The sequence below is a fragment of the Pocillopora verrucosa genome, chromosome 3 (assembly GCF_036669915.1).
Source record: "Pocillopora verrucosa isolate sample1 chromosome 3, ASM3666991v2, whole genome shotgun sequence".
Taxonomy (NCBI): Eukaryota; Metazoa; Cnidaria; class Anthozoa; order Scleractinia; family Pocilloporidae; genus Pocillopora; species Pocillopora verrucosa.
Window position 1 is genome coordinate 14350551 of NC_089314.1, and position 142128 is coordinate 14492678.

The following is a 142128-nucleotide window of genomic DNA, read 5'->3' on the forward strand; positions in this document are numbered from 1 at the left end:
CTGACCCGAAGTACGGTTGAAGTGCACGGCATACTCCTCTGTGACCGTGGCTAGGAAAACACGATATTTTGAAAACAGTCTCCTCGGAAAAAGGGAATAGGGCTACTGCAAAATTAGGTTTTTTTATCCGTTCTGTACCCCAAGGACGAAAATTGGTTAAGAGATTTGGGACCCTGATAATGGCATTTAAAATGAGGCAAGAGTGAAAGACTTCTGTTCTCGCTCTGGACAACAATATTGTCCGTCACCGGACATTTTGGATCGTTTTGTAACGTACAAAACCTTCAACTGTACTAAAGAGGCCACAAAACACGATTTCGGTCAGGCTGAGAAATTAACAAAGCAATATGATAATCCAAGAGAGAACATGGCAGGCTAAAAAAAGTTGATTAAAACGGACTGTGCAAAATGAACCCCAAATTTTGCACTTTTTAGCCTAAAAGTGACAAATTTTCATGATGCACAAACTTTGCGGCAGCTCTGTCAGTGGCCCCTTGTACAGTAGACATGGAAATGAAACTGGTTCATGACATATGGCACTGTTAAAGATCCTCCAGTCAATAAAGCCGTTTCCTGATCTTCGGCGAGAAGTTTAAATGTTGGTTTGTGATTGTGGAAGTTGAAAAAGTGACCAGATAGAGCCCCGTTGCTCTTGTCAATGTGAATTTGAAGTGGGTATTCAGACTTGACGTTAACTGACCTCAGATCTAGATGCATCTCTTCTTCTTCTGGTTTGTGATTGTGGAAGTTGAAAAAGTGACCAGATAGAGCCCCGTTGCTCTTGTCAATGTGAATTTGAAGTGGGTATTCAGACTTGACGTTAACTGACCTCAGATCTAGATGCATCTCTTCTTCAACTTCGTCATCCACTTCATTTAACAAGGATCATGTAATTATAAGGGGTTAAATACATCAGGATGTTTGCGTGATGCTTAAAATTCAGTAAATATTTTCAACCTGGTCCCTGTGTTGGAACCAACACAGTGACCAGAACACTGCACCGGTATCGCAGAGGTCATTGAAAACAAATAACTTGCTTCGGTGTTTGCTCGTAAAATGTTATGATTTGGAGGTTAAACTTGGGATTTTGATCAGAGAGAGAGCAAGTCTTCGAAAAATGTCTGTTCAAGCCTGTACAATTCTTAAACAAAGCTTTTGTCTGAGGGCAATGTATCTTTTTCGTCATTGTTTTATTTATCTAAGAACTGTTTACATAATGAAGCATGAGGGTTGTTCGGAAATCTTGTCCTAGTCTTTTCCTTCACTTGTACTTCGTCTAGGCAGATGGCTAAAGCTCGAGACATCCACCTCTTATAATTCGCTCAGGCGGTCTTTCGACCTTTTGTCAACCTTGAGAAGTTAGTCCGATGGGCTTTAACCGCCGCCTGATTAGCTCAGTTGGTAGAGCGCCAGTCTGCTGTGCGGGAGGTCGAGGGTTCGAGCCCCAGACCGGACCAACACTCAGGGTCTTAAAATAACTGAGGCGAATGTGCTGCCTTTGTAATTGTACCAGCAAATGGTTAGACATTCAAGTCTTCTCGGATAAGGACTATAAACCGTAGGCCCCGTCTCTGCATCTTCAGTGTTACATGGTCAGCAGTGGACGTTAAAGAACCCACACACTTGTCGAAAAGAGTAGGGGGCGTAGTTCCCGGTGTGGTGGTCTATCTGTTGTTTCATTGTACATTTCATGCATGGGCTGGGTGGGTAAGTGAGATCAAATATGGACTGATAGCGGCAGCCAGAGGCGCCTTTACAAGCTGACGTTCGATCTCACTCAATTAGAATTGTAAACCGCCTTGAGACAGTATGTGATATGTGCGGTATATAAATACACATTCACATTCACATGGGCGTTTTACTCTCCCACTGGCGTAAAGAAACAGTTTATTCAGAAACATATTAAGTACATTTTCCCTATGGTATTACTGTTTTCGCTGTTAATAACAAAGGGCTGTATGCTTCATAAAAGCATGAAGTCTCTAGAAATGTTGTTGTTGTTGTCGTTTTTAAACAAAGGGTTACGTGCTTCATGAAACAGAGAGCCTCTGGATATTTAATATGTCACATTCTCAAGGCCCAATAATCAGTGACCAGATCATCTTATAGAAATATAAAGAGGAGTGTGGCTAGCCTCTCTTTAAGCTCTGTTTTCAGAATGTTTCCTGTTTACTTAAAACTGCAATATTGGCGTTGTCAAACTTCAGCAGGTCTCGAAACCGTGCCTCTCCTGACTTTCATTTACTAGAAGGGCACCTCTAACATTTGGGTTACGAAGCCTCATTTAGGGTGAGGTGAAAATTGTTTTTGTAAAAAGGGAAAAGAAACGAAGCGATTCTCGCGAGGTCTGAAAAAGGTCAAGCACCGATCGATAGGTTTTGAACCTGTGTTACTCATAAATTAGTAAGGGACCACAAGAGATTATATTTTCTTGGGCGCCATTACCAACTGAGCTACGATAGCAAATTTTGGGAGCGAGTAAAGTTAGGTTTTTTAATTTCTCCAGCTTCGTGTGCACGGCCTGTCATGGAGATGGTGGTCTCCTTCACAGGCATTGTTTTGGTGTTGAGATGGTAGAGAGTTTATTCGTGCCGCAGATAAATTCCTCATTACTCGCTCAGGTATGCAATCGATGATTTCCCGTCAATGTAAAAAAAATTGTTTTAAGTATGAAGAACCGGAAAAAACATGAACAACATTAAGAAACCCACCTTTTTAATTACATAAGCAAAATTCTACATTCAACCTCTCTTCTTATAGTCACACTCAATACTTAGCCATTCTACCAATTAGTTATGTTACTTTTGTTAAAAAATAAACAATGGAGGTGAAGTGGCAATATGCCATATTTTCAAAGATTTCAAAGACTCACGACTCGACGGACAATTTTCTCCGCAGGAATATGAATGATAAACAATGTTCTAACTTTGTCGGAGGCTTCCCTCATAGCTCGAGTTTTAAATTAAGGGTCAGAAAATTCAAAACTCGACTTAAACTGCATAAAAAAAATCAAGGTTAGAACTATTTTTTTTCAAGAGGATCTGGATTGCTAGCTATAAGTTTGGCGCAAAATGAAAAAAATCTTGATCGCACGAAAACGCACGAACGATTTTCACAAGCATCGAGAAAGGTAATGTTAATTTGTTCCATCGCAGCTCCAGGGTTAGAAGTGTCGTTTACTTCAGCTGTGGCATTTCAATGGTCCCCTTTTTTGGTTTTTTGTTTAAACAAAGGGTTACGGGTTAATATGTCACATTCTCAAGGCCCAATAATCAGTGACCAGATCATCTTATAGAAATATAAAGAGGAGTGTGGCTAGCCTCTCTTTAAGCTCTGTTTTCAGAATGTTTCCTGTTTACTTAAAACTGCAATATTGGCGTTGTCAAACTTCAGCAGGTCTCGAAACCGTGCCTCTCCTGACTTTCATTTACTAGAAGGGCACCTCTAACATTTGGGTTACGAAGCCTCATTTAGGGTGAGGTGAAAATTGTTTTTGTAAAAAGGGAAAAGAAACGAAGCGATTCTCGCGAGGTCTGAAAAAGGTCAAGCACCGATCGATAGGTTTTGAACCTGTGTTACTCATAAATTAGTAAGGGACCACAAGAGATTATATTTTCTTGGGTGCCATTACCAACTGAGCTACGATAGCAAATTTTGGGAGCGAGTAAAGTTAGGTTTTTTAATTTCTCCAGCTTCGTGTGCACGGCCTGTCATGGAGATGGTGGTCTCCTTCAAAGGCATTGTTTTGGTGTTGAGATGGTAGAGAGTTTATTCGTGCCGCAGATAAATTCCTCATTACTCGCTCAGGTATGCAATCGATGATTTCCCATCAATGTAAAAAAAATTGTTTTAAGTATGAAGAACCGGAAAAAACATGAACAACATTAAGAAACCCACCTTTTTAATTACATAAGCAAAATTCTACATTCAACCTCTCTTCTTATAGTCACACTCAATACTTAGCCATTCTACCAATTAGTTATGTTACTTTTGTTAAAAAATAAACAATGGAGGTGAAGTGGCAATATGCCATATTTTCAAAGATTTCAAAGACTCACGACTCGACGGACAATTTTCTCCGCAGGAATATGAATGATAAACAATGTTCTAACTTTGTCGGAGGCTTCCCTCATAGCTCGAGTTTTAAATTAAGGGTCGGAAAATTCAAAACTCGACTTAAACTGCATAAAAAAAATCAAGGTTAGAACTATTTTTTTTCAAGAGGATCTGGATTGCTAGCTATAAGTTTGGCGCAAAATGAAAAAAATCTTGATCGCACGAAAACGCACGAACGATTTTCACAAGCATCGAGAAAGGTAATGTTAATTTGTTCCATCGCAGCTCCAGGGTTAGAAGTGTCGTTTACTTCAGCTGTGGCATTTCAATGGTCCCCTTTTTTGGTTTTTTGTTTTTGTTATTGGTTTATTCTTTCAGTGTTTCCACCACCTGGTGGTCCAGTCGTTCAGTGTTAAAAAAATTCCAGCAGCTGGATTCGAAAGGTACTCTTAAACTGCGTTAAGAATAGAAGAAAACGATTCAGCGAATTAAAAAAAATATTCAGATGACATCAAAGAAAAATTTTAATCTGTTCCCTCTCCCCTAACCCCTACCCACACTGTAATGTTAGGTTAGAATTTCCAAAACTTGATGGAGGCGTTTTCCGCAAAGGCTTCTTTACTGGATTTGTTTGGTTTCTACAAATTGACCTGAACTTCTTTGAAAGAGAAAACACACACCTGGAATCTGGCGGTGCCCTCTGTTGTCAATCTTTCAAAAAAGCTATACGGCGATTTTTGATTTTACATCAATTCGCCCTTTAGTATCGGAATTAGCCCAGGATTGGATCGTTTGATTTGGCTATGTGAATGGTTGTGACTGAAAACTCACACGATCTTCTCAAACAATCAGTCGCAAAGCTGTAACATATCGCGACTTGTTCTGTCTGGCGTCCATTATGATCACTTTGGATTTGCTTTTGCGACTTACAGTCCACGAGTCAGAGTGTTGTATACGGGTAATGTATCCTTCAAGTTAAATATTTTAGGCTGGGTTATGGTCAAGAAGTAGGTGTACCAGCTCTAAACGTTACTTCATTCATGTATCATAGTTTCTCGACTTACCAGATCTTAAAACCCCCAGTCATTTTCCTTACAGTGTGGTGCCTTCCTGAATTCAGTCAACTGGTCAAGAAAAGAAGAAGAAAAGAGCACTGGAATAAAAACGAGTGAAAGATCAAACTATGTTAGAGTGTGCTAAACTCTAACGGCTTACGGTACCCGTTTACCGTCGTTCTCACGAAAACGTTTACATTTCGTTCCCTTCCCTAAGTATTTCTCTCAGAGATGCTTTCATATATTTTTTCTCAGTGGAAATCAAAGCTTGCCTTTTCATTGTTCATGAATAGCTCTGATGTTTCTAGACCTCTCCCTTTCGTAACCTACAGTTAGGAATCAACGTTAAGTGTATCGTGGAATCATTGGTTATGGAGAATATTTTAGACAACAGAAAATATGACTTATTGACAAAGAATGATCTTATAATTGTAAAAGAATTCCAGCATCCCTGCCTTAGGCTAGTAGAAAATAAGAGAACACTGTTCCATTAGTAAGTTTTTAGAAAAAAGTAACAAGGAGGCATCTACAACAATATTTAGACACCGGCATCCCAGCAACCTTTGCAGTAATTTGTGCGCTCCATAGCTTTGAACTTCGAAGGGACCGAAAGAGATGAAGGTTTTTAAGGGAGCTCTACTACTCGTCCCCTCGCTCCTTTTGCTTTCATCGAACACTTGTAGCCGTGAGCTACGCAGCTACCAATAACAATTCAGTCACAGCAAATAGGCGTTAAAAAGTTGCTGTCTAACCGGTATTTTACCTGTTTAACGGACAATTTAAATCGTTCTTTCATCACGAGAACGTCCACACAATCACTGCATTGGATAGGTTCCACTAAGTTTCCTCGGTACGCATCGTACTGCCCATGCTTCTTTAAAACAGGGGCCGCTAACTGTTTGACTGACGCAGTTGTTGGCACCGTGTGATCTAACAAGGAGGAAAAACGTATTCTTAACTAAACGTCTAGTTTGGTCATAAATATCGAACAAGCACATACCCAGGCTCTCGCTCTCGCTCTCGCTTAAGTATAGTGTTATACGTATAAACACCTTCGTTACAGGGTGGGGGCAGTGGAAAGTGGAATTCTCAAACGTTAGACTATGGTTTCCAACCTAGCAATGACTTTTTCAGAACAATTCTTACTTTCATTTTGTGAAATGTAATCCACATGAGATAAGAAGTGTGCTATCTGATCGCTGTATGTGGTGTTGAAGCCCTCTCCGACCTACAAAGCCAGTTGAAATGAAGAGTTGAAGTTAGAAACGAGTTCCTACACATACTCATTCTTGATTTAGAATCAACGGAAATCGATAGAACCTTTACGTTTTCCTGGACCGATAAGACAATTCTTAAGTTGCACTCACTTCTGGGAAATTGGAAAATTATCGTTTATAAGAATTTTGAAAATCTGCCCTAAAGGCTTTGCTTTTAACTTGCACCAAGAGCTCATGTTCGTAAACACACAATTTTGCTGTTTTCGCTCCGTGGAGCGAAAATGAAGAAGCATAAAGAAGCGCCTTTATCCTGAGCGACTAACTTTGGTGTCTGGGTGTGGGAGGGGGGGAGTGGAGAAGGAGGAAGAAGTTCTCAAGAACTTAAGTTCCATTCGGAGTTAAGATAATTCATGTTTTATTTTGGCAAGTAACTGTAAATGTTTCCAAAGGAAAACTCAGAATATTTTACGGACGTAGTTCATCTTGAATGAGCCAACAGTCTTTTGAGATCACAGTCTTACAAGGAATACAGAAATCATTTTAAGAAAAATACTACTGACCTCCAAGTAAATTGAAATGACGGCAAGCCCATCTTCAAATTTGTGCATAGCCTTGTTATAAGACTGATATTTCTCTCGGAAGAACACTAGGTGTAACTGCAAATAAATGATACAGAGCAGGAATATATGCCTGTTAAAAATTCTCAAGACCTCTCAGAGGTTTGGAACAAACTGGTTGAAATGTTTTCGTTTACCTCGCCAGGTACTTGTACCCGATCGAGCGTACTGAGCTCAGCCTCCGCCCTTGTGCAGTAGACATGGAAATGAAATTGATCCATGACGTATGGCGCTGTCAACGACCCACCAGAGAGTGAAATTGATTTCTGCTCATTGGTGTCCAGTTTAAAAGTTGGCTTATGGTCGTAGAAGTTGAAAAAGTGGCCTGATACAATTCCGGCTTCCGATTCAATACTTATTCTAAGCGGGTTCTGAAAATCCGTGTTGACTTGCCTTACATCCAAATGCATCATTCCGACAATGTTTCCATCCACTAGAAATGTAGATGATACAACTTTAACCTTCAACCCTTTTGATTGCTGGTGTACACCCCTAGATCTGCGATGAAACTGCGGCAGAAACCTTCAGATTTAGCAATTGGTACATCTTTGCTCAAAACTTAAAAGAAATTGCCCTGGAGAAATTATCGTTTGGCTTGAGAGTACCATAAATGACTTGAAAGGCTATATCACTAAGGGAGATAAAAGTCTAGTTTTCCCGGATCTCAGCGATTTCAATTTCTGAGCTACCAGCATATTCATTGGGTTCAGTTCCATGACAGTTTGTTCAGCAGTGAGTTTAAATTTCACCAAATCGGGTTCAGTTCCATCACAGTTTGTTCAGCAGTGAGTTTAAATTTCACCAAATCGAAATGAAATCTCAGCGATTTCAATTTCTGAGCTACCAGCATATTCATTGGGTTCAGTTCCATCACAGTTTGTTCAGCAGTGAGTTTAAATTTCACCAAATCGACAGAAGGACGATAAACAAACAAAAGGATATAATGAAGAAATAAGTAAACCAAGTAACAGAGAAATAAGTCACGAAGGTCAATCAGATAAAGAAATAGACACACGAGAAAACGAAACAAAAAATGTTGACAGAAATAAAGAAATTCATGTATTGATCATGCAAAATAGGACTCACTCATTAGGTCTTCCACAAGCCGTATGTCTGCAGAGCTCGAACTAGCAGCAGATTGAATCTAAAAATTCATAAAAACAAATCAGCTAGCATACTAAGATCAGTTTTGATTGAAGCAAAAGTAATGTAGGGGTGCATTCATTGCTTCAGTAAGTTCTTGAGAACTCTGTGTCACTTTTTTCCATCAATTAAATGCAAAAATAAAGCCAATTGAGTCTTGGGCACCCACGTTTCCCGCGCTCTAGGGTTCTTTCTTCTATTTTACTTATAATTCTCTTTAGCTCTTAGTTATGTTATCCTTTGTTCTAAATGATGTTTCTGGTGGCTTGAGTTTTGCTTTCAGTACATGAGATCGAAAAAAGGGTACCTTTGTGTGATATGAATTTGTAATGAACCTCCATTCATTATCTGATCCCTATTATCAATAGTATTTTATGAACTTCTATTGCTAAGTTGTGCAGAAATTATCTTTTTTTTCTCAAATTAACTCCAGTAACGGAGAGATCATAAGTTATTTTAGCTTTTGCTTTGCCTTAAGATCAAATTTATAGCAGTTGCAGCTCGAGTTTAAGTAAACAATCAGTTAGGCTTTTTTCAAAAGTGTTTGATCTTTTAGAGCATCTATCCTTTGTCTAAGTGCGTTAACTACGAGCACCCAATAAATAAAGAACCCAACTAGCTAAATAACTGTTAGGAGAATTTTGAATCAAATTTTCATCGTGCGATTATTGAAGAACAGTAAACAGCCAAATTCTGAGCTGCACGAGTATGAACAGTAGGACAACAGCTTGATAAGAATTATTTGAGAAAAGGGGTCTTAAAGATCATCTGAGGTCAATACAGACCTCTTTTTTTTCGAATCAGCAACTCTATACTTCGGTTTTTATGGAAATCGCACTAATCTTGGTATGGTCTTGTTTCAATTACCCTCAGAAAGTCTCAAATTATGTAAGATATTTTAATTTTGACCGAATGTTGTTTTCTGCTCTGTAGTTGTAAGGTAAGCAAGATCCCTATTCAGCTTCCCTTCTTTGGAATCGTTTGGATCTGATGCGAGTGGCGTCGCAATGAAATAGAGAAATCCCAACTTAATTCCTATTGTAAAAGGGATACGTCGAGTGATATCTTAGCGTGAACTTTGTAAAGCGTCTGGTGCAGATTCTTGTGCAGTAAAGTTAAATATTTACGTACGTGTGATCCCGTGGTAAGGTTGCCATTGACTCAAGTGAGTGTTCGGAGCTACAGTATAGAGGCCCCCTCTACACGTATACGTTCGCGTTTGAAAGCAGAAATTATTTTCTCCGATTTGGCAAAAAAATCAGTCAATGAAAACGCATCATTTCAAAAGCATTCTCCAGAGTGAAGATATTTAAAAACGCTGTTTTGTTGTCCGTGGGTGAACGGATGAAAACTGTTAATTTTTTAACACAATCACGTCACAGTGTTGGGTCAAGTGTTCCCCTTGTTCCCCGCGCACGAGAATTAATCCCGAAATTTCTCGATTAAAATTTGCTTTTTTGCGAATGGATGGAGGTTGAGTAAGCACCCCGAACGGGTACAACGACGACTAAATTTAAAGGGGTCTGCCTAAAATTACGTTAGAGAGTTTAGATCCACGTTTGGTGTGTTCACCGCAAATCTAAAACCACGCCATAAGCTGTTTGAGGTTAGAAGTTAGAAGTTTTGAGATTTTCAGCCCTTTGGATCGACGCCTACTTTCACCTAATGACAATCAATATGTGCACCAACATCTTGAGTTACAGTCAGGATGGATGTCCTTCATTTTATACACTAAACGAGGCTAAAAATTTAGTTCTTTAGCGTCCCAAAAGGATCGGCTAGAAAACAAAGAACTCATCTCACATATATTTACATGACATGCGTTAGACCTTTCGAAAGGGACGAAGAAAAGTGGCGAGAGAGTTGACTTGCCTAAAACTGCCGTGCCCGAAATTAAAACGTGGACCGCAACGGCGAACGTGACCGCTAGAGTCTGGTCACGTGACTCTTAGCAGTCTGCAGTTACACGGACGCGGGGATCGCTTCCATATTCGTTTCTTCAACCGCAGTTCACATATATGATTTTTATATATTTACCTAAAGCAATATATTCTCAAGGGAAAAAAGCGAATATTCCTAAGCGGGCATGATGGGCCCATCCTTCTCCTCTTGAATGGAGAGAGCCAATCGCCCTTTACATCTTTTCTCCACAAGGGATATTATCCATAATTTTTTCTATGCATTTCCTATGTTTCGGACAAGGATAATTTGTCCAACAATGAAGAGCTTGTTACATGAACAAGGAAGAGGTTTAGACATTGGTAAAAAAATTTCGAAAGGACTTACTGACGGGGCTGACTTAATAGTCCAAAAGAAAAGATGTATTTCCCTTTTAGCTTTTGAGGCGGGAAAGCGAAAATACCGAAAAATATAATTAAAAAATATGAATGAAGGCTGCCATGCGCCGTTCGCGTGACTGTCATATAGGCTGAACTTACCCACACTCGTCTGGAAAAAGGAAAATAAAACTCACTCGAACTGTTACTGGATTTTCCTTTCAAGCGAGAAGGGGGTGGAAAGCTGGACACAAGTTTTGCAACAGAACCAAAATTTAAACCAATTTTTAGCTAAAAGGCTAAAATACTGTAACAGCTGACGAAAGCCTAAAAGCGTTAATGATCTAACAGGGAGGATTAGGTGCGGCAGGTTGCTGTCAAATAGTTTTTAGGGACTTGTCAGAAATTAGCAGGGGGGAGGGGGGTGGAAACAGAGGGGGGGTCACAACTTTTTGAGCCTCAGAAAAGGGAGGGGTCATGAAAAATGGGCAGTTAAGAGGGGGAGGGTCATGCAAATATATGCCCGTGATCATGTAGAGGTTCACCCACAGAAGAAAAAGGAAGTTCTTTATTTGGAAGAGGTGGATGATCATGATGAATGTGAGGTAGATGAAGGGGATGAGGCATTACCCACTTGTTCTAGTGATGAAGACTTTGTATTGGGAGAAATAGGAGAGTCGAGTATTTATTTTTCTTTTTGCAGAGGAGATTTCAGAAGAGTACAAACATATTAAGTACATCCGGTATTAAAATACTGAGCTTCCTTTGATATGAAATAAAAGACAAGTAACGCTACTGCCTTTCCTTACTTCCGGTCTCCTGTCAAGTGTAAAATTGGAAATCCTCACGACTAGACATTTCGTTCGCTTCAAATCCAATCTAGGGGTTCAAAGTAAAAAAAAAAATGCGAAAATCTCGCCGAACACTGCTCCAATGCCACCTTTACTGGTTTCAACCCCTTCCTATTTTCGCGTTCTTGCTCTCACGTGAAAGAGATATGTCTGCCAAATCACGCGCAGGCAATTCGTGACCATTCTTCCTCTATCACTGAGCAAAAAGTTATCGTGCTTGAAAACGCTATGAGTAGATGTTTTCAAGTAGTTTTAAGTTACTCCTGTATGGAAAAAAGTCCACTTTGCGGAATGTTTTCGCCTGATGAGCACAAAAAATTACGGAATCTTTCTCCGCCAAGAATACTGATATGTCACGCACGTGATCTGCTTAAGACATCAACACAGATGTTTTTACCAGCAAAAGCCATTTTTATGAATTGAATAATATTTGAATGAATATGACGCTTTTTTGAGTTTTGTCCGTATTTCGCTCATATTATTCCTATGATGTTTTGCTTTTCTGTCCCCTTTATATAGCAAACTCGTTTGCAAACTTCACAGGTATTTGTCCTAGCTGGTCGAAACAACAGGGAACGAAGCAAGGTCAACGAACCAGTTTGAGTCGTATAAATTTTACCCAAGCTGAGCTGCTTCAATTCGTTTTCATGTCTTTCATTGATGCAAAATACTTACACACGGAAAATTTTCATCAATAGATCGGAATATTGATATGATCAGTAAATGTATCTGTAGGACTAAGCAAAAAAAACGTATATCTTCGATGTCGAAGTTGGCTAATAAGACATCTGACATCTGCGTGTCTCTAAAGAGATGTATTTTAAAAATTTGCTTTGACTTCAACTCCGCTTTGTAATGGTTCCCTATCTATGAAAAACCGATAACTCACCGGCAAATATGACTCCCGGTCGGGACGCCATCCGTTCGGTGCATTCAAACTCTCTGATCTGTCTGTGCAGCTACAATTCAGAGAGTAGAACCTTTCGAGCCTACTAGTTTGTTGATGAGACATTTTGGCGCTCGTGAAGAATGAAATGTGTCCAAAAATGACCAGGAAACATATTTCGCGAGCACTATGCATTTTGCTTGAGCGCAAGGAAATGGTTGAAAATGAATTTTTTTCTTTTGGTCCACCCAGTATGATATCCGCAAATAACTTCAGTAGCCAATAAGAAGGTCATCATCTATAATTATTTGCGAGGCTATCAATAATTGATTAATTTACTGTGCTTTGATTTGATTCAAATGCCCTGTACTTATCTACAGGGTTGATTTACTGTAGATTTCCTGAAGGGCCCTGCAAATTGGTTATCGAAAGTTTAAACATGAACATTAAAAAGACCTGAATGCTAATATCTCCAAAAAATAAACCTTCTTGCTTCCATATCGACGTTTCCTTTTACCCTTTGCTTCATGCGGAGAAAAGGAAATATCCCAGGGGAAATCCCTTATTACATGCTTAGACGCGTGTATCCTGCCATACCAAGTATGGTCTACAGCGTGTTGAGTATTACAGTCTCTAATGGATTGGACTGGAAGCCCTGAATAAGGAATAATTGGTGACGAAACACAGTCTACACGCATGGTCTGCTTTACGAAATAAATATTCTTTTAGAATATGTTAGACTTGGGTGGATGTGGTCGATAAGCCACACTCCATATAAATTTTTGGTCTATAACGGTTTTCTTGCTATGATTTGTTCCTAGACAGGATTAAGGTTAATGTTCCAATTTGAGTTTTTTTTCAGTTTTGTTGTTTGCACCCGTTGAAATATTGCAAATCCAAGGCCATCCTTGCTATTCTTTCTTCTCAAGCAAGTACTTTGCTCCAAAGGGAAGGCGGGTTTATGAGTCACATGATTGAAACAATTTCGTGACTTAACTAAGTCAAAGACGTAGAAAATTTCAATTGATGGATCAAGAAACTAGCTATTCAAAACAACTGTTTTCTACTCCTTGGGCGCACCGAACCATGTTACCACAAAACAGAAAAAGCTGGAAATGAGGAAAATGAAGCGCCCTTGCTGATAAAAAGAAGATGTCTGAAATTAAATATAGCATGAACCTGTGCATAAATATGCTCGGTTTTTGATGCGGTTTATGATGTGAGGTGGCGAGAACTCTGTGTAGTTTGTGGTAAACGCTACATAACATTTCAAGGTCATTACTGGTGGAGGTAGTTGTTAAATTTTGCCTCATAAAAACAGGCAACGTCCAAAGGGCTTAGGCTTATGGCGGATTTGACCATGACTGCGTAATTTAGGTCACGGAAGATCTTTTCTTCCTTAAAGTATCGTTTTGATGGAATAAACGGGTGGCAAAATTTATTTAGAGTGGTGGCGATACGAAAGTCGAAAGTAGATCCGCTACCACGCACTCCGCACTTTGAGTTTGTAAATCTTAAATCGTTCAAAAACAAGCCTAGTGGCTATCGGCTTACAAAAATTATTTGTTTTCCGGATTGGCACAAAATTATTTTATTTTCCGGATTGGCACAAAGGCTAAAGTACAGAACTGGTGTCTTTGTGAGTCACAACTCTTTGTTACACTTGACGTCTGAGTACACTTTAAGCCGATTATATCGATGTCTTTCGATTTCGTGAAGATATTTTCCAGACGGAAAGGGAAATGAGGAGACATCTTATCCTCGGAGGCGTTATTGTTGATATTATTTTGCTGTCCAGTTAAAGCTGTTTTGCACAGGCAAGATTTCTTTTAAAGTTCAGTGGATCAATTGCAACTTAGTGTGACTTTTTTGCGTACTAAAAAAAAACCAAAGCGTGGTATGTTGTTTAAATCTAATGTCGACTTAAAATCGATTTATCCGATTTCCTGACTTTTTTCCGCTGTCTAATTATTATGGAGAGTAGAAAAAATACAGTAGCAACCTTCGAAAGCAGTAAAGAAAGTATAACATGAAGAAAAAATGAGGTGGTGTTTACTTTAAAAGATTGAATTTGTTAACTTGGGGGTGCTCTCTAAATCGAGTCCAAGCTGAGTCCAGAAGTTGAGATCCAAATATAAGAGAACTTACTGATGTTACCTGCATTTCTAGATCAAAAAAAATTCTCATTTAAATTTGGCGACTGATATATGTAAAGGGATCATGTTCTACAGACAAACAGAATAATATGAGCGATTAAATGAAAGGCAAGATTTAATTACAGTAGAGAAAACATCATAAAATTTCCAAACTAACAACCTCAACTCGAAGTAACATTCTGGAACATCGGTTTTGGTCGAGTTCTTCGGACATCAATTATCACAGTCAAATTCTTGTTGCTGGTCAAAGTTTTTTAGAAACAAAGCTAAAACTTCAACTGGCAGAAGTAACATCCCTTGGAAGCGTCGCATTTTTTTTAAAGTTATCGTCTGCAATGCAGTCCAAATTAACGTTTACTTTACTTTCATATGTTCTTCATGTGACCAATTAAGAAAACAGTTGAGTGGGCTCTCATGGCTCGACACAGCGGTGGTTGCTATGTTTACTAAATTCTTTGTAAAATAAAGGCCCCATTAGTTCTTTGTGTGAGGAAGCTGACACGCAAATGTAAACAGATAGTCGCCGGTGAACCTAGGAGGTGTTCATCAACTATTGGTTCATGAGGCTAGGTAAATTAGCCGCCATAACGAATGCTAGTTCGCTTCATCTATATAGCTTGTCTCTTGTTCGGTCTCCATCTAATCTCTGTTCGAGTTCTATAGCGATTTATTTACCTTTAGAAAACTTGTGTCTATAATTAACTTGTTGTTCAAAAGGATAAGTTTCTAAAGAAACTGTGGTGCTTCGCTCTGACGAAGGGCTAACGCTCGAAACGTCAGCCTTAGAAACTCTTTAAGGTGGCCAATTTGCATTATCAACTCAATTGACAAAAGAAAATGAGCTTATTGCTTACTAGCCCACTGACAGCTTAGTTGTTTCTTTAAAGGTGAAGTATTTCTTTCGTTCGTTAAGGTAAAAAAAAAACTAAAAACTGAGCAATTCCAACTACAGAAACAAGCAATAAATTGCTATGAAATAGGTTGTTGTTCGTCGTGTTAGTTTGATGATATTATAAGTTTGTTCTGTTGTCTCACGACAAAGTCACTTGATGTGGAACGCAACGTTTCGACAGCTTACTGCAAGTCTTCTTCAGGCGATGTGGTCGACTGGTTGTGGCACGGCATTATGTATCATGGTGGTCTGTTGCAATTGGTGTAAATTCCTTTTAGATTACTTTCCATCCTCGCCTGTTTTTAGTCCTGGTACCGATTGGTGCAGTTGAATTTAGTTGTTATCATCATTCGTTGCCTTCAATGTGACCAAGGCAACAGTAGGCAAAATGCGGTAAGAGGATATAAGCTCTTTATATCCTCTGAAAGGCGGTCGCTGTTAAATTCACATTTTCTTTAATCGTTCTACACCGCTCAAAATTTAACTAAACCTTTGAACGTGTCCTTTAGTAGCATGTCGTAGTGATGTGGGATATTGATCAAATGAAGCCTTTAAGTGCTACTGTGGTTCTTTCTTTATTCACTCCGAGCTTTCGCCGTTCTACGGCATCATCAGGGAGGACGATAAAATATTTGCGCTATGGTTTTAAACGTTGGAGGTGCCACTGTAAATTAGCATAGTGTAAAACTAGCTAGTAGGACGCATGAAAACTAATGGCGTGATAAAATGTTCTAAAATATGTGTTAAAACCGTTAATTAAAATAGCTCATTAAAATAAATCATTAAAATAGAAGATCGTTAAGTTCAGTGCATTCCTCACGGGAGTTCAGTCCCGGCTTGTGCTTTCTGATGTAATACGCTTCGTACAATCGCAGATTGACGGGGTCATTTTCACGCGTGATTACTTTGACTTCAATGTTATGGCTGTTGTTGCGATGGTGTGTTGGGAGATTTTTTTTTACCGACGAGTTGTCGTTGGTCAAGTGTTCTTTTGTTCGATCATGTAGGAATCGTGTCGTGCTTCCGATGTAATATTCGCCACAAGCTTTGCACGTGAGCTGATGAACGGTGTTTCTCTGTAGGCATAAATTGGTGTCTGCGATGGGGCAGTTTGGTCTGTTGCATTTCCTTTCTGTTGTGTTGTGTGAAAGGGCTTGTCTCAGAGTGTAGGACTTGTGGGCAATTCGCACTGGGATGTTTTCTCTCTTGAAGATTCGCGTGATTTTTCGTTTTAGCCGTTTTGAGATGAACGGGATTTTGAGATAATGCCACTCTTTTGTCTGTGTTTGGGGGTCTCTTTGATGATTCTGCAGGTGTTTTGTTTCATGTATGGTACGGAGAATTCTCCGCCTCAACGGATATCCAGAACGCACCATCCATGAATATACGAATATTCAATCGGAAGCACGACACGATTCCTACATGATCGAACAAAAGAACACTTGACCAACGACAACTCGTCGGTAAAAAAACATCTCACAACACGCTATCGCAACAACAGCCACAACATTGAAGTCAAAGTAATCACGCGTGAAAATGACCCCGTCAATCTGCGATTGTACGAAGCGTATTACATCAGAAAGCACAAGCCGGGACAGAACTCCCGTGAGGAATGCACTGAACTTAACGATCTTCTATTTTAATGAGCTATTTTAATTAACTGTTTTTAACACATATTTTAGAACATTTTATCACGCCATTAGTTTTCATGCGTCCTACTAGCTAGTTTTACACTATGCTAATTTACAGTGGCACCTCCAACGTTTAAAACCATAGCGCAAATATTTTATCGTCCTCCCTGATGATGCCGTAGAACGGCGAAAGCTCGGAGCGAATAAAGAAAGAACCACAGTAGCACTTAAAGGCTTCACTTGATCAATATCCCGCTCAAAATTCAGTTCAAAACTCGTCACTTGCACAGGAAGTATACAACTCCTTGTCTTTAGGTTGTTTTTAATGTTAAGTTCATAGCGTCAATTTTAGCTGTGAAATTTTGAATTAAAACTGAGCCACATTTGTAGCTTTATTATCGATGCAAAACATAAGCACCCAAAAATCTGCATATCAAAGACGATTTAGAGTTCAGTTACTCTGTTCTGCAACAAGCGAAACCATATATGCCCAACAGCACGAAGGAAATGCAAAAAGCCCTGAAAATACCTTGAACAAAATGACTCTAACAGGATCTTACCAGCCGACTAAGCCCACGCTAGTGTATTTCGAGATGCTGACATCTACTGAGATGAGAACATTGATCGAAATAGTTTCATACCAACTTCCCAAAAACCCATCAGACCCCCTGAACAAAAACTCCCTAACTAGTCGCTCAACCTAAGATGAAGTGGCAACCTGTCGGAAACTACTTACCACAAAATCAGACACAAACGGCCACCTAGGATGTACGGCCTACCTAAGTTTACACCACAAGCGGCCTAAGCTGATATCTCGAGAAAAAGTCAACGATTGTTTCATGAAAGCGTCACGCGTTGTGTGACTCAGTGTTAGGTTACGAGAGGAACCGTTGAAAAATTGAAAACGTTATTGGGAATAGTATGGGGAACGGAATACGGTCGATTTACAACTATAAATATTTCGAAATATGAACATTAGTCGTGGTTACGCTAGCCCTTTCACCCATGGGTAAATAGCGTTTGCCCACGGGCAAAGACGTTTTTTGTGTGTAACCGCTTTCCCCAGACCGAAACTACCCAGGGTTATTTCCATGGATACATCAAATAGAACAAAAGAACATAGTTTGATGCTACTCTGGTTTGCAGATTTAATGAATGTAACCGAAGAAGTTACAATTCATAGACCCAACGTTTCGACACTCCTGTCTAGTGCCTTCATCAGGGGTGATCTAAACGCTGCAAACTAATCGGCGTTACCACCAGCGCCTTTGTTTGGAGGCTTGGCATATCAACTCCGCCCACGCTCCTTTAAATCGTGACGATGGCGGTTTGCTTCCTGACGGCTATTTACACCTCGTCAGAAAAAAGGCCGCTAATTAGTGATCATATAAAAGGACCTCTTGTTGCAGCGTTTAGGTCACCCCTGATGAAGGCACCAGACAGGAGTGTCGAAACGTTGGGTCTATGAATTGTAACTTCTTCGGTTACATTCATTAAATCTGCAAACCAGAGTAGCATCAAACTATGTCTGATTGTCCACCTGGTTGCCGTGTGAACTTTAATATAGAACAAAAGAACTTCCCATGACAGTTCCTGAATTGAAAAGTACGGTTTATCTGCTCCCTGAGGTGGCTTGGCCAATCATAACGCAGAATGTAGCTAATACAGGAAATCGCCTGAAGTGTTTTGAGGTGACCTCCGATGCGCTTGGCTAATTTCGCGCCTTCTTTGGTGTCTTTTTGCAAAAAACTGCAGGACTGTTATATTTATGCAGGACTGTCGTATAATGAGCAGGAGAATCACCGAAATTAAGCTTAACAGATCTCGATTCGTAACATCCATATTGCTCTGTACTTTTCCTGCCAATTTGTCAGGTCAGTGAACTCGTATCTAATTATATTTGACCCTGAGGAGAGTCTTTTTCTGTGTAACCGCATCCCAAAGTGTAACATGAAACCCGAGCTAAACCAAACCTAAGCCATTTACCCTCCGTAAGGCCCCAAACCCAAGGTGTGTGTAACCACCACTATTTTACATGTAAAATCAATAAAACTTACTTACATCCTGTGTGTCCGTTGTGGTTTCCGGCGTTCTCTGCCCTTTTGAGCTTGCCTTTCCATCATTGTTATTCCTGACAAAAGACGAAGTCAAAGCTGCACACTCCGATTTTGACCGTTGTCCACACAGAGGTGGTTTGCGCCCCGAAAATCCTCCCGTTCGGCATTTTTCTCACCTGTAGTTTTAGATCTACGATCACTGCACCTTGAAACATGTCTCAATACCAAAACTCCCTGCGCATTTCGCTGGAAACGAGCGTTTTAACCTGCATTTCCAAGTTCGCTTCTCTCTGGCTATGCTCTTGACAATCAGACTGGACACGGCCACGGAAGAGACTTGGGTACGAGGTCAATTTTCTACCGCGAGTCAGACCGCGAGTGGTACGGTCATTTTATCCGTTGTTTATCTGTTTTAGTTTCAGCTCGCTGTCTGATTGGTTGGTCAGGACAATAGATTAAGGCGAGGTTTCTCTGTGGGGATGGGATAAGTATTGTACATGTGATGGAAAAGCAAGCTTAAAACAGCAGAATTCGCCAGAAACTACAACGGACACACAGGATGCGAGTAAGTTTTATTGATTTTACGTGAAAATGTTCATATTTCGAAATATTTATAGTTGCAAGTCGACCATATTTCGTTCCCCATACTATTCCTAATAACGTGTTCAAATTTTCTGAGGTTCCTCTCGTAACTTAACACCAAGTCACACAATGCGTAACGCTTTCATAAAATATCTCGATACGTGAGCTTGGACAGCCTGTGGTTACAAAAAGCTGAGATACCATCGAGACCTAGGGTAAACAGCTTTGCTTACGACCTGTCTGCTTTCTTAACTGACAACCTGACTCCACCGAAAGATGACGAAATTCAAGGCAACGAAAACATTACTTCCTTTGAGGTAGAATCGCTTTTTACTAACGTGCTGATCGACAGTAACACCTGGACAAATTGCCATCCTTGCAAATTTCTATCTAAGATCCATATATTTCAAATGCAACGGATCAATTTACGAGCGCCTGGATGGAACAGCCATCAGTAGCCTCGTCTCCGCGGTTATATTGAGCTAACCTTTACATGGAAGACATTGGGGAACGAGCGATAACAACTGCACCTCACAAACCAAAGATCAGGAGGCGATATGTAGATGAAACTGAGCCACCTTAGATCGAAGCAATGTTTACGGCTTATTAATTAAAGCATGTTAACAATCAACAGCCTACCGTCCACTTTACTTTGCAACACCACTGATTTCCTTTTTCAGTGTTTCTGCCTATATTTGGATAAATACCATAGCTACCAGAAAATCTGTATTTTATTGGTTAACACACCCTTGACCACAATCACGTGAATATCCTTATCTATCATTGTAGGTAATTAAGTTCATATATTTTGATAATGCAGTTGTGTAGAGCACTCGGTCTGTCTGATTCACGCAAGAAACACTGCCTTTCTTGACATGTCAGTCACTATAGACGCCGAAGGTTTGCTCACCACCAACGTGTACAGAAAACCTACTCAAAGTGACCAATACTTAGACCATAACTCTTACCACCCTCATTCAGTATTGTTATGCGTATAGACACTCAGGCCAAACACTTCCCAAAAAAAAACATGAACTGTATCTCAAGAGAAGAAACACCATCTAATTTTGTTGCTAACAGATATCAGCCCTTATTGTGCAAAAGATCACTAAGACGAAAAGATAAACCCACGCCAGCTTACGAGTCCACTGCGGCTCTACCCTACCATAAAGATGTCTCAGAGATTCTTCGCCGCTGCTCATGAAGCTAGGCGTTTGTATTGTTTTTAAATCTGACCCGACGCGCACTCCGTGTGACCCAAAGATCTCATCGCGTTAGCAAAACGGAACGGCCTTGCTTGCTAAATCCCTTGTGGATTTTGCAAAATATACATCGGAGAAACAAGAAGAGCAATGTTTGAGAGAGGTAAACAACATGATAGAGATATACGGCTTGTTCGCACTCAGAATTCGGGGTTTCAGAACACGCCAATGAAACGGGACACGTTCCTGTTTGGAACCAAGTTAGGTTTATTGATTATGACCCTCACTGGTACGCAAGTGGGGTTCAAGAAGCCATCCTAATAATATCAATAAAACTACCGGAATCGAAATTCCTGAAGCAAGGATACTTACTATCAAAAAGCATAACAACTGATCATAAACAAAGTGGACCTGAGATGGGCTACATCCGATAGTCGGAATGATAATGACGATCGAAATACTCTAATGAAAGCATGCCAAAATTACAACAAACCAATGTACTATAAATGGCGTAAACTTTCGACCTCGTCGCCTAACGAAGACTAGCCCTATAGCGGTTAAAAGGTTGCGATCAATGCAATTTATTAGTCTGCCTACATTGTAAGACAAATTATCAAACTCTTTCACTTATCAATAAACCACGACGAGCAGCAAAATTTTGTATGTCATACCTTCCCACCGACGCTGCACCACAGTTTCTTTAGAAACTTAACCCTTAACCCATTTGATTTTGAAATGAGATATGTTATAGAGCGAGCTCCAAAACTGGTGAATGGTACAGTATTTAGATTACTTCTCGTTCTCGAGTGTTTTTTAGGAAGCCCTACCTTCTTTTAAATGTATAGATCTTCGGAGAACGCTTGAAACCATGTGGCGCTATTGAACAACTCTGTTGCTTTACAGTGCGTCGAAAATGTGTTCACGTTTGTACCTTTTCGCTATAGATTATCGCGTTTGTGAAAATAGCTGTGTATTAATGCAATTTAACGTGAATGTTAATGCAAAGCTTGTTAAAGAAATTCCCTTAACCTAAAGTTTTTGTCAATTTACTGAAGTGTTTCTACAGCACTTTTATTTAAGTTGATTGTTGCGCGTTATTCAAACGGTGCGGATACTTGTGTTTTTAATGCTATTGACGGCTTCTAATTATGCGAAAAGCATTAACGAATCTACTTTTGTGTAAATGAATGATCTTTGGTGTAGATGAAAACAGTTTGGCGCTTTCAGTCGATCTTTCGCAAAAATGAAAGAATGTTTTTGTAATTAAACAGAGAAAGGAGTACATTGTCTTTAATTCTAGAAAATGTTAATCATGATAAGTGCGCGCGCATCAGAAGCGTTCAAATGATCTAAAACTTAGTGAAGCTAAACAGTGGCAGTTAATCGAGACAAGATGACTGAGAGAAAGGAGAACAAATCGTCTATATTGTGTGTATTTCTAAAGATTCTTCTTCTTTTACTGCGATGCGTTGTCGTTGTTGTCGATACAGGACTTCGCTGTTCGCTTTGGTGTTACGGCAATACCAATGATGACACAAAAGCCAGAACTCACATTGAGGAAGAATTGATATCGATCGTAACCCAAATACAAAGGACGTCAACTTTCACCAAAAGAGAACGAAGCAAATCCAGAGGTTATCAGTACTGTTGTCATTCCCAACTCCGACCACCTGTAAACGAACTTAAATTTAAGAAGGATGAAATGTGGAGACACAATCAAAAATCCACGGTGACACACTCGCCGACACAATTGGATCACAGTGCGGGGAAAGGATACTTTCCAGCAGGCTTTAAAAATCATTCTCCAATTTCCTTCAGTCCAGAATGGAAAGAGAGATCATCCAAAATAAGGAACGGAGTTAAGAGGTTACCAAAGCGCAGATCTTGTATCCTATACTCTATTGAAAGCAACGAAGATCTTACAGTAAGCAACAATCCATTCATAAATGCAGAGGTAGAAGTGCTCACTAAAATGATGGAGAAACTAGATATCAATAGTGAGAAACATCAAGAATGTTTCAGCCAAAAAAAAGCTGCAGTGAATTTGGTAGACAAAGGAATCCTGCGTAAGCACAAGAAACAAGAGGTTAAAACGGAAAACAAAAGTTGTTACGAACGCATAATGTATTCGGCCAAGAAAAGCGAGAGTCTGGCAAAGAAAAAGTTAACAATGAAACCTTTAAAGAAATCAGTTCGGTTCAAGGACGTTACAGAAGAATAAGACAGCTATAACACCCCAAGGATTCAGGCGTTAATGCACTTCAGTGACATGGACGAATAAGGGCAGGAAGATTTTCACCAAGATGAAAAGATGCTATAACTGATTACTATTTAATGTAGATACTACTTAACTTTAAAAACGTATTTTGATCATAACATTCCTAATTACGGTAGAGTAGGAAAGAAGTGCTGATAATCTATATCAGGTAGTGTTTGAGTGAAAAAAGGTGTGATTTCTAAACTGCGCAATAGTTTTCTTCCTTAACGTTTTGTTCAATTATATTTTCCGCGGTCAAACTAATTATTATTACTTTCACATGTAATGACTAATACCCCATTCACACCAGCAAAACATGTTTTGTTAAACTGGTTTTCATTGAATGAAAATTATAAACAGAGAACTGAAAAACTTGATTTTCCATTGGATTCAAGTACTTGCTAACTTGCATTTCCAATGTGCTACATTCAAGTCAAAAATATTCGGTTAAATAGTTTCTATGAAGAAAAAAAAAATTAAACCGTGTTTAACAAAACAACTTTTAAACATGTTTAAGCTTTGGTGTGAATGGGGCATAAGGTTGTAAATATTTCTGTAGTTCAGAGACCTTTTTTCCCCTAATTTATGATACAGTAATTTTACATTCTATTTGGATCGGGCAGAATGCCTACTGTTCTAGTGAGATTAACTGCATTGGCGTAAATGTGATAATCTGTAATATTGGAAGCGAAGTGCACACTCATTGGCTTTAATTGGATAAGATTTTTGGCGTTTTATATTTCCACAGGGAATATTGCCGAAGCTCATTTACTTGTCAGGGCAAGTTTAGAAACAAAGGCCTTACTTTTTGCGATTGTTTCATTTAATCATAGTTCAGCCGCGAAATTTGAAAGCTGGCTTTTCACATTGCTAAAGCCTGCAATGGCCGTTTGCGCCCGACCTTCCGCCAAAGGTAATTATATAGAAATAATGTAGCTGAAAATTTTGAAATCAACAAATTCCCCTTTGTGTTAAGAAGGTTTTTCTTGGAGCATTGCACCTTCAAAAAACAAATTGATTCATAGCGAGATTTTGCATCTCGCAAATCCAACTAAGGATACCGCTGGAGCTTTAGAAAAATTTCTGGGATTTACCTAATCCTTTTTTTGTATTATCATTCCATGTCTTGTACGGAAATAATGTTTCCACGCTTCTATCGCGGCAGTCATGTCCCACCCAGCCCCCCCAAGACTTTTTACTTCCGTCACGCACGGTTCAAGTGAAGTACACTTTGTCGTTATTAACCTGTTATTGATGCACACTTCCGGCAAGTGTGTTTGTTGTTCTGTAGTTTATGGAAAACAAGTCTTTTCTATTGCGATTGTTAGGTAAAGAACATTCTACTGCAAATTTATCCGAAAAAAAGTCGTTCTTGGAAGCCTGCATTTGAAAATCTTAAATTGAACAACATTTTTAGCCAGTGCAACCCAACTGAACAATGGTTTGTAGTTATTAAGACCCTTAAACTTTGTAAATTAACTTAATTTGTCGTTACGGATAGCAGGCGACAGGTTGGGTGACAGGTTTCAGGCGACAGGTTGGGTGACGTCATAACCAGGGGTCGTGAAGCCTTAGAAGTGTTGTCTTCCCAGAGGTACCAATAGGATAGAATGTTATCTTTCAATTTCTAAACAACGAGGTGAAAAAAAAACCAAAGCCTTGTTAGCCTACATTTGGATAAAAACAAATACCCTAATGGTAATCAGAGCTAAAAAAAAAACAAAAACAAAAAAAAAAAGATGTTAGCGCGCCGCCGGAAGCTCTTGTAATGAGGCACACACTTTTACTTTACTGTTTTTTTTCAACCTGCGCTACAAACTTCGCCGGAAAGGAAGGACTGCTCGTATTCTTTTGCTGTTATCGCCGGTTACGCTGAATGAAATCCTGTAGTTTGATCCTGAGATGTTCATACAGATTTGAATAGCTTAAGCTCTCTAAACTCAAATACTCAGACCAATTTTTAAAAAGAGTTACTTTTTAGAACGTGGAGCGATCGCTAATCGAGACAGAATCATTTGCCAGATGTTAGCCGTTTAAAATGCTTAGAGTATGGTTTGTTCTAGAAGCTCTTTTCTTTTTAAAACGGGTAACATCTACAATTCATGGAGCCATTATTAAAGAACGGTCGGAGTTTACTCAACAGACTACTTTGCGTAATTGTGCTCTCACGCCAGAAAAATCATCAAAAAAGTCACTACGGCGAAGGAAATTAATAGGTACGAGATGTTTTTACATTTTTATGCTTTCGAACATCTTATTTGAAGAAATCAACCTGAGTTTTTAATGGTCTGGTCTGGACTTGAGAAATATCACCCAAGAAAGAAAGAGTACTTTTTACCAATTTTAGAAAGCTGCCTAACGAGTGTTTTTGAAATAAATTATAACGAACTTAAATAAACACATATCAAAATTGAAAAGCTTCCCAAACCCCTTAGATATCAAATGAATAAAGGGGTAAGTTTCTAAAGAAACTGTGGTGCTGCGTCGGTGGGAGAGTATAGCAGGTAATTTAGTGTAAACAAATGAGTTGAAAACGTAAATTAGCCACCGTAAAGGGTAAAAAAGCTGACGTTTCGAGCGTTAGCTCTTCGTCAGAGCGAAGACCCTGAAATATCACACAATTTAGGAATACAAGCGATTTCTTGCTGCATGCAGTGTGTTACGAGGAGCGAGCTTGTCAACTTTTGAAATTTTAGATGTCGCATGATCTCAAAAAAGGGCCTTTTGCAACATTGATTATTGAGAGCTCTCAAATTTTTTTTTAAAAAACGACGCGAAATCCCTTGTGCCGCTCTCACAGAGATCGCCACTTAATACTTGTTAATACGTAGTAAAGGGTGCACGATTCTTGGTAGGTAGGGTGTATTTTCCGTAGTCCTCTTAGGAAAACTGCAGTGACTCAATATAATTATTTCAGGGTCTCGTGCTAGACTTTCAAGCCCATGCCTTTCCTGTTGTAGATGCCTGCAAAGGACTGGGTTCGACAGAACCCAATTCGCATCCCGGAAGCAGCTGAAGTCCGGAGGGACAAGAGCTCTAAAATGATGTAAAATTTTCCTCAAACAGGTCAGTTTATTATCTTAAAGGCATGAAATAGGTGAGTGAGAAGATTTTTTTACTTTAAGCCTAAAGGAAATCGTTACACGACAGAGTGTTTATGCATAACTTCTGTTCTTAAATTGTAACTATCGCGAAGGATCGAATACTGTTGTTTGTAGTCGTTTCATTATTGAAAACAAGTATAAGCTGTGCTCGCTTCTTTAAGTTTCTCTCAGTTTCTTTCAGTGTCCTAGTTCATTTCATTTCTAGAAACTATTCGAATTATTCGTTGAGATACATGCAAATTTCTCGATATTTCTCTCGAAATCAAAACCGAAAGGCAGAGACTCATAACAATATAAACCTTTACTGTGTAATAATTGGCAATTATAAGGAAGCAAACACGTTAAAGACTAAACACTCGCAGTATCAAAGTAATCGAAGATACAGACGTTTCTAGGTATACTACTTTGCTACGACGATAGTCATGAAGATCTGTTTGCTCTTTCAGAATAGAAACTGTCTTACTCACTCGCGTAATTACAACCTTGTTCAATTTTATTATAAATGACCGTAACTCTGTATTTCGACGCAAGTCGACGGGAAAGGAAAATAAAAGGAAAATTCTCAAACAAGGGTACGGAAAATAATTAAAACGATAGAAAAAAAATATTTCAGAATTTGGCTTTCTCGGAAAAACCGGATGTCAATAAACAATAATTATATTTTATCTTGAATAGCTGAGTCACGCACTCTGTACAAGATCACGTACAAATTCTTTAATGAAAGTGAAATTTTGTCGAGAAATACTGGCCTGTTTGTACAAAATAGCTAAGCCTCTGATTGACAGAAACAATTCATTTGATTTAAAATACAGAACATAGAATTGAATTAAGCAAAGTCTTCTTGTAGGATACAGTCTTCTTAGCGTGACCATTTTGCTCGACTTCTTCGACTAGAAGGCTAATCGAAGTTAATCAGTCTTCTCGACGAATTCAATCTTTCGGAGAAATATGAGCAAAATTTTGCGGACGGCAATGAAATAGTCAACATCACGAACTAAGTGTTTCCTTCATCCTTAGCTATTCTTGTTCTGTACCGTTATTATTTAATTATTGCTTTAACTTAAAGGGTAACTAACGGCTGAAAAGTTTTCGGAATACTGTTTAACAGCCTCAGGTAACACATTTAAATAGACACAGGGTACTTCGAACGCCTCTTTGTGCCTTTTTTTGCTTAGAAACTGTCCATAATGCTGCCTTGTGAGTTATCCGCCATAAACGTTTGGAATTTGATCATGTGACCTGTACGTCACACGTGTGCACACTTAGTAAAATAAATATGGCGGATAGTAGTTTGCGTGAGGGCAGTTCGATTTCGAGGTCTGATTATTCGGATTGTGAGGCCTCGATGGAAGGTAATGACAGTAATAAAATAATGATAGGGCTTATGAGCGTGTTGGTTAAATAAGGCCCTGGCGATTTGAACCGCCAGGACGAACCGAAAATAGAGTCAGATGAGGATCGAGAGCCCGTGCGCCGCGGCCGCCTCAATTAAGAAAGTGACAAATGGTAAGTACATTTCGCTTGTAAATTTAATATCTGAAATCAGTTGCTTATTAAATGGAAGAGCGATCAAATAAAGAAAACCAAATGAGCAGACTCTTGAATTCCATAGGAGCGAAGTTTTTTTGTCCTACCTTCCGAAGCTTAGTTTTTACATACTGTGAAAAATATAAACATACACACTCATGGAGGTGCATTGGACGGATTCATTTTTGAGTTAAGTTTTCTACATTATACAGGTTTAACGCGTTTGTATCGGTTTTTAGTTTTCTTGTATTGAATTTGACGAACTATCAAAGGTCTCTCGGCTTTTACTGCAAGACACATTGCAACAAAAAAACTTGTAGAAATGAACATCCTGTTAACATATCGTTAACTTAGTTTTCCCCTTTGTGGTCATTGTACCTTGTTCATAGCCTAAAGTGTAGGTTATCTCTTATGTTTGTAACAGTTACTGAGTTGATAGCTGTTAATTTTGGTGAAACCAATCAATCATACAACTTGTGTTCTCTATTTTTTCTGTTCAACATCGTGATAAAAATTGATTCTGTTCTGATTCTTTTATTACAAGTTGCCATTGTGGAAACTGCCAATCAATGTGGAGGGAGAAAGAAAGCATCTGCTGTCAATAAGTGGATGTTGTGAAAAATAAACATTTGGAGGATGTTACAGAGCAATAGCTGCAGGCAGAACCCAGATCCAGGAGTTGGAGACGCTTGAATAGCAGGAGCTGCAGATCTCTTTAATACTAGCTTAGAACTAAAATCCAGCTATTTTTGTACGGAATCCTTCGTAGTTGTCAGCTGAGAAATGGTCGCTGCAAATGTGACCCGAACCTGGTGTCCAACTATTAGATTCTCTTTTTGTTAGAACAAATGCCATTCTCTGTCGCCGCACACTTTCATCAGCTGGAAACTGGTGAGGGCTAACTCCGTCTAGATTTGCTTTGTTATAAACATCACTGCACAGCGCTTCCCTGGTTTTCGTGATTTTCGCTTGAAATCCTGTTTCCGGGCCGTGGAAGAAAGTTTCGTTCACGAAACCAGATGGAGACCTCCCGTAATACGCGACAACACTTTGCGCTTATCTTGCGCTCACTCCACGACCGGAGGAGGTCACAATGATATACACCGGACAAAATGTTAAGTTAAATGATTTTCGGCTTGGACTAAAAAATATTTCTATAAGTAACATAATCAATAATGGTCAAGAGGGAAAAAAAAGATTTACCTTGGCATGGCATGCAATTTACCTGTGGCTCTGAAGACAGATACGCGATCCGTCGCGTTTCGATAATTCAACCTTTTTAGAGAAAGTTTTTTATTTCTCACTTCGTATTTCATAGTCTCTAAATGGTGGCTTGTACTATAATAGAACAAATCTTTTTTTTCCGCTCGTTACCAGCTGGATAGTGAGGGCGAAGTTGTTACTTTCAGAGTCCTAACATGATCTTGCACACGTGTGAGGGCGAAGTTGTTACTTTCAGAGTCCTAACATGACCTTGCACACGTGTGACGTATCACATCAAGTGACCTGGACCGGAACATTTTCAAAATGGCCATCGATTAGGAGTAAAAATTTGGTTTTTGTACAATATATCGTTTGTTTGCTCATTTAGGATTCTTTAGCCTAAGAGGAATGTATTGGGACAAAAAAGGGGGTCAGTTACACTTTAAGGCTCATTTTGAGCTTACAAGGTTGCCGTGATCAACGTGATATTTCTGTAGAAGCTTTCGATCTGATGAGAAGTCTGGATTTTTTCTTTTCTGTGTCGCAGCCTTTCTAATGAAACTTCGCCAGATTTGATAAAGGTTCAAAGCACTTCTGTTCATGAACAGAGCCCTTAAATTTCGGCGGTTATTTTGTAGGAAAAGCCAATTCAGCAGCTATTAGAGTTACTTTAATCTTTTGGACTGCTGTACTAAGCATTATGAAGCAAATTTGATGAAATACGTAAAAAATGAGTGCGAGGATTTGATCGTGGTATCCAAATATCGAGAAACAAATGAAGACACTAAGCCTCTTCGACCGAGTGCTTTTATTTGTTTTGAGATATTTGGATACCACAATCAAACCCGAAGCACGTGTTTTTCAGATTGCCTCTCAAACTGCCTATATTAATTAGCACCTAAATCGTAACACTATCGTTACGTTCTTTTTATTGGTTTCATAATTTTGGACATCATTATCAGCTACCATTCATCCGTTGTCTCTTTGGGGTTTCTTTGGGGAATTCAAAGTGTATGCTAAATTTATGGTAGTTTTGCTCATTTAATTTATAGCTCCGTGTTTAGTCGGAGCTTGATTATGGCAGAAAGCAATACAGTTAACCATTTTCGTGTCCCAAAAAGTGGCGAAGAAGAAAGTAAACTGCTAAAGGAAAGTGTTCCCAAATCAACTGTTAGTGTAGTTTTTCTTATTTGCATTGATCACACAACGTATGAATCTAGATATCCAATTCAGGGGTTATCAATAAAAGGCCACCTGAGCAGGGTTACTCGTACACAATCTCCCACGATAATAATGCCACCTAGCCTAATCAAATTTGAGTAAGATTTCCAACTGACTGGGCTTCCCCGAGTTTTAATGATTCAATGGATTTTATCTTCAGTCATCGAGTTGTAGTAGCGAATCATTGTGGATACAGTAAATCAGTTATTTTTGTGTGATATTTATTTCCCTCGGCTTTCTGCTTCCTAGAAATGGGTAACGAACAATCTATAGCTCTTAATCAGAGGCGTATGCAGAGAAGTCCCATCGACTCTCTGTTTGAGCGCGCAGTTCTTGATGCTCTTCGTGAAGTAGCCGAAGAATCATCGGTGCCATCAGAACAGATTGAGCATGCGTGGGACCCCGAAGATTGCTCGCCCAGGTTCAGAGTTTTGAGTGACAGGTTGACAGCCAGGAGACTTCCCTCACCTCTTACCACAGATGGCATTAGAGGTACTCAAAATCTTAACATTAACAATGTTATATTTTGTTGAAACTAGTTGATAATTTCAGATTCACTGAAATGTATCATGGTTCTAACCGATTTTCTTCAGTTATAAATATTATTAACTTTTATTCTTTAACGTTGATTTGAGTGAATCTTTGAGGCAGAATTGTGATCAGCTTTCTCGCGTCTAATCTGCTGACTTTATGGTATGGTTTGTGACTTGATGTCAAATAAATAAGTTTTAAAAATTTCCGAATCAACTAGACTGAAACCCGGTCAAAACTGTATTGCTTAGAAAATAGGACAGCAAAACCCAGAAAACAAAAGGAAACAAAACGAAGCAAAGCTGAAGAGCAAACAGACATAAATAAAAGGGCCTCCTGATTAAGCTCTTAAAAACTTGCTGCAGCTGTTCTGAAATAACTATGAAACAAATACCACCTTTACAGGAAAAAAGGGATACAGACAAGGTCGACACGTCTGGGAAATAACCTGGGAACGAGACGAACGAGGTTCCCACGCAGTCATCGGAATCGCTCTTCCTCAAGCACCCCTTCAGTGCCTTGGTTACCTACCACTGATAGGATCCAACTCAGCTTCGTGGGGATGGAATTTAAGCAAGAAAGTGACATTCCACGACGGACAGGAGGCTGCTTATCCGGCAAATAATCCGGGATTTTTCGTTCCTGATACAGTTTACTGTATACTGGACATGGACAATGGTACTTTAAGGCGAGTGGCAAGACTGCAACCACTTTTACACAATCCGCCCGTTCCTTTTTCTTTTTAAAGTGTTTGTTTTCTCTAATAAACATTAGGTTGTCTTAAGGTTTATGCTGGCAATAGAAAGGAGTACCGTTTACAACATTCACGGCCATATTTACATCACTTTCGGATTATCCCAAGTTTACTCCTTTCGAATCAATACGTATGTACTACAAGTAAATGAGCTAACATTTTGCACAGAAATCAACTGATGGTGGATTATAAAACTTTATTTGACTTAAGGTATTATGCTTTGGTGAGTATCCTTGTCCGGTCGGCGGTAAATTGAGAGATAATTTTCAAATGTCGTTTTTGTATTTCCTGCGCGAAAAGCGAGATCTCTTAGTTGTAAATGACGGACGCTGTTAGAATGGATTTATCATGTAAGTTTGATTTTGAAGATATCTGCTTTAATTTCAAGCTTTGGTTTTTCATGAGTTTTGTTTAACTTCTTGTGACTTCTTGATTGTTTTGAATTCTTTACTAAATTATTGAAACTTGTTTTTGATTCAGTTTTGCAACGGAGAACACTTATCTCGGGGTGGCGTTTCGTAATTTACCTCGTCATCCGCTGAAGCCTCTTTGCCCATGTGCAAGTGCGGTATTTGGCAACTGTGACATCAAAATGAGGTATATGGGAAGGGGAGGTAAGTTCTGTTTCAGGAATAATTTAAGCAAAAATTGATTTTTCAATTAAAGAAACGAATTCTTTCTTAACTATTCTTTTGTGATATTTTAGGAGCTAAAAGAAATTAATAACCAACAATTAACTTCCAATATTTTGAAGTCGAGTTAATTGCACTTGCTTTCACTATAAATCGCGATTCGTGATACGACTTTTAGTATCAATCTTCAACGACACTTAGTTTAGTTTCGTGAAGTGTAAAGTGGGATTCTTCATTTGCAAATAAGTTAACTTGGGGATCTTCATATGAGTTTGATTGACCTAGGTAGCTTGGTTTCCGAGATCTCGCCCCATTACTTTCTTGCGTTCACGTGCGAAGGTGAGGCATTCCGAGATCGAGATTAGAACTATTCGCACTCCAGTTTAGTTCACGTAAATGAATGTGGCAACTGCGCTATTCGTCTCAGTGACGGAGCTAAAATCTACCATAATTACATGAACGCAAGACAAAATTCATACCGTAAGAGGTTATACTTAGATAAGGTCTTTTCCTTGGGGGCTATAATCCAGTCACTGTTTTGGGTGGATGCAACGATAGGATGATAAAATTAAGGATAAAATAGTGTGATATAAGTCAGAAAGCACTAGAATATTTTCCGGGTTGTTACCGTCACCCAAACTGATGAACATTTCAATAATTGCAGTGCGGTTCCTCGGCACTTTACTGAGCTTCGTCGTTTATCCAATACTTCCATCGTGACATTAACAAAAGCTTTTTTTTATTTCTTTGAAGACATGTTTATTGCTAAGTTGGAAGCGTCAAAAGAGAAAGCCTCGCGCCCGTCTACTTCCCCTGCAGTCAAGCCCCCACCGGAATCCCCAAGACCCAAGTCTCCCCCCCAGTCTCAAAGGACTACCTCTCCAACCCAAGCTCCAACTTTCTCCGGTGACTCTGCGAATTCTTCGGAGTCATACAAGTTCGCTCACAATTGTGGAGATAAAATTGCTGTGATGCTTGCGGGGAAGAAAGCAAGGAGGATCGAGTAAGCAAATGGTTTCGTTCCTTTTTTTTTTTTTTTTTTTTTCAAGAAAAGAACTAACCCTGCATTGAACTTTTCCTACTCGGATGTTATGTTTCCTGGTAGTGACAGCTGTAAATATTTGCAGTGCCCTACAAATTTTCAACCATGGAGTTGTGATGACTGGGCAACCTTTGAAAGATGATGAGCTGTTTGAAGTACGCTTGGACAGTAAAGTGCCAAAGTGGTTTGGCACTCTAGACATTGGGGCCACAACAGTCTCCCCCGAAGGCCTGGACTTTCCTCCGTCAATGGATCGCTTTGGACAAGGCTTAACATTTGCACTCTGTGGAAATAAAATACTAAATAACGGAAAAGAAATGACTGAGATATCAAAGAACTTGAATGATTTGACGGTATGTTGCCATAATCAGCCACCAAAGACTGGGAACTTTGCAGTTTTTTGCTTCCTTGTAATTTTGCTATTTGCTTCCGCCACACTACCCCCAATGAAGTGTTATGTTTTCAATTTGCGACTGCATTGAAACATCTTTAGGGTTTAATAACTTCAGATTCCTCCATTCGACAGACTTTCTCGTCTTGAATGTGGAAGGGGGGGATGAGTGTGTATAATATCAACTAAAAACCAATAAAGCGACGTTAATAATAATAATAATAATAATAATAATAATTACTTTATTTATATAGCTTCTATATCCCTAATTGCTCTAGGCGCTTAACAATGTCACAAAATGTATTAAAAAACACTAAAAAATCTAACAACTACATATATAAGCATGGAAATAAAATAGAAATATATTTACAAATCAAAAAAGGCTTGACGAATTAATGGTGCTTTTACCCTCAATTGTACAAAACAAATATACGGCAAATTTCTTTTATTGATCTGGGAATCTCTTTGCCTTAACAGGTTGGAGATCGAGTAGGGGTGATGCGCAAATCAGACAATTCCTTGCATTTTTTCATAAACGGAGTAAATGTTGGCAAGCAGGTCAAAACCCTTCCGCCTGTTCTTTACGGAGTTGTGGATGTATTCGGTCAAGCTGAAGAAGTAACCATAACTGGTTCGCATTTTCCTCTTTTTTTGTTCACTTGCAAGCCTCTTAATCACTATTACATTTTGAGGAACTTTTGGCTGAACTCAAGATTTCAGCATTTAGTCATGATGGCTGTGGATAGCCTATTTCCACTTATTACTCGTAAATCAAGGTTCTTGCATGCCTCTGTAGTATATGTCTCTCCAACTCTAGCTGCCTTCCATCTGTTGATTGCTTGTGGTGGTTCTTTACTTCTTGTCGGCCTTTTTGTGAAACACATTGTTTTTCGCACTCAAATTGCGCTTTTTTTTTCCTACAGGTGGTACAGCGGAAACTCAAAGCAGTAACCAGGACGAGGTGGACTCTGTCTCCATCATGGTGCGCATGCACAACATTATCAACATCATAAAAGATGGAAAGTTTGACGATATTTTGTCTGTAGTAGGAAAAGTGGCCAAAGATATTCTAGACCCTTATTCCGAGACAGACAACAGGCAGCTTCGCTTAAAGTATGGTGACCATTTATCGGACATCAGTGCCCCTCAATACCTGACCGTGCTTCTGCGCCGGGCGATGGACATGGGGATGGAGACTAGAGCAGGCTGGCTCGGCATGTACGTTATTCGCAGTGTATTTTGGAATTATGCAGACGCCAGCTTAAAAATGGCGAGAGATTTGGGACGAAGTGGGTCACTAAAGATTATGTTAAATGATTTGGACACGTTTGGCCCGAACAGTTTCAGAAATGAGGTAAAGCCCAGTTGAACTATTCCTTGAGTTACTCAGCAGATTAATTTTAAATAGTCTTTATCATTCCTGGTAATCTGAAAGATTCCTCGCGTAGAAAGCTTTTAGAGCAAACAGTTGCTCAAGTCTTAAACACTGATGTAAGATGTCGGAGTTACCGTGTGCACTCGGGGACACGAGAAATGACTGTGGGTATCTATATCCCTTTTCTGACATTGATATTGCCTTAATCAAGATGCTATCTGTAATTGATGTTAACATCCAAAAACTTTTACAGGCACTGCAAGAATGTCTTATTAATTTTTCCACATGCGTGTTACATTGAGTGCGTTTATCCTTTTCCAATTAATTTGTTTTCACGCAGTAGAGTGTTTTGGTTGTGTTATAAGATAAATGATAACTTCGTTATTGCTTACATTACATTCAATTTTTAAAACACAGAAAAAGAAATTCCTGGTTTTTTCTGCGATGAATATTTTGCACAATTGCTCTAAAGCTGCAGAAAATCGTCAGATCCTGCTTGATCTGAGAGCCATTGAGAGGATTTCGCCATTCCTGAAGGCAGATGATATGGAAATTGTTGTGACGGCGATATTGACACTAGCATACATATCTTCCGATGACCAGAAAAAACGTTTGGAAGCAGAGAGCAGAGTGAGTGTTAGTTATATTAGATTCCGAATATTGGGATCGGGTCAGTTATGGTCAAATGCTGGAGTAGGGACTGAAAAAGCTTGAATGAAGGAGGTACGGGTATACATAGGACTTACTATGAAAACACTGACTAGTCGAGAGCAGTCAAACAATATACAATAAAGTGCGAAGTTGACATGATAACCCAATATCTGCAGAAAAAAAGAAAATTCTGCCTGGTTTTCAAGCCCCTCGTCCGTGTAAACTTTTGCAAACTCATAGAGAAGTGTCTTATAATAAAACTGTTATTGAGTTCGGGTTTCGCAAAATATCTTGAACTATCAAATCTCGCGTCTGTGCTATTTGGCTAAGCCTTCTGCTTTGGCAGATAACTCAGACCTCGGCATTGATAATTCTTGATATCATACTCAACCTCATCCAATAACTTCTTATCATCAACTCAACTGATAAAACCAAATTATAATTTAAAGAAAAGGGATCTATTTCATGGGAAACCAAATTTATCACATTTTTTTATTTCTAGTGTATGTGTTTTTTTGCTTGGAAACACTTGGTATAAATGTAATTTTCTTCTTTTAATCAACCTCAGGACATACACTGCAATATTTTCGGTCAGTTTTGTGAAGTGCAGAATCACCTCCAGTTTTTAGGAGATCAAACAAATTTAAGTTTAAATTGTGGAACGTCCACGTAAAAGTTCTGCATTCAGAAATTCTGCGATAGGTACTCAGGAGAGTGGTTGGCCTTTTGATGTGCAGTTTTAAGCAAGATCAAATAATACGCGAGCCTGTCTTGTTAATTTTTGAATGACTAGTAGATTTATTCTAAACCCATTAGATTATTCTCTCAAGATTTTTATGGGTAATAGTTGATCCGGGCTTCGTCCTTATCAACAATCGGCGATAGAAATCTCGAGCTCATAATTTAATTGTTAATTTGTTCAATAAGAATAATTAAGAAGCAATAACAAACCAAGAAGTGAGAGGTAATGGAGAAGATTCAATCAGACTCAGCTGTAAAAGGAGGAAAAATTGAAAAACTATTAAGGATAAACTTTGTATGAGATAGGAGAAGAATTTGATTGAACTGAGGTATTGTTATGATCTTTACGATTTCTTGTTGTTCATAAGGTAATAAGCTATCTGATTGGTATGTTGCGAAATGCATTGAATCAGTCCGACTTACGAGGAAGATCGGATGGGAGCACGTGGTCTGCTCAAGAAATCGCAGATGGTTTGGGTAACCTGGTGGTGAATGAAAAGAACATGGAGGTTATGCTAGAGAGAGATGTTGTTCCATTAATGATATCACTCCTCGAAAAAGGTGGGGATACTGAAAAGGAACGTGCAGCTAACACCCTTTGGATTATCGCAAAGACATCGAAAGGAAAAGCAAAGATAAAGGAAACTGCAGCTGCTACAGAAGAGCTAACTCGCTTAAGCAAAAGTTCCAACCAGTCTGTGCAGGCGGCCGCCAAGAGAGTCCTTCTTGAGCTTGAGGAAACCACCTACACCCAAGGTGAAAGTCCAATTCATTTTCTTTCATTTATAACGTTCAAAACAGTAGAATCATCTGTTGTAATTTAGAGATAGAAAAAAGAAATACTAATTTATTGACAATTTCCAGCAATGCAGAGGATGAATTCCTGCGCTTCAGAATTTACTGTGAATTGCAGATCTTACAAAAAAATCCAAACATTCTGCATCCCAAAAATATGTTTTTTGCCACGCTAAAATGTTTTGCTCGCTGTCTTTCATACTCAGGTGACTACTTATATTAAATACAAGTAAGATCGAATAGATGTGGGTGGCAATGATCGTTGGCATTGAGGGACTGAGCGATAGCGCTTAGCGAGAAAAACGTGACTCCTTGCTCGGGCGGAACGGTCGATCACCGATCCCCGGTTATGTTGAAAGCCCTTAACGTAGCTGGCTAAGAGTGTTTAAAATATTGACGTAGAGAAATTTTCCTGATTCGACCTACTTTCTGGTCTTTCAGGTTCGGCAAATAGACATCTAAGAACACGTTGTGAGTATCAAGAGAAATGTCGCACATTCAAGTCAACTCTCAAGCTTTCAGGTAAAGCGCCTCTGTAACTGAATGGACCTCTTCCTAAGATTACTACGTTGTTTTAAGAGAAATTTCTATGATGTTAATAATTTTTTTCAGGTGAGTTTGGCTCTGAGCCCTTTTTACCTACATAATTTTCTTTCAGACGTCTTTTTTGACCCAAAGTTTGACAGATGTTTCTGTACAGAGTGTCACGCTGCCCGAGGCGATAAACTCTATTACACTCGAGGACAACCAGCAAAGGACTACGGGATTCCGATAGGATGGTGTCGCTTTGGACTCAAGTAATTTGACTAGGCTGACCAGTGATCTGTAGTATAGTTGTGTAGTGAAAATTGATCAGTGACAAACATGCATGCAGTTTTTGCTTCTGTTCAAACTATTGTCGCTGTCTTCAACATCATTGTAGCTTGAGTCTTTTGACACATGTATTTTCCTAATTTTTCTATTTTTACTCCTATCACTCGTAAAAGTAGAGTTTTAATAAAAGTTCTTCAAATAACTCAGTCGCTTCCTGAACTTACTTCAACAATTCTAAGAGATATCAACCAATTGAAAATTCTTTCAAGTTTTGTGTGGACGTATTCTTGAGTTTAGTCAACTTCCTAAAAATTCCAAAATGTCTTTTGCTTGAGCCACTTTTCGACGAACGATGTGGGGCGGTGATGGTAATGCTATTGAGTTGTTTCTTTGGCTTTCAAGACGAACACCTTCTGGGGTGGAAGTTTTGGATATCACATTGTTTCGAAGTGATTTAGATGTTACGAGTGATTATGTAAATAACATCGTGTAATTGCTTTTCAGAGTTCATCCTCGAGCTACAGCCCTGGACGTATTTAACAAATGGCACGTAGCATTCCATGGTACAAAAGTCGAAAGTGTAAACGCGATCCTGGAATGCGGTGATCTTCTCATCCCAGGCATGTAAATGTATAACAGGCTATTATAACAATCAGTTGACGACCTCCTTTCAGGACGACAAACGATATAATTTGTTTTTATCAAAACCGATATGCTTCACTGTTTACTTCAATTATAATGTTTTTTTTTACAGTTTTAAATCTAGCTAGTTGTAAATTTACCAACGTTTTCTCTAGTGTAGTCTTGAACATGTGTTAAAATGTGTACAGCATTACTGTCCTTACAATACCAGTAACTCCGACAAGAAACCCTCTTCAACGAATGATGTTGGGCGCAAGAGAACGAATTTCTTTGGAAGAAAAAAATGTTTAACTCATTGTGCAAGTGTTAGTTAAGTATGGATCCCTTTTTGAATTTCAAATCTCGACTTAACCTTTCCTCTATTTCTTATGACTTGTCTCGATTAAATTGTTTGCAAAAATGGTTTGCTTTTTGTTACATCTGTAGGCGATGTTGCACTCGGAGGAAGAAAATTAAGTGAGGAGGAAGGACATTTTAATGACAACAGAAAACCGACAGGGTTTGACACAAAACAGATTTTTGTATCACCGAGTGTGCGCTATTCGGGACACAACTGTTATGCAAAACCCAAAAGGTGACCATAATGTTCTTATATACGTACTTTACAGATTACCACATGCTTCAAATTTAACAGTCATGTAACTTTATCACAGGAAAACTGATAGAATTAGCCTTATCTGTTATTAGCTTAGCTTATTAGCTTAGCTGAGTAGACTTTAAAGAAGTATATATCCCTAAGGACCTTGGAGAAGATGCTCACATCTTATCCGACAGAGGGTTCCTAGTATCTTATATTCTCAATGGGTCTAGAGTTTTTAAAACTCACAATTAAAACTATTCTCGAGTTTCGTCATTCAAAAAAAAAGCCAAAACCTTTTATCAAGGATAGTAATGATGAGAATGTGATGTAAGTTTGTAAACTCTGATTGTTGTCGAACATATTTAAAAAGGCAAAGGTTTGCTGTAGGGTGAAAAGGCGAATTAATGTGAATATCTTCCTCTATGAGTAATTTATATTCGTATCTACTTTATATCATCGTTCTTTTAAATTTTAGTTTTAGCCACCCATCATTACACAAAAGTTACAGCACCAAGGCAGTTCTTCAACTCTGCATCAACCCAGACAGCTACCAGGTCGGACCTCAGACAATCGGTGCTACGTCTGAGATTGACCCAAAGTTTAGTAACCAAGAAATCGAGTGGTCTACTAAGGAACGTGGCTCGATTATTCTTTATGGACTTCTAGTTAAACTAGATGAAGAGAATTAAGTTCATTTTTGCGATTCTTGCACCTGCCATTCATTAAAGGGGCTCATTTATCAATGGGACATTGTCTAGTTCAGGATATCTCTTAATGAGGTTTCTACTGTGTGATAAACTTCCTTGTTAAGTCAGTCTGTTTCTTTTCAAGAGATCTACCATGTACCGTGTTTATTAAGATGTGTGAGGTAAAACGGTAAAATTAGATTGTGAAGCATAGTGGACCATGTTTCATGAATAAAATAGTCTAAAAGTACACAAAATTGGTGAAAAGTAAACAAAGGGATTGCTTACAAACTGTGAGGCTCCCATTTAGGCTGGTTGGCTTGTTTCTCGATAATGTTTACAATGACTATTGAAGACCGCTGCCAACGTTAAATTTTACTAGAGGCTCATAGATCGCCACCTTTTGCTAGTCCATGAATAAGCTCGTTACAGCAGGTTTAGACGCAGCAGTTGTTTTTGCTAAGAGTAGAGAAAATGGGGCAGAAAACCTCAGTGGTAAATCCATGTTGATCATTGTTAACCTATATTTCAACTCAGTATGTACTTGTCAATGCAATGTGGTCACATAATTCTAGTCAGCGACAGCAATGATCGGTTTAGTTACGGTAAAATCCAAAATGTAATTGTTGTAGTTATTGAGTCCTTTATTAAAAGAAATTGTTCTCTCTGTCTATTTGTCATTTAGTCTTTAATGTCGGACGGATTCTGCGATCAGTAGAAAAAGGGGTGCAAGACACACCTACGTTTAAAGGACGGTTGGAAAAACTACAATTCGCCTTCATTCCGTTCCGCCCACGAATTGGTTTTTTTTTCGGCAAGACTTGGTTTTTGCCTGTACAAGATTGTTAATGAAGCTGGGAGGGGTTGGTACAAAAGAAGAACGTAATGTAAAGACGAATGAAATGAATATCTTATAATTTGCGTCTTTCGATCCAAGTGATTCAATCAATATTATCAATTTCGATAGAAAGAGAAAATTAAACATATTGAAATAACCTGACATCAAATTTTATTGAGCTTCTTTGCTAATTCAGTCAAATCTCCGTGGTTGAACGACAAATATTAGGTAAAGGTTGGAAAAATACTTAGCTTTTTGAAACAACATTAAAGATCCATGCTTGTATACGTTTTACTACAGTTTGATCCACGCTAGTTTCTTCACTATTGCAATGAATTACCTCAATTACCTCCCTCCTTATCTTGTTCAAGTTACTGGAGAAGGAAATACTTGTGGTGAAACTTATATCAAAATAGCGACTTCTCCTACCTGCGAACGAAAAAAATCGAGAAAAGGAAGTTTTGTAACCTTCTATACCGTTAATTTAACTAGTTCTTCATTTTATTTGTAGCCCCCTATGCCGTGAGTTTAATTTCTTCATTTCATTTAACGCACCCTATGCCGTTACAACTCAAACAACCCAAACCATAAACAAAAAACAAAATAGCTTTACTATTGGGAGGAGGTGGAGGTGGAGGTGGAGGTGGAGGTGTGGTAGTGCGTGTTTGTATTGAAATGACAATAAATGTATTGAAAACATTTTTTGTGGGAACATATCTTTTCTGGCGTCTACTTAATGTCAGTATTTGGAATTAGTTTACAGCTGTCTGCGTATGTTTTTATTTGTTTAGGTCTTTATATTTTCCAGAATATTTGTCGCGTTAAAATATGATAAATAAATATTTAGACTATTTATCCAACTAATTAAGGAGAAAGTTGATAAAATTGAAGGGTGATTCACACGGGTCCTTGATCTTTGGAATAATGCAGATATATGGTGGGAGTAAAACTGATGACGATTCTACCGTGCGAGCTCATTGTTGATGAGCTATTTCTTACTTCTAAAAAATTTTTGTCTTGCTTTTTTTGCTGTAGAACGACTTGATGCTCTTTCTTAGGGTGGTTATTTGACTGAAAGTGTTATTTTATCAATTTCTTTCTTGTTTTTATTGCCAAAAGTTGCGAAGCGTCGCAACAAATTTAATATTTTATGATCGAAAGTTTACAGAAATTTCTTTCTTGTTTTTACTGCAGAAAATTGCGAAGCGTCGCAACAAATTTAATATTTTATGCTCGAAAGTTTACAGAAACTTTAATCCTCAGTCTCAGAATTCGAGTTAAAAAAAAAAAAAAAAAAAAAAAACTACTTAACGCTGTCACGTCCAATTTTGGTGTTTTATTTTATTATAAATTCCTTATGGTTTATCGAGATGACTTTTCCTTAGGTAACCGTGGAAAAAATGGGAGAGCTCTTTGTATTTAAGTGAACAGTATTTGGCTTAGCCCGAGCTAGTAAATCAGCGAGTTAAAAAGCACCGTTTACATGTATGGTTCATACTTAAATGCACTGCTTTCTGATATCGTTATTCGCTTTGTTCGTCTATTTTTCTCTTTGATAAGGTTCATGTGTGGATACTCCGAGAAAGTCGCAGGCGGAGGAGCCATAGAACTTGTGGCGACGGGAGTAATCATCATAGGTAAAGAAATTGAAATATTTTAAAAATATATTAATTTGTTTAATTGACATGTCCCTCATCGAAAATGTGATGTGATTCATATGTAAGTGCAACAATCAGAGCTTCAGCTCAAACGCACAGCACAGGGATATGTGCTGGTGGATGAGGAGGTGTCATTCGCTTGAGGGCGCGAGACCTACATCGGTATTTTGGTCAACTTGTTGGTTAACAGTCAAGTTTGGTTTGAAAGAGCGCTATGATAAATAGAAACCTGCCAAGTTTGTTACGGGTTTTATTTTGGCCACGCAAGATGGCCGATTCATTTAAAGTTTACACAAAAATAAATCAATTATCAACGAATTTACACCTGATAAGACAGAAAAGATAAGGCAGGAAATAATACAAAATAATACAAAGAATGAGACGGGAAAGAGAAGGAAGGAAAAAGAATGGTCGAATTTTCTGAGTGTGGAAGATCAGGAGACAAGTGGAGGGACCTTGCGAAAAATGCTCTTTCTCATACTGATCACTGAATACTTAGTAATTTTCTATCAAAACTCTTGACTATTGATCAAAGTACCTTCTGTTTTTATCAGAGTCACCAGACAGTCTTGCTTCTTGCTCAATGAACTTTGGAAGTTACGGCTCTTCCCCTTCTAGGTTGAATCTTCAGCACTTCCTCAAGCAAACGCAAAAAAAATAGTTGGACTTTACTCCATCTGATCTCATAAGTAGCTTGTTGCCTTTGCTTTTGCCCGTTTCTAATTCTATCCGGGCATTTAGCAGTTTTTAGCAAAAACATCAGTACACTTAACTCACAGGTGGTGATGGGAGAGAAAGGAAAGAGAGACGGTGGAAAAGGAAAAGATGAATTGAATGGAAATGCTGTCTATCCTACGGCTGGCGGAACAGGAGGGGTCATTCAGATAACAGTACCTGAAGGGCAGATCGCTGCTGAGACTTGTCGTTGATAACAATCATCAACAGTGCAGCGTCAAAGCAGAGGATGGCCTTTTTCCTTCTGAAAGGTAACTTAACTAAACTTCGAATAGATCGAAGAATTCGAAGCGAACTACGTTAAATTTGGAAAGCTTTGTTTGCTAAGTGGAAGCGTGTTACAGTTCAACGGGCAGCTTGTTCAACATTCGTCCGTGTCGACGCGTAGATGGAAGCTGGCAGTTTTGATCTGTTTTAAAGCTTAACCTGCTCCTTTATACGAGTAAGTATGCTTCCCTTTCCAAGATAAAGCAGATGTAGTTTAGTAAATGGTTTTGATCTCTGAAATTCATAAAGATTTCGCCCAGGAAAGATTATGCAAATTCACGCCTAAAATTAAAGCGAACCGTAATTTGAACTTTTGTTTACAGAAGTTTGGGTGATATTTAAAAGTAAAAGTAGGTCTTCTTAAAGCGAAGACGTTGTTCAATGAAGGGAATTTTATGTAGGTAAGGATTGCTTATTTACTGGTCTTTTTCATTTCGATATCGTGTACCGTTTCTCTTGATTTAGAGAACAATTCCATTTTGTTCTTGTAGCCGAACGTTAACAAACGAACTGAATACATTTGGAACCGGGCTGGAATCCCGTGATTTTAATGTTGATGGCCTTTTTTTACCTGATAGAAAAAATTATAATGGATGGCTGATTTACAATCGAGAGCTCCTTTGGCTTTGAAAACAAGCAGCATTGGATGGCCAGTTGAACTTAACATGTACAAAATTAGAGATGATGTTTACTTTGATGTCACCGTCGCTTTAGAGTGTCTTGGTCTCCAAAAGCACGTAAAAAAACATGGCTTCAGTTTTATCGACAAGTTTCTTTCTGAGAATGGTAAGTTGCCTTCACCTTTTGCATAAGTTATTGAAATGGTTGTAAAATAAATCTATTATGAATAGTTTTTTAAACAAGAACTTCATCAACTTTGAGGTTGTATTGGTTATCATTTGTATGTTATCAGTGGTGGAGTTTTGTTTAGGCAAACACTTAATTAACATGTTTATACAAATAATTTCTTGTTTGGAAAATATCATGAGCCACAGTATGATATACTTGCATCCAGGCATTCAGTAAATACTCTAGCCAATCACAAAGGACAAAGGACAAAGGACAAAGGACAAAGGACAAAGGACAAAGGACAAAGGACAAAGGACAACCACACTCTGATATAAATCTTCTCCTCAGGCATTCAAAACAGCTTTGTGCTCAACAAAAATCAGCGCAGTAGAGACTTCATTAGGTACGCAGCATTTGTGATATTAGCCATCAGATACCAAGGTACAGAAAACAGTGTTGAACCTCTGCGAAAGCGATTGTTAGGCCCAATTCTACTTCCACCAACTGGACGTATTGGCACTCAAGCACCCATTGTGGTTACTTCTCAGGGACCCAGTGTATCCAATCACGAGACTGAACCAGCTACTCCTACACAAGAAGCACGTCCAGAGACAGCATTTGAACCAGTAACACCTGCACGATATTTGATTCAATCAAATGAATTTTCTACACCAGCAAGCCGTCATCGCCCTACAAAACAGCTTGCAGAAGGGAAAAACAAGAGAAGGAGTTTGTAGGACGGTAGGAGACAATTTGTTTCCAAACCACTTGTTCAGAGGCTCAAACAGCAAAACAGCAGTTTTTTGGTGGGTATTTCTCTAGCTGCATCTTCTCGGCGTAAAAGCAGTAGCGACACTTCTGATTTATGGGATGGATCGTTAACTCCTCAAGATACCGTCACATTAACCAAATTAACCCGTGACAGCAGTACTAAGAAGTCTGTTTATGAAACTCTAACCACTGACCATGCTACAGAACTCAATCACATCTCCAGCCTAGAAATTGTGCAAATGTAGGATTCAGTAAGTCAGAAGGAAATATTTAGAAATTTGAGGAGAAAACTTCCTGGATATTTTGCTTCAGAAAGGCAGACAGAAAGGTTAAGAAACAAACGGCATAAAGAATTTGACATTGTTCTTCAACCATCAAGGACCACAACTGGATGGCGTATTAACCCCAAAAGACTCTATCAATGTGTCTTCATCGCTCATCCTTGGATGAGGGAACTAGATAGTGAGTGGTGGCGCCTGTATGGGGATGCTCGCAACTTTGGAGGGCAGAAATCAGTGCTGATATCTTTGACAAACATAAACAATGAGGCCATGTTCGATGGCTACAGCTTTCACAGCCCCGAAGAAAACTGCTGGCCTGTGCACATCTTCTATAGTCCAGACTCACGTCTAAATCTTCAACTTATTACAAGTTATTCTTGTTTTCTCGTCGCCATATTCCCACCAATAGCGTAGCTCCATTTTCTGCATATAAACCCACACACAACCCACAATTCCTTCAATCGCTCAGACGAAGGTCTAACGCTCGAAACGTCAGCCTTTTAACTCCTTACGGTGGCCAATATAAGTTTCCAATTCAGAATAGTCACATTTGATCGCAAAAGTAAGAGCCTTTATTTGAAAGTGGTGGTTCTTTTATACAACTTAAGAGAGGATGTCAGCATCCATCGAACAAATTTGAAATATTGTGGCAAGTCGCCCAAAATTCGTTTTCTCTCCTACTTTCATATTTTGCTGCCCAATATGTTCTAATAATTGTGGTGTAGTTTTTTTGCGAAAATATACTTTAGTTTTCGAGAAATGACTTTTTTCGTTCGACCGCTCAAATATGCAAATTTTCACCGTGAATATTACCCGAGTTGTGTGACCTTATGTATCGAATGTACGAGACCTACGGTATTTCTGTGAACATAATCCTTTGTTTTATCATCTAAACTTAATCCCCTGTCGTTACTGAAGCTGCCAAAGAAATATTTATTTTTTGGTGAATATATTTGTCCGAGATACTTTTCCTATGTCGAAAAGTAGCATCAAAACAAAGACAGTTTTAACAATGACCGATATGACACAATCTACTGAGCTTTGAGCTTTTAAAAGACCAAAGGATGGCTATAAAGCTACTGTAAAAATTTCCTTGTGTATTTGTGTTGTTCTATCTTGAGACGAACTCAAAGTCCGGCAAAATGTACTTGATAGCGACTATGAAATGTACATGGTGCGCCTACTTGTCGCCATCGTTAATTGGCATAAATTACTACAATTTGTAAAAAAGGCCAACGTAATACTCTTACCTTGTTTATTTATGATTTTATTAGCCATTTCGATTATTATATTACGCCTGGGTATTACTTTTTTTTTGACAGGAGCTCAGGTTTTGCGTTGTGTTTTCCCCTCCCTCATTTATATCATAAACTAGTCACGCAATAGCTGCAATAGCTCCACAAGTGAATATTTACCATTTATAAAGATTTTCGTTTACGTTGAATTAAAAATATTAAAATATGTGCTTTCCTCACTAATCGTTGTTTCAGCGGTAGCGAAGCAGTTTAGAGCGGGTTGTTGCTTAAACGCTACTGAAATTTTTAGTATTCAGACAGGCGAGCAAAGCGTGATGCTCTGGGAATAAAAACTTTAAGGGGCCTTTTACATGATATCCGAATGAGTTTTGTACAAGAACGAGTTCATACCGGTTTCCACATAATAACCAGCGTAACATTTATTCGAAATGAGTCATTTCTGAGGTAGTTTATCGGGGTTTTCATTACAGAACGAAACACTCATTCTGGACGACCTTTTCTACCTGTACAATGTAAACGCGGCACGGCTCTCATATTTGTATGAATCCTCTGTAGGAGCGAGGGAAGCATTGAAAAAGACAGAAAAGGACATAAAGACTTGTTTTTACAGGCTAATTGTTGCCACTCCCACACGGATAAGACTTAAGCATCTTTTATAATTTTATAGCGGTCGTTTTCGAAATTCCAGGCGCGCATCCCCGCCCTCTTATGTATAGGGGTTCCGCGGGGGTGCTAATACGTGCAGCATACTTGACATTTAGCAAGGACAAATTCTGATGTGATTTTGGCGAAGAGAAACATGTTTTGTCTGCGTCTAGTCGCTAGTGCGGAAGGGCCCTTTACCACCGTGTGCATAATTACGCGTCCCCCCAGACGGCGGAAAGCCAACAAAGTGTTCTGGCATTACTTCAGAAAACTCCGCCTCTGTCTGAATTTTTGGTAGCCTATTGACCAGTTCCCAATCGAAACTTAACTCTGACGTCACGCGTAATTTTGCTCACGGTGGTAAGTAGCCTACTTACCGAAGCCAGATTGTATGAATTTTCCAGACATCTTAAGTACTATCTGTGATACACACTTGCTAATTCCCCTATCAGCTTTTGGAATCGACTTAACCCTACCTTTACCATGGCCGGACATTTCTTTTGGCACCCTAAATCTACTATTGGAACCACGATTCCACTCAACACCGAGATTTGATCTGTGAGTGGGGCAATTTGTAAAATCATCGATATCTTTTGGCGTCTCGAAGATGCCGGTGTCCCAGCGTCTATCTAGGGGGTCCAAATCCGCCAGCGGATATGGACCCCCCGTCCAAATCCGCTGGCGGATATGGACCCCCCTCCGCAAATTTGGACCCCGCAAGATGCCGGTGTCCCAGCGTCTATCTAGGGGGTTCAAATCTAGGTCCTCTAGATTTGGACCCCCCGGTCCGAATCCGCTAGCGGATATGGACCCCCCCCCCGGTCCAAATCCGCTAGCGGATTTGGACCTCCCCTCCGCAAATTTGAACCCCGCAACAAAACTGAGTGAAAACATCATCCTTAACGTTCTAGTCAAAATGGATGATACTTTACGTTTCAGTGCGTACTAAAGTATGTTTTTAATTCAAAACATGCGTATCGTTAATGCATACGAACTGGCATCCCGTCGGATGTTTTTTATGACCAAGGGAAAATGGGCAAGAATTTAGTTTAATGTCTGGAGTGAGGTCGTTTTTGAACCTTTTCCGCGATAATCGAACACCGCTAGATTCAATAAGAGACAAACTTGTGACACTAATTTATTTTGCCATTGTTCAATGCCAGAGTGTTGGGACGACATGGTACAGTGCGAGTTGTGCGAGGAAAGGTTACACATGAGCTGTGAGGGATTTAAGACTGCCCCGGAGGGCGAGTGGCTCTGCATTGTCTGCAGACTCTAGACGTCTTCGTAATTGTTAAGGTGTTTTTTCGCATCCCTCAACAGTTAATAATCGTTAAAATTAGAAAATAAGATTGAGTTCGATGTAATAGTCTCCACTTTTGTTAGGACGTTAACATTAATGTTGATTTGCATCTGAAAATAAGCTTAGAGTTCCAATAGTTCAGAATAGAAACATTTTTACTTATCATAGGCTTTACGAACGACTTGTAATACGAGTGGTTTCTTCGTTCTTCTTCAAAAACTGTTTAATGTTGTAATTTTAGAAAACCAGACTGAGTTATTTTTGTGACTGGACGCAATAGTCTCCACTATTGTTATGACGTTTCGTACCAATGTTGATTCGCATCAGAAGAAGCAAAGATTTATTGTAACAATTTCAATAGTTCGAATGGAGTAGTTTGTTCACATCTAATTCTTGCGTTTACTGTATGACTCGCTATAATGAATGCGGTAGAATTGGAACGAAATGGCTGGTTTTTTTTGTTTACTTTTATTGAGGAAATGTTGTGTTGTGATTGAAAAGAACATCGAGAAAAAAGCTTGCAAATAGAATAAGGTACCAAATATGATACAAAGGATGCTTAAAAGGAAAGTTTGATAACTTAACCTACAAGTTCCACCGGCGAACGATTTCACTAAATAGCAAATCTCCATGTTAGCATGTAAGATGAGACGCTTATAAAACAGATCAGTTAGCTAAATCAGTATGTAGCTTGTCAATCAAATTGACCATTGTAACCATACTTTGACTTCAGCCGGCAAAGGAATCACTGATGGATCTGGACATTTTAGTTTTCTGAATGCAGTAATTCCTGAAAGGTTTTTCTAGATGTCATGCCAGTAATTAGCGTGATTTGACGTCGGTGTAACATCTGATATTTGCGTGATTTTTCCCAAGTCAGCTATGTTGACTGAGAATATTTACACGATGGCCTGAACTACCAATTAAAGCTCTAAAAAGTTTCTAATCGAGTTTTCCGCCGGTGGTTAAGAGGAAAATATGATTTACAACCATTATTTGACATAACTAATTACTGCTTTGTGCAGGTGGAAAGGTTGACTGAGATTTCTCGATAAGCAAAGGATGAAAGGCCAACCTGCAGTTTGCATTTAAGTTACCTAATTCTTGAGGTCAATATTATAAGTTGTTTTGCAAAGATTTTGTAGTATTATGAATCCTCCCCTTTCTCCCTCTCAAACCACTTTGGTTGCCAGTAAGAAAAATTATTTTCGAAATGAATTTGCATTTGAATTTGCATTTGCAAATGTGTCTTTAAATGGGTTGACTCGCGGCCTTAAAACAATTTTTAATCAACTTAAATCCTTCACAAAATGTAACCCAGAAAGTTAAAAGTGTGAGGTGTTTGTTTACAATTGAATTATGAATTATTGGTTATGGATGGAACTTTCCGTTATTTAATATCTAAATTCTCGCAAACAATTTTTTCGTTGTCAGACGATGAACTAGGACTTCAGTCGTACTTCAAATACGCTTTCGGTAAGACCAGATTTCCACACGCAATTGCAGCAAACAAACGAGTAAACTCCCTTCAAGACATACATTTGAATTTACAATCACTTTCCTTGCCATTCACTGACTAAACATATATATTCTTCGTACACTGAATCATCGATGGGAGTGAATATTACTTTCGGTAAGATCATCAAGTGTTTTTTAACAAAAGGTTGTCGTGAAAGTCATTGAACTTGAGTTTATATGCCAAACCAATACTTTTTTTTTTTTGTTTTTTCAAAAGTGTCCATGCACTTTTTTTCTTTCGCGTTTTCTAATTGACCGGTGTCGGATTGTGACAGATACTTGATACTTACAAAGTTTGATTTGAAGCCATTCAAATCACCTTTATCGTTCTCCTAATAACAATATTTCGGTGAAGTTTGCATTTCCTCTGTTTGAACTACCATTTACTCGCTCAAAACTTGTTCAGTTTTGAGTGAATCTTGCCATAATTACGTAAAGCCCTAATTTATTCAGGATCTTTCAGCAAGGATTTCGAAACAATCAAGAATTGTTGCAAAACAATTAAATCCCGACCTGTTACAAACCTGTTTTCACATGGATTATGTTATCCTTGTTCGCGGCCTCTCAAGTAAAGGTTTTGATTAAAAATTGTTGTCATTTTAATGACCAATTTCACATCATTTGGAACGATTTGATCACATTAGAACAGATTGTGCGCTGAAAGCTTTTACCAAGTCTCTTTCTCAAAACGTCCCGCACCCACCCCCCAGGCCGGAGTTTCAGGAATAATATAATTTATCTATTGACTTGTTGGACCTTCTTAAAAGTCGTTTATGCTTTACATCCATGTGAGCTTCAAATCTATAACACCCAGGATCAGGGAATCTTCATGACAATTTTCCTTTTGCAATTTAGAGGGCGCTGTACGAAAAAGCGAAAAAAACTGCCGCATTGTCGAATGAAAGAGGAGACACAGAATTATGGCTTTTTATTTAAAAATGTATGTATTATGATTAAGGAGACCACTGCGAAAAGTTTTGAATTTTTTATTTTTAATAATTGAATAAGGTCTAAAGATACGTTGGAAATGTTTCATTATGAGCGTTACACGAGGAGACAGTCTTGACTTTTTGTATAATGTACCATTTTTTAAGGCTCAGTTGTTATTTGAGTGATGTTCATCCACAAATTATTATGTTTGCCCCGAAAGACTTACCATCCCATTTTTTGTTTCAAATTTACATCAAGAGGCGTAAATTCGAAAGTTTTCGGCTTTTAGTCTGGAATCTTTCAAAAATAAACAACATATCATGTAAGAAGTGAACTCAGTTTCTCCGTTGCCTAAATGAGCAAAAACCAGAGCGAATTCTCCAACGCTCACATTTAAAATGAATAAGGCAAGAAGATTAGATACGACCGTTGGATAATTCCATGTTGACCTGAGAAAAATATTGAAACTTTTTATTAGCTCCATTTTGAAATCATTGGTGATCGGCTTGGAATCTGATCGATTATAGTTGGTACGATTTATTCACGAATCGCACCATATTTTGCTGTAAGTCGCACCTTTTTCCGAGCTAATCAGAAATCTTTACTGAAACACAAAAAATCAGATTTCATGGCTTTTTTAAAGTAAAAAATCAAATTGAGAGAAGTTAAAAGACAACTTTTTCCAGATAATGATGGCTTTTATAATAAAGTTTGAATGTAATGCGGGCTGTATTGGTTGAAAGAGCGTGATCTATCAGAGTACAAAACATAGAGCTAAGCTAAAGCTGTCTCACCAACTACCAAATTGTGTTGTGTCCGATCATTTCCTTGACTTCTCTCAAACTCTTTTTTATTAATTGAAAATGAAGTTATGGAGCAAGCGAGCCGGATAGTAGCAACAAAAGAACCAAACAAAGGTGTGTAAATATGCCATTTCAAAGAGAAAGTGAAATGGACAGTCTAAGTTATGAAGATTTTCCTGCTCAGTTAGATCGCAAACTTACGTATGGTGATAAAAGTCAAACACAGCTAACACTCGTATAGTATATAAAGTTTTATGTTTAAAAAAATAAAACAGAGTAAAACAGGAATGATGAAAAACATAGCCAAACTGACATAACTGTAGAATTCATACTAATCATGACGGTGTCAGAGCGACTGCGATCATGCTGTGGCCCATTGGGGCTGGCTCATTATGGCGATCTCCGGTCATCGCAGTGAAGCAATTCTAAGAAATTAAAACGACTGCTCTTCGAGTGAACAACCAAGAGCTTGCTCTGATATCCGTTCCAATGCGTTGAGTGGAAGTCCACATCAGTCACAGCAGTCGAGTTGTACGGCGCTGTCATCCCGAACAATATTAATGTTCCTATAAATTTGGCTGTCGATCATTCATAAAACACACGCCTTCAAAAACGTGCGCGATTTTATGAGCCACATTTCGGCCGGATTTCACTGAACCGACTACGTCTCGTATTTCTCCCTACAATTCTTTCGTGCTCTAGCCGCTTCCTGTCTAGGCTTCTCTGTTTGTTTATTAAACGTTAGGTATACCTGATAAAACCAAGTTTTCGATAGAAATGTGAGATCTGAAAGTTATCTGTCCAGCAACTTGCTTTTTAATTTCAAAGCAGTAAAGCTTGCCACTTTGTCTCCACAAACTACCAAACTACATTAACTGATAGTCATTACCTGATCGGTTCTTGAAGACCGACAAACGCCAAATTTGATTGGTCTATCTTATGCATAAACGTTGTCAAAACGAGATTAATGTCATGTAGTATATTTTATTGGACGATTCCTTGTTTGCATAATGACATTTAAATGAATACAAAACTTGAGATTCATCCGGTGCGGAAGCTTTAAGATAACGATTGCAACATTTCTATTAGTTTTCCTAGTACTCCAGACATTCTTAAACAATTTAGACTTGTTAGAGCAAATATTGATGATGGTCAGTAATCCTTAAACTCTTTAAAAGGTTAATGAAGGTATTTTCGAGTCTCACCTAATTCATTTTAACAGGAATTCGTGTTCATCGCTAAGTACTCAGTTGTTTCCGTTTTATTTTTGTAATTTGTAATTCTTTGATTGATTATTTGACAGTAGTTTACTAATTGACAGCAAAATCCTGCTTGTAAATGAAGCTCATAAAGAGATAAATAAATCATGTGAAGCGAACAGTGCACCGTTTTTGAAGCTTTTAAACTGCATTGTAGATTTTAAAATCAAGTTTTCTGATAATCAGAATTAAGTTGAGTTTTAATCTGTAGCACTGGGTTAAATTTTCGCTCTTTATGCAAAATACTCCCTTGACTCATACTTTCTTAATTTAATACCGAGTCGAACATGGCGAAACGTAGTATTGAAAAGGTATCGTTCGTTTAATGATGTAGCCATATTTTGATGTGGAACAAAACGTTTCGTCGATTTGCTTTAATAGAGCTAGTCGAAATATCGTATTCCATATAGCCAGAGTTATAAAATAAAGTTAAAAACGCCACTGTTGACAAACCTATTTTCTGTCACGTCAAAAGATATATATGTTATTTGCCAGCTGGGAGGTCCGTATGGTGAAAAACTGTGACCGAGGTCTTGAAAATACTGCCCGAGGCCGTAGGCCGAGGGCAGCATTTTCAAGACCGAGGTCACAGTTTTTCACCATACGGACCGACCCTTAGCCGGTAAATAACATATTTATTGTTTTTAAACTTGACGATATTCTTTCCGAAAGAACCCGAATGATTTATGGCCGTAAATACGGCAAGATCTTCCATAAACTGAACAATTTTTGAGTGGGTAAATGGTAGTTAAAATAGAGGTGATACAAATTTAAGAGAGATGCCTCAGCGTAACTGATCTGGCCTTCCACTCAACGCATCGGAAAGGTAATCAGGGTAAGCTCTTATTTTTTCACTCGAAGGGTAGTCGATTTAGTTCCTGAGGCTTGCTCCACTGCGATGACCGAAGATCGCCATGATTAGCTAGCCGCGATAGACCTTAAGTCGCTCTGACACCATCATGATTAGTATGAATTTTAACAGTTATGCCAGGTTATATTTTTCATAATTCCTGTTTTTTTCTATTTGAAATCGAAACTTTATATACTATACAAGTGTTAGCTGTGTTTGATTTTTATTACCGTACGTAAACTCGCAATCTAACTGAGCGTGAAAACCGTTAAAAAAACTCGGACTGTCTATCTTGTTTTATCTTTGAGGATTTTTGTCTCTGCTCACGTTACAATAACGTAAATTACTGCGCCTGGCATTTTTGCAAACCTTTGCTCGCTTGTTCCGAAATTTCACTTTTATTAACGAAAGAAAAGCTAGAAAGAAGTCGCGGAAAAGGTCGGACATAGTACGATTTGGCAGATGGCGTGACAGCTTTAGCTCAGTTCTATGCTTTATACTCTCATAGAGCACGCTCTTTCAACCAATTACAGTACGTGTTATATCCGAGCTTTATTATAAATATCGTTCTTGTGTATCAAGCACTAAAAAAGGTGTACAAATTATTCAATAGACCGCACTTTCTATCGTTTTACTGGCGTAATAGCTTACTTGAGATGCTGGGAAAACACGATAAAAGTTTGTAAATCACGAGCTGGAGGCGAGTGACTTACAATATTTTCGAGAATAACATGAACTATCCTGCTCGAAATCTATCGAACTTGCCAAAGGAAATTAAGTCGCCTTCAAGATGCTGTATGCTGGGCGTGTTAGCCTTGAGTTATGACCAATTTTATAGCTCTATGGAATAATTTTTCGATTTTTCCAAGCCCTGATTGCTTAAAAAGCAGTAAAAGTTGTTGACACACAACTTCTATATATATCAAAAAAACCTCCAAATCACTTAAAAAAAACATTTTTTACTAGACACTATGGTATATAAAACAGCATTTAAAAAGCAAGAATCATAACTTTTAGTTGCATTTTGCTGGATCCAATCTGTTAATGATATTTAAATAATCTAAAGAGGCGATTTAGAGAAACTTCCGGTGAAATAATTTCTTAGTTTACTCCCATAACCATTAATCTTAACACAATGAACGTTAACATTGTACAATTCAAACCGTGATCAATTTTTATTTCTTTTTCCTTGCATGTTTTTTTTATATATCAAATTGGCCGGAAAACAGCTGAAGTTAAAAGATAATTAATTTTACTCACATCACGTTGTTTGCAATATTATGCATTAATTTAAACGTAAATGTATTAGATGCATGTCACTTTCTAAAGAGAGATCAACTATCAATGCAATTAGAATAAAGGAACTTCTAAAGTCGTCAATGGCGTTTTAGGCGGCAGGCATGAAACTGCGAGTTTTTAGCGTATTGAATTTCTCATCTCAGTTTGAACTAAAACAACTTTTCTGCCAAGAGTGATCGACCAAAAGAAAATCACTTGAATGCCATCTGGAATTCATAGCCGAGAGAACAACACGAAATATGGTGAAATTGACGATGCTGATGTTTAAGGTAAGCCGTTGATAGAGTAAAAGTTTATACTATAATTACTAAAGTAGGGGAGTTCAAAAGACGATTAAACTGAAAGGTGGATAGCGTGATGGACCAACAGCAAAATAATTTGAACACGTAAAGTTTTGAATCGACAGGGAATTTAAGGTTATCGTCTTCTGTACCATCTAATGACAAGTCCAAACGTATTCCTGTGGCTCCAGGTGGCTTGAAGGGCAAAAGGAAACTCTAAGCTTTTCAAAACTAGCCAGAATCATGGAATATAAATGGAGTAGGCTATACGACGACAGGACGACTCTTTAATCAATAAGCAGCTTTTAAGTACTCTTCACAGTTTTGAGACCAAACGACTCGGGGAATTCAGCTTTTGGATGCCTATGTTTTTCATGAAAGTGACAGTCATACACTCTTTCTTAATCCTAACCATATATTTTCACTAAATTAGAACTGACTAAAACACAAGCCGCTATAACTGCACCACTTTGTTCTATTCCGAAGAAACTTGTCGAGCATGAGAGGTTGGCTTAATTATAACTAGATAGTAACAGTTACAGTCGATGTTTTGATGTTTTCTTATATAAATTATACCGTCAAGAATAATTGAAAATTAGTTGAATGCCATGCGGTATTCAAACTTCTTTAAACAATCGAGCGAAAAACGTGAAATCCGATGGAAACCTGACGTCCAGCTTGTGCTGAATGAGACACATAGGCGTCCGTGTATGACGAGTCCGAAACAAGTGCAAAAAAAATTAATATAGTGATAGTCAAAGCAAGAATTTATGTTTTGGATCTTTTTCAATTATGGCAATCGAAGTGTCAAAAAGAGTTACTGAAATAGAGACCTTAAACGATGCTTGACCAATATATTCTCATCCGTTCCACTTGATGCACATTCATTCAAACATACTAAATATTCGTCGCATATATTTAAAGAAATATGTTTTTCTTAGTCAGACCATAAATATGGATGACTTAATAAAGACCTAGGGTCGCCTTTCCTTGACACAATCTTATAGGTTGCGGTGGCTTGCATAGCAAACAGACATGTTTAAATGCTCAGACTGAATTGTCAGCATAAAGGTATTTGCATTACATGTTTCGCAGGTGGACGATTCTTCGAAACTTTTTATAATGATTTTTTGGAGATCTGGTACGAAACCTCTCAAGAAAGTCAGTTTCTATGGATGTACCGGCGTTTTCTTTCGTCGAATCTGATATTCTGCTTTTGCTAAATTTCCTCCGGTTTGCAAGCTTATGGAAAGAACAGAGGTTGAAACAATTTCGAACAATCTGTATATTTGACATATGTCAATGGTCGGCGTGCTCCCCCCCATTGAGGTCCTTCATTATCATTTTTATGGAACGTGATCTTTCGGATTCCCAAAATTCCCCTCACAAAGGGAGAAGAAAAACGTTTGGTCTTCTTCATAAAATGATAAATGTACTTTTTTCGTCAAAATGTAATTCTAAAAAATAATTTGTCACCCTAGAAAACAGGTTATTTCGATATGTTGTCACCGCAAAGTTGGCTAAACACTCAGAGTATATTTAGCTGTCGAGAAGAAAAAATCGCCCACCAAAAGAGTCATAAGAATGTTAATTTCGATTTAAAAGAATTGACGTTTATGATTGTTTTACTTTCCTTCATCTAAACCATGTTTTAAACGAAACTTGATCCCCATAAATTGAATTTCGTCCGGTAACCACTGGGCGGAAAAACAAAGAACTTAATTTACCAGCAAGAAATGCCTAATATGCATCAGACATCAAGGTTTAGTAAAAAGGTGGATAAATTCAAGGAAATAACAATCTAAAATATATTATCTTATAAACAGTAGGTCTACCGGCAATAAGGACTCATTCTTTTGAAATAATAATCGCGACTGAACACGAGCGGAGACAAATGACCAAAAAACACTTGTTTTGAAGGTACGTGCGATGTCTGTTCTCGGAAATGAGATATGATCAATTTGTAAAACGAACAATCTCTAAGAGGAAGAATATTTCAGGGATTTAAACTCACTGTCGTCAATATATATATGCAGTTGAGCCAGAAAAAAACCGGTTTTAGCCTAATATAATAACTTATTTCCAATTTGATCTGACATATGAAATACCCGTTTCTCAATCGCTGAAAAAAAAATTGATTAATAAGAAACAGAGGCATCAGATAAGAACCCATATGAAACATATCGTGAAAGAAAGACCTCAGATTATAAAGTGTGGTGAACCAAAAACAAATAACCGGTAGATCTGTGTAAATGAAGCTTTTGAATTTTCATAAGGAAACCCTCAAGCTAATGCCATTCGGAGAAATGATTATCTTCCGGTTCCTTACGGAACGATGAGACGTCCCTGTCATCAGTGAAAAAGGCCAAATTATATTTCTGCTGGAGGAACGACTTCTGTGCTTCACCTCAAGTGGGTTTTATCGTCAAACGACTTGCTGCGGCGAATTCCAAATTCCTTCATTTTCCTTTAATGCACTCCGCACCAGTTCGTTAAAGCGCATTCTTTTTTTTTTTTATTTCTTTTATTCCAGTTTCGTAAATATCCTTTTCGGGCCTTATGTTAATTTCTCTGCACTATATATTTGGTCTTTCACGCCTTTTAAGTAGTTCTTTGTTTTTGGTTGTGAGTAATATCGTTCCGATCAATGGGTTTGGAATATTTCGGTTCCCCGACCCAACTCTCAGTATTTGGAATTTACTTCTTCCCCTTCCTCTGCTCTACACTTTTTTTCGGCACGAATTGATCAATTGCTGAAAACAAGGGTGTTCGTTCGAAGAGGGCCGTCGCCTCTTCAAAAGCGGTTGTCCGAGATTGTCAACGAATTGGTAAAACGCCCGGGAAGCGAGTTAGTAAAATCTATATACGATTTTTATTGAAAAGCAATCAAAGGGCGATCATAATCGCCAAATTGACCAAGAATGGAAATTTATGACCTTTTTATTCCAATCTTAATTAAATCTGCTATAAAAGAAGGTGAGTGTTATCAATCATCTAAAACAAAGGCGAATTGACAAAGAAAAGAATTTCACAGCAAGAAATGGCAGATTCAATTCTAGAGATGGTACACCGGGTTAGGGCGAACTGAGGTGAGTAAAGCTTGTTTCTTACGGAAGAAGCTCGAGAGAAAAGAAAAGGGGAAAAAGGGAAAAAGAGCAAACGCATTTAGATCGAAAAAATAAACGATGTCACAGATTGGAAAAACGGTTCACCAGAGTCGTCAACTGATCAATGTTACATTATGAATAAGCTTGTGAGTACCTCCAGTAAAATCAACAAAATGGAATCCTTAAACATGGTTACCTCAATGGATATAAGTCTATGAGAAGTTATGTCATATCCCCCTTGAATAACAATTTATGTTATAAATGAAGAGGACTTGGCAAAAATTTTTGCTATATGTGTAGGTTTCAACATTGAGATATTTTTAACACTTCTCTAAATTTCCGACAGTTTACATTAATTTTTTAAAGCTTTTGAATTGGATCTTCATCAACCTGTTTTGTTCTGTAGACGTAAAATTAATTCAAATTACCGCGGTGGCTTGAAGAAACTTTTGGTTTGGCTTTATAGAAAAGTAAAGATGCATTCGTAATTTAAAACGAAAAACTTCAGCTTTCTTAAACGTTAAAAATATTAAGAGTAATAAGCATACATTGGATAGCAATATGTAGTTCATGTCATGTGAAACACATTAAGACTTGAGGCTTCACAATAGCGGTGCAGGTATCTTTCGGTAAAAAAATTGTCCCGTGTTGTTTTCAAGGAATCGCCACAAACTAAGTATCTATAGAGACGATATTGTTCACCGGAATTTAAAGTAAAAGAAATCTGCTTATTCTTAGTGTTACTTTAAAAGAAGAAACGAGTCGTGGGAAGTACACAACCAGCTGTCATTCCATGTAATTAACTGGGTTCGAAATTCAATTTCTGTATTGAAACTGCACAGTGTTGGTCAGCATTCAGTAAGCGCTCAAAGCGAGTCAAAAATACTACGTATTGTTATTGGGTTTCTTTCTGTAGACCTGTTTAGTTCCACAACCTCGTAATTAGCCAGCCCTTTTCCATTTACGCACACTACGAGGAATTTTCTAGTATAGGACTGAAATCTGTAAAATGTGATTCAAATACATTCTGTTTAGTTTCGCTAGAATTCGCAAATTCTTCATTATTTTTTGAGGGGAGCTTTTTGAGGCATAATTGGGGGATTTTTTATCTTACAAATCTGTCACACAATGGAATACTTATGAAACACCTCCTGTCGTGAAAACGAGAAAAAAAAGCCTGATTTCGAAGGAAAACAATAGCATTACAGTAGCACTCTATATCGTTAGCGTCTTTGATGGGTAATCTAAAGAAAACCAAACAGAGAACTAATCTGCAATTCAAAGAGGGGAACTGTGGAAAATTTCTTTGAATTCTGACGAGGCGAATTTCGTTCGAAAAGTATGAGTGTAGAATCCTGTTTATATAGAGCGAGCGTTACCTATTTTTTAAGTAGAAGAGTGCATTAATAGTGACCTGTGGTTCCAACCAAAGTTTCATTTTTTCAACTTTAAATGAACCAAGACAAAGGTCGCTTGATATCCACACTTAACTTCTATTCATTCTCAGGTGGATCATCCACGTAAATCAAATACGTTTTGATTAAGCCCTCCGGAATTTTCCTGGGGTGATCGATCGAAATTAAAATTTAGCACGCGCTTAAAAACCGTCCACAGATATCAGCGGGTCCATGAATTTACTCAAGTTTTAAAATCCTTTTTTTTTCCCCCACAGCTGAATGAAGAGTAAAATTGCACGGAGATTTGTACTGCTCTGTCGAAAAGATAATTGTTTGAGAAGCCAATGGTGAAGACAGCCATCTGAAACGAAACCAACCGATGAAATCACAACTCTTACCATCAGCGCAGATAAGTAAGGTGAGCTTATTTTTATAAGTTTTCAGTCTGTTATCGTTGTTTTGGGACCGAAAATTGGCACCATAATAGTTTTTAATTCGATCCTTTACGGATGCGTTGTTACTACGTTGTCTCGATATTTTACACATTTTCAAAAAATTCGATTATTTTTACCCTTTAGGAAGAAAATCATTTGCATATAAAAAATTAGCATTTGTTTTTCTCGAGAAATCGTTTGGTACATTGCACATACATAAACGGTTTATTGAAATAGCTCTAAAATAAAATTCAAATTTTAAACATCATGTGAAATCTTTGCACGTGGACCTGATCCTGTTACCCTTAAGCTAACCTTAGGTAATTGAAAGAAATATATATATTCCTTTCGGCCCCCCACGGGGCTAGGAAATTCATCAAAAAACGGAGTTTATACACAAAGTGTTGGCAATATTTATTCGACCCTTTCATAACGTTCTTAGCGAATATGTTTCCGTCAAAACATATTTTTTTTCCATATTTATTATGTGTCTGCACCTGAAAATTAACACAATAAAGTTCATCGAAAAATACGACTCTTATTGGAGATTGGAAGTTCATTCTAAGGTGCCTATTAGTAAGCTAACGATGAGGTGTGATAATCAGGTCAATTCTTAATGGTCTATTAATTATGTCCTGCGTCTTTTCACGACGAGAAAAGAAAAACTCGGCGTCTTCAAGCGGAATCAAACCCCTTCCTCTTAGCCTGAGTTACAGAGAGCTTTATACTGCGAGAGGCCTCTGCGTAAAATGTTTAACGAGATGTTTTAATTTTATAACTTTTTTTGTTTCTGTTCAACACACACAAAAAATGCATTTTTCCATTAAGGTGTAAGTGGCGCGAAGCAGCAGATTGCACATGCGATCTCTTCATAACTATTTCATTCACCATGATTAAATTATTTTTCCTTTCGCGATACAAGTAAACGTTTATGAGGTGTTGGGCACTCTCCATTAGGGAGGGGTAAACGTTTTTACGATTTTTTTCGATGACTAAAACTGTTTGATTGAAAAATCTGTCTCCAACGAAATAACCGTGTGCAACCTACGTGAACCCCGGCGTGAATTTTTGTCACACGGAGGCATGACGATCATGGCCATTAAAACCAGATTGTCTACGACCCTTGACATACAAATAATTGTACAAATATTGTACATATCACGAATTTAAGATCTGTCACGCGAGAACTGGTGGTAGGGAGTCAACATTAATACTACCGAGTTAATAAGGAGAATAGACTATAAGTATGCAGCGAAATTGTTGGCGCATCGGTTTGCGGTTTTTCATGTCTTTGTTTGATTCCTCAAAATAAGTGCATGTGTTTCATATTTTTAGCCCATGAAGATTAGAAGGTAGGAGATCGATGAATTCACTTCAACCGTGCTAAGAAATGTCTGCTGTGATCAAGAGCCCAATCTGGCTACCAATCTTTACTACGGAATTTCTTGTGATAGTGATAATCAACGTGCTCACCCTGATGGCCTTTGCTAGAAACCACCGTCTACGCAATCGCAGCACATATCTAGTGATGAACCTGACCGTGGCCGACCTATTGGTGGGTTGTCTTACTGGCCCTGCGTTCTTGCTCAACACGACTAAAGGAAGTGTTATATGGCGAAATTACATCACATTTGCTGCCTTAGTCACATTTCCGTTTGCTGCCCAATCTAATCTTTCGCTCATTTGCCTGGAGCGCCTGCACGCAACAGTTTTTCCTTTCAGGCATTGCTTACTTGGAAGATGGTTTTATTGTAGAATCATAACAGGCAGCTGGATTATTTCCTCAGTGATGGGCTTTGTGGTAGCCCATTTGTTATTTGAAGGCTCTTATGCCGCAGAGTTCTCCTACTTATTGGCTTCATTCACGCTGTTCAATACCCTTGTCCTTACAGTATCATACAGCATTGTTACGATCAGTGTCCAAAAGAGCCCTCAATCCCAGCATCGTGGAACATCAGCCAAAGAAAAAAAACTAACTGTGACATTGTTCATTGTCATTGGAGTTTCTGTTCTCGCCATGATGCCTGTTACCCTTTACAAGTTTCTGCCAATCAACATACAAACAAAGCTAGCTTCAGATCGTTACAAACACGTTGGCTATGCAATAGATGTGATATATTTCACCAGTTCCATAGTAAATCCTATTGTATACGCTATAAGACTGAGGGAATTCAGAAACACAATACGAAAAATTTTAGGAAAGCAAGGAGAAGCTGGTGTGGACTTTACATCGCGCAGTGCGCAATAAAGTGACTTTTAGTGGAAACACACTCGTGAACATAAAGGAACAACAATTCAAGGGCTAACTACAATGGAAAATTTCTGGAACAACGACAATGTAAGTTCGAAATGGAAAATGAACAGCTGTTCCGTCCTGGCTGTGTTCGCTCTTATACGGCGTGTCAGCCTGAAATAGAGTAGCCTGTATACATATTATCCCATGAATGAAAAATGACTCTGGTTAGATAGGATTCTTTACATATCTCAAATATATATATATAAGTATTCTCGTGCATGGTGGGTCTCGCAAAGCCACTTTACTCTAAAACATTTTGGGTTTATCAACTGAGTTGATAATGTAAATTGGCCAATGTAACTTACATTATAAATTCAGGGGATAAACCAAATTATCTAATAATACTTCCACCCCCCTCCCCTCCCCCCTCACAAGCAGCACCAGAGTTTTTTAGACACTCACCCGCTATTAGGTCGTTTTTAAGTCATACAAACTGCAATAAGTAGAATACGTTGAATCCGAAAAATATGCTGTCGTTAAGAAGAATGATTTGCTTGTAAATGTTCGTTCAGTCAGTAAACTGCAGTGTAGGCAAATGCTTAACACAATGACTCTCTTTTATTTTGCTTGTCTTTGCATACGATAAATGGAATTTGCGAGGAACGGCAAAAAACGTTCGCATGTACCACTAAACTTTGCAAAAGAAGTCTTGAACCATGTACATATTTGAATTTGCTCGTCTGTACTAAATTTATGGCAAGACCGAACGTATACAGTCGTTACTGAGAATCACAAATTGAATCAAACATAACAATGAACGAAAAAAAAAGTTATAAACTGTCATGACTCAACAAAATACAGCTGTAACAAGAATATCACTTCCCAGAAATACCAAGTATTTGTGTTGTTATTTTAGGTTTTTTTATCGAACCTTTAAAGTACATTTTCTGTTATGGGTGTCTATGAGACGCTAAAAACATCATTTCTTACCTTTTGCGTCTTGATATCGCCGTTCTGTATATGTTTTTTCATCTTTTAATGACTATTGACTTACGGAAGATAAATTTGTTCCGCCACATCACCACCTGTCATGAAAGGAAAATTTATCGAAGGTGATGAATTTTAATTTCGAAGGATTGTTTATTAAATGAATTGTCACGAGAAAACGTGCATCAAATTATCAACAGTCAGGGCTTTTTCCTTCTGAAAGAGAGCTGGCAATCGAAAGTCCTCGGCGAGTGTACCATACTTCGTCAATGACAATAAATTGAAAAAAAGGAAAGTAACGGAAAGTAAAAGACTTTTTTATAAGTAAAACTATTATTTAACATTTAAGACATTTAAGTAATCAAGTTGTCGTGTGGCCTTAAAAATGAACGAGATATGACGTTGCCGTTTGAGGCCGCTTTTCATTTCTAATGTAATAAAACTTAAAAGACAAAGCGCTTCATATCAGTCAGAAGTCATGCTACGTGAACGTGAAACCTGAGACATGAAGTTTAATCCAGATTCCGTTAAGGATAAAACCCCTAATTAAATGCGTTGCAAAGGTGAGTAACAAGTAATTTCTTTGACGTTGAAAGCCTTTCACTCGAAATCTTAGTAATGTGACCGAAGGCTCAAACGCTGTTCATAACAATTGTTATTATGCCGCGTTTGGGTGAAACGAAAAATTCAGAAACACTGAGATTACATTTTACCCTAAAAAGACTTAAATCAAAGAGAGCCAATCATCCTCCTTGCTTGGGACATAAAACCTCCTCCATGGTACAAAAGAGACAATTCAGATGAAGTAGCTATCAGGAATTAATTTCAAAAAGCGCTTCCGGGGATGGATAAAGCATATTTAATATTAGGCTGGAGGTCAATCTCAGCATTGATCAGAATCTTTTTAGAATTTTTCTCTGTTTGTTGAAGCGACTGCTACAGGAGCGTTCACCATGACATTTGCAACAAGCAGCAAACGAAAAGCGGGCAAAAGTGGACATTTTGTAGTCTGCTATCGGCCGTTGGTGCACCAAGGGTAATTCATCAGTGTTGCACTGCGCATCCTGTACTGCGTATAGATATCACGTAGAAAAGGCGAATAAGCGCGCATGCATTCCGAGAGCGCGGTATTGCTTTTCAATCAATGGACCTGGTAAAGAGGTACAGTGGTCTTTTGCTCTTGAGCGAGCACGGTGACTGATATTTTTTATTTCATAGTTTTGGCTTACATGTATCCCCCTTTAAACTGAAGGGGGAAAAAGATATATCTATAAGCGTGTTCGAAACTAGTTACTCGAGGATGGAAATTATTACCTTGAAAGCGACGATTCGAGGAACGTTTTGAGTCTATGTCGTTTAAAATTGCGTGATTTTTTCCACAAATTTTATATCAAATTGTTTCATAGGCTCGAGACTATCCAACTATGAAGTTTGTTTTCAAGTGTTAGTTTAACAACCTTTGCTTGCAGCCGCTGAAAAATGTAGTGTGCACCAATGAAATGACGTGCGTAATTTATGCCAGTACAGGCACCAATGGGGTAGGTTTCGCCCATCATATCTTAAACAAGCTCTTATGTTCGTCTTCCCGTGACCTTCACAAGTTAATCTTTGTTTGATTTCCATGGAGCGGCTACACTATTTGATCAGGATATGGTTCTACTGTAGAAGTATCATGAGCAGTTTGTTGATAACCTTTATCGTGGCTTCTGCAATGGTCTGTTCAGACTTCAGAAGATGTACATCCAGAATTCTTGAACGTACAAGGTAGACTGATTGTGCTTTTTCTCATTTGTGTCGCCGTTTCTCATATCATGGTTATTTTAGGAATCCAACATAGCATTCATTCTCCACCTTGTGGCTCAATCCTCAAGGACAGAAAGCTTGCAGTAACAATTTTCATAGCTACTGAAGTTTCTGATGTAACCATTCTCCCATTTGCCATCTTCTTTTCTCTACCAGTTGCCGCTTAAGAACAATTAGCCAGTTTTTCAATCAGGCTACACTAAACTACTCAAATTCGTATAATAAGATGGCTTATGGGCCGCAGGATACATTTTACCTTATCGTTTTACCTTCGTTACTACAGTCCAACCCCAAGAAGGTAGAGCACTTATATTGGAGAGAAGAGTTTCAGGAAAAAATAATAATTTGCGAGTGCCTGTCAAATTACTCCGCGGTAAATGATATCCTTTGAGTACATATCAACCGACAAAAGTTGTTCTAGGGGATGACTGAATTATGAAAGGTATATAAAAAGAGAAAGGAATGAAGATGGCTTTTAGAGGAGTAGACAATTATGTCTACAGGGATGGACATCGCCAATTGCTTGGTCAGGCAACAGTCATAATTTCCGATCACCACAAATTTCCAATTTTCATGAATATTGAATCAAGCTACAACGGAATTGTATTATTCGTGATTCTAAACTGATTGATGTTTGACGTTTTGGGCCGTTTTTAATTACTGGTTTAATTTAAGTCTAAAGTGAAACGAACTTAATATCGATCAACTGTCATCCGGCATGAACATAACAAATAAGAAAGAAAGTTTTAGTCAGATTCAAATTAAGTCCAACAGAATAGAACCCTAGTTGGAGACACCGAGGAAGGTTAGTTGGAAGTAATTTTCATAAGTTGAAAACGTCTCGACCGAAAGTGACGTGTTCTAAGCGTCAAATTCTGTTCATAGCAGCTGCATCAATATTCTAGAATATGTTGCTTTCAGCGAAGCTTTCTAGAGATTTATTCTAAATTCTGTGCAGGATTATGTTTCTCAGGATGAAAACGTCACAGACAACATGCAAAAAAATCACTTTATCATACAATCGGCCGTACATATGTAAATTTGGCTGAGGTTGCTGTCGTTTAAGCTTGTTGAGAAATACCTCTCTTTCAAAGTCCAAATAAGACAGTCTAGGTGAAAGAGCCGACCTATCTTATACTACCACTGGTCATGAGTAATTTCGTCCGCGGCGCATTTTAGAATTCTTGTTGTGGCCTTCCTACGAATTTCTTAGTTCAACAGGAGTTGAATAAGCATGAAAATTGCGACAGCCCGCAAAAGAAGGATAAATTTCCGTTTGTTATCAGACTTTCAGGCTCCAAAAATGTTTGCGTTTCTTTAATTAAGAAAGTCAGTCTCTTTTTATATTGGATCGATTTCACCATTATTAGGAAAAGCAAAAAAATAACCCTTATTTTTATTCATTGTTTTAACCGTGATTATATTCTTATACCCGTTGCGTATAGGAGGCTAGGTCATGACTCGTGATCGCCCTTTAGGAACCAAGAAACTGGTGAGAGCGAAGCACCACTAACCTTCGACGTGGTGGCCATTACCATCGTGTTTTTATGTCGCTAAGTCTTCGAACACTGGTCTAAGAGAACTTCAGCTGCCTGCTGCGAGGTTTGCTTGCGTGAAGCATAAAGAACATATTTTTAAAAGGGATTCAGAAAACAAACATTTTTCTTTTAAAAAATTTTGTAAACATCAGTTATTCGTTGCCAGTTAAAGGAATCTTCCAGGGCGCTTGCGGCTTCTCAATCGTTCGATTTTTAACAAAGGTTGCATGCCGTTGCAGACTTTACGAAGGTAAAAAGCCACTTCACCTCGCGTCATCATGGGTTTTACAAGATGCAAATGTATGAAATGAAACTGTCTCCTCAAAAGTGCTGTGTTTGTCCTCTTCATTAACATTGTCAGTTCTATATTTTAAGTTCCCATAGTTCCAGGATAAAAGGCTTTAACTTTTGAAGGCGTTTCCATATAGCTCCTTTCATTTGCATGCGTGAACCTTTTGGTGGTTGCTATAAAGTATGATTGACCAATCTGCATGAAACTCGACGTAATAGCTGAGCAACGCGACCTGACGTTTCTACAGGTTTGTTGATTTTCAGTGTGCCTGTGCGAGTCGAGATCTGAGCCCCTTTAATTCTACAGGATATCTTGAAAATTAGCTTGCAAGGAAGTAGGTTTATAGACACCCCTGCCTTGACATGTATCGTTGTTCACTTTTATATATGGATGTAAATTTAATGAAAATCTGGCGAAAAATTATTCGTCCCCGACCGGTTGCCCATCAAGGAATTGTGTTGCCACGTGCAGTGTCAGTCCTTATTTTCATTGAAGTCCAAAAACGGTAAAATTTGCTTAACTAGACGACATAAATTACTAACTGCCAAAGTACTGCTTGAAGATGTTCCCGTTAACAAGGTTTGCAATTCAAATAGTCGTAGTCTTACAGTTTTCTTTTTCATTGCTTATGTTTATATTTTTTTATGCTAGCTTGAGAGAAATCACATATGGCAGACTAATATATATTGGGCTCAGTCATCCAAAGAGATGAGCACGGAAGACCCTGTACACAGCAGTAATGCCTGGATTGTCTTATTTATCGCCGAGTCTATCGTGATCGTGATAAGCAACGCCCTCACTCTTTTGGCATTTGCTAAAATCCACCATCTACGCAAGCGCAGTACGTACCTAATAATAAACTTAGCTGTGGCAGATTTGTTGGTGGGCGCCCTGACGGTGCCTATTTCAGTACTGTATTTTCATAAAGATGAAGACCGAGTCGTCTACTTAGGAGTCCTTAAAACAACAATTATATTCATCTTCCCGCTAGCCTCGCAAGTGAATCTTTGTTTGATTTCCATGGAGCGCCTACATGCAACCCTTTTCCCATTCAGACATTGCTTGATTGGAAAATGGTTTTACTATAGAGGTATCATGGGCAGTTGGTTGATTAACTTCTTCTTGACAGCTATTATGGCTTGGTTGGACATCGCAGACATTCATCCAGAGTTCTTGTACGTTCACGGCACATTGATTGCGCTTTTTGTGGTTTTTATCGCGGTTTCTCACATAGCAGTTGTCATAAAGGTTCAAAGCAGCCGTCACTCTCCACCATGTGGCTCATTACTCAAAGAACGGAAGCTTACAGTTACACTTTTCATAGCCACTGGAGTTTCTGTACTGACTATTCTGCCTTTCGCCATCAATTCTGCCCTACCCTTCGAAACACCAGATAGATTGACCAGCATTTCGATCCACATTGACTTGGCATTGGCGGCACTTTATCATTTGAATTCAATTGTTAATCCTTTCGTGTATGCAATACGATTGCAGGAGTTTAGAGATGAAATCAGGAAGCTTATCACTAGATGAATCAAAGCGGGTGGTAAACCGAAGAAACCGTTTAAGTGGCAAGGCATAGAGATCATAAAGGATCGAAATGCAGAGGTGGAGCAGGTGACTTGCGTTAAGGATTATGATAGGTGGCCTCGGATGAATAAACAAGTTTGCTCTGTCACGAAGATTTCACTGAATTAGTTGTAATCATTATACCTCCAAAAAGGTTGTTACATTATTATGGTCCTTGTAAGGCTGCCAGTTCATTGTGGTTTCGACCTATCATAACTTCGTATCCATCCAGGTTCAGCGTATTGAATTAAAAAACTCTTGCGATTAGATCAAATGTTTAGTTAGCAGATTTGTTTCGATTCCAGCCTAAATTCTGGTTCACGTTTTGGTGAGTTTGTTTTACCTAGGTATCATATATCATACCTTATTAAACAAGAAACTTTCTAATGAATGTCTCGGTCTAAGCGAATGACCTAAGGAGGTTAGAGAGTTTAAAGGCACAATTCAGTCAGTTGTTGTTAAGAACAAGTCTCTGTAAGAATCAAACAAATATTAAATATGTAAAATCTCTGCGGGCCTGCCTCTACTTTTTATAGAGGCAATTCGCGAAAAAAGCTCAAAATCAGATATTGTATAATTTGGCGATGTTTAAATGTTCTCAACAACAAATGTTTCAGACAAATAAAACATGCACGGCTTTGGAAGAATGTTATCTTATGAGCAATATCCCGAAGAGAAATCTCGCCTCTGGTTGTCATCTTTTAAAAAACATTGATCAAACCTAATGGAGGACTACTCGACGTAACTTTAAACATATACCTCAAATCGTGTGCATATCATCCAGATTCCGAGTGCTGCACCTTCTTTAATGGAATTTGAGCAACCCGAAGTCCTCTGAAGATACACTGATATACCTATATGTCATTTGAAACATGTTGAAGTCGGCTGATCTACACTAAAGTATCCTCACACCGATCATTGTCATAAACATGTACGTTATCACGATGGCGTGACGCTGTATTTCTCCATGAAGTTTCCGTCGGTCGCTCCAAAGAAGACAGGAAATTGATATTTTTCATTTTCCGCTTTCTGAAGGAAAAACAACCAAAAAAAAAAAAAAAAGAGGAAAACCTTGATTGAACGCTCGAAAACACTGAGAATCTAAGAGTATAAATCGTAACTTGTCAGCGGCTGTACTACAGGTAAAACCCAGTTGCAACCAAATCAATTTGAACGACATAGGCATCTCCTTACAAATAGCAGATACGGGCAGTTATCATTTCCTTGTGACAGGAACTAAGATATTTCAAATCATCTGAAAACTGTCAGAAAACTGTTAAAAAATTTGCATAAGATATGACGAGGAGAGACTTATCACCGCCGCAGTGCTATCGAGTCAATCAATGTTTCCTTCTATGTCTTGATAAAGAAAAAATCATAACAAAGTTCGAAATAAAAGATTTAATGAAATCATAATATCATAATTCCACCTTTCAAACAACTTATTATCCACACGCAAATCGCAACTTGTCACTTGAACGAAACTGCCCATGGTTAATATGTAATCCGGATTGCTTCATGTCCTTCAGGAAAAAGAACAGCGATTTCATCACCATTATTTTCCATACTTTTCTCCCGGATATCTTTTACAAGCTTAAAGAAAGATGAATATAACGCAATCTCCCAGTGATTTACACGAGAGGAAGTCAACGGTCTCTTTAATTTTCCCCTGAGGTGGCCGGCTCACCAGGAGGAAAAAGGAGATCGTTCGGTCTAATAACGTTAGTCTGTGGAGACCATCAAGCTAATAGCTGAGAAGATTGTGCCCTTTAGTTGATCAGTGACAGCATTAATTATTTCAAATCTGTATTTCTCGGTCCAAGCGACATCAAAAATAGTTCCTTTGTAATTTTGTAAGCACTTTCTATAGCATTTTATTGTCAAGGGAAATGAATCTCAAGGCTCAAAGCCAATACAACGTTCGAGCACGTGAAAGACTCCCTGAATGAAGCTAAATTTTGGAAATTGATTGCGATGAAATTCCTGTTCCGTTTTCTGTACTGCAGGGATACTGAGTAGTTCAAAATCTCCACTTTGTGATGATTTTCGCGCGAGTAGTACAAATTGCTATTGTGACGACTGGGTTGTACATGTAGTACTGCCGCTGACAAGCTGCGATTTCTGCTCTTAGATTCTCAGTGTTTACGAGCGTTCAATTGAGGTTTTCTTCTTTTTTTTTTAGTTGTTTTTACTAAGAATGCGCAGAAATCTGCTGATACATCCAAAAATGTCCATTTCTCGTCTTCTTTGGGGTGATCGATGGAAACTTCAGAGAGAAATACAGCGTCACGCCATCGTGACAACGTACATTTTTATGACAAATGACCGGTGTGAGGATAATTTCGTGTAGATCAGCCGACTTCAGCTTGTTTCAAATGACATACAAGTATATCAGTGTATCTTCAGAGGACTTCGGATCGCTCAAATTCTTATGAAAGAAGGTGCAGCACTCGGAATCTGGATGTTATGCACACGATTTGAGGTATATGTTTGTAGTTATGTCGAGTAGTCCTCCAAGAAGTTTGATCAATTTTTTTTTTAAAAGATGACAACCAGAGGCGAGATTTCTCTTCGGGATATTGCTCATAAGATAAATTTCTTCCAAAGCCGTGCATGTTTCATTTATCTGAAACATTTGTTGTTGAGAACATTAGATGTAAACATCACCAAATTATGCAATATCTGATTTTGAGCTTTTTTCGCGTATTGCCCCTATTAAAAGTAGAGGTAGGCCCGCAGAGATTTTTACATATTTAAAAGCTAAAATATTATAACCAGCTAGGTGGGTAGATTCAGTTCCAGAATCGGTGTACTTTTGGAGAAATTCAGATAAACGTTTTCCCTGTTTTACCCGACAACAAAAATGACCGAAACTGTACCGAGATGAATAATCTCTTGGTGTGTGATGTCACTACGTATGGTAGAAGTGCCAATTTGTAATGTTGTATTTAGCTTGAGATAGAGAAATAAACATTTCACTCTTTTTTTGCGAAGTTTTTGTATGAAAATGAGGCTTTGAGCCTCGAACAAGCAGCCGTTGTTACCATGGCAACAAGAGTGCTGCGACCTTTAAAAAGGGCTTTTTATGCATCCCCCTGAGTGCCTAACTGCATGCAAAATTTGAAGGGGGGTTGAAAATTTTTATTTACCTAGATGTTTGATTCTCACAGAGACTTGTTCTTAAACGAACTAAAAGCTAGTTGGTGGAATTATCTTTTATGCGTATTTTTACTAGAACAGTCACTCTACCCAGGCCTGCCGATTATGACATTAGTAAAACCAACGCGCCACGTTAGTCGTTTATTATCTCATACTCGGTGCGCTCTCGTAGAATAATTGTTAAATATTCACTATTCTTTACATTACATATGTAGTTGACTTCTCCAAAAGACGTATTGTTAATTATAATTTTGATTTAAGGATAACGACATTCACATTTTTAAGAATTAAGATGCTGAGGACAGTGCCTCAGTAAGCTGTTATTTTCAACTGCTTTTACACTTAAAAGACGTTTCTTATGTTATCTGTACAGACTATGTGCTTTACTGAGTCTTTTTAATCATAGGAAAATATAATTTACCCAAGCCTTATCCAGGCTTTAGTGACCGTCATCAGTAAGTACGGCTATTATAATTCTAAAATTATGGTTTTATTCACAAAATGACAGGCTACATAGTCACATTAAAAATAAATCAAACAGTTGATCAGTGAGGCAAAAGGCCTAATTTTTTTGAACAGCCTTGACTGTGCTCTGTTCTGTTGTAACGCACGCAGGAAGCGGCTAGAGCACGAAAGAAGTGTAGGGAGAAACACGGGACGTATGCGAAAAATTTCCCGACTTCTTGAGTACTCTGGTCGCTTCCTAAGTGCTTTACAACAGAACAGAGCATAGTCAAGGCTCCTCTATTGTTTTTATAATAAATAAAAAAATATAATTTTCAAAACAACCTTCATTTCCAAAGCGAAAGACAGTGTCGTCAACATGCTCTCTACTCTCATAAAGCACGCTACAATAAGCTACTCAGAATCCTTGTTAGAATGTTTCAAATAATCTGATTGGTTGAAAAAGACTAAAGCTGTCAAAAATGTAAAACCACCAAAGTTCACCATCTAAAGTAGTTTACGAACTGAAGTAGTTCGGCAGGTCGAATTTCTGCCTGAAGTTTTTTTAGTTACTTATACATAATCTGAAAGTGAAACGTCCAGTGAAATCCGGCCTAATCGTGGCTTATAAAAACACGCAAGTGTTTTTCACATGACAAGTAAAAAACAAACTGCTCCAGGCTTGCCTTTTATGAATGAAGGACAGCCGAATTCACGGGAACATGAAGATTGCTCGGGATGACAGCGCCGTAAAACTCGGTGTGACTGATGTGGCCTTCCACTCAACGCATCGGAAAGAACTGTAGGCTCTTAGTTATTGACTCGAAGGGCGGCCGATGTAATTTCTGAGGCTTGTTTCACTGCGATGACCGGAGATCGCCATGATGAGCTAACCCCGATGGACCTCAGCATGATCGGAAACGCTCTAACGCCGTCCTGATTAGCATGAATTTAAACAGTTATGCCAGTTTAACTATATTCTTCATCATTACTGTTTTGTTCTGTTTTGTTTCTGAACACGAAAGTAAAATTAATATACTGTATGAGTGTTAGCTGTGTTTGATTTATTTTACCGTACGTAAGATTGCAATCTAACTGAGCGTGAAAACCTTTAAAATTCAGACTGTCCATTTCGTTTTCTCTTTGAGGATTTTCGCCTCTGCTCATGTTATAATAACGCAAATTATGGCGCTTGCCATGTTTAAAAACCTTTAATTGGTTCTTCTGTTGCTACTTGCCGGCTTGCCTGCTCCGAAATATCACTTTTAATTAACAAATAAATCTAGAGAGATAACCAAGCTCTATGCTTTGTACTCTGATAGAGCGCGTTCTTTCAACCAATGAAACCGCGCGTTATATCCGAACTTTATTATAATCTGTTTCATGATCAGCGCAGTGACTCATGTTTGTTTTCTTTTTATGATTTAAATAAGGCTGACATGGCTTTCGTCGCCTCGAAGCAGTTTAAGTCGTGCAAACATTTTCACAAAGCCGGCAAAGGACTGGTCCTATAGCAGTCTTGAAAAACCTCGAAAATGGGCGTAACAGCAATATATTATTTTTCTTCCGGATATCATGAAAATCTTACAGCAACGCATACTTAAAAAAGGAGACAAAGACAGTCCTTTATGCATGCTTCGAAGTTCCCCATAATTTCCTAGCAACTACTTTTCAGTTTGTCGATAATTAGTTTCAAGTCTATTTTCCGCGTTTCGTTTTTAAGGGTAAATGTCACTCAGCATCAGTGTATGAATCAACTCTTCTATCCTCATTCACGACTAGCGGTGAGTTAGATCTTTTACTTTAAAAGAATATTTCGAATTTTAAATCACAAATTTAATGGAATACCTGGCTTGTTAGGTATTTCAGTCGAAAAATGGTTATTCTCCAAGTAATTGCTATTATCGAGTGAAAAGGAGAAATATCTGCATTCTTTTTTTAAAAGAGACACGCTCTTTATTTTTTCATTGGCATGGGTCTTAAATTTGAAAAACAATCCTTAATTACGTGATAGATAATATGCTCTTAGGCTCTAACTTAAACCGAATCTTCTTTATGAGAGCCATTCTGCATAAATCTAAACCGCGACTTACGGTTACAATCCAAATATCTAAATTTAGTTTTATGCAAGTAATCTTCAGGTCTTATCTATAGTCACACAACTGATCATGCTTGCTGCCACAGGCCAGGAAAACATAAGGGAAAATGAAATTTCTCAATTTTAGGGAAAGGTCAGGGAATTTCACTTTGGGTCAGTGAAAATTTACATGTTTGTCAGAAATCAGAGAAAAGTTAATTTTTATGTAAATATAGAATTGTTTATCTTGTCTTGTCCTGCGCTTTTCATGATAAAAGATAGTGACACTTTCATTTTTGTGATGTCGATGGTGCTCATGTACGTTGTTTAGTACAGTTGACAATTCCATGACCAGCCATCCTTTCCCCTTGTTATGAAAGTTCAAGTCGGTTTGTGCGTGAAATCATTTTTTCTTTTGTTCTTCCATTTTCGAATCTTTGAAATCCTTTTGTATACTTCAAAAACGTGAAAGGGAGAATTAGCAGAATTTTGTTTAATGAGGAAGTCAGCGAAATCCTTTGTCATAAATACTTTCCGATCTACGCAGCAATGATCACTAATAGCGGAGCTCGCAGAGCGTAGCCCCATAATTATACAAAATGGTAGTAGTAACCCATCAAGCCGAAAAAATTTGGACATATGACCGTACGACCGTACGATCGTACGACCGACCGTACAAGGTGCTACTTTTAGCATGCGTGGTCAACTGTACCGCGGGCACGCCAACGCCACGGCCTTGTCCAGTAGTCCAGTGGTCAGTGCACTGGGCTCCGAGCTGGACGACCCGGGTTCTAGTCCTGGCCGGGGCAAGGCGTTGTGCCCTTGAGACGTGCGGGAAAAAAATATGCGATCTCCGCTCTTAGGCTTGGCTAAATCTATATATTATTATTCCTTTACAAATGCAACTGACGGATAAAACGAGCTCATTTCTAAAGCTTATATAAAAAGTATTCAGTCGAGATTACTGTCCATCAATTATTTTTATTCTCCCGTTTCCCGCGCTTCTCATTAGGCTTTACTTGAAGTGATGACAAGAAGTCAGATTACCTATATACAATTATTCATTTATATTAAATTGAAGGTGTTTATTTCAAAGGATGAGTCTTAACTGCTCACATACTTCCCCAGGAAGTATTTCACCATCATGGCCAGTTGTATTTTCTAAAATCATTCATAACAATAACATAATTGTTTTCAGGGTCTCACAGTCTTACAGTCGCTTTATAGAAAAAATTGCGGTCAAAATAGTTTATTTATCGACTATACAAAACAAACGAATCAATACAAAACCAAGTGAAACGAAGCGAACCTAACAAAGTGATAGCGGTAAAAGACGATTGACTGAAACATGCCGTAGAACCTTATCTGAACTAACGAAAATAATTCACTGGGCCAAAATATACAAAATGCAAAATAAAACTTAATTTGTAATATAAAAGAAGTACGTAATATAAGTCTTATTAACAGAGTTACAAGAACGCGAAAACTAAATTCAGCAAAAAGCGAAAAGCACGAGCAAAGACTGAGTAATTGAGTAATTGAGTAATCCTAGCCTACAAAAAACAAAATCCCCGACGAGATACAAGTGGTAAGATTAGATGAGATGAAAAATAAATTAGATAGAATCTGTTCCCCAGTTTCGATGAAATGATTCTAGATCTATATATAATCTAGAGAGGGAAATAGAAACTCTGTCTTAAATCGATATTTTTTATGGAAATAACTGTCTGCTTATTTTAAGTTAAATGAGTGATTTATTTTCAGGTATCAAGTGCAGCTTCACCACTGAGAACTATGCAATCGATATCGTTTCACTTAACATAAGATGTCTTTTTTAAACTCTCAGGAAAATTTGTGAGGACAAAAATGATGAAAATTCGCCTGTGTACTCTCAAATGCCTTGTTATCTTACTTGGGGTTGCAAGTCTGATGACAATTGCAGGAAGGAATTTGTATCAAGAATCATTTGTAACGGAAGACAGCAATATTTTCAAGGAGACACAGGTTGCAAAGCAATTTTTCAACCCCCTAGGTATGTTATTATTTGATGATTCAAATAATTTTTGGCTTCTCCAGGATTTTTTCGGAATAGAAAGAAATTTGAGTCCGAAAATTTGATAAAATGACGTAATGATCCTCGCGTTCAGCGACGTATGGTAATTGCAACACCCGTGTCACATATTCTCATAGGGTAACACCCAATATTTCTCAATTGAGAATGTGAGTAGTACTCAAGTGAAATGATCATCTGAGCCGTCTGGTGCGGTACCAGAAGACCGAGTAGTTTCGCTATTTGCTTTGATCGTCATTTTAAAGTTTACCCCGTTGTTTAATTTCGTGAGTTATGAAGAAGTTCGAACCTGTTTCTATGAAAACGGTTGTCCTCTGAAGAACTGGGAAGACCGTTATTCATACTCCGTTAACAGTCAGCTCAAACACAGCTGGTTCTCAGCCGAACCAAGGAAGCTCTTCGCTCCTTGAAGCTGTCGATGACCCCGACATTCCCGTATTTTCACCTGATGAGGCTCAACATTCTGAAGCTCATCGAAGAAACTACAGCTCCGTAGCTAACTGGGAAAAAATACGGGATAAACTGTTGACAACAGCAGTGGGGGAAGAAACTCTCCCGGAGAAATATGTTTGTGCCGTATGCAAACAACGAGAGGCGACTGTGCGATGTCGGTACTGCGGCCCGAGGCAATTTTTTTGTTTAATCTGTGCTCATGATTTGCACGTGAAAAGGAATCAATTCCACGTTCTGGAGCAATGGAAGGTATTTATCAACCACTGCTTGCATATATTCCAATTGTTTGTATAATTAAAATATGGAAATACAGCTGTCAAACCTCAATAAGCTGATGGATTAACGCACTGTTTTGTAATCTCTATTAGCAAAGTTTTGCATTGATGACACGTACGCAGTATTGCATGTATTTAGAAAACAAGGACAAATCTATAAACTAACTGTCCTGTTTCAATTTCTTTAAAGGATAACAGATTCATTCCATTATTCCCTAATCCTGGTGCAACTGAATCCGGCCATTCTTGTTCTACAAGAATCCTCAAATGATTCAAACTAATAGATGCCTTCGGTAAGTTGGACACAAAGTCAAAGCTTGCACAATGTTGACTTTCGAAAGCAAAGGTAAACAAGGTTTCAAAACGTTTGCAATTGTCAGAGGTTTTGAAGACAAATGCTTTTGCCCAGTGTTGGTGCTGCACTATCTTCAATGATTTACGATTTTATCTTCATTGTGTTTGTGTGTGTACATCCCTTGCTTCTTGTTTCTACATATAGGTTACCAGCACCTGAAGGAAGTCGCCGTCTGTGACTGTGAAAGCCATGCGGTTACTTTGGTACGTTGTCAGTTCTGGCCAGGTTCACCTGAGAGACCGTCCGTGGGCTTCCATTTTAAATTAATAGGCCTTGCTGAAAAGTTATTCCTGCACAGTCAGGTGTCTGTAAAGAAGTTTTCAGAATTGATTTTGGAAATGACACCACCTTTGCAGCCTACTTTTGTGAGTAGTTTTATTATTACAGTGGTGTTCTTTATAAGACCAGTGTTTTTTAATATACTGATAGATTTTCTAGTATGAATAAATTCTTTATTTTTAATATAATATTGACAATTGCTCATTTACATTCTGGAGAAGGAGGCAGTGGTTCAGCGCATCCAAATGTTTGGAGTGCTGGCCTTCAAATCTTAGCAAGTGTTGAATTTAAATGCTATCTATCCTGATATTCTAATTTCCAGTTACACCGCACATTGCAGAAATCTTCATGACTGTTAGTTTTCCCATTTAAGCCAAAAACCCTGCAAATGCCGAGGCCATCAAGTCACGTTGATGATCTTCCCGTGTGCTAACAATATTGTCTATATCCCTGCTTGAAACAGTATTTGAACCCAGGACCATACCCACAGCTGTATTTAATGCTAAATCCTATTTAAGAATATAGCATTAAGCCACAATTGACTGCACATGTACATGTTTAAGTATGGATAAAACAGGAGTGAAATGAAAAATAATGACAATATCGGTGTTGTAAGAAAATGACTGAGTACATGTAAATCAAATATATTTTCCTTCTAATACAAGTACCTGTGTTAAAGAATTCAGCACAAAATAAATTGTAAGAATTTGGTCCTTTGACACCTTTGATTCTTTTTAATGTGACATATGCAGAAGAAGATGATTCTTGTGGCCTTTTTCTTTTCTGATTCCCAATCCACTTCTGCAAAAATCATTCAGTGTAATTGTTATATTACTCATTATGTTAAAATTAGTATTAATAAACCACTGATGACAACTGAATAAACATGCATAAACTATTTAATATTCATTTTGATCAAAGACCATAAGTGTTATTATGTGGAAAAGGAGAGACGAGGAGGAGAAAGAGGAGGTTTGCATCAGAACTATTGAGAAATACTACAATAATGCCTGACCATTAGTTACAGTATGGTTGAATAATAAAAATAATTACAATACAACTGAACTATCTTAAATTTGTACAGTTGAAGTCCTCATCTTTGCATATGATCTTCTTATGTTTATAATGTTTTTAAATAAAAACCTTACATTTCGGAATTCAATGGATTACCTTGAAAGTTAAATACACGCGTATGATGAACGTGAATGATCTTTAGCCTGAGTAAAGCAGAGTTAACCGTCTGTAACTGTACCTGATCACGATCTAAAACAACATCTAATAAACTTTAACCGTTAGGCTATTATTGACGTATAAATGCATCTACGATCTATATAAATTGCTAGTTTTGCTTGATTTGTGGAATTATTGAGATAAAATGAGGCACAACCTGGTATAAAGCTACAGCTGAGGTTAACAAAATGATTAAGCTTACCTCGACTTGTGCCTTCGTCAAACCAGTGTCCGTTGACGCTTTTAAAACCATCTCCTTGTACATGGTTCCCGTTCCAACCATCCCTTCTTCGAAAAACCGCTCTAAAATACCTCTCTGTCATCTGAGATACGAGTACGTTTCGCCATTGTATTTCCTCACGAAGAACAACTACTATCTTGCTGGAAGCTTACTAGAAGGCACGTTGTGGAATTTGTTACTCGCGGGCGAACGCGGATTATTCCATAAAGCGACTTCATTGGCTGTTCTAGACAATGCTTCAAATCAGCGGCATCAGACGGCTCAGACGACCCAGACGATCATTTTACTCGGGTACTACCCACATTCTCAATTGAGAAATACCGAGTGTTACCCTATGAGAAAATGTGACACGGGTGATTGCAAATACCAAACTCGAAATAGGCGGAAGGTCTCTGGCTGGGGAAATTTCGTCATCGAGTCTGCCTTTTTTTTAAATTGGCTTTCACATGTTTCCAATGAAAGACCCATGCCCTTAATTTTTAATTAGGTAAATTAATCCTTTACGGATCGTAAATTGAGTGCAATCTTGCACCGCCGTAAGCTTCTCTTCTGTATCTCATTCCTGATTTTCAATGCTAGGGACGTCTTGTAAGCCAGAGCCTCTACTTGACAGCATAGCAAGGCTAAACGGAATGTTTGATGATCTCAAGACATTCGTGATGTTTATTGGATACTCACAGACTATAGAGAGTCGTACTGGCGCCATATTGGATGCGCATCCTCAGATTATCCTTCCGCAAGAGTACGATGTCTTAGGGAACTGGAAAATGTATCAAAACAAGAAGCTCAGGGAACGCGGCAAGCAAAAGTATATGCTGTTTTTCTTCTTGCATTATCTTTCCACTTTTCAAGCTATTTTTCGAAACCAAGCTAATAAATCAAGCCAGTTCTGGGTATGGACATCCAAAGTCGAGAGTGCTCGGTATTACCCACTTTCTGATACATGGCAGGGGATAACAAATGGCAAGATTAAGGTAAGCTAAGAACAAACTAAAAATGAATGTTAGACATCAATCAAACAAATTACAAGTAAATTTTCTTAGACAAAATCAATGTTCTTTTAGTTTTAAACCCATTAACCTTTTCTGCATATATTTGACACAGAAAGACAAACAGAAAATTTCCGATTTTGACTATTAGGTGCTTTTGTGTACATACGTCTGTGAAAAGATGAAATTATTAGCAGCTTCATCAATAGGAATTTAAACGATAATTTACAACTTTTCATCGAAGTAGAATTAAATATCTTCCACTCCCATTGACACTGAGGTGAATAACTGTTTTAGCATATACCACAGGTAACCAAAAAATTCGTTCATCTCTGTCAATGTACCAAAAAATGGTCGTAAATTAAATTACTGACGACTGATTTTGTCTCTTCGGCTCCGTAGCAGCCGATCAGCGCGCACGAAAAGCGCTATTAACCTGTGTGGTATATGCTAATTGGGGTTAGATAGTAAGCTACTAATTCATCATAATTATCGACCTCTTGAATGTGAATGAGAGCGAGTTTTCAATGAAGGGGCCTAGGAATTTACCCGACGGGAAAACGATGTCAATAACTTCCTGTTGTTGTTCACATTTTTTAGCCTTAATTTGCATTGATATGAAATTGGTCCATCCGTTAGATACAGTATTGCTCAATTTAAGTTCGGGAGAGTAATTTTCATAGACTTGAATCAAAGGCATTAACACCTGAAAGGCATGAATCATGAATGATAAGTTCCAACTATTTCATAGCTAGTTTTCGCACACTTAGATAATCAGAAACTTGTCTTTCTCCTAATTCTTGGGAAATATTTTTATAATGCTTTTATCGCCTGGAATGCTTTGACAACCTGCATAATTCACCAAATGATACCACTTGTGTAGTCATGTATAAGGATAATCATAGAGCAGAAATTCTAGATTGATTCCATGCTGGCTTGGTAAATTCACAATCAGTTTAGAAACGTCAGTCGTCGAAATTATTACTCGCTATCAACAAGGATTAATGATTTTCCTTTCGCCTATAAGTATACGTGTACAACTGACTCATCGGGTAAGAACGAAACCATTAACTTTTCTTGCAGGTTATTGGTGACACCAGTAGTGGTTCAACCACTAGACAACTTACCAGGAACCAAGGAAACTTTACCGTTCTTGAAGACATCCAAAATGTCATTGGTATTCCACTGAAATTTCTTCACACTATTACAAACCCATACGAAGTTATTGCTTTGAATGTAATGAGACAGTCCAGATCTGCCGTAGAGGTGAGCCACGATTGGTCATTTGTTTGCAATTGAATCACCGATCAACTTTTCTTATATTAATTAAGGTAGACAAGAATGACTGATACCAAAATGGACGAGATATGAGGCCGTTTCCATTTTTACGAAAATCATTAGACAGATGAAAATTTTCCTACTTATGGAGCGGAACAATTGTTTTTTCCTCCAACAGACTGGAGAAAAGACATGTTCCTTTCGAAAAGGTTTTTAAAAGTTTATTTAGCGATTTAATTTGCGCCAAAAAAAGCCAGAAAAAAAAACAGTCAATTAAATTACTAAAACGTCGAAAAAACTTTTGAGGAGTATCTTTGAAATAATCACCATTTTTTTCAAGAAAATGGAGATGTTCGTTCCCACCGTAGAATACTGGTTTTCCTTACAAACGGGGAGAGCTTGTAATGTCTCTTTTTATGCTGAAATGTAGCATTTTGATTGAATTTTCCACCTTTATTTCATTACCAGATAAATGACGCGAAGGATGTTTTCGCCCTTGTGGAGACAAATGCACAAATAAGGAAACTATATGGTGATGCAGTATTAGACATTTCTACTGACGATTATATCAATAATCCAAGGGAGACCATGATACAAATTTGTAGATTCCTACAGGTTACATGTTATAATAGCTATCTCGATAAAGTTGAAAAAGAACTTAATAAGGAGTCGACGAGGGCTCGGGATCAGGTGATTTGGACCGACGAGGAGAAGGAGTGGGTCGCTGCAGAAATAAATAAGTACTCTTTCCTGAAGTCTTTTGAATTTTGAAACTTTCATGAACAAGTATTTTATTGATTGATGGTACGAGGCCTTAAACGAGTACTCTAGTTATTGTTTCGTAATTTTTCTGGTAAAACAAGAAAACATTTAAAATTGAGGAGATTTTGAGTATTCAAAAAACATCTTAAGAGGCAGGAGCTCTATAGAGGGGCAAGGACATACAGAATAGCACTGGCGTTCCCTCCTTCCTAGAAGTGTAGAATTTTATCAATTGACCCTTAAGGACAGTTTTTAACATATACGAGGTGAAGCGGGTCGTATAGTTCATCATAGCAATTTGCTTAAAGAAAGAGTAATTTGCCTTAGCGCCGCAATTGCTATTGTCTGTTGTTGAAGAACCTTAGCAAGGCGTTGTGCAATAAATTAATGTAAGCAATGGGACCAGACATTTCAGTTGATACTCAAACCTGACTCCAAAGTGTCTAATCCTTTAGCTCCCATGGGTGACCAAGACAGAATTATTCTTTACAATATCACAACAATATCAAGCTGACAGGTGATGAGGACAAAAAAGAATACCAATTAGGGGATCAGTAGTTGATCCAATACCTAATTGTCCGAACTAATATCTAATAGTTATATGAACCACAATAAGGAGAACTGCTTGTGAGATCTGGGAGTTAAAGGGTTAACAAAAGTGTTTGATCTTTGGATACTTTACCTCAAGCGAAAAAAGACGCCATAGCTATGTTAATGATTAAGCATTTCGGATGCAGGTTAAACATTTAAATAAGTCACACAGTAATCAGTTACTCGGTTAGTCAACCGATCAGTTATATTGTTATAATTTAGTAGATTTGTCAATAACGTAGTCTGTTAGTTAGTCGGTCATGCAATTAAACCAACTTTTTCCTTATGTATTTCAGTGGCTCGCTTCTACTCTGTTCCGAAAATTAAATTAATTAACAAATTAAAATGTACACATCTGCTTAATGCCATTCTATCACTAGATAAAATATCTCAGTCACAGCATTGAAAATGTCGCTTCTCTATAGTATGAACTGTATTTTTTACGTTCTGGGATCGGGAACCTTAAAAAAACGTGACGTGAAGACGAATAGTATTTTTTTAAAGATTCCAGCAAATTTTGACGGCTGTGAAAGTTAGTAATAAAGGACTTCAACACGCATCGACTGAGGAGTCAGCTGTGACGTTAACAATCATCATACTAGCGTATTCCGACAACTCGGGGGGACCCAGGTAAGGTTTTTGCAAAGTTCATTGTTTTATCAGTATTCCCCTTCAAACCTGAATGACTGAAAGAGTGGATATTTTCTCATCTCGTCTTGAACTCTCTGCTTCTGTTCTTCAGTCCACGCGACCGATGTTCTTGTAATAGACGGTTTCCCATATAGGATACTTTCAGCTTGTTGAAGATAATCGCTCTTGCAAGTGACGTCAAGAAATTTACATACTGCCATCATTGTTTCTTTAGGTTTTGATATCAGTTCGTGACTTAAAATATCCAATACTGTGTCATCGCCATACGTTTGTCGAATTTTTTCATTTGTCTCAACCAGTTCGAAGAAAGACTTTATAAAACCATCAAGCGTTGCTGGTTTATTTATCTGTGTGATAAACACATATTAATGCAAGATATTTGATTGCGAGGTTTCACATGCGAAATCGTAGAGAGGACAAACATTAAATTTATTAGTAAATTAGCTATCAAGATTGTACTTTTTAATATTTCGCAGCTAAACACCCAGGAAGGCTAGCAAATCGTGCGGTAGTATAGTCTGAGCGTCTGGGTAAGTGTTGTCCTGAGAAGGACTATTGTCGGAAGTGGTAACTGACGTTTCGACAACTCGAGCGGAAGTCAGGTGACAGGAGGGAAAGTCACAAGTTTAAGCACGAGAAGTGGCTTATACTGCTGTCCACCTTGTACATCAGCAGGCCCGTATTCTTGCGGCGGGAAGAACCGGAAAATGGAGTGTCCGGGAAATGACTTATGCCATCATTGTACAATATTCGAATTTGCGCGTTTTCACTAACCTGAACTAGAAAAGGAAGGGGATGATTGTGGTTTCCTAAGAACAACTTTAGCTACACTCATGATAAAAAAATAGAGATAAACGTTTTTACTGGATCAAATTATTTTGAGCACCATAGATTATTCCACATTTTCCATAAGTTATACTTTTAAGTTTCTAATTACAGCAAGAGATAAAATGCGTAGGTATCGAAGGACTGATCCCTTACAACGGTGCTTTACATGCTATGCAAATTAACTTTAATCGGCCGAAGGATTAGACCTCACCTTAGGTAATCCATCGCTCGCTTTGCGCCGTAAATTGAAAAGCCTTAGTACCCAGGTGGAGATGACGTCATAAGGATTTCTGACGACGTGAAGAAATCTTAAAGAAATGCCAAGCGATTCATTGAGTTCTTTAAGAGCAGCAAACTTTTCAGGTTTTTCAGTAAGTTCCATTGTCGTTCCACCTCCTTTCTTGTCTCCAATAACCTAGATTTCGATTCATAATAAGATAGATTATCTTGATTGTACATCCTCTAAAAAGTGAGAACGTTAAACCTCTGAGCGTGTTAGTCTTATTCTGTTAATGTTCCATTGGTCAATATCTACTCAAGTTTAGCTTCTTCATGATGATTTTCTTTCTGCAGTACTATGTAATACTTCCTGACGTCTTTTATGCCTGCTGAGTGGATTTTGTGCCGCTCTCATCAGACGGCTAGATGGTTTTCACCGTAGATAACGGTAATTGGATAAATTTCTGAGCTTAAAAACCGTAATTTTTTCCTTGTTTAGGATGCTTTTTTTCTTGTTTTTGGATGATTTTATCCTGGTTGATTTTGGCTGCACAAGTAACAAAGCATTACAGGATAATAGGATGAGTAAAACTTACCCTAAGTTTGTCATTGAATGTCCCTTGCCAAGAGCCAGGGACATTGTAAGAATATATACCATCGTCAATGAAGACAGGTTTTTCTGCTCGGTTACCAAAGGTGGCTTGCCACGTGGATAACGAGTGCAGATTAAAGAAAAGGAGATATTTCAGCAAACTGGATTTCTTGATTGCTTCTTCTTGGAAAGAATTCCAATGCTCTATGATATGATACTCGTGAGGAATTATTATTTCAGGATGAGCATCCAAAATAGCTCCTACAAGACTGTGAGAACTTCGAGGGTAACCAATGAACATGACAAATGTCTGAACATCATTGTAGAGCTCATACAGTTTGGTTAAGCTGTCAGGAATTCTACCAGGAAGACATGGAGAGTCTCGAGATCCTTGAAGGAAAAAAATCCTTTGTCGGCGAGAAAGGTACTCTTTACAGGAATATTTGGCTGTTATAAGTCTGTATATTGAGACTGAATAACAGATCCTGCCTCTGCGCCTTAAGTCCACCCTGCCTAAGCGACAAAAAGAGCTGGATGGTCGAACAAGAACTTCCAGCCGACTTTCGTTTTCCAGTGATTCGTACTTCTTTTTCAGGTACTTATGACGCAATATGTATTTGTCTGCCTTTCTCAGACAAACGTACGAGAATATTTTTGGGCCACGCAGAAACTAACACATGTTTGATTTTTGTGCGCGAGTTTTACTTTTAAACCGAACGTCATTATCAGTGTACTTAACGTTTGCTTTTACCACGAAACCAATTTCTAAAGACTAAATTATTCCCAAGTGGGCCTCTCTCATTAGACTTTTTGATTTCCATTTACATCTGGCCACTTTGAATCGCTATTTCACCTACTAATTCAAATTACTTACCCAAGGAGGATTTATTCGTAGAGAGGTCTTTCAGAGGCGATGATGTTCCGTCATCATTTTCATCTGATCTGTTCCAAAGATACCATCCAGTTGTGAGTAGCAAAAGAGTCAAGACAACAAAGGTATTTTTAAACCATTTCGAATACTTAAAGTGAAATTTCATCTTTGCATCGTGCATATCTGTTGGAAAGAAAAATATTTTTTTTTAAAATAAAGCGAGGATTTGCCCCATTCCTGGCACATTGTATTCCTCGATTAATCGCCAAGCGCCACTGTTTAGTAAACCTGCCAAATTTAAGAAGGTGAAGCAAGCAGAATTTATTTTACAAAGTAGTCTGAGGCCCACTCACAGATTCTATTGACGTTAGAACTTAAGGATTTTTTTTAAAAGCAGTGAAACGGTGAGACCACGTCTAATACATGGCACACATATCGAAGCGGTTTCGTCAGTTGACGGCACTCGGCTATCAAAGGCTCGACTTTTTTTAAAAGGTTCTTAACTAAATTATTCAAAACGCAAGTGATTTCCAAATCTTAAAAAAAAACGCTATTAGCAATAAAAAATAGGAGAATATAAAGAAAGCGGAAAAGATGAACAATATTTACCTGATGGCTTGAAATGCAGCTCCGATTAAACTTTGGATTCTTAATCTCGTCGTTACGAACACTGAAATTAAAAATCAAGCGCCGGTAATTATGATAGTTTATGTAAATTCTTATGAATGCGTGTCACATACAGTTCTTTCGTGACGGCACGAAACAGAAGCTTAAAATGAAAAATATTCTGAAATTACGAAAGCATTTCTTTTAGTTCCACTACTCAAGGTCCCTCTTTAAAACTACGTTAGTTTCCGGTAGGAACTTGTAACAAATAATACACAATTATACTTTATAAGTCAAATCGCGAAAGTAGGCGTTAACCCAGCTTCATAAGCCTACTTGCCTTAATATTTTGTCGGTCTGTAGTGGCCTAGCATTTTCTAGAGGAGGAAAACTTCCAGTCACGCAACGAACTGTTTCCCAATTAAAGAATTCAAAGCAGATCATGTTGAATAGCTCTCCTTATCCACAGAGTTTTCCTGCTTATCATCTGGGTTTCACTTGGAAGCTGACAGAGGAACTACTGATAAGATGGTCAACTTATAATTGAAATCAGTATCCTTTTTTTAGTTAATGGTAACCTGTCACGAAATTGGAAACCGGAGGAAATATAGTTTTCCCCCTCTATAAGTCCCAGAACTCTGTACAACTACTCAACCTTCCTTCCAATTATGTGCGTGCAGAAAAAATATATCTATAATCGATTTAGAGGGATTAAAGAGCTTTTACTCACCAAACGATTCGCCTCTAAGTATCACTTTTGAATCTTGATTGAAGCAAGCGTCAGAAGAACGTTCTACGTGATTGCCGATTGAGACCAAGTGCTTAGCTACCAAAGCGAGTTACGAAATATGCAAATATCAATTAAGGAAAGCGCCATAGGCTTTTTTGTGTTGGATTTCCGACAAAGTGTCAGCTTGATATTTGCCTAAAGCAATAAATTATATCTTTTTACTTGCTCTTCCTGAATAGTTGCGTGGATTTCAAAGAGACTCCAGAATATGTTAAAAGCTGTAGGTCTATATTTGCAGTAATGCGAAAACATTGAATACGCGTGTAATTCTAAGTAACTTTTAGAAATTCAATTTTTATATTGCTGTATAAAATTGCTGTATAAAAAAAAAAAAACAAGATGACTAGAGGAATAAGAATAATTTATTATTCTAATCAAATCCCTCTATCGCGCAAAGTAAATTCATTCCAAAAGCTTTTTTTGCGGCTAACGGTATTTCGTCACAAAAGATAATGAAAATTAAAAGGGTAGGTAGCTATAGATGAAACGCAAAACGTATTTTTTTAAATTTTTTTGCTCAGTAAATTGTTTGACGGTAGAACGACCGTAGTCAGCCAAATACTTTTAACGTCTGCAAAAGAATTAAAAAACTCTGTTTTGCAACGAGTTCGACCAGGAATATTGTTGATTAGGCATAAAGATGTGATTTCAACACATTTCATGCAAATTTACCTGTTGGAATAACTACCTAGTGGTAAATAGGTTGTGTATGTATTTAGCAGCCTTTTCACAGGTGAGTAGACCACGAGTAAAGCATTATCCCCTCAAGTTTTGGTTGACACCTAATTTTGAATTGGACGATCAACGGCAGTCGAGGAGATAATGTGTTTGTTTTTGATGTTGTTGTTTACTTGTCTTATTATCTTTTTTCATCTTTCAAACATTAAATGATGGCGAAAAAATTTTTTTTGGAAAACCATTTTTAATCATGGACCCCAGGATAACTCTAAGCATATATCACAACATCTTTTAAAAGTAAAGATGCAATTAATGCCTCACGGCGTAATATTGTGCTGACATTTAAAAGAATGTTGCAGATATTGGGTAAAAAGGTGGGAGGGTATGAGGAAAAAGGTTGGGGAATACACGGGGTAAAAGTGGTGATTATTGACAGAAAATGTGAGGATTTATAACAGAGAAAGGTGGGTAAATACTGAAGAAAAGGTTTGGCCATTTAAGTCTAAAGATAAGTTAGATGGGGCAACCGTGGGGAAATACTGAAATAAATAAAGAACAGGGAAGTCTATCCAACGATAGAAGTTGCTTCATTTTTTAGTGTTAAATGGCAATTTGACAGTACAACCAACTATTAATTAACTCTCTTTCTCGTAGTTAACAAATATTTTGTTTATTGAGTCGTGTCAAATATCTGTTCATGACTATCAGGCCACCGGTGAGATCATTTCTTTGTCTCGACTTTCGACTAACGACGTTTCAGATTTTCGTTGACAAGTTGTACGGATCAGGCCTTAAGACTATTGATTCCCTAGATTAAACATACAAGCCTCCCGAGGACTTTGTATGTACAATTCGGCCCTTATATTGATTCTATAATGTAACGAATAGATCAAGTACATTGATTTTATCCAAAGAACCGGTGCAGAACTTAAAACATGCACATTTACCAGTCGATAATTTAAAATATCAGCCAAATGTGATTCTAAATTACTAAGAGTAAAATAAATTGAATAAAGGTTTTGAGGGTAGTTATTTATCTTAATTATATACCTCTGGACAATCAGTTTTCAACTTTGATAAGTTATAGCTGCTTATAAATGCTCCTCGTATGTGTGGTGCATTATTTTGCCAAAGTATGGTATAAAACAAGTGATATTGGGGGCGCTGTGATATCAGGTGAAGGGGTGAGACTGTTTCCTTGTTAAAGATATTGGATCTAGTGAGCGACTTCTGCCAGGAAATGATACAGGCTTCCTCTTCTTTTAGGAATATCTAGCTCTTCACCTGAAAAAAACCACAACGGAATATACGATTTTTAAGTGAATCTTACTGGGCGATCATGAGGCGAGCACATAAAAGAAAAGAAAAAATCAAAACTTGTTTATTTACTGTGGATCTAAAATTGTTAGCTCATAATTAAACACATTTTTCTTTCAAACAAACCCACTATTTAAAGATTAATCATGGCAGTACTGATCGTACAATGTAAACTCACTTGTTACTATCAACTTTTCCTAAACCCCGTCATATGAAAAAGACGATATCCTGTTTGAGTATCTTATAGATCTCTTCCTTTTCTGTTCATGCAAGTCCTGGAATTCTTCAAAGGATATCTGTGTTGAGAGGCACACTTACAAGTTAACTCAAGATGAGCAAAATGCTGACGCGTCCTCTTTCTTGATTACTCACAGAATTTGAGAAAAGTGATTTCTAAGCTACCGTTTAAAATTGCAAATTTAAAGAGGTTCAATATTATTAGGAGAATGTATCGGATAAATAAGTAGGAAAACAACGATAGCTATTTTGCAATGTTTTGCGTCTTGACTCAGCAGAAATTCAAAAGTTACCAAAAGTTGAGAACGTCGAAAGATAGAGAGAAGGAATACCAACTACGAAAGGCTAAGTTGACATGGTTAATAGTATGAATAGAGTTCAGCTCCTTTAAACTCCTTTACTTGAAATGTGTTTTTATTGTCAATCATAATTTTGTTTCACGAAAATAAATAAAAGAAAATACCAAAAAAAATTACTTTCAGAGTACTGATCTTTTGAATAAGCTTTAGTCAACTATGGAGTGCCAGACTAATGCTTGGATGCTTGCACTTTCACTCCTTATTGATGGGTTTAAACCGCCCTACAAAACGAGTCGGGCTGTAGCCATCAGATGTAAAGTTATATCTCGAGCTTGTAAAATAAAACCTGTGCAAACTTAGTCACGAAAAAAGTTACTGACAATGTTTAAAACTGAAGCTTAATGTTCTTTTGAAGTTAGTAGTCCTATTGAAATAAAGGGGCACCTATAGACTGCATTGTTTTAACTTTGCCGTAAGCATAAAATGCTCAAAAGGTGAGATGGTTAAAAAGGACTGCGCATTTCTACCAAACTACCCTCGGCCGACCATCAAGGCGTCAAAAGCAGCTGCTGTTGCTAGAAACCAGCTTTTTATCCCTTTTAATTCCTTCTTCCGTATACAAAAATGCCGACTATTCTTTTTCTTTGATAGCAGAAAAACAAAGTAAATTTAGGAAAAACACCTTAGAAATTTTGCATAAGATAAAGACCATTTCTAACGGAAAGGGTATCTTGGCCTTTTCTACTGCCCTGCTCGGTGCTTCCTTAAAAGTAATTGCATCTTTCTTACAGGTGAATGGCGATAAATCTGAAGGGACATTACCCTGATTTGATTAGAGATGTAGCATAGCCAAGTATCATTATTATTAATAAGGTAAATACTCATGTCTGCTTTTGCTGGTTATGCTTTGCTTGGCATATTTTATCCTGCAGCTCAATTACTTTATCTTGTAGCTCATTAAATTTAGTCTTTATCACATGATAAGCAGCTGGTATTGAAGCAATATCACTAAGTTCATTTGTGTTGTAAACTGGACCCAGACCCACAGAAATGACCGTCACCCCTGCTCTGTGAAGCGCTTGAGCGGCAGCTTGGACATTGTCCCGCGAGGTGCCTCGTGTGAGCACAACAAGAACTTTGGGGACATTTATCCGACTGGCCTTATCAAACATTTTTTTACTTGCTAAGGCCAAGGCTTTTCCTGTCATGGTAATGGTTCCAGGATACTTAATGTTCTCAATAGCGAGGGCTAAATCCCGAGGGACGGAATATTTGTCGAAAGGAATTGACAGTGTGGGTTCGGTTCCAAAAGTGACGGCCCCAACCCGAGTTCCTTCAGGGGAAATGTGAAATCCTAAAGAGACATTTTTAACAAAGTCCAGCATTTTCTTGAAGTTTCCTTTTCCAAGAACCTCGATACTCCTTGCACCATCGATAACAAATCCGAGGTCGGAATGGCACTTTCTCTGGGTCTGTAATCGAGCTGCAAGCAAACATGCCGAATGATTCTAATTAGTCTTACGATTAGAATGAGCCTTGAAGACAATTTAAGTTAATAAGAGAATTTGCTGTCTTGCGGATAGAGTTACATTTAGCGGCAAAGCGTCGGAATGAAGTCGCACTATTCTATGACAAGTTAGCAAATCGATGTTATTTGAGTATGTTAGAGGCTAAATTTCTGAATAGATCATAAAATATCTTAAATGATAAGATGCTTGACACTGCAGTGAACGTTAGAGATTGACTGCTAAGGATGCTGAGAAATCTTTGTGTGTGGGCCACTTGACGGACTTCTATGAAAACTTCTCGTCGATATTTATTACTTGCCAATTAATGAAAAAATTGAACGTGTGCCTTACGTCTCGTCGATTATGGGTATTAGGACTGAACATAACTAATTCAACAAACTGATCGTAGTTTGATCGAAATGAATGGGTAGAGTACTCCAGTAGGTTGCATTCCCTCTCACTTCTTAGTAACTTAGTTCTACGGCATTTTTGGAATTGGCACTGATAGGCTCTAGAATTAACTCATGATGTATCACGAGTTAAGCTTACAGGTACATCCCATAAGGCGTGTGTCCCAGGTTCGCATATTATGCCAGTGAAACCAGATACACTGGGTCTAAATGTAAATTAAAAGAGTTATACCTTTAAAATAAGGCCTACATAGGGGACGTACTCTCTTAGCATGTTTTTCCCTTTTAACCAGCTATCCAAGTTTTCTGCTTTTTTCAAGAATTTCTGGTACCGTCTTCCAAATTAGAGTATGTTTCCCCACTTATTTAACATTCAAACGCATCTTCACTTAGTTTCGGTCTTTCCCACACGTACCTATATTCACGTACTTAAATGTGGATAGTCATTCCAGTCAAAATCTATATCACAGGCTGCTTACCTGCCCTTTTCGCTGACTGACATATTTCTTTTTGAATTTTCCCCATGAATGCATCAGCATCATTAAATGGAGCTAAGAACACGTGACTGCTCTTGGGCTCGGAAGCGATGGTATCAAGTTGTGTTTGATTAACATTGCTACCTATGCCAAGGCAGAACACTTCGATACCCCGCCTTTTGAGTTCTATGGCAGGTCGACTGACGTCATCAGATGAAAATCCGTCGGTCACCAGAAGCAGCACCTTGTGTTTTGACGTGGGAGGCTGACTAAACAATTGCTTTTGAGCCACTGTGAGAGCCTTTCCTATTCGTATCTCAAGGTTTGGAATACTAGCGTTATCAATAGCTTGATCCATGCTCTTCTGATCGAGGAATTTGTCGAAGTGTACCACGGAAGGTTGTGGTGAGCCTCCATACACTACCATACCGACACTATTACCTTGAGGAGACACAGGAAATAAGTGGGAAACTTGCTTTACCAAATCCATCATCTTGGCTGCCTGTTGGGTACCACGACCTTCGGAGGAAGAAGAGCTATCCAAGACTACTCCAAGGTGGACTTTACCACACTCTAAGGGCAAAAATATAAGTAATGATATCACATTAATATAACGAATATCGATAGGAATCGAGAAAAGAATATTTAATGCTCTGCTAGTGAAATTTAACTGAACAGAGTGCGTTTTACTACTGAGCTAGGGTTCCTTCATAGTTTTTCTAGCGAGTTGTACGGATAAATCTCAAGTTGATTTCTCAGAAAAAAAAATTGTTTGTCTGGAAAACTGCAATAAAAAGATAGTTGATCGTGCTCGCCTAAGTGATATGATGGACCATTCTTACCCCGTTTTTACCTGCATTGGAACTAATCACGAGCGTCATTTTATTGGTAGCTGGAAGCAATGGTTTTTACAGTAAAACTTGAAAAAATACTTGATGAGCAGAAAGTCTCGAATGTATGGAATAATGTGATATATAGTTTGTGGAAAAGTCACGTATTTTGAATGAAATCGCTTCAAAACGTTTCTCGAGTTATTACTCTCAAGGTCATGATTTGCATCGTCGAGTAGCAAGCTTCGTGTGCACTTCTATACGACAATGTTTTTAACTTATTCAATTTAAAGGAGGCAACTTTTATCGCAAAATTATGCAATAAAAATATACATCACCGTGCTCGTTCAAGAGCAAAACACCATCTTACCTATTTACCTCGCCTACTAATTGGATAACAATTCCATGTTTTTGGAATGCACGCGCTTGTTAACCTCGTAACGTGATTATGAAACGCAGTACAGGATGCACAGTGCAATACTAAGGAATCACCTTAATTGCTTTCTTGCGATTCAAAGAAAAACAACTTTAACGAGACTTTCGGTAGTATTTAAGCTATGTGAGATAAACATTTCAGTTCTTCAACAAAATTTCTTCTTAGATTCCCTCAAAACTGTTTAAACTGAGACCAAAAAAAAAATAATTCTGTTAGGAATAGGGAGAGAATTAGAAAATTCGTTGTGACAATGGAAAAATTGCAATGTTTTTTGTGTTTTATACGAGGCTTCGAATTCTCACCATGACTGTTTTTTTCCTGTTCCTCGGTCTTAAAATTTTCTGCAGCTTTTCCAACTGCCATAATCTTTGAAGGCACTTTATATTCTGGTGAAAGCTCATATTTCTCTTTGGAGTAACGTTTAGGATAATTTGGTCGCTCGAAGGGCTTACTGCTGATCTTTACGTTAGAAGGCGCTTCAGTGCCAGGAAGTATATGAGGACCAGAGCCCTGAACTCTTTCATTACTGAGTGCTGTTGATTTAAACGAATCACCCGGAGGACCGGGTGCTCTGTGTAATGTCTGACTCTGATTTAATGATTGAGCAATACTTGCGTCTCCTTCGTCCTGCGACTGATAATTCTCCTTGATTCCAGTGGCAAAGCGATGGTCTTCTCCACCGTGTAAATGTTCTAGAGTCTCGTTATACCGACTATCTATTACACTTTCCGTTTGTTCGTGGCTTTCGAATCTACGACTCTCATCCGAATTTGTCGTAACATCCTTTGAGCCTTCATCAGCAACTTCATGTTTATTCTCAGGGAGTGAAGATGGTTGGGTTTCAGAATGTAATGCCTCCTCGTCTTGACTAAGTTCTCCCGAGGAAACAACCTTGTTCTGATACTGCTGTTCGTTTCGAGAATCCATTTTGGAAGGGTGAAGTCCACTAGAGATAATTTCTGTTTGCCTTTCCGAATTACTGCCTGTCTGCCCAGCTTGCTGATCTGCTCCTCCTGGACCTCCTGTGGATTGAAAGCCTTCAGTAAAAGGTTCTTCCTGGAAAAGGGGCCTCCTTTCAGTATCCGACTGTCTATATTTTTGAGAATATCTTAAATATTGCTCGTGATGATGGTTTAAGTCTGTAGGTACCGTTCCACTCTCAGAAGTGTCTTTGATGTGATCAGAAGAAGGCCCTACCTGGCCGTTGTACGTCTCACATGTGCAAGGAACTTGTCTGTCCCGAACGATCCCCATAACATCTTTTTGTAGATGGAAGAACAATAGAGGAAACATTTGGTTAGACAATTTACCTATTGCTAGTCTCTCCTAAGAGCCTCTCGTTAACTCAATTATATCATGATTATTAGTCAAGACAGCGTAGTGAGGAAGCTGAATTGAACTGTGTGAAGTTATTGAGAAACTAGAAAACTTATCATATTGATAACCGTATTTATAGTTATCTGTGCGTTGCCACCTTTTCCGGAGAAGTAAGCTGTGGTGACATATCAAGTCACATATCTGTTTGCATCTCATGCAAGCCCCATGTAAACCCTGTGTCTCGTCATACAAACATTAGATGCATACATACAGTCGACACACGCCCTGAGGACACCTCGCTATTACGAACACCCGGCAATTGCGGACAAGAGCCAGCCTCCCGTTATTACGGACTCTAGCTATTACGCTATTACGGAAATACGGACACTTTCATGCCCCCCCTCCCCCCTTCCCCATTCAGCGCGACGTTTCACTTACATCTTAATAAAATTTATATGTATGAAAAGCATGGATTAAGAGGTAAAAAAATATAGAGAAGGCATACTTCTGGCCTTTAAAGAGAGTATTTCACACAGGACGGGAGAAAACTATCTGCAAAACCTGGAATTATAAATTGGAAAGAGGGACAAATAAATCGCCCATACTCTACTTTCTCACCTCTACAGACCTCCTGAACAATATCATCCATTGCATTTGGCAAAGTGTCCAAGAAAGCGGTGAAAACGTGTTCTGACTTTGGCTCTGAAGCAATGTTTATCAGCTCCCTCACATTAGCCTGTTTACCTAAGCCAATAGCGGTAATTTTGACTCCAGTATCTCTCAACTCTTCAGCAGGTGCAACTACATCGTCAGCTGAACTACCGCTTGATAACAGAACAAGAGCCCGTGGTGCATCTTGGCGACCGGAAATAGCAAAGAGATTTGTTTTCATTTGCAGGAGGGCACTTCCGGTGTAGGCTTTTCCTCCGATATACGGTGCGATATTAACGGCATCGTCAAATTGCCTGAAGTCGCTGAGCCCTTTGAGATCTAAAGCTGTTTTTACATCATCACCAAAAGCCATTAATCCAATATGGGTGTTTCTTTTGTCAAATCCACGGGAGAAGATCTTGATGAATTCCAGAACACGAGCATAGTACGGCTGTGGAATATTACCAGAGCCATCTACAAGAAAGGCGACGTCTGCTTTGGCGGAGCACTCTGTGAAGCGAAAATATTCTTGGGCTTATACAAATACACTAGGGGCAGCGAGGATTTATTAGTTTTCACGGTCACCATCATCTGGACATCAATTATATCCGGCTTGATGTGAGGAGCTGATATCCCCTTGATTACGGGGGGAAAAACAGAGAGAAAAACAGAGAAAACCTACTGAATGTCCCCAATACGCGCTGTTTAACGAACACGTTGTTAAGCTACTTAGACTGTCGTGAAGGTTTTGCTATGCGACTTGGTGGTTAATGATTAATAACATGATTTTAAAAAGCAATAATACTTACCAGTGCTGCAATTGACTTCTTCCGACCAAATTCCGAGAGAGAAAGTAACAGATATACGCTAATAGGAATAGCAACACAGTGATGTGCACGGATAGGATGTGGCTCTTACCTTTCTTTGGACACAAGCAATCTTCTGCTGGCTCTGTGTTATAATGGTTCGACGTAAGGCTGGTTCCACTTTTCTCCTGGGACTGCTCTTTATTTTCTAAACTGTAATGCTGTTGATTCATCGTAGCCTCATCCCCACTCTTTTCAACTTCCTCTTGAACTTGCCCTTTCGAGGTTTCTGCGGTGTATGCCTGTGGCATGCTCGAGTCTTGGTATCCGAGTCCCATGCCTTCATCAGGACTTACCGGGCTTTCAGAGTTAGATTGTTGTATTACTTGAGCATCCTCTCTTTGAGAGAGATCACTAATTCCTTGTATGGCCTCATTGTCAAAAACTGGTCTTGACTGTTGGCTAGCATCTGGTATGGGTAACTCTTCATTTTCTGGTCCATAATCTTCTCCTATACCACCTTCATGATTCTGCATTGCACTGTCTTCCCCAGGACTTGGGGACTCTTCTCCATTTGCTGGCCCATAATCCATTCCTCCCAATGTAGCACCTTTGTTTAGGTCCACCATGGGCACCGGTTCTCCTTCAAATGATGACGGCTCCTGATCTGACTCCTGCTTTTCATTTCCTTCACCTCCTCCATTTGATTGGAATGCTTGTCCCTTACTCAACGCAGAAGGTTTGCTCGACAGTTGCTCTTGAGGGGGGTGTTTTGCTTGTATAGCAGTTCCCACATCTTGCTGGGATTTAGGATTTTTCTCTGCTTTCTGTGTATCTATTCCAGCAATGGGCTTTTCTTTGGCCATAGGCATAGCATTTCCTGTCTTGAAAACATGGTGTGAGTCATCAACTGATCCCTCAGCTCGTTCTCCGTGTTCGACGTACGCCCCTTGCAATTTGCTTGATGTCAGTTCAGTGGCTCCTTCCTTCTGCCCAAATGCCTGCTTTTCTTTGTCAGACAATTTTTGATGGGAAGATATGTCTATGTCTTTGGAGGGCTTCGAGCCAAAACTTGATTCCGTTGGCCTTTTCTTTGAACTTGCAGATGGAGATTGGTGCATTTCTTTTCCTTTTTCATTTCGAAAGTTTTCCTTGAACGTTGTTTGTTTTCTTTGCTCTCTTTCCGTGTCCTGTTGTTGAGTGTGGTGAGTCTCTGTGTCCTGACTGCTTTTTAATTCTGTCATTATATGGTTTCCACTGGGTTTATTCTCCAGCTCCCCACTGTCTCTCGCAGAATCATGAAGATGGTCAGAATAGTGCTGCTCGTGAGGTCTAACCGAGTTGTTTGATGAAAGATCGGTTTTCACTGTTTCTAGTGACTGGCCAACCAGGCTAAACCCTTTTGAATTTCGTGAGCTTTCGGCTGCAGTCATTTTATTATTGTCCATTAAGGCTGGTCTATTTTGCTCTTTACCATCATAGTGTTCATTTGTTAAAGGTGTTTTTATTTTGGGAATCAGAAAGTCATCTGCGGCCGGCCCAACGTGATTGATTGAAGGGTTATTCACTCTCGAAGGAGCTGTTGCGGAGGAAAACTTTTCCTTATTTGAATTGTCTGCATCAAAAGGTTTTGAGCTCTCATAAAAATCTTTCATGTTCCTTTGTGCATCTGAATTTGATGAAATACGCAATGGTTGCTTTGGAGTGTTAATCTCAAACGAAACACCCTTTCTCGGCATACTTGGCGATTCATTTGAAAATTTACCTTTGAAATTTTCGGGGTTTTGACTAGAAATGGCTACAGATTTTTGAAACGAAGCAATTTTTTTGAAATCTTCTCGAGATATTGGCACATACTTCTCCCCTTTTTTAGGGGACCCATTAAGGTTAAATCTGCTTGGTTGATCTTGATTAGGAGATTGTCCCATATAATGTTCATGAGGCCTGCGTTCCTCTTGCTCTCCGAGAAATGCATTTCCTCCCTCCTTTGGTGAAATTTGGCCACTAGGACCTGAATATTGACGCACATGACGCCCTGCCTGGTTGCCATTCTGGAAGGAAGATTTTGAAATGTGCAATTCTGGAGCACCAACTCCAAAGTCCCCTAAAGCGAGAATAACAGGCGATATCAAACAAACATAATTTCAAATATAAGAAATACCAAACAAATAACGTTTACCAATAATAATGATTACTCGTTAAAACTGAAAAAACCAAATGTTTCAAATACTAACATAGAGTGTACTCGAAATTAAAAAAAAAACATTTTTTCTCCAATAATAGCTACAAAAACAATCTTTTCTTTCAAATTCGTAAAATAAAACTAACGGCTGGTCCGGTCTGCAGTGAGTAATGCTTATCTGGGCGGGCCAGTCTTAAGATGAGATAATCCTAAATTACAATACTTTTTTACAAATGATGAAAAAGGAAAAAAGTCAAACGGCTTAGTGGAAGAATTAAATATAGAAAGGAGTTTCAAAGGCATTATGAAATGCTGAAACAATTGTGCTTCTGTGGAATGATCTCGTGTATGACAAGAAAGAAATGTACTCTTTCGAAAACACTCCAGTAAATTTTAAAGCTGACGTTTCGAGCGTTAAACCTTCGTCAGAGCGATAGCAATCGCTCTGACGAAGGGCAAACGCTCGACGAAGGGCTAACGCTCTGACGAAGGGCTAACGCTCGAAACGTCAGCTTTTCTACCCTTAACGGTGGCTAATTTAAGTTTTCAACTCAGTTGTTAACACTAAATTACCTGCTATCTCATTCGATAGTCTGGCACAGGTTCTTGAGAAGGAATTTTTTGAACCACAGGGTTCATGTAGAAATTGTTAGACGTAAAAAAGCGTGTGTTGTAGGAATAGAAATCAGATGTTTTCACAATTTACTACGTCTGTTAATGGGTGCTGAGGCAGTGGTAAAATCATGCATAAATTTCGTTAAATAGTTATTATACAAAAAGTGCAAAGGTAAAAGTTTGGCTCTACTAAAGATGAATTGCGTGTTCAGTTTTCTTTGCAAAATAAGTAAGGCGTTGTGCACGTTTCAGTAGCAATAATAGTTTGTTTAGGCGAGACCTGACCCCAAACGGTAACTTAACGACTTCTTTTATAGCCAGATGACCTTCGTATTCTGATGTTAGGTTGTCTAACTGAAAAGAGCTACTTGCCAATGTTAAGAACTGTTTAGCCATCTATAAGTTCGCTTCTTCTGGTCGTCGTTGTCTCACTTTTTACATTCTTACCTTTGCAAACTTTAACGTTGCAATCTTGACTCTCTAGACTGGGACCCAAGCTCCTACAATCTTGTCCGCCATTGGACGGAGCTGGATTTGAGCATTTGCGCATGCGCCTTCTGACTCCACCGCCGCATGACTTGCTGCATTCAGTCCAGGAAGACCAGGGGCCATAATCGCCGTTAACACTCTTTTTTGTGTCTAAAAAACTGCAGATACAAACAGGTTCCGTGGGATAAGACTAGTGTTGATAAACATACTTTCAAAAGGAAATTTTGAAAAAACAGCATAAAAAAACGCACAAGAAAAGTGTCAAAAAAAGCTGCCAAAAATAATCTGTGAATTGATTATTTGTTTTTCAAGGTTGCTCTGCTCATATATTAAGTGTTTGGTTTGGTACACCTTTGAGTATTCGAGCAGTAACCTATTTCCATAATTATGTCAGTTCCCAGTACCTAAATGGTTTAAGCAATAAATTTCAAAGACAGAGGTTCCTGACAAATTCATCAGAGTTCTAAGTATCTGCTCAAAGCATAGTAATTCACTTTTCTCGATACAGATACAGTTCACTAACTAAAGTCAAATTCTCACATGAGAGTGAAGTCTTACCGATATACTTGTATACTCCAAGGCCCTCCTTTACCATCACCTGCAAACAAAGAAATCTATTCAAAGCATGTCCACCTGCACTACGGAATGAGTTCTCTAGGTTACTACGAAGGCCTGCTATTTCGTCTCTGTAAAGATTAGGCTCATTAACGGATAATCCTGCATTACAGTACTGGGCTAACCATGTGGTAAGGCTATTTAACCATTCTTATCTATGATGAGCTACAGAATACTTATTCGTGATTGACCCAATCAACTATGTATCTGAACGATCCAAAAAACCTAAAAACAAAAGTATCAATTTTGGCGAAGAGATCTGTCTCAGTGGTGAATTAGTTTTGAGAGTGTCGTTGTCGGTGAGAACGAATAAGAATCACCTGGTGACAATATTAGCCAAAGGTACCTTCTCACACGCTAACTTTGCCATTATACCACTGCCCTTCTCTGTGCACAGTGTGTTCATTTTAGGCATGATGCCGTTATCCATTTGTCTTGTTAAAATGCCATAAAATTCGCTACTAAAACAAGCATCGACGCCTTGTTTATGTGATCGGATAGTCTGATTTAGAATCTAACTTTCTCGATTAACTCCAATCTGGCCTTCTTTTTCTTATTTGTTCTGGTAAATCTAGTATTTAAGCAAGGCCGGCTTTTTCTGGGGGTCAACGTTTATAAACAGACTTTGTTATTCTGTCATTTTAAAGCTTATTTTGTTGCAACCCATCCTCTGAGACCAAGGACTAATCGCCTGAGACGGCGCTATTTCTCCCTCACTCCTTTCCTCTATTCTGAGAATTTTGACGGATCAATCCAAAAGATTAAAAAAAATCTATATGTTGCAGCAGAGCGATTCAATAGAGAGTAGTGTCTTCTTACTTAGAGCTCAAAAACGCAAATAAAAGTCAGTAACCAACTCAGGGTTTTAGGGTTAGGTCCCCTGAACCTTAAATCTTGAACCTAATGTGGGGCCTTAATCATACAGCCAACGTTTATTCAGATGCCTCCAACCTTTATGTAAGGCCGACTTTCAATGAGGGTCCGGTCTCTGATCGAAGAAATACATCTCGTTTTCCTCCTGCCGGATATAAGATTTATATATTCTTTTTCAAATTTCGACACACTTTGTTACCTCTACAATCCTTAGAAGCTCCATATCTGCGATATTCATTGTCCCCAACAGAACTCGCAAAGCACTGGCCTCCATTCTCGATTCCGAATATCTTACGACCCTTATCGAGAGCCGCCTTTGCACATTTGTACAAAGCATGCCTTCTGCCTTTATAATTAGGATCCATTAGAAGATAATGTTCTCCTTCGATTGTTGGTAAGCCTCGCGCCCATGCATCTCGCCAGCAACCCAAACTTTCAAACCCTATAAGTAAAGCACAACTCGTGATGGCATGTCACCCTCTACAATGATATACCCTTAAAAGGATACTACAATATCGTAATTTGAGATAATTTACTTAGGCCCTGTTTCTTTTAAATGTACAAAGTTTTAATTCACAGTATTTACTAACATTGATCTCACTGAATGACAGATCATTGTCGAGTTTCGGTCCTTAAAATTGTAGATCGTTGCCCTTCGTCCTTTCGGTACAAGCATGAGGAAGTGAGCTTAAGAGTATATTGGCAGATTTTTGCATGGTCCCAGCATAAGATACATACTTTAGTCTTATTAAACCTGACACGAAAATCCTGCTGAATTACTAGTACGCCATCATAGTATAGAAACGTGATGCAGCTCAGCTCGCCTCATATTATACGCAATAAGTACCCCTACGCTGCCGCAAAATAGATACATACACAGAAGTATAGTTACGGAAGGAGCGTAAAAATTCAGAGGTTTAGAGGTTCAGAGGTTCCGGGCCCCAGTAAGAAACGCATAGTGAGCCACATAACCTCTGTATCGACGATAGATTACTTACGTTGGCCATCAATTTCCAGTTCCCCGGTAATTTGTTGCCTTTTCTCCAATTTTTCAAACACTTTGTCTTCGCTAGATGTGTTTTTCTCTTTGTAAAGTAAATAAATCAAGTTTTGATTAAGCTCAGCGATTATTTACGTTTTGGCAAATCAATATTACCTCTAAAGACTAGACTAATAAAGTATAATCCCTCCAAAAACGGTTCTATTTAACTGCGTAAACGAATACAGGATAATTCCCTTGTTGCTTTGGTTCCTCTGGTAGTTCATTTTCAATCCCTTAAAGGTCTTGAAAACATTCCTTTGGAACGCTCGGACGTGAAGCACTCAGGTTTGGAAGATATTATGTCAGACGAACCCAAAGGGTCATTTATTGTTACAAAGCAAGGTAAAGGCTATGGTGTATTTTAATGGATGAAACTACAGCTTTCACAAACTCTTCACAGTGTCTCATAATGAATGTCAGCTAATAGGTCCCGTCTCCTTGATATGTCCAACTTTCTACAAAGCGAGTAAATGTAGGAGACTTAAAAATGAAAATACTACAGGACTATTTAAGAGCCACAGTTATGACAGTGGGCGTGTTCATTTTAAAAAATTAGGATTTGATTAAGCATCTGGAAACTAATAGGCCTATCGAAGGTAGTAAAAGTCTTCTCGCTTCCTTTGTCCTGACAGCCCTGAAAGTGAATTGCTCTAAAACGCATGTGAAAATACGTATCATAGCTCAAAGATACATTTTATAACATTTTTTCATTTGACCGGAAACTTCGACACAAAATCATCACTTACCTTTATTGAGCTTGTTCATGTACCTGCCCTGCACTTTGGTACAAATCACATTCGCCAAGAGTAAAACAATGGCCCACATGTTGTAGTGTCTTTGCTCCAACAGACGTAATATTTCAGTCTTAGAGCTTGAAGCGACCCAAAGATATTTCTAGCTAGATAGATTACACAAGTTAACGAAAAATAATAAAATCATATCTAAGGAAAAATCGTAAGACGGTGAACGTTGGCAAAAAAAAAAAAAAAAGGAAATTAAAAGAAAATGGGCTTACTCACCAGTTTTGACCAACACAAATCTAGCTGTTTTTTCCCTCCAATCAAAGGAATAAGGCACTTATGACTTTGACTTTGAGAATTTTGTGGCAATTTCGTTAAGTTGTGAATTCCAACATTGTGCTAATTCTAAGAAGTAAATTTCCCTTTCCACGACACAGACCGTCTTTGCCTCGTTAGCGAGAAATAGGTTAAAACTAAACTTTTCGTGAATTTTTCATGAGGAAGTTCTGAAATATTTATGGCTAATAACCTAACAACCGTAAAGGAAACCATAACATTTTCGCTTTGACTTGGGTAACTTAATCAGGTATGCGAAAAATCGATAGAGATCGACAACTTACGACGAATATTCAACAAAAATTGCGATGGAAACTGGAACGAAGGAAACCCACCCCTCACCGATAAGTAAGGTTTGTTTTCGTCGAAAGTGGAATGAATTCCCCAGATAATTACAAGAGGTATGCTAAAGTTATGCCCGATATCTTAGAGGAGATCAAAATACAACTTCTCTCATACGATCTAATACTTTGAAAAGAAGACTTGTAACAAGAATATCAAACCTTTACATCAAAATGTAAGGTAAACCGCAACTACATTTTGAATTTCAGTTAAAAGAAACGTCATGGATTTTACACATAAATCCTTCCTCTTTTCTACAAAACAAACTATTTTGAATATTAACATTTCCGATATCCACAAAACACCCCATAAGATAAGAATAGCGCTAGTTGACTGGTGAAACGGGTGATAAATGTTCCAAACTATTGAGTTCAGTGATATGTCTGTGAACCGGAACCTAGTGAAATACATGAGACGAATTAAAGTCCAGAGGAGACTGATGCTTTATGATTTATGCCTTAAGCTGGCAGGAGTTTTAGTTACTGTTACAAACAGTAATAAGTGCGGAATCGTTAACTCCGAATTTGTAAAATCTGTTCATTAGGAAATTATTTCATGGTAGTTGAAAAATTAAATATGAAGAGTAGGCGCCTTGCTTTGTACTTGGTAAAACTGAGGCATCAGTGCTCCTAAAATAGTTTTCTTTATATCATTATTGCAGTCGGAAAATATTTCGAACGATGGACATTTTTAAAACAGATAACGAAGTTTAACTCGTTAAGGGGCTTTAAGGGTACTCTATTAGGTATTACTTCCATATTTGGTCAATTCAAACGGTTGACAGAAACGGAGAACATGATGTTTGGCATGAAAACATACGTTGAGGTGTGATTTAATCGTTGCACAAAAGCGCCGTCTAACTCCAGGGGAATGAGAACAAACGGCAACGTTAAAGTTACAAAAACTTTATTTAACATTCGGAAAATATCACAAATTTTTCTACACGAACCAAAGTTAGAAGTGCTATAAGTGGAATTTGTATTCTTGGAGCAGAGATGTAACTTACTTGGAAACAGTTCAGCCCGATCGGATAATGAAGTTAAGAAATCGGTTCCCATAGATTATCCTCTGATTTGGTTGATCGAGGCGTCTCTGTTCTATTGTTGTCAGCAGACACGTTTTATGTCTATTGTGCAGACAAGACAGAAGAATGATTGAACTCTCCTGGGGGGTGAGGGTGTGAGGTTACAGTAACTCATTGCGCGCGGAGTAAATAAAGTCACGAATCAAGAAAGGAACTAAAAATTAATATTTTATTTCGAGAATTTGTCAAAAGCAATTATTGTCTTTTCTTATTTTTTTTCATGTTGTCAAGTCTAGAATTAAAATGATAAATATTCAGCAAATTAAAAAAATATGATTTCGAACAAAGTATCAAAGTTGTACTTGATGTGTCGTTCTGGAACAAGGAAACTTAACTTTTTAAATTTTAAGGCCAAGTCCTTCGGGATTCCTCCGTCTTTTTTTTTTTATTTCCTGGCTAACAAATGCTATCAACTGGTCCTCCGCTGCTCTCTGCGCTTCTTCGTTGTAGTGCACATGATCTAACGTACCATTAGGGTATGAGGCGGTCATGGAATACACATCTAACACAGGGATACCAGCCTTGCACATGCGACTAACTGCATACTTGTGGAACAACTCAAGTCTCTGAAAGATACATAAGGGATAACTTCGCTACTTAACGGATTTTGATGGAAAGTGTTTCGCAAAAGATTTCACAATTTAAAAGCCTCTCCTGGCTGCAGGAAAAGAGTTAAGTAATGAAGTTTTGCCGTTTTCAAATAAACGATTTGTACAACATAAGAATCGGATATCCTTTTTCCTGTAAAAGATAAATTTTTCAATCTCTCTTTAGAAAAAAAGAAGAAGACCTAGAAAAATCAGAAGTATATTTAGCAATTCCCGTTTTTAATAAACTATCGCGATCGAATATCACACCTGATACGTATGAAATCTCCAATGGGTTTTGTTCCTAGGCAGCTCAGCATACATTTTGTGAACCATTTCCTTTTCTATAGAGGTGGTCGTCTTCCAAATTAGGATGGGCATGTTTTCCATTGTGTTATCTAACTTCTTCTTTACAAGTTTCACTACATTGTCTATAAGGCGTCTGTAAGTTGTGAAGTTAAGTGATACGGAGTAATGAACACCAAGATTGAAGAGAAACACACTGTCTTGTGTCTTTAAGTCTGAAGAGTTGAGAATCTCACTCATATGTTGCAGGATAATTGTCTCGTCAAAGTCATTCGGCTCGAACTTTGTCTTTGCTTCTTTTTCACTTGTCAGCTGAAAATTTCATAAAAAAGAGCTGATCATTCAAAAATCCCAATCAACAACCTCGGTGTTGTTGATGCAAAGTCAGCCATTTTCTTGACTTTTTTAAAGAGTCCATTTATAAAAAAAAAACCCGACAAATAGCTAATGATAATTTAAAACCTATGCACCACTGAGCCTGCTATATCTCCAACGACTATAGAGGTTAAAGAACTGAAACACTGAACAAAAAATAAAATTGATAATTTAATTATTGTTTCCAATCAGCGTCAATATCAAATTTTCTTGGCCTCACATAGACTTCAATCCCTACCTCATATATCCACATGTAGGAACTGATGCACTTTTTGAAATTTTCTTGACAAATTCCTCTCGATTTAAGGGAATTTAAAAATCTTTGACTGACAGAATCACCATATATCCACAAAGTATCGGCCTGTGTTACTGAGTTTCCTTTTCCTGTTGCGGTTTCGATATCTGGTAATGAAAAAATAATAAATGAGATAAAGGAAGGTCTGTAGTGAAAATTTATAAATTGATTACTTATTTCGATAGAACCAGCTAAAAAGCAAAAAAATGAAAAAAAAAAAGAGAGAATGACGATTTGTTACAGGATCTACTTTAACGCACTCCCTTTTCATGTGTCAAGGAAGATAAATTTTGTAGGAAAACAAACCTGTTACGTACGGCAACCACTCTCTGTTAACCCATCTACCGAATCCATTCTGCACAAAGTTACACTTAATCCCACAACTTTTAGCCAAATTTTTTGAAGAGTCTGGGGAGATTGTCAAAGTAAAAATGTTAGGAAAAGTCTGACATTTCTAAAAATTTTTAATTAGTCTATATTTTCACATTGTTTCCCATTTAAGTAGATTTGATTTGATTTGATTAAGATAAGATTTAAGTAGTTTTGCAAGTTAACTCCATCATGTTAGGTTGTCTCTTTAACTTATGCTAGTATTTACTGAGATTTGTAAGTACACTATAAATAAATAAAAACATGATCTCTATATTCAACGTACAAAGCAAAAATACTCAATCCCAATCTAGTCAAACATACCCTCTGTTTCTAAACCAACAATGCAGGATGGTGTGACAAAAGCATCAGGGGTGAGAGCGCCACTCCACGGAACAAAAAAACTGAATGTTTTTTGTCCACTTAGAGGCTGTAGGATGTAGTCATCGCCAATGAATCCCAAGACACCATCTGGTTGATACTTTCCTTGAACCGTTCCTGATACATGAAGAAAGATTCAATACCATTCAGTTACTTTATATTTGGTCGACGGCCCAGCCTTTTTTGCGAATCGGGGCGGCTGGAGGCGTCAATGTGCCTACGGCTACGTGTATTATTAGACAATATTAGAACAGCTCGCCATTTGTTGTCCAAAAAATTTTTATAAAAGGAATCAGTCGATTCTGTCAGAATCAATTAATTAATCAATTAATTTATTGTTTATTGAGTCGCGAATCCCGCTATTCACTCGTTTAATTTGGTGCAAACGAAAATTCTACTCGTAATCTCTTATCTCGCTCTTTTTTGGCGTCGCATTACAAAATATACTAGCGGCCTCGCAACGTTTGAGTAAGAAGCAGCGAGATCATGATAGAAAGATTTCCGTCCATGCGAGGTCTATCTTACAGAGTGCGTTGTCCATCTTGAATAAAGCTCAAATCAACTCCCTGGCATTTGGGTTGGAATGCAAAAAAAAAATCTCCCGGTAAAGATGGATCTTCATAAACTACTTACCTATAATAAACCAATCCACCGGTGGATCCCGCAAACCATCACATAAAGTGAAATCCAGCGTTATCTGGGCGGAGTAGTTGCCAGGTTCCATTGCTAAGAACACCACCTCGTACATGCCGTTGTCGAGGTCCCAGACTTGCGGCGCAATTGATGCCGGGCCTTGTTTGATGTATACTCGCCATGCATCACCCCCAAAGCTTTTTATGTGGCCATTTTTCGTCACGGATTGAATAAAAAAACGACTGAATTGACCTTTTAAAAAATCAGGAGAGCGAAGTGATTATTGAGAACATTTTCGCCTCAAGCTAGCTTTTAAACTTTAGGGGATGAGATCGTTATTTAGCGGAAAATACACTTTTTTTTTATTTTAAATTTGTTATCAAGTTCTGCAGTCCTTTTCAGTTGATTACTGATTTTCATTATGTTTAATGGTAATCAACAACTTTCGCCAGAATCTTACAAGCAATACAAGATATCTGATCATAGGGTAACATTCTATGTTTACAAACTGGACCACTTTTAGGCTTTGTGTTCTTTCTTTCACCTGCAGGAAGTATCTCCCATTTTGTAATAAAACTTCTCCACGCATCACTCCTCAACTCTGAGTTTATTTCTCTTCGGGTCCAGGCAACTCGGTTCTCACACGGTTTGACCATTCCTTCCCAGTCTACACGCCATTCATGCATTCTACACCACTGATGACGAAAAGTTCTGAAGTCGTTCAAATGGGATATGTCATAATAGGGTAGCTTCCACATAATGCGAAGAATTGCCAAGGCAGCAACAAAGAGAAAAACGATGACAAGGCGTAAACGGAAGAGGCGCCCAGCTAAGCATCTCATCACTAAAACGTAATCAGGAAATGAGGAATTCTATTTAAATAATGCAAACTTCATTGACAGATTAACAAATGATGACGGCTACTTCATAAAAAGGGGATAAACCAAGTGCGAGGAAGATTATCGAAGGGTTATCGATTGGGATTGCTGAAGGAAAGTTGAATCATAGTTGGGGTTATTAACTCTGGAGGGCTGGTTCACGTACTTCGAACAGACTCCCGTCAACAGATGTCAGTAACTATCTCAAAAACGGCATATTTACCACATTCACTTAACAAGCGACCCGAAAAAGATTGACCTATCATCACCAACGAAACAAAACTGACCAGTAACCACCGAATTTGGATTTACAGCCAATCCCGCCGCCACAAAACGTACAATCTAGTTTACATATACCGAAATTATAAAACTCAGCCTCTTCACGCGACTTTGATGATGGCTTTCCCTAAGGTAGTCGAAACGTTATTCGTGCTCAGGATTAGCGTTACCCTCACGATTAGAATACACCATCAATTGCCCTAGCTTTTCACGTAGGACATACTGTTTCGGATAAGAATGGGTCATTGCTCTGAATTATCATCTTAATTACATGAAATGATCACATTTTATAATGGCTCATTTAAAAGATATGTTGACGCTGGAAACAAAGCAAATCGAGAGAACCTACTCTTACAGGAAAAGGCCCTAAAGTTATCGTAATTTCGCATTTTGTTTTATTAAGAGTATTTGCCCTTTAATGTCTCCATAGAAACCGGTCTGGTACAAGAAACCTTCATAGTAGCTAAATAAAAACTCATCTTTCAATTTCTTAGGGGCACGAAATCTTGACAATTTTCCTAAACGTAGTATCAAAACTGCGAAAAAGGAATGAGCCATGCAAAAAGAATTTTCTATGCTTTACAAACAAAATGTATGCTGCGAGTATAACCGTGAAATATCATTCTTAATTCCTCCCTGAAAGCTCGCGGTTGCTTGGAATAATGCCTCATGAATAAAAAAAACAAAATTAAAAAAATCTGGGTTACAGGAATTGATAACAATAATAAAACGTCCGAATATTTTAGGAAGCCGTCCCGTATTGCTATATTTAAGACTCATTGCATTACATTTATTTCCAGTATAATGTGTGCTTGTGATCTGTTAAAATTCTGGCACCGCAAGGTAAATTAACAGCGAGTTCATCAGTTCAGTCGTTTCCCGAAAAATATGAACTGCAAGATAATTTTCCCTTTGCTTGAAAATGGTAATCGTTATTTTTTTGTAGTCCATCACAATGATTTAACTACTTTCATCAACCTATAGCTGATAATCTTGTCAAATTTGTCGAGAGCGGATCTTTCCGACGCAAAACTTGCTCCTTTTACATACTAAACTACGCTTTCTTTAAATGCTGATGTTATAACTTACTATGAAGAATCCAGGTGGCGTTATAGTTGTTTGTTAATTTCATCCCAGTCCATTGAACTGTAGAAGTCCAGAAACATGGAGTTCGTGATCGACACCGGATGTACGCACACTCAATCGTGATCGATAATACTTGTTAAAATTGAAAAATTGACGAGTGTAAGCCACGTATGACGGAGAACGAGTAGAAAGGCAAGAGAACAGGGTCAAGCTACCAATGAACCGAGAGAGTCTGGGAAGAAATCTCTGCAGCTATCCTAGTCACCAGTGCCCATCATCCTTGCAGTTTTCTCTCTCAACTTTTTGCAAATATGTTGACTGCACAATCACGGCACTAAGTTATCTAACGAGTTCAATTTGCTTCGTTTTTTTCACGCGTGGAGCCCACCGCCGGTAAGGGCTCTTTTCTGCAGGCTGACGCCCAGTTCCAACCACAAGTCACAAAATATTTATTATAACATTTTCGTGAGCCGCTCAAGAGAATCCCAAACACTCTGGTTTCAAAAAAGTAAGAGACAAAATAACATGGGTTCATCTTGAAAGCAAGAGTATTTTCAACAAGGAAAAAAATTTATATGCTTACCTTTTTTATTACAGTAATTTTGGAAAACAACGAATTACCCTTCGAACGTAAGGTCTGTGTTATAGCTGAGGTGTTTTTCCTCTAAAAATTAAGCGTTTTGACGTTAAATGTAATTTAAATCATGATGTTTCTTTGGGAGAGAATAAAACTCCACGGACTGCAAAAAGTAAACTAGCCAATAAATACCCAGACGCAATTTTTAATGGGACAAATTTTACGATCTCCCATCCTATGCAACGCTAGATTCTAAGACTAGGGAATTTATATGCAAATTTTTTAATTACATTGTCTATACAAACGAAAAACTTTACCACTGTGATTCAACTAACTCCCCTAGCTGTACATTCTGTCAGGAAGGCCTAGAGATATAGTCGTATTCAGGCTGGAACACCAATTGAGTCTGATATGATTCCAGCCAAAAATGATATTAAACAAGACTAAATTTTAGTCAATAATCATAATCTTATTATAAGGGAAACATTGTATATACAGTGTCATACCGACTGACTTAAACTCTTACTTGAGATAAATATGAAGACCATTGTCAGCACAGGTTATTTACAAAATCATGAAAATATATTTAACTGTTTTACACTATGCAAATGAAACATTTCATTAATTGATAATCACATCTAACTATAAAGGAAACATTATATACACTCTGACTCCTATCAATGGATTTTACTTCTTACTTAAGATAGTTATTAAGACTGCTGTCATTACAAGTGGAAATCATTAAAATGTACTCGAAGGTTTTTGCACTGTATAAATGGAAACATTTCAATCTATTCCCACAGATGTTCTACATTTAAACCAAGAAGGTGAGTGCCAGATTTAAAAAAGTATGATTATTCACTTAAACCACAATTAGGAGACTAGCCTGAGATTTAGATGCGGCTAAAATTTCAAATACATAATAATACACTACTTAACAAATATACTATACTATACTATGCAGCCACATGACTTAAACTTAATTTGTGCAGAACCTTGTTCACTATCAAATGTTTCTTGGTATGATTAACAATAACAATTACTTTAATTTATCTAAATTGTAGGTCTTCTTTGCCCTGTTCTTCTAACTCAAATTACGTTCACAATTAGGTACATTCAAAGGGGAATATTCGGCCGTGTGCTAGTCATGATTTTAGAGTAAAATACAAAAAAGAGTTCCGACTCACAAAACAAAAAGATCATAAATACATTTAAGGTAAAAGAAATATGCTCGATAAATTTAACGGAAGGGTTCGCTATATTTATATCATTGAAAGCCTCCATTCAAGTCACTATACCACTGAGTTCTGATTTTAAACTCAATTGAGAAAAGAACATTTGACCCTAGAAAGCAATATTGTTACAAGCAACAATCGCACAAGACTATGGACCTAACGTGAAGTGAAGGACACTGCATGATGCATCAATGATAGTAGATAATGAAATCCAGCAGAAAGTCATACCTTAAACACACTCAATCAAGGAAGTAACAAAATTGACCCCAACAAAATGAGCACATTGTCCAAGTGCGGAAAGTGAGCTCCCAAATCATAAATGAGATGTACGCATATCACTTTGATACGCTAAGCTTCAATAAATGGAGATGAACTGAAAAAGATAAAATTGATACAGTGATAGAGTCACCGCAGTTTACTCTTGACCTAGCAGCCATTTGTTAAATAGAGTGACTGCACAAACACTTATCAACTGGCCACCAGCCAACAATCGTATCATAACTGCAAGATTCCAGTGTACAAAAACCAAAATAAATTGTGACCCAATCTTGTGTACCAAGTCGCATAACCAATGCGGAAGAGGAAGACGATTTTTACCAGCAGTTAAGGGACCTCAGCCGTATCACCTGACCGGTAATTCAAGAAAAGGCGAAAGTCACCAAGGAAAAACAAAGAGTGACATTTTGTGAAACGGTTGAAACGTTTAGGGTGAAAAAGACTCAACTTGCATACGCAAGAGATGGTAGTCTTGATTTCAGCAAATCAAAGTTCTAAAAAGTGCAGCTGTATCACCTGACCGTTAATTCCCCGCAATCAGGATTAAGGAAAAACGGAGGAGCGACACCAAATTAGTATGACCGCTTTCCAAGGACAAATTGAAAGGTTCAGACGTACCATGGACTTTTTCATCTCGAGCTGTCCAACAAGTTGAGCCAGAACGCTCCAAAATGGTATTCCAAAATGGCACTCAGGAATTTTGCGGAAACAGCACTAGTTTGCAAGAGGGAACACAAAGAGGTCAGTGGATATCAGACGACAGCTGGAGACTGATTATCGAAAGAAGAGACCTCAAAATTGGAAGATATCAGGAGGTAGATAATCCGTTGATATACAGTCGGAACTGGATGAAAAGTGCATACAACAGGACTAGGCCATTAAGAAAGGGGGAAGGTTAGGATAAGGAAAAGATTGTCCAATTAGAAGAGCAGGCAAAATTTCACCGGAAAAAATGCCAGTGAAATACCTAAACAACCAGCCTTCAACATTTTCTTCAAGTTCACAGCAGGAGAGAAGATTAATAGGGAAGGTAATAAAAGTGCTGAAAATAACAGCAAGAATGTTGTTCTTCAGGAACTTAAAAGATTCCTCGAAAACATCTGGGTCGACGAGAAAGTTCCTGATGATTAGTGCTTCGCCGTCATCAAGTTGAGATAAAAGGAAGAATAATTGGCGTGGAAACTGGAGAAGAATAACAATGCTTTCAATCCCTAGTATCAAGTATAGCTCCTCTGAATGAACTGAAAACTCGTGTAGTCAGTCTGCTTAGAGAAGATAAAGGTGGAGTTAACAACAGGAGGTCATGTACAGAACAAATCCTCACACCACGGAGGATAGTTAAACGGTTTCCTGACCGTCAGAGGCCCTGAGACACTCACCTCAGAGACTTCAGGAAAGTCCCTCATAGTTTCCCTAAACAGTCACCGAGCAGTACGGAGTACCAACAAGTACTTTTACATCTTTAGAACTGCACTGTATCGCAGGTGTCATCAGCAATTTAAAATTCAATCAATCAATCCTTTATTTAAACACGTGACACCTAGGAGTACAGAAGTTCTCGTTAAAACGTGTACGTGTATGTACAATTAGAAATAAAGCATAATTTCTGTAAGAATACAAATAGTAAGTAAATCTATTAAAAAGCTAAAAACAGGATCGAGAATCATGGACAAGAGCTATCAATTAGAAGTTACAATATTAACAATATTAACAACAATAACGATATTTACAATCACTACCATTAAGCCATGTGGGCTTTAAGAGAACGCTTAAATGAAGCAATATCTTGAGATTCTCTGAGTCTAGGGGGTAGCGCATTCCAAAGTTTACTAGCTAAAAATGAAAAAGACCGATGTAAAAACTCAAGATTAAAAGGAGATAAATCTAGCCTTGTACTGAGCCCGCGTAAACTATACGGTACATTTCTAAAATGAAAAAAATCACTTATATAAGGAGCCCCCTTATCATACAAGCACTTATATAACATAACCAACGATTGGAATTGCCTACGATTCTCCAAAGACTTAATGTCGGCCAACTTGAGGAGGAAGTCGTATGACACAGACTTCGAGAAGCCTAATATAGTTCTTAATATAAAGTAATTAGTTGTCTCTATTTTTGTAGTCTCCGCGTTACCTACTCCCAGTAAAAGGGGACTGCAGTACTCAAGATGAGGGAGGACATAGGCCTTATATAAACGAACTAACACGTCCTTTGAAATAAACTTACGTATTCTCCGCAAAGCCGAAGCCTTTGCGCATCCCTTATTCAGCTGTTGCTTTATGTGCGCTTTAAATGTTAATTTGCTATCTAGGACCACCCCAAGGATTTTGAGTGTGTCCTTTGTATGGACATTAGAATCATTAAGATGGAAATCATATTGGTATGAAGACGGGCCAATAGCGATAGCTTGCGTTTTGGCGGCATTAATCTGTAAAAAATTCATTGAGAACCATCTCGATAGAACGCTCAGATCAGAGTTAATTATATACTGCAATACTGTTGGTGAGACATCAGAGGCGTAATGAGTAGTGTCGTCAGCATATAGCCTCAAGGACGTACTAGTAATAAAATAATTAAGATCATTAACATACAAATTAAATAGGAGAGGACCCAACAGGGACCCCTGTGGTACACCAGTTTTAACGGTTCTCCATGAAGAATATACACCGTCAAGTTTGACTCTCTGTCTTCGTCCAGTAAGGTAAGCGGTCATAGTTTCCAGCGCATCGTGCGTAAAACCATATGCCTTTAATTTAGCTAGGAGAAGCGGGTGACAAACAGAGTCAAAAGCTTTACTTAGGTCGATAGCCACCGCTGCAACAGCTTCTCTTCTGTCAAGACAGGCTCTCCAATCTTCAGTCAATTTCAATAAGGCCGTGCAACACGAGTGACCCTTGAGAAAGCCAGACAGGTTCGGTGAGAGTCGCCAATGAAAGGCTTCATAGATTTGATCGAACAATACCTTCTCATATAATTTCGATAAGGAAGTCAGAACAGAGACTGGACGATAGCAGGTCTTATCTGTCATACTTTCCTTCTTGAAAACAGGAACAACGTCGCTGCTTTTCCAAACTATTGGCCATTGACGGTTGGTGATAAAATAATTGATTAATCGGGTAACCGGCTCGGCAATAACAGGTGAGGATAAACGAAGTAGCCTCTGAGATATCTTATCGCACCCAACAGCCTTGCGAGGGTCAAGAGAATCCAAAATTTTCCTTATGTAGCCAACATCAACTGGGACGAGGTCAAAAACATCATCACAAGTTTTCTCAGCAATGACTTTAACGCTAGGATGATCAACAAACTCAACCATTTCCTTACTGTCACCATCACTCCTGGACACCTCGCAAAAGTAGTTGTTAAACATTTCAGCCACCATTAATGAATCGGTAATTACACGCTCATTCTCAATCAGAATTATCTTTGATTGCTTCTTTTCTTTGCTTGGCAACAAAGGTCTTAACTTATTCCAAAACTCACCATGATGTTTAGTGTTTGACGATGCCTCCATGCAGAACGCCTTCAACCCTTTTCGTTTCAGGGATGTGACCTTGTTTCTCTGTTTCTTGAATTCCTCCCACGAGGTTGTTGTTGGGCTCTTTGCATGTTTCTTAAACAGTCGATTACGACGCGAGATTTCGCGTTGAATTAATGGAGTTACCATGGCAACTGATCACCTCTGACCCGTTTTTTCTTTATTGGTGCGTGTTTGTCCAACACTTCAGTGTACAATTGAGCCCAATGGTGCCATAGATCATCAACGTCGTCATAAATGTAAGCGGAACTCCAGGGAATAGTTTTTAGGTCATTTAAAAATTTTTCTAAGTCGAATTGTCGCATACTTCTGTATTCAATTTCACGTGCCTTAGCCCTAGGTAATTTATTCTTTCGCACCGCATAGATAAGATCGTGATCACTGAGACCCATATGCAAATTACCACAAGTTGCATATCGTTCCGGATGGCTAGCGAGAATGACATCGAGTAAAGACTTTGTTTTTTCAGTCACCCTTGTCGGTTCACTAATTTGGTTTTGCAAACAGAACCTATCACAAAGGTCCATGAGTGAGTTATCCTCAGCAACAACACCGTGCTCCCCAACAAGCAAGTCGATATTAAAATCACCAATCAATAATATTTCCTGACGGCTTGTATACATAAGTTCAATAGCTGATGTAAGCGACGACAAGAAATCAGTAATTTTACAGAATTTAGGTGATCTGTAGCACGCACACACAATAAAGCGAGCCTTTTTAGAATCCATGACATCAAGACATAATGATTCGACTGATTCGGGCTCCAGATTACGTCGTCGACAGACAGGAATATCTTCCCGTACAAAAGCTATCAAGCCACCAGCTCCTTTCTTGCGATCACGTCGAATAGTGCGATATCCCGGTTGTTGGAGAAAACTATCTGAGGTTGTACCATCGAGTTTTGTCTCCGAAATAAAGAAAATGTCAAATAGGCACTTGTTAAGAATATTCTTGACCTCGTCAAGCTTATTTTGTAAAGAGTTGATGTTCAAATGACCTATTTTCAGATTGGATTTGTAGTAACCATTGACGTTCCTAAAAAACCAGTCAACAGAGTCTCCTGAATGTTCCTCCGCAATCTCAAAGACCTCGCCAGTGGAGCTTGAATCGCATACCGCCGAAGGTGAGAGATCATCAAAGAAGCTGTCAGAAAACTGAGGCATCGTACAAGAAAAGCAATACCAGATCCCTTCTCTCCGATAGCAGGACAGCTCGTTCTTGCTCATTTTCGTACATTTGATGTGGAATACTGCCGGGCAAGACGAGCAGCGGACGCCATTTTGGTTCCTTCTCATGGTTTTAGCGCAATTACTACAAAGTGTTTTAGAAGAATTATTAAAACTTCCTTGAGGCCCCTGAGGGCCGGGATTAGACTCCACGTTTCCAGATAGCTTCAACAGTAATAGCTGAGTCGTAGCAGTACTGTTACTATAGTACAAAGCACGCCGTCCGAGGTATGCCTTCTTGCTTCTTCGCATGTAATTTTGACGATGCAGACATGAGCTCAAAGAACCAAAGAACTGAAGCTGGGTAGAAACATTACACATGTCCTTAGGTCCAGCACATATGTATTTGGTGGGAGATAAGTATGCGAGACCAGGACCGAATACTCCAAGAGTGAAAAGAGCGAAAAGTAGCAGCGCATACCAACGCGTGTAAGTCGCCATCTTTCTTCAACGTGCTTATGATTGTGAAAAGATTGTTTCTTTTCTCGTTACAGGCTCCTTGTGGCCGTAAGTTCTGTCATGAACAAGATATTACAAGCTAAAACTCGGCAAGAGAAGGAATCCAAATTATATAGACAGATCTGATGTTTATCCTCTAATAGGAAATTGAAAGACCCTTTAAGATATGACATACAGCCTCGAAACTAGTGGCACCAATGTTGGCCGTGCGAGGAAGGAGGAATTGAGTATTGGTGTGGTTCTTCTTCCGCTGATCTTGAAGGAAAACGGGTTTACGTATGAGGGAGAGATATGACATATGATGCTGATGTTGAAGTTGTAGTCAACTCAGACCTTGGGCAAGCGGTTTCCGCTTTATAAAGGATGAACATAGTTTGGCCATCAAAAGCAATCAGCCAAAATTCAAAATTCTGCTTTATTCCTTAGTTGTCACATCATCGGTCTTATATGTCTGGGAGAAGTAAAGGGATATAGAGAAAGTCATAGAGAAGTCATGTTTTCTTAACAATGCTTTCTATGCAAGATATTAGGGATAGTTAAGACAGATCAAATAAGAGAAGAATATGTAGAAGAAATATTGAACTGGTAGACAAAAGGAGGCCTGGAGAACCTCATTGAGAGATGGCCTGAAGGCCTTACATATCCCATGTGGAGACATGATAGTCTTGATAAGTGATTGGATAGAGTAAACATCGCGCCAATGGGGACAAGAGGACCTCATCATTCAAGGGACAAATTTCTTTTTCCGGATTTCGCAGTTGAAAGAGAAAAACTCAACCAAACTTTGTGTTATTATACTTGGCTGAAGGACAAATCTATTGCAGGGGAAGTCATTGTGGTCTTGGGGTAGTCACCTGACTGGAGACTCCAATATGTGCTACATCAGTGGTATTGATGGCTATTTTTCTATTTAATCTATTTTATAATACATTATCTTTCATTTTCGGCCACCAATGTGACACAAGTTGTGTTCTTGAGTACCTCATCTAGTGAAGTGAATCATGCCTCAGTCTTCTTTCCGATTGAAAAAGGTAGGCCCCAATGAAAAAGGAGACACCATTTGACCTGATGATGGAAAAGAGAGAGGGGAGGTTATTCAGGTTGGCTGTTTGTAAACGCCACATTAACGTCAATACATAACTTCCATGAGAAAATTTCTAAGGAGCCAAAAACTCTGCTTTCAAGCAAGGAGAATTTAGTCCCTAAACATAACGGAAAATAGAAATCGAAAATCATTATGATAATATCATGTCGTTCTCAGCGTGCGAGAAAATTTTATTTTCATTCCAAACGGTTGCAAATAACAGAATAACAGTTTTGAATGGCTCTAATTACAACACAGATATAACTTTTTCCAGTCTGCCCCATTAAGAATAGTAGTGGATGAGTTTCTCCTCATCTCTTCATTGCTCCAATTCAGAAAGTAAGGCAAAATATGGTGACCTCAAATTTAAATTTAATGTTTTTGACAATTTAAAATTCATTGAAAAGTTCTGTAAGGATATGGACATACTTGAAAGTGTACTATAACTAATCCATTTGCGTAACCAGGTCCCTCGCACAAATCTGTTTCGAAGAAACATCATGAGCAAAGGTGGGAGATATGGTTTACCTTCTGCAGGGCATCCCCGCCTTTAATGATCTTTCAAAGGTCCCTGAGGAGGTGAAGGCAGCGCAAATATCTCTTGGACCTTTAAGAAATGAAAATAAAATTAAATTAAAATACCTGAAATATTTTTGCTTCCTCATCAGACTACTTAAAATCATTTACTACTCTATTGTCAGAGTGTTTACCAAGTATTTTCTTATAACAATTTCGAACAGGTGATGAGATAGGACTCATATTGGCCAGAAGTTTTTAACTATGTGTAACATTAAATTGTTTTTGTCTGTCCAGGACGTCACAAACAGAAATACATCGATAACTTGTGATCAAATGAATGAATCAAATGAACGAATTAAATGCAAAATTTTCCAAGGATAGTATTGCATTCAAATATGCAAAGGTTTGATAAAAAGTTGGTCTTCATGATAAGCTGTAATCTTTCTTTCAATGAAAATTTCGGCAGCCACAAATAAACAATTATTCAAAACTCTTCGTATGCATACCATTTTTACTATTTTGGTCCCATCGTCTTGGGCTTCTCTCATTTTCTCTAGTAAATCATGTAAAGTGCCTTTTAGATCCACCTCCTCAGGGAGCAGGGTACTGTCACTGCAGTCGCTCAGCGTATCATCCTCTCTGGTAATAGTGGCGGTAGCTGTGCAAAAGGAGATGGTGCTGGCGATTGGGATGGGCTCGGGGCAAGCCTTGAAGCTCGTTATTTTACTTTTGAAGTCCTGGCGATTGAAAAAGCAGAATACCATAAATAAAAAACTAAATTTTATTGTCGATAATGAAAACCCCGATACAAGGCTTACTTATAATACTGAATAAATTCAATTTTATTCAGTATTGCCGCTCTGTCACTTACATCTTTATAAAACAGGTCAGAATTGTTCTCCACATCGTCTGCCAAGAAGTTTGTGGGCGTTCCATCGAGGAGTGTGTCACATCTAGTGGTGTTTAGGGGACCTGCAATTGCTTTGCCTCCTCGAGGGGTACTACCGTGGGCATTCTGGATAAAAACCTACGTGCCATAATTAACAGAGTTCACAGATTATTGTTTTGTAGCAATATGACAACGAAAACGGAAAGAAAGTACATCTCACCAAAATTTCGATAATAATTATTTCTTCTTTATGTTTAGATTAGTACTAGCAAGAGGAAAATGAAATTTGTAGTGGTGCAAAAATCAGGACATTAAGAAATTTCATTGTTATGGACTGAAGTGGGGGAATCTTGTTGAAAAAGTTCAAAACTTAAATAACATAAATAAACACGAACGATATGGTAACTCATTTAAATTGCTTTGCGCCTACATGTCTTCATTGTACACACGAGTCGACAAGAAATGCTAATTCAGAAACCCCGAAAGGAAATTCGATCTGTCTTCCACAAGCTAACCACGAATACAAACACCTTTCCTTATACACCGTAGTGCGGTAATCAAACTTTTTTATTCTTTTAAGGTAAGTTACGATCTTAATAACTTGGTAAAGCAAGCCGAATACCTTAATGTCTACATTTTAATTAGAAAAATAAATGGAGGCTCAAGGGTTGTATTCTTACACCCAAAATGGTCTCAATTGTTTTCAAGCAACTCCTAGGCAAAATTTCCGCACAACCTCATACTACATTATGCATTCAGTTCCTGGATAAGGAAAACAATGACAAAAACAATACAAAGCCATTGGGAAAACAGATTTGTTTAACAATAGTATGGGGCTGTGCGGAAATTTTATCCAACTCCCACCTTATGTGAGATTGGATTACCAAATAAATGAACGAACACAACTGTTAATTAAGAATTTATTGATTTCTTTAACTTTCAACTTCTTACTAGATTCAACTGTCTTCGACAAATAAATCACAAATTCCAACGCTTATGCTCATTGCGTGCGTGCGAGACGCCATGTAAAGAAAGTATGCAACCTAAGATTACAAGATTTTCGCTATTCCGTCTTAATTATATATATATCTAAACCTTGTAAATATTGTAAATACTTTCAGGCAAAATTAAATCTGTGAATCTGAAATCTGTAAATCTGAATTAACTAAATGACCTTATTCAGATGTTCAAAAAACGGCGAGCGGCATACATGAAAATTTAGATTTTAATCAGAAAAATAAATCGAGGGCTCAGCTAGTGACTACCCCCCCTCCCTAATTCAAAAAAGGTCTCAACAGTTTTCGAGCAACTCCCATCTTATGTGAAATTAGCCAACCAAATTAATTAGTTAACACAACCGTCAATGGAGAATTTGTGGAATTTTGGACTTTTGGCTCATTACTAAACATGCGAGATTTCGCCATTAATAACATACATGGAAAAATTACTCAGTTCTGATTGGTTAAGATAAATGCAGTTTTCAGGTAATTCAGTGCAGAAGAGAGTTAATTCAGTGCAGAAGAGGGTTAATTCAGTTCAAAGAAAGAAACAAATCAGACATTCTGATTGGTCAATAATCAAAGAAACCCACAGAGAGCCAATCAAATACGAACCTTGGATTTCGCAACAAAATTTGAAAATTTGAAAATTTGCGAGCGAAACAATGGCCGGCGTTTTAAGTAGGTTTCCTTTCGCCACCGCAGCTGAAGACCAGCTTAAACAACGAAAACACTGTAAAAAGCACTGCTTTTTGGTTGTCGGTTTGGAAAAAGTGGTATTTAGAGAAGGGAATTGCCGAGGAAATCGAAAATTACGAGCCGACCCAGCTTAACACTTTGCTCGAGCGATCCGACGCCGAAATTAAAAAACAAACATGGTTAAACCTCGGGAACGACGATTCCATTTCATCGAAAGTGATTCGGAATCAGACTGAACAATTCCTTGAACTGTTTAGCCGGACTTTGAACTTTTTCAACCTTAAAGATGTGAAGATATCATTGCATATTATTGTTTTGATCGTACGCGGTTGTTTTGATCGAACGCACGGTTTGAATAAATTATTTTTTGCGCTTAATTCGCGCGCTTTGCTCATGTTTAATTATGGTAAGCCATCTCGCATTTTTCCATGTATATTATTAACACATAATCACATGATTTTTCTGGTGCAATTTGGAATAAACAAGCACTTGTTCATTTTTTCAAAGACCACAAATTGCACTCGCCCTTACGGGCTCGTGCAATTTTGTTAGTCTTTGAAAAAATTTACTCGTGCTTATTTATTCCAAATTGCACTCGAAATCATGTGATTACCTATACTAACCTAACTAGAGACCACTGCATCAAAACCAAAAGTATTCAAGATGAAAATATCCAAACTTACCCTGTTGCCAAACAACATACTTGTCCGTGGAAAGAACAGGCTGCTCTTTCTTTTCATAAAAGGCCTGGTGATCAGTTTTCCTCTCCTAGGTTTACCTCGGAGAGGAAACCTGCGCACCAAGCCTCTGACTATTTGTAAGACAGCTACTGTCACAAAAGCTGTCATGATCATCTCGTCTGTAACAAAACAACAAAGAAAACGACATTTTAGAAACACGAACAGGCTTTATCTCCAGAAAATCATCTTATTTCGTTTCTTTACCGTTAACGATGGACAGAGCTCGCCTTATATTTTGGAAATTTTTTTCGTTAAAACTCACAAGTTTCTTTTTCAGGTTAATCGAAGAGACGAATACCCACGGAATAAACAGAAGCCAAATGGTTTCCAGTCCTCTTCAAAACTTCATCCATCGATCTAACTTTAGTGATCGGTATAATCTATGAAAACTTCACTGTTGCTTTCAAAGAAGTAAAAGGCTGAACGATTCGTGAAAGGCTTTCGAGAGATTAGACATTGGCGTCCAGAACGTGACATTTTAAAAAGCCGCTACGACTCTCATCTTGTCGCAAGATCTTTACTGATCAAGTTGTCACTGAAACGGAATACACCAGTAACTCCTATTCATTCAGAACTACTAAATCTGACCATTGTTGAGAGCAACAATGAATCCGAGCTGATCTCTATTGGGCCCTAGACCATCTTTCCGCGGGAAATTCAAAACAAGTACAGTAACTCAGTTTGCTTAAAGTAACAAACAGGCGGACAGTGCATATCCGACTGAGGTTTCTGTTCATTTAGAGATCTTATCTTACAGAAACTGGTCACATAATGATGACAGTGTAGACTTACCTCGAATACTCTCTGCGGTTCTCTCCATCGTTCAAGATTAATTCAGAATAGGTCGGTAATTCTATTACCGGTAAGTGTATATAACACAAACCCACGATGCAACGGGACCTTTGAAAGTCTGAGGAATGCGCATATTTTCGAGCCCTTCGCACTACTTATTTTTGAGCACCCCTCAAAAAATTTTCCTTCAACAATCGTTTAATCAGTAACTTTGGCCTATATCGAAATTAGCCCAACCCAAAGTGTACGTGCATTATTTAACCCCTTGGGTGAAAAAAAACTATAACCTTGCGTGTGTTTTTTATTGAAGTAGCTTGCCTGAATTAATTAACATAAGGCAGTTTTTCTTATTGGTTGATCACTTATGGAGACGCACGTTGATCATGATTTCATAAGTTTTCAGAACCTGAAGGACGAGAATAGTAGCATGCATTTTTTTGAAACGTTTGAGTCAATGATGTTAATTAGTAACAATCTTAAAATGATGGAGTACAATTCAGTGAATAACAAGACGACTGATTTCGAATTGATAAAAGGGGGTACGTTTCGTCGGTGGGAGAGTCTGACACCGCTCGGTGTTTATCTACTGCAAAAAGGTATACATTGGTGAAACAGGAAGATGACTAGGTGACCCGAGAACACCTTCGCGACGTAGAAAGAAATGACAAGGACGCATCCAAACCAGTGGCTAAATATTTTAATCTCCCTAATTATCTCACAACCGGAAGTAAATAACGGTTTTAAGGCAATTTTTTGCTTTAGTTTTAAGCAACTTAGTTATTTACATCTCGTAGAATCATGTATTATTCATAAATTGCTATTCTTCGTCAGACAAAAAGTGCAGACAGTGTAAAATTTTGTATTTGGTGAAAAATGTGACGTAGAAATTTTATTGGCTTCTGCCTTTCAGACGTCTGAAATTAAAGACGCAATTGAATTATTACGTACAGAAGTAGAGCACAAGGAGGAAAGTGAACGAGAAGAGGAAAGGGAAAGGTGGCGCCTAGAGAGAGGGAGAGGGACATGGCCGAGATGAGGAATAGTAGGCAAAGAGGATGTTTTCTACCGCCCCGTCCCTCCTGCCACAAAAACATTGTCAACCCTGTAAGTTATCTAAAGTTCCAACTGTTGGCTAGATTTCAGAAGTCAGAACCACCAAATTTACAATTTTTAAAAGCTGTTCCTGCAGTTCCGCAGTCATCTGATTTCTATGATGAAAGCACCGAATCGTGACGACAATTGAGTTCGAGATTACGGGACTGTGCGAGTAGCATTTGTACACCTCGTTTTCTATGACTAATTCTTACTTCGGGAGCGTAGGACTGCGAAAGCATTAGTTCTTCAGCGCCTAATAGTCCTTTTAAACCTCATTTAAACTTTATGGAAAATCACCCTAAGGACCGCAGACGTAACTCTTAAATTGCGCACGCAAATTTGAGGGGGATGGAGATGTTCTGAAATTGCTACCAAGCGTTTTTTCATCCAAGTAACTGAAATAGATCGTCTTTTTAGTCTCATTCGCCAAGTTATTCAATTCACAATTCATGTTTTAAGATAGCTAGATACACCATATAAAATGGCGTGCTGGGAAACGAAATATCCCTTCTAGGGTTAAAAATGTCTCAGGAGTGCGCGCAGCGAAAGAGAAATATTTTTCCCTTAATTTCGTATCTCCAAATGACTATCTAATATTATTTTATCATATAAACATAAAGGACTCGCCGAACCATTTCATTCGCGCGCTACTCATAGGGTAACAATAGGATCTGTGTCGTATTCACTTGTAAACATGTCGCATTTTCGTGCCCGAGCTCGTCTAAGATTTTACTGCTATTCCTGTAATGAATAGAGGATATTACTTGGCTGCGCGGAGATTCTAATGACTCGTCTATAAGCGCAAAGGAAAGGGCAATCCATTCTTCTTTCGCTGCGAAAGGCGCATCTATTTTTCAAGAGTAGGGACAGTGTTATTTTTATATGTGAAAATATCCTGTTTTTGCGGGATTTCACGACTGTTTATATAATAAGAATCCTTATTTCCTTGCAGGGAGATATCATAACTGTGGCATCGTTAGGCACATCAGATCACAGTGCCGCCAAGGAGGACGTCGTCTTCGTAAACCCAGATCAAACAGAGGAGACAGCGCAGTAGGAGACATAGAAGTGCACCATCACTTTCACTAAACACTAACAAAGAATAAACTGAGTTTAAATTAAGTGTCTGATGTTACCATACGTCGAAATTCATCTAACATGGGAAATATGTAGAGAATGAGTGATCTTGGAATAGTAACCCAAAGTGATAACATATACTAACACAAATCCACGAGAAGAAAAAAAAAAGGAAGACAAGAAATTCAAATTAGGCTGTAATAAATTTCTCAGATCTTTCTCGGATGCTTAAAAGCGCGAATTGGGTGCGATTCGGAACCAACCAGATGGACATCTAACCCTGAACCAACCAATTACAATTAATTCTGTTCCCAACACTTGTCATATCGTTCTCACACTACCGAGCAAAATTTGTTGCAAACAGAATATCCGGAAAAGCTATACCCCGCCACTTTTCAAGGTTGACTGAATTTGTCGCGCCGCTTACGAAGGTAAGCGCGACAAGACCTTAAAGAAGAAGAAACACGACTGCAATGCAAATTTAGTCAATGAATATTCTTGAATCTAGCCGCTATGAAGGACCATTTGATACCCGTAAAAGAGTCGCAATTCATTCGCGAAACGAAAAAAAAAAAGAAAGAGAAATTCCATATCTACAAGCAACCATGTGTTCTTTTGTTTATTATGTACACTAACCCTTTGGTGGCAAGAAAAGTCGACAACCCCGAATAAAAATCGTAAAGTGCGTTGGTACTAAGACTCGAAGTAAAAATGCGTTCAATCATTACAAAAACAACTATGTCCTTACCGACAGGAGAAATCTTTCAGGTACACGGCGAAAATCGGCCAGTGGCAAATCTTCCAGTTGTCAATTTCGTTCTCAGCCACCAATTACGTAACTTTCGGTTTTTATTTTTCGTATTTTGGTTTTCTTCCCCTGTCTGTAAGCGATACAGATTTTTCAGTGTTTTAGCAGCCGGAATCCGAGAAAATTCCAACAAACAACCATAGATTGAGAATGGTTCATTCGTCGACCTGACTAAGTAGCGCGGAAGGCGAGTGACGTGTCAGCAGCTCATTGTTGGTATCAAACATGAGAAAAAATGTCATTTTTTCACGTGTGTTGTTATAGCTTTTCTCGGGGCTGGAAATCCTTATATAACACCTTAGTTTATACGATGAAATAGCTTAACAATCCAATGGAAGAGAATTCTATGGACCAGTTATTTATGCGAGGTCTAACCCAAAGCACGGTGTTACGCAATCAGTAGACCTTATAAGAGTGTTGATTTAATCGAATAAATGTCCTTCCCCTGTTAACTCTCGGCCCTCTTGACGCATTTCACAGAATTAAGTGTTCTGAGAACTATATTAGGAATTGTTTAGGATGCGGTTTTGTTAAACAACGGCTTACTTTGTTCAAATAATCAGACCTAAACGTGTGCGGGTTACTAACGCGATGATCCAACGAAAGAGGATTATAAAAGCACGCGAGATGCAAACGTAACAGTCGAACGAAAGAGAATTGCGTGGACGGACTGTCGCACCGGACCAAATTTCCTCGACTTGATAGGTTTCTACCAATTTTTTTACAAATGGTCATACGCTGCGCGCGCCACTACAAATACAGTTCAAAGTATATGTGCACACATTAATAAATATTCATCCTTTATTTTGGCGTCATTTCTTAATATTCTTATAAATAGTATAAGGTCGCGCAAGATGTAAGAAACCCTCGAAATTTAGGAAAAAAAGGTAACTCGTTACGTTCTTATAAATAGTATAAGGTCACGCAAGATGTAAGAAGCCCTCGAAATTTAGAAAAAAAGGGTAACTCGTTACGTTTCTGAGGATCTATTTCATAAAAAATACTCCAAAACCCCGCAACTCACAGTAGAAAACCCCTAAAAATTTGAATACCAAATATGAACGTGTGTGAAATCTTAAATAAGCCTAAAAAGCTACGCTCAACATAAATAAACGCATTAAATAAAAAACCATTCCTGTTTAACAGTAGATCAAGTTACTAAATGTGTGAAAGTTAAATGAAACCTCGTGCACGCCTTAGGACAGACCTTATTGCTTATGAAATATCTCAGACCTTAAAATAGTTCTATAAAACCTTTTACTTCTCACTCTCCTTGAGGGTGAGGCTTCAGCGTAGCGAATTCTCAATATATATATATATGTAGATATATTTGTTGTTTTTCTTCAAAGGACTTAGCTTTGAATCTGTAGCTTTAAATTTAACGTTAATAATCTTACTTTTAATCTTAAATATACACTTCTATAAGTTATTTCTTTACAATTCACCTATGCAGTTCCAAGGCTTACAATAATTCATGTATGGTTAATTTACGTTGTCTTTTGTCCACAAACTCTTACGGAACATTCTAAAAGCATCTTAAACAGGCAATTATTTGTTTAACAAAATGAATCACAATAGTATATGAAAATTTACATAAAAAAATTTGGTAAGTTTAAAAGGTGATATCTCAATTCAGAATTCTCTAAACAATGTGGTCCCCTTTTAAGGATGGACCACTTTTACGACCACAATTGAAATAATTAAGCTAAAATAATAGTTATGATAAATATTTTTATTACCTCCTACTAGTAAGCGGGACAACTTTGGTGACGAGTAATTAAAAAGCTAGCTAAACATCAACACAGCTATGTTAAACTTCCCCTTTAAATAACCTTTGTGTTTTGAATCAAATATAGAAAACACAGCGTCTCAGAAAACAAAAAGATCTCATTGCTAAAAAAAATATATTGAATTAATTAGCGAAGGTTTTCTACATTTATACACCTGAAGCCATCACTAAAGTCACAATGCCATTTCTGATCTTAAGCCCAACCGAGAAAAGAAGAGGATCGGACGTAAGGGTAGCGACCTCACCATGTAAAACAACATCGTTAGGGAAATAGCGAGAAGAAAAAGCGTGGCACCCAGCGACTATGGAACCAGCGGTGAAGTGACGGGGTTCAGTATGTTGCATCTATGATCGTGGCAGATGAGTTCCAATATGAACTCAGATACCGGACACACTCAATCTTTAGTACTAAAAGTGTGACAAAAGTAGCCACGAATTTGAGGAGTTCTACCAATGCGGAAAGTCAGCTCAAGGCATAAAAGAGATGAAGGCATGTGATCTGAATGTGCTAGGCATTGGGGAAATAATATGGAGGGACCAGGTCAACCTTACAGCACTTAGCTTCGAAGACAGCAAATATCATGTGAAGGGTGGGAGGCCTGTTCTTCATTAAAGTCGCTACACAAGAGCCGATGGACTGAAATCAACCAACAATCGCTTCGCAACTGCAAGATTCTGGTAATCACTTGCCAAAGTAAGTGTAGTTCAAGCTTACGCATCAACTGAGGTAACCGACACAGAGGAGTAAGATAAATTCTACTTCAGCTATAGGTAATATTGAATGGAAATCCCTACTCATGATGTGAATGTGATTACGGTTGATTTCAAAGCACAAGTTGATGAAAATCAGCAAGGTTCAAATAGCAGAATCGGTCCTCATGGTGCTGGAGGCACCACACAACTTATTGCTGGCAATACATTCTTTGAAGACATGGGCATTCACAAGAATACGTAGAATGTTACAGACGGACACAGACCAACCAGGAAAATTCGGATCAATATCAGTATCTGGGCAACTGCCCACCTAACCCTTCCCTAACCGAGGGGTAGGTGGGCCGTTGCCCAGATACTGATATTGATCCGAAAATTCTGAGTAGAGCGTTCCAAGAGCTTTGAAGCTTCACAGAATAATGTGGGTGTAAAAGTGTGAAAGCAACATTAAAACGACAGTCAGGGATTGCACTGAAACAGTGATAGGTCGTAGAAGAGGTACACGCAGAGAACATTAGATATCAGATGACACCAGGAGATTTATTGCTAAAAAGAGATAGAAAATAAAAATATATCAGGAGGCAAGTATTCAGTTGACACATCTACTCGATGGAAAAGACATGGCCTTCATTTAAGGGTGCAGAGAGGATAAGAGAAGATGGATAAAAACACAATATGGAAAAAGCTTAGACTCATACCAGCATGAATGACACCAATAAATACAAGAAGTCAGAGAGCTTGTGAGGTCATCATGGAATTTTTCAATCTCAGTTAAAGACAAAACTAAACAATTTCTACCTGCATATGCAAAAAACGGATCAATATTCACCTCAATGTGAGTAACTGAGCAACTGTGCACCTACCCTTCCCTTTCCCCAACATTAACCCTAACTTGTTATCAGTGAAGTGGCTCAGATACTGACATTGATCCTGAAAAACAGAACATTGGATGAACATTTCAGTGAAATCATGAATCAGCTAGTCTTCTTTACCTATAAAACAGACAGTCACCCTCACTGCAAATTGACACCACAGTGGACAGAAGTGAAGAGCGTAAGAAGTGAGGAAGGCAATGAAGACAACCAGCATGGCAATTTGTAGTTCTGCAGATGTCCCTTGAATGAAAGATCCAATTCATGACAAATCAAGAGACATGGTAGTTGACATTTGTTTCTCCCACATTACAATATTATGGTGTCTGTGACCTTTAGCAGCTAATTTAACATCAGGAATGTCCTTAGGTACCCCAGCTATTGAAAGGTAACTCATGCCACAGCCTTCTTTTCACAAATGAGAAAGGTGGACAACTTGAATAGTGGTATATCAATGCAGGCACATTTCACCTAACAAAAGAAAGAAAGGGATTTGGTTGATCAGGATATCCATTTATAATGCCTAAACACATAAATGCCATTAGAAAGTTCTTCATGAGTAATTTTCTGAGAAGCATAAAACCTCTGCCTTATGAAAAGGAAAACTTGAGACCTGACAAATTCTCTTTTACAATTCTCATGTAAGTTACACTAAAATTGACTTACTTTGAATAAATAATGATAGGAAGTTAACCATCCATGAAGTCAAATGCTATAGAGAAAAGCCAACCAAGAATGACTGACAGAGATTGATTACCAAGTATAAAAAAATTAATATATAAAAGAAATAATTACACTAATAATCAAGAATTATTAAAACAATGACACAATGTAAGAGCTGAAACCAGAATCTCAACCTTTGGGTGTGACACCAATCTACAGTATTTTATTCCAAATCAATTGCTAATTAAGAAATGAATTGTGTCATTCATAGCAAACACCAAAATATTTATCAGTTCCCAAGCTACCTCTCTTAGAAATATTTGCTTTTTCTCTCAGTAGGAGATAGAACAATGGGTATAGAAAGCAATAGAGTTAGTCTCACTTTCTGCCACCATTGTAAACTCCATAATTCAATCCCCTAAATATTTTTGACAAGTAAGGACTTATTTAAGAATTTTGTATTGATTTACAATTCTCAAAGCTATACCATAACAGAGTAGCTCAAAACAGCTGTAGCTCTTTTGCAACCATAAATGTACTTGTGTAATCCAAGAGTAACCATGTCACATGTCATCTGAAGGCCACCCTTGCTACTTAAACTGCCACCAGATACCAGACAAAGAGGGGAGATATTGTTTACCTGCTCCAGTTCACCCTGTTGTCTTAGTGATTAATTCACTCTTTTTCAGCTGGAGCTTTTGCAATTAATTTCTGGACCTCAAGGGAAAAAAAAGGAAAAAAACAAGAATTAAAAACCATAATGTAAGAACATTCCTTCCTCATCAGCACAGTTAAAATTATGTAGGCACCACTGATTAACAGGTAGTTTCTCTTTACAATTTCAAACAGGTGATGAGAATTGATAAACTTATTAGCAAAAAAAGTTTCATTTGGATATTAACTTCAAATTCTCTCAAATGACCTTCTCTTATACTGACAGAGACAAGGTTAGATTAAGTAGAATTTTTAGAGATAACAGGAGTTCTTTATAAGTTTCGTGTGTTTTAAAATTTAGAGCAAAAAGAGGGATTCTTTTCATGTATTTCACAGTATACTTCATATGAATGTTCATTCAGTTGCCAGGAGGAAGTCTTCAGCTCATGATTGACCAGAATGATGAAGAGTCAGCTAGCATCATAATTTTATTGATAACACCAAAATTGAAAAATAGTCATAGTGGGAAGAAGCTTTTCTATGAATGTTGCATAGAATACAAAAATGTCTTATAATGTTAGCCTAATTCCAACCTAACTATAATCATAGGGAACTTTCCATGCAATAAAACAGTTTATTATTAGTCTTTGGAAAAATTTCCAGTAAAATGGAAGATTTGGTTCACAAACTTTGAAGTCATGTGCTAGAGAGTAAAAATAATTGAATACCATGCGCAGAAGGAAATGACTTTTGCACATGTCAAAACCTTTTGAACAGAATAATCAAAGGAGTCATTGACCTTCATACTTAGACTGGCTGCTTGGTTCAAACCAGGATAACTGCATGGATGTTTAAGGAATGTTTTTTAATTTTATGACAAAAAGCTACAAGTGGGTTATAGACAGTTTATCATAGTTTCACTTTGAGTCCATCTGTACAGACAAGAGAGTAGATTCAAAAGCAGTTGTGCTGTACAATTACTGTACTCAATAATATTTTCATTTTCCAACACTTCCTTTGAACCTCCTCCTCCATTAACCCTTTAAACCCTTAGAGTGACCAGCATCTAATTTCTCCCTATAATATCACTACTGAATCACTCATTAAGGTTATGACAATAACAGAAATGATCATCAGGGAAGGAACCTTTGGATTACAAAACAAATTCTCCTTGTCAGCACATTAGGAAATGACATAAAGAACAGTGTGGATAATATGCATACTGATTTTAGGGTGTAAAAGGTTCAAGTTTGGACAAAAATATAAAAAACCTTGTCTGAATGGAAAAATTCTTGTGGCCACAAGATGTGCAGTTACAGGTGTATTCAAAACTTTAAACATGGCATGCATACCTTTTCTATAGTCTGTGATATTGCCATCTCCTGTCTCTTATTTGTTTCCTGTTTCACATATTCCTTGACTGAAACTGCTTCTCGCTCATCTTCACTTGAAGACAATGTAAAGACAAAAGATTCAAAACTGCTGTCACTCTCATGATCACCATCATAACCATCTGTCCTACGTCTTTTGTGAGTAAGAATTGCCTCCACCTCTTTTGGCAAGACACTTTCATTTTCAAGTTCTTCGCTGCTGGTGTATCCTGTGTCAGGGTGACCTTTACCTTCCCCTGCTGGAGGGTTTGTGTCAACATCGCTTACAAGATGTCGATTAATATCATCTGAGGTAGTTTCACAAATGTCATCATCAGTGCACAGGGAACCCAAACTATAAAAACATTGTGGTTTAGACAATCTGATACCACACAGTATACAATGCACTTCAGACTTTGATGCCTGAGCAACAACATCATTGGCATCAGAGTTCTTATGGTTACAGGTCAATGGCTTCTGGATGGGAAATTTTCCATTCTTCTCTGTGGATGATTGTGTCTTGGACAAATGTGCAGCATCGTTACTGACATCACAATTGTTACAGTGAAAGTTAACCACCTCTCTCTTGTGAGATTTTACAGCCTTTTTCCTGGATGATCGCATTTTACGTTCACTCTTACCAATGCTGTTGTCAGATGAACAACTCACTTCCTTAATAAGTTCCAGTGGGCTAGATTCTCTGGACCCTGCACTGTTTCCACTAAAACAATCAGAATTGTCCCAAGACAGATCCATCAATTCAATTTCATCAACTTCCCGGTTATCAGGTGCAGAAGTGTTTTGGGAAGATTCAGGAACTTTGTGCTCTACCTTATCTGTATGACAATCATTAGTCTGCAGAGTTTGGCATAAACTTGTATTCGTTGTTGCTTTTGTTGATGACAAATTTTCCTGACTTTGACCTTGCCTGCAGGTATGACCTCCAATGGGCAGAAAAGTTACAAATGATGAGCCATGTTCTGAAGATACACGTGAATTAGTCTCTACATCTCTCAGAGTTAAAAAATATGAAAATCGTTCACAAGGGGTTCTGGAAATTTTTGCATCCCATTTAACTTGATAGGGCTTTTCTCTTTTAGTTACATCTACAGGCAAGCAAATTGTACCAACTTTTGAATTAAGCTCAGTTGAAAGTTCACTATTTCTTGTGCTTGCTGATCTGTTTTGAAAAACTTGTCCATCTCCCAGTAAAACCTTTGTATTTGATGGAGAAATTGATTTACCCTGACTATGTACATGCCTGCACCTTTCCTTGCTATTTAATGATAAAGATGGGTGTGGCTCACACAAAACACCAGTCTTAGCTTGTTTGATTTGTTCATCCCATTTAACTTCATAGGGCTTTCCTGTTTTAGTTACATCTGCAGACAGCATAGTTGTATCAATTTTTGCCTCAACCTTAAGTGAAAGTTCACTATTTCTTGTGCTTGTTGATCTGTTTTGAGCAACTTGTCCATCTCCCAGTAAAACCTTTGTATTTGATGGAGAAATTGATTTACCCTGACTATGTACATGCCTGCACCTTTCCTTGCCATTTAATGATAAAGATGGGTCTGGCTCACACAAAATACCAGTCTTAGCTTGTTTAATTTGTTCATCCCATTTAACTTCATAGGGCTTTCCTGTTTTAGGTACATCTGCAGACAGCCTAGTTGTATCAATTTTTGCCTCAACCTTAGGCAAATGTTCATTATTTACTGTGCTTGATGAGCTGTTGTGAGAAACTTGTCCATCATCTGGTGGAATTTTAGTATTCAATGGAGAAATTGATTTACCCAGACTGTCTGCATGCCCACAACTTTCCTTGACATTTGAAGACAAAGATGGGTCTGGTTCACACAAACCGCTAGTCTTAGCTTGTTCAATATGTCCATTATCCCTGCGTTTTGGCCTGTCCTGTAGAATGAGTTCAGCTTTATCTTCCTCGGAACCAACCTGCTTTTCATGGACAGATTGAGATGCAAACAACACTCTTGGTTTCATATTTTTCTCCTTCATGGATTTTTTCTTTTTCGGCTGAGGAACTTTTTGCTTCAGGCTGTGATTGGCAGAGGTCAAGACATCTGGCCATGTGCGGTTTCCACAACACTTTTCTGGGATATTACTAACATGTCTTGTTTTGAAAGGAGAAGATCTAATTGACAGCGGTGGTTGACTTGAAGAATTTTTGGGAGTGAATGTCAGGCCATTTGGAAATTCCTGGTCACAAAAACAATCAAATATGAGGCATAATTGATAACATACAAAGAATCAAATTCTATCTTCTGTAAAAAATTTTTTTTCTTCATTTTGCCATGCATGGAATTTTGTACCAAATTCTAATGTTCTAATGAACTAATTTGCAACTGCAAGAGCAAGTTCTTGGAGGTGTGTTGATTTTTTGTCTTAATGTCAGTGCAGGGTTCTTTTTTCAGAGCGGGCAGGCACCAAACATTGTTAGCTTACTTAGCAAGGTTTGAACAGTCAGGCAATTCTTCACTCATCTACTGGTTATGAGGCAGAGAATTAACACTAAACACAATCTACTTTAAGCCAAATTATTTTTTTTAACTAAATCATCCCACTCCCAAAATTGCTGTTAGGGGATTTTGAGTTAACACTCTGAGTTAACACTCCCAGGGGTAATTAGAGAGGAACTGTTCCTTACAAATTACTAGTACATTCAAAAGCATGAAGGTGATGAGAAGAAAGTTAAGTAACAATTGAACATATTGCTTGAATTAACATCAAATTCTCAGAACTAGAACACTGCAAAGAAATTGACACTTAGATCTTGGGAGTGAAAGGGTTAAATAAAGTAATATATACTAATTAATCTCCTCATCACCTTTCTACTTGGCAATAGATCAATATTGTTGCGAGAAATTCCTTAATGGCAATTCTGGAAGGGAGGGGTATACAGAAAACTCAAAAAGCATAACGTCATTCTTTCTTATTCAATTTTTGGAAAGGTTAAATCCAGACAAAACTGGATAAACAAGTCATTGGCAATGCTGTATCACTGTATCATATCCATGTATTTGTAATTTGCAGTACTTCTGCAGAGGACTGCAAAAGGGCTTCTAAATTGAGTGTTGCAAAACCAAGATCATATCAGCCTGAGTCAATTTAACAAAGGGAAATATTACAAGGAACATGTGAGAACCCAAAGTAACTTAAAAGCAAACTGCCAAAAGGGTGTGAAGAGGCAAGTAGCCAAGATAAAGATATTTTATGTTTTCCATCTGATTGGTTGAGAGTGTGGCACCAGTTTTCTTAGCCTATTAACTCCCAGAAGTGATTAAAAGGTAACTTCTCCCAATGATATGCATCTGTTATCCAGCAAACAGGTAATGGGAATACTCAAACTTTTCAGGTAGAGATTGTTTTCTTGATCTAACACCAAATTCTTGTAACATGTTCACAAGGAAATTTGTAACAGCTAGAGGGGAGAGCTAACAAACAGATCTTGGGAATCAAAGAGTTAAACAAAAGCAATAATCACATGGTGAAATAAAACAAAAGCAACATGATCCTGTATTACTCTTGATACTCAATTCAAAATTGCACTATTGTCCATGCAAGAGCAATTCAAACTTAAATTGTACTTTTAAGTCATCACTAGTTTTATTATAAATATCTAAGCCTGAACACAAGCTATCTTAGGGCTGAAATTCTTTCTTGTTTTTTTTTCAAGTATCAGATACAAAATGAAGAACTGTTTCTTTTCTTAAGCTTCGTCGCCAAACAGAATTTAGTTAGTGCTAATTTTTAAGAAATTTTTTAACTTAACATTGACTCTGACTCATTAAAATTTGTATTGTTTACATTTCATCCTATTGACTATATAAAACAGCTGGAAATTGCCTCTGATTATTCTAAGATGAACAAGCATTAGCATCTTAGCTTTTGTTCAGCCGTTTCGTGACATGATAAGTACTTAATAAAGCTCTGAGTAGGTTTACATAATTACTTATTTTCTTAAGCTCAAGATAAAAATGAAAAACAATGAGTAACAACAAAGGCATTGTTTCTGTTATTCTTGTTAAGACCATGGCATGGCTCTCAAAATGAAAAATAACAAACCACAATTTCTGCCCCACAGGAAGCAGTGACCACATAGTGGGAATTGACTGTAGAGAATTAAAAATAAAAAGGCTACAGACTGAGGTAATCAGCTCAGCTAATATTTTCAAGTGATTAAATTAATACATTTGACAGCTACCTGTACTAAATTAAAGTTCAAAATAAAGAGGGTCAAAAGAGAGCTTGCATTTTGATGGACTTTTGCTAACTGCTGAGGGCAGAAGTTGGGACAAGAGGAAGGGTAATGTATGTCCCCAAAACTTGATTAAGCTTTGATGAGATTTGGAAAGATTAGCATCAACTGACATTACATGTACCTATTTATGCCAAATTGATTTCCCTTTGTGGGATGCAAAAGCAACCACTAGAAAGCTTATAAAGTTGGGTTTAACAAAGGCAGAAAACTCTTGAAATCAGAATTTTTCATTTTTCAAACATTTAGCCCATTTTATGAGTTCAAATTTTAAAGATGCCCTTAACACAATAACATGATAATTCTTGAAAGTTCTAAACACATCAATTCGTATGACAAAAATTCAAATTACAGCTGATTAATTCATTCCTTAGAGAATAAATTTCAAGCTTCATGTTGGCTTTTATTATTTCAGGATCAGTTTATGAGATGTTCATCAGTAAAGTTTATAACTAAGAACAGACCACAACCTTAAGTAGCATGTACTGTGTTTTCCAGTAAATGTTATAATTCAGCTTGTAAGTCCACCCATGCATTTACACTGATGATATTGATTGCATATTTTATCATACCTTATGACATTGTCTATTTATCTTCTGGGTTATAATTTTTGGTGCTTTGGGTCAAAACATGATAAAAGAATATTTATTATCACATTTAGTGAGTGTAATCTTACCTGGACTTAAAATATAGGACAATCTCTTGAGAATTAATGCAGACTGAGTGAAATATAAACTTTGAGCAAAATTTGGATATCGATTGGCAAGGCAATCATAAGATGGCTGCTTGACATCATATAAAATCAACCCTGACTGAAAAATTCTTGTTATAATTTTTTCGTAGATACAATTTGACTTCACTGTGTAAACAGGTAATTATTTCCCACAATTGGAACTCCCACAAAAAGTCCAATTACAATATTGTCTGAATTCGATTATCTTTTTAAAAATATAAACACATTTGCACCTATCAACAGAGTTCACAAATTATTGTAAGGCACATTGTGAGAAAGTCAAAGATCGCCTCAAAAAGATTTCTGTGCGGCCTGTAGAGATTGTATGACAATGAAAGCGGCGAGAACATACACTTCACTAAATTTTTATTGATAATTTTCTTTTCCTGCGTGATGTTTAGTATAATATCAGCAGGTGGAAGGCGAATGTATTGTTGGTGCCAAAAATGAAAAACAAAAAAAAGTTTCATTGTTTAGCTTTAAATTGAAGAGATCTTTTCGAGAAAATTCAAAGTGACGTTTCGATTTTTTACGTGATTTCAAAGTAAAACCGAATCATGTGGTGACTTAGTGAAATTGCCTGATCGCGTCGACATGTCTTCCACAGTATTTACGAGTCGACAAGAAATGCAAATTTTAAAACCGCAAAACGGAAATTCGAACTTTCTTTGACTGTCTTTGACTAACTAATCACAAATAAAAACATACGTAATTATTTGACGGCGATCAAGCCGTCTATTTTCTTGGAAGGAGATAGGATCTTGATGACCTTATTCGCATATACAGAAAAAGCAAGCTAGTATATCATGAATATTAGATTTGAAAACAAATAAACTTGAGGGAACAGGGATTGTTTGCTTACATATTTCATAAACAATAAGGTTTTGTAAAGTTTTCGAGCAACTCCTGTCTTCCGTAAGATCAATCTATCAAAAAAAATTAATGAACACCACATTTCATTGAGAATTTTCTAAATTTTTCGATAGTTGTTAATTTCGCCGTATGAATTAAACAATACCACTTGAAATCAAAATGCGTTCAGTGCTTTCAACGGTTCATTAATTCGATGAAAGAGAAAATGCGTCAGGGAAACCAACAATTTTCAAAATAAAAATATTCGAACTAACCCTGTTGCCGAAAAGGAGAGTTATCCTTGGCGAAGGACGACGACCTCTGGTTTTGATAAATGGCCTATGACTTACTTTTCCTCTTCGAGGTTTACCTCGGACCATGAGGAGAAGAGCGAAAACGCACACCACTACCGCTACTAATACCGGCAAACAGTGCACATCTGTGAGAAAAACAACAAAGAAAATGGCATTTCAGTCGACTGAACGATCGATCCCCACGTGTAGCGGCGTTTGCGAAGTCCCCGCAGAATCGGTGAAAGGACCCCGAAAGTTTCGCTAGCAGGTGGTGAAACAGTGTCACTGAATGTGCTCTTCGATGGAGAAAAAACATAATATTTCAACATTGTCGAAGGCTTACCCGTGTTTAGAACTTTAACAACCCACATCGCAAATCCTTTAACGACAACGAAATCAATCAAAGATACGTTGAAAGTGACAATGCGTGAGCAATTCTGGCGCGCGAGAACAAAGAATCGTCAATCAAGTTCTAGAAGACGTGTGAAAAGTTGAACATGACTGTGGACGGGAGGGGCTCCCAACTTGCAACAACAAATTTTCGAAACAAAAAGTACCTCAGCAGAACACGAAAGGGAAATACCTATAGCAAACGATACATGTTAGTGCCAATAAATCCCAGAACGGTCGAAAGAGCTCGACTTGTCCTAAATAAATTTAAAGGGAAAGAAAAAAATTTATGATTACCATCCCCTCCTCCCTCGTGGAGATTCAAAACAATGAGGTGCAAATAGACATATCGTGATGTCACGCACGCTGCGCTTGTTTACTATTCGTAACGCTTTGTTTGAGGACCATGTTGTGTAAATGAAGGCAGGAAGACTTAAGCTCTGATTTCAACATTACATCAACGTCACTAACAAAATATCTACAAAAATAAAGAAGAAACGCGGGAGTATTTTTCAAAATTAAAGTGTCTCTCTTTCGATTTACGCTAACGGAAGTGAGGAAACTATTGCCTACGGGAGAAGCGGAAGTCTATATGTACTAAATATCTTCTTTTGATAGACTTGGGAGCGTGCACTAGTCTCTTCAAGTGCTCAACCATCAATCTAAAATCAGTGATCAATAGACTCAACTTTTTGTAACAACCTTCGTCGACAAACAAAGGCTCCGATCAAGTTACATCTGAAATAAACTGAGCAATGAATAATTCCTTCTAGAGTGAAACTACTAAATATGAACCCTATTGAAAACAACAATGAACCCAAATTAATTGATTACGCCCGATTACGTTCGCACGCGGGCGGTTCAAAGTGATTACAAAGTCTATATGCACTTACAAATGGGTGCACATTGCGTATTCAACCGAGGTTTCTGCTCATTTGGAGAGGGCGTCTTTGGTAGGATGCTATCATTTCAAGTACTCATCCCAACGAACACCCACCTTGACGATTCCATGATATTTTGCTTTTATCAACTTAAATTACATTGCGATACCACCCACCGAAGCAGCATCATAGTTTTATCAGAAATTTAAATCTTTCAGTCATTTGACGATTTCACAGTTTTGCAATAATAAACAATTTTTCAAAGGATTGCATGGCTTTTGAAAACAGTTTGCGTCTACAGGTACATCAACTACGACCCTGTGATGCAATTAGACTTAAAAGAGTTGGACGACTTTACTACACTACCTATCCACAAATTTGGCCCCAACTTTGGGCCTCACGAAGTAATTTGGCCAGTAAGGAAAATATCTTAGCCAAAGAGTGCAATTTGGCTCTCTCGGATAAAGAAAATTACGCATAAGTGTGCGTTTTGCTATTAAAGTAAACTTTTGTGATTTAAAAAAGCATAAGTGATCACCTACGGATGCGTAAAATTACATTCACTTGTGTTTCGGAATGTGTTTTCGGATTCTTCCCTCTCTCTTAAGTGTATAACGTGGGAGTCGCTTCTAACAAGGAACGAATTGAAGCTGAAAGTGGCAAGATTTAAGTTTTGACGCCAGATACAGGGTAAAGAAGAATGAGCTCAAAACGACAGGAAAGAGAAGATGACAAGTTAAACTGTTGTGGCTTGCCGTAAAGGTCATGCAAAGCCCCTGCTGAAACAATTCAACACGTGTCACAGTCCGAGAAATTTTATTTATTTACCAAAAGGAACATATTTCTTTCCTCGAAAACCTACATAAACTGATACAGGCTTTTTAAACAACACAATATTCTTTAACTGAAAGGCTACTTGACCTAAATGAGAAACAATATAACTATACTAAAAAGAGTTTCTCTCTAGGGAACAGAAAGAGGGGAGGATGGTTTCATACAGAGAAGAGTAGATTAGAAGGAAGCTTATGAGATAACTGTAGTTCTACATAGGGCGCTCATGAGAGGGGTCGATATACGGAAAGGGGGAGACTTGTCTTGAGAAAGCATTTACAGTAAAACAAAAACAAACGAACGAAATTGGCAACTTTTCGGCTTCTGGGACTGCAAAGTCTTTTATTTCTTTCGTCCACCGCGTTCCTTGAGTTGTAGCTGCACTACACTGGCTGGAGTGACATTGTAATATGCCAACGAGTTGGAATCTTTGATGAAAATTCCCTGAACGAGACAAAAAGGCAGATGAAATGATTTAAAGAAAATATGAGATGAATTCTCACCTAAGGAAAGTATTGAAAGGTTGGCCAAAACCTCGCTCCCTTAAACCATCTTATCAGCTTTAATTTTTGCTCTTCTATTTCACGCGGAAATTTTAATACTAGGAAAATCGCTTAAATGATAAACTAATTAATTACCACACTTTTCCCGACAAAACGGCTAAATTATAAAGCAGATAGGACCTCTCAGAAATATGCAACGTATAAAAATCGTGTTTAGATTTCCCTCGTGCTTCACAGAAACGAATGTACAAAGAAAAAGACAAAAAAATAAATAAAGCCTCCATAAGCACTTGACCTCTAAAAAAGAAAGAAAAGAAGACGAATGAAAACAATGGACCTTTCCTGCCGGATTCTGAGCCAAAATAAACAACTTAACTCTTTGGCGACTTGTTTCTGACACGAATCTCAGAATAAGAAGTTGCATGAGAAATTGAACGAGAAAAATAACTTAAGGGAAGTGAAATCGCCATCTTACACCAACTACCTTTCAGCCTCGGTCGTGAACTGTCACGTACGTATTTGCTCGTTTGCCTTGAGTCAATGTTTGCACTTGTCCGCACGCTAATTAGTGCATGTCTAGTCGTAAGCGGATTGTCCACGCAGTTAATAAGCTTTATCACCGGATAAATTATAGCAGATAAACCGGTTAATCTGTCGCCAACATAAAATATTTGGGAGGTCGCACACGAGTTCGTGACTTTCAAGTTACATCTGTCAGATAACTTATCCATTAACATTTTTGTTAGAGGCCAAAAGTTTGGACGAAAAACGAGATGGAATTTCTTTTACGCTGGCTTGAATCTACTCAAACACTATGACGGTTGCACCACGCAAATCAGCGAGGTAATCTACTCAAAAACACTCAAGGAAAACCTGCTAGAGCAGAATTTTTCTAAAACCTTCCACCACGTCCTTGGTAAGCTTCCTCATGAAGTCATCTACTCTAGCAAATTTCCTTGTTACCATTTTTTTATCCTTGAAAGGTCTCCTCGTCAAAGCACTGGTATTAGACGTGGCAACTTACTTAATAGAAACTTGACATATTTTTCCATCTACGCTGTCAGGAAAACTCCTGTAAAGGCAGGTCATTCAACTAACAACTGTCCTATCCAGCTAAAGAGAGAGATTAAATAACTCTTACCCCAAGCTGTAGTTTCTGTTTTCCAGCTGGCATACCAGTTATCTCGTGCAGTTTAGCCTTGATGACAGAAATCTAGCGAGAAATGAGCAGAAACAGAACAGTATTAAGAAATCGTCAAGAGAAAGTAATGTGATAATTACGGGTAAGAGTTAAAGCATTCAGAAAACAAGGTTTCCTCAAAACACAACAGCTTCAGCCACTTATGTCTAAGCCTCTAACTGTTCTATGAAAGATAACCGTTTGCAAGCTTTCGCAACCTTAAATTGAGTGTACAAAGTGATAAGAGATTGGACTAATTTTGCTATAATTCGCCATGGCCCTTGAGTGTCGTAAGCCCAGCAACAAAGTAATCATTACAGCCTCAGACAATAAAAGGAGTACTGTGATAAGGAGCCAATGGAAACTCACAGTAAATATAAGCAAACTGCCCGTCACCAAGACATGGCTAGTTTGTGCATCTGATTGGTTAAGAAGAGTGGCACGAGTTTTCCTAGCCAATCACTGAA

General features: G+C 38.1%; 10 protein-coding genes across 22 annotated transcripts in view; 4 read left to right on the top strand and 6 right to left on the bottom strand.

Annotated features, from left to right (window-relative positions):
* Positions 1-3880: 3880 nt before the first annotated feature.
* On the bottom strand, positions 3881-12350 carry LOC131773312 (carbonic anhydrase 3-like). Its single transcript, XM_059089307.2, has 8 exons — positions 12105-12350; positions 8032-8089; positions 7083-7378; positions 6889-6984; positions 6258-6339; positions 5875-6041; positions 5121-5180; positions 3881-4510 (listed from the first exon to the last, which is right to left on the bottom strand). Exons 1-7 carry the CDS (start codon positions 12294-12296, stop codon positions 5127-5129), a joined length of 945 nt encoding a protein of 314 aa, XP_058945290.2. The 5' UTR covers positions 12297-12350; the 3' UTR covers positions 3881-4510; positions 5121-5126.
* Positions 12351-25861: 13511 nt separating this feature from the next.
* Positions 25862-40235, top strand: LOC131773302 (neuralized-like protein 4). Of its 3 annotated transcripts, XM_059089292.2 has the most exons (16): positions 26007-27488; positions 28054-28400; positions 30183-30425; positions 30870-31152; positions 31699-31832; positions 32604-32853; positions 32978-33245; positions 33761-33914; positions 34207-34637; positions 35076-35288; positions 36419-36806; positions 37287-37367; positions 37504-37642; positions 38163-38278; positions 38727-38874; positions 39356-40235. In XM_059089292.2, the coding sequence occupies exons 2-16, from the start codon at positions 28358-28360 to the stop codon at positions 39567-39569; spliced, it is 3105 nt and encodes a 1034-aa protein (XP_058945275.1). In that variant the 5' UTR covers positions 26007-27488; positions 28054-28357; the 3' UTR covers positions 39570-40235. The 3 variants fall into 3 exon arrangements, with proteins under 3 accessions (XP_058945277.1, XP_058945278.1, XP_058945275.1); XM_059089294.2 differs by lacking the exons at positions 26007-27488; positions 28054-28400 and adding an exon at positions 25862-25944; XM_059089295.2 differs by lacking the exons at positions 26007-27488; positions 28054-28400 and adding an exon at positions 25890-25975.
* Positions 40236-53178: 12943 nt separating this feature from the next.
* On the top strand, positions 53179-63194 carry LOC131773314 (adenosine receptor A2a). Of its 6 annotated transcripts, none has more exons than XM_066164013.1 (3): positions 53179-53241; positions 59829-59971; positions 61323-63194. In XM_066164013.1, exon 3 carries the CDS (start codon positions 61378-61380, stop codon positions 62233-62235), a length of 858 nt encoding a protein of 285 aa, XP_066020110.1. In that variant the 5' UTR covers positions 53179-53241; positions 59829-59971; positions 61323-61377; the 3' UTR covers positions 62236-63194. The 6 variants fall into 6 exon arrangements, with proteins under 6 accessions (XP_066020110.1, XP_058945295.2, XP_058945292.2 ...); XM_059089312.2 differs by lacking the exon at positions 53179-53241 and adding an exon at positions 53409-53445; XM_059089309.2 differs by lacking the exon at positions 53179-53241 and adding an exon at positions 54803-55037.
* Positions 63195-65752: 2558 nt separating this feature from the next.
* LOC131773361 (trace amine-associated receptor 5-like) lies at positions 65753-68921 on the top strand. The gene is made up of 3 exons (XM_066164238.1): positions 65753-65818; positions 66459-67090; positions 67495-68921. Exons 2-3 carry the CDS (start codon positions 67043-67045, stop codon positions 68374-68376), a joined length of 930 nt encoding a protein of 309 aa, XP_066020335.1. The 5' UTR covers positions 65753-65818; positions 66459-67042; the 3' UTR covers positions 68377-68921.
* A 4829-nt stretch (positions 68922-73750) lies between these two features.
* Positions 73751-82906, top strand: LOC131773319 (uncharacterized). 2 transcript variants are annotated; one of them, XM_066164009.1, is made up of 5 exons: positions 73751-73799; positions 75857-76124; positions 79576-79970; positions 81069-81251; positions 81732-82906. In XM_066164009.1, exons 2-5 carry the CDS (start codon positions 75959-75961, stop codon positions 82032-82034), a joined length of 1047 nt encoding a protein of 348 aa, XP_066020106.1. In that variant the 5' UTR covers positions 73751-73799; positions 75857-75958; the 3' UTR covers positions 82035-82906. The 2 variants fall into 2 exon arrangements, with proteins under 2 accessions (XP_066020106.1, XP_058945299.2); XM_059089316.2 differs by having other exon boundaries at positions 73756-73799; positions 75939-76124.
* Positions 82907-83030: 124 nt separating this feature from the next.
* Positions 83031-87162, bottom strand: LOC131773320 (uncharacterized). Its single transcript, XM_059089317.2, has 6 exons — positions 87114-87162; positions 86387-86447; positions 85781-85960; positions 84911-85296; positions 84307-84510; positions 83031-83614 (listed from the first exon to the last, which is right to left on the bottom strand). Exons 3-6 carry the CDS (start codon positions 85956-85958, stop codon positions 83276-83278), a joined length of 1107 nt encoding a protein of 368 aa, XP_058945300.1. The 5' UTR covers positions 85959-85960; positions 86387-86447; positions 87114-87162; the 3' UTR covers positions 83031-83275.
* A 1363-nt stretch (positions 87163-88525) lies between these two features.
* LOC131773353 (uncharacterized) lies at positions 88526-103140 on the bottom strand. Of its 3 annotated transcripts, none has more exons than XM_066164508.1 (11): positions 102974-103140; positions 102701-102852; positions 101911-101997; positions 101112-101354; positions 99983-100022; positions 99383-99582; positions 96251-98242; positions 95300-95842; positions 93667-94623; positions 92102-92671; positions 88526-89135 (listed from the first exon to the last, which is right to left on the bottom strand). In XM_066164508.1, the coding sequence occupies exons 2-11, from the start codon at positions 102777-102779 to the stop codon at positions 89068-89070; spliced, it is 4779 nt and encodes a 1592-aa protein (XP_066020605.1). In that variant the 5' UTR covers positions 102780-102852; positions 102974-103140; the 3' UTR covers positions 88526-89067. The 3 variants fall into 3 exon arrangements, with proteins under 3 accessions (XP_066020605.1, XP_066020604.1, XP_066020603.1); XM_066164507.1 differs by lacking the exon at positions 88526-89135 and adding an exon at positions 89866-91187 and having other exon boundaries at positions 102701-102848; XM_066164506.1 differs by lacking the exon at positions 88526-89135 and adding an exon at positions 89866-91187.
* A 1554-nt stretch (positions 103141-104694) lies between these two features.
* LOC131773354 (uncharacterized) lies at positions 104695-109810 on the bottom strand. Of its 2 annotated transcripts, XM_066164322.1 has the most exons (8): positions 109649-109810; positions 107947-108246; positions 107403-107654; positions 106713-106886; positions 106326-106427; positions 105963-106126; positions 105314-105661; positions 104695-105022 (listed from the first exon to the last, which is right to left on the bottom strand). In XM_066164322.1, exons 1-8 carry the CDS (start codon positions 109689-109691, stop codon positions 104795-104797), a joined length of 1611 nt encoding a protein of 536 aa, XP_066020419.1. In that variant the 5' UTR covers positions 109692-109810; the 3' UTR covers positions 104695-104794. The 2 variants fall into 2 exon arrangements, with proteins under 2 accessions (XP_066020419.1, XP_066020421.1); XM_066164324.1 differs by lacking the exon at positions 106326-106427.
* A 16637-nt stretch (positions 109811-126447) lies between these two features.
* On the bottom strand, positions 126448-138462 carry LOC131773313 (uncharacterized). 2 transcript variants are annotated; one of them, XR_009339339.2, is made up of 6 exons: positions 138220-138462; positions 137859-138022; positions 131702-133939; positions 130336-130412; positions 129699-129744; positions 126448-129503 (listed from the first exon to the last, which is right to left on the bottom strand). XR_009339339.2 is itself a non-coding variant. In XM_059089308.2 (5 exons), exons 1-4 carry the CDS (start codon positions 138245-138247, stop codon positions 130371-130373), a joined length of 2472 nt encoding a protein of 823 aa, XP_058945291.1. In that variant the 5' UTR covers positions 138248-138462; the 3' UTR covers positions 126448-129503; positions 130336-130370. The 2 variants fall into 2 exon arrangements, 1 of the variants encoding a protein (XP_058945291.1); XM_059089308.2 differs by lacking the exon at positions 129699-129744.
* A 1484-nt stretch (positions 138463-139946) lies between these two features.
* LOC131773311 (splicing factor 3A subunit 1-like) overlaps positions 139947-142128 on the bottom strand; it is a 12636-nt gene continuing 10454 nt past the window's right edge. Inside the window, exons 17-18 of the mRNA XM_059089306.2 lie at positions 141623-141694; positions 139947-140422 (exon numbers count right to left, since the gene is read on the bottom strand). Coding sequence (XP_058945289.1) covers positions 140321-140422; positions 141623-141694 — 174 coding nt within the window. The 3' untranslated portion in view covers positions 139947-140320. The remainder of the gene's footprint in view (positions 140423-141622; positions 141695-142128) is intronic.

What these genes read in the sequence shown, in the direction of transcription:
- LOC131773314 (XM_066164013.1), top strand. Translation starts at nt 61,378, where the DNA reads ATGTCTGCTGTGATCAAGAGCCCAATCTGGCTACCAATCTTTACTACG.
- LOC131773312 (XM_059089307.2), bottom strand. Translation starts at nt 12,296, where the DNA reads ATGCATAGTGCTCGCGAAATATGTTTCCTGGTCATTTTTGGACACATT. An exon ending in GGGTACAAGTACCTGGCGAG is followed by an intron (nt 6,985 to 7,082) that starts GTAAACGAAAAC and finishes ATTTATTTGCAG; the next exon opens with TTACACCTAGTGTTCTTCCG. An exon ending in TTAAATTGTCCGTTAAACAG is followed by an intron (nt 5,181 to 5,874) that starts GTAAAATACCGG and finishes TTTCTTGACCAG; the next exon opens with TTGACTGAATTCAGGAAGGC.
- LOC131773302 (XM_059089292.2), top strand. Translation starts at nt 28,358, where the DNA reads ATGCCATTCTCTGTCGCCGCACACTTTCATCAGCTGGAAACTG. An exon ending in TGGTGTCGCTTTGGACTCAA is followed by an intron (nt 37,643 to 38,162) that starts GTAATTTGACTA and finishes ATTGCTTTTCAG; the next exon opens with AGTTCATCCTCGAGCTACAG. An exon ending in TGTTATGCAAAACCCAAAAG is followed by an intron (nt 38,875 to 39,355) that starts GTGACCATAATG and finishes TTTAAATTTTAG; the next exon opens with TTTTAGCCACCCATCATTAC.
- LOC131773361 (XM_066164238.1), top strand. Translation starts at nt 67,043, where the DNA reads ATGAAACTCGACGTAATAGCTGAGCAACGCGACCTGACGTTTCTACAG. An exon ending in GCGACCTGACGTTTCTACAG is followed by an intron (nt 67,091 to 67,494) that starts GTTTGTTGATTT and finishes TTTTTATGCTAG; the next exon opens with CTTGAGAGAAATCACATATG.
- LOC131773320 (XM_059089317.2), bottom strand. Translation starts at nt 85,958, where the DNA reads ATGCACGATGCAAAGATGAAATTTCACTTTAAGTATTCGAAATGGTTT. An exon ending in TACGAATAAATCCTCCTTGG is followed by an intron (nt 85,297 to 85,780) that starts GTAAGTAATTTG and finishes TTTTCCTTCAAG; the next exon opens with GATCTCGAGACTCTCCATGT. An exon ending in CATTCAATGACAAACTTAGG is followed by an intron (nt 84,511 to 84,910) that starts GTAAGTTTTACT and finishes ATCGAAATCTAG; the next exon opens with GTTATTGGAGACAAGAAAGG.
- LOC131773313 (XM_059089308.2), bottom strand. Translation starts at nt 138,247, where the DNA reads ATGTGGGTTGTTAAAGTTCTAAACACGG. An exon ending in TGTTAAAGTTCTAAACACGG is followed by an intron (nt 138,023 to 138,219) that starts GTAAGCCTTCGA and finishes TTTTTCTCACAG; the next exon opens with ATGTGCACTGTTTGCCGGTA. An exon ending in TATCACAGACTATAGAAAAG is followed by an intron (nt 130,413 to 131,701) that starts GTATGCATGCCA and finishes TTTTCCCTTGAG; the next exon opens with GTCCAGAAATTAATTGCAAA.
- LOC131773354 (XM_066164322.1), bottom strand. Translation starts at nt 109,691, where the DNA reads ATGAAATTAACAAACAACTATAACGCCACCTGGATTCTTCATA. An exon ending in CGCCACCTGGATTCTTCATA is followed by an intron (nt 108,247 to 109,648) that starts GTAAGTTATAAC and finishes ATTACGTTTTAG; the next exon opens with TGATGAGATGCTTAGCTGGG. An exon ending in TGTTGGTTTAGAAACAGAGG is followed by an intron (nt 106,428 to 106,712) that starts GTATGTTTGACT and finishes CAATCTCCCCAG; the next exon opens with ACTCTTCAAAAAATTTGGCT.
- LOC131773319 (XM_066164009.1), top strand. Translation starts at nt 75,959, where the DNA reads ATGATGAAAATTCGCCTGTGTACTCTCAAATGCCTTGTTATCTTACTT. An exon ending in TAACAAATGGCAAGATTAAG is followed by an intron (nt 79,971 to 81,068) that starts GTAAGCTAAGAA and finishes CTTTTCTTGCAG; the next exon opens with GTTATTGGTGACACCAGTAG. An exon ending in AGTCCAGATCTGCCGTAGAG is followed by an intron (nt 81,252 to 81,731) that starts GTGAGCCACGAT and finishes TTTCATTACCAG; the next exon opens with ATAAATGACGCGAAGGATGT.
- LOC131773353 (XM_066164507.1), bottom strand. Translation starts at nt 102,779, where the DNA reads ATGTGGGCCATTGTTTTACTCTTGGCGAATGTGATTTGTACCAAAGTG. An exon ending in CATGAACAAGCTCAATAAAG is followed by an intron (nt 101,998 to 102,700) that starts GTAAGTGATGAT and finishes TACTTTACAAAG; the next exon opens with AGAAAAACACATCTAGCGAA. An exon ending in AGCTTCTAAGGATTGTAGAG is followed by an intron (nt 100,023 to 101,111) that starts GTAACAAAGTGT and finishes CTTTGTTTGCAG; the next exon opens with GTGATGGTAAAGGAGGGCCT.